We start from the raw sequence: 144,179 nt of genomic DNA, 5'->3' as shown, positions 1-144,179 counted from the left end.
ATTTCCGTGGAGCTGAATGGATGTCCCTGTCAAGCTTTACTGGACAGTGGGTCCCAGGTCACCATTGTATTCGACCAGTGGTATTCCAAATACTTATCGCAGATACCCATCCATCCACTCACTGGATTGTCCATTTGGGGACTGAGCTCTTCTAGTTATCCATACAAGGGATATATCATAGTGGATGTTTTGCTTCCTGTTTCCCTCACAGGGGTGAAAGAGTCAGTCTCCATTCTTGCTTTGGTCTGCCCAGAACCTCAAGGTCCCCAGCAAGTTCCCGTAATAATCGGCACCAACGCAAGCTTCTTTCAACGTCTGACCATGCTCAGTCAGGACTCTGGTGTATCAAACCAAGCACACTCACTGAGGATTCAGTCGTCACTCCTCAAACCCTGTTTACACCAGGTTCAGGGAAAAGTGGAAGTCACCGAGCCAGTGGAGGGACAGGTCAAGTGGAAAGGACCAGGAGCCCTAACTATCCCTTCAAGGAGTGAAGTGTATGCTATGTGTAAAGTGGAGTGTGAGAAGCCATTGAGAAAAGACATATTTCTCGTGGAAACGCCAATGGATAGTCAGCTTCCAGCTGGACTGTTTATCCCTCCAACTGTTCTGCCTTATTCCGCCATTGATGAGAACAAATTCAGAGTGCTGGTTTGCAATGAGACCTTCAAAGACATCAGCATCCCCACTGACACAGTCATTGCTAAAGTTTTTCCCACGGACACAGTCACAGTTACCTCAAATGTTCCAACTGATCTGAAGAGGATAGATCCCAAAGTGTTCAAGTTTGGTGACTCTCCTATTCCTGCTGATTGGGAGAAAAGGCTTAGAGAGAAGTTAGCTGAGCACAGAAATGTGTTTTCCCTTGAGGAGTGGGATGTGGGACGAGCCAAAGGTGTGAAACATAACATCAGACTGAGTGACAGCAGACCATTTAGGGAACGATCCAGACGTGTTGCACCTGCAGACATTGATGACGTGAGGCGACACATAAAAGATCTGTTGGCTGCAGGTATCATAACAGAATCCAGGAGCCCTTATGCCTCGCCAATAGTTATTGCTCGAAAGAAAAATGGAACAATCCGCATGTGCATAGACTACCGGACTTTGAATTCCAGAACAATTCCTGACCAATACACCACTCCCAGGATAGATGATGCTTTGGACTGTCTGTCCGGAAGTAAATGGTTCTCTGTTTTAGACTTGCGTAGTGGCTATTACCAGATTGAGATGGCTGACGAGGACAAAGAGAAAACAGCGTTCATCTGTCCTCTGGGTTTCTACCAGTTTGAACGCATGCCACAGGGGATTACGGGGGCTCCAGCCACATTTCAGCGGCTGATGGAGAGAGCTGTTGGCGATATGCATCTTCTCCAGGTCATCGTATATCTGGATGACCTCATTGTCTTTGGGCGTACCCTGGAAGAGCATGAGGAACGGCTGTTGAAAGTGTTGGGTCGCCTGGAAGAATATGGGCTCAAAGTGTCTATAGATAAGTGCCAGTTTTGTCAGCCACAAGTCAAATATGTCGGACATATTGTATCGGCTGCCGGCATAGCTCCTGATCCTGAGAAGGTGAAAGTTGTGTCTCACTGGAAGATGCCACATGATCTGAAATCCCTGAGGTCCTTTCTTGGCTTTTGTGGGTTCTACCGTCGCTTTATCAAAAACTACTCTGCCATCGTGAGACCCCTGACTGACTTGACCAAAGGTTATCCTCCTGTCAAAAGTCACAATAAAGTTGTCCAGAAAGGGAAGTATTACAGTGAGTCAGAGCCGTTTGGTGAGCGTTGGGACCAAAAGTGCACAGAGGCCTTTCATAACATCATTCATTGCCTTACGCATGCTCCAGTACTGGCATATGCAGATCCAGCTAAGCCCTATGTCCTACATGTTGATGCAAGCCTGAGTGGTTTAGGTGCCGTGTTGAATCAGGAACATCTAGACGGACTGAGACCTGTCGCCTATGCAAGCCGTAAACTGAGTGCTGCTGAGCGCCACTATCCCATTCATCAGTTGGAATTCCTGGCACTCAAGTGGGCTGTTGTGGATAAATTCCACGATTACCTGTACGGAGCAAAGTTCACAGTTAGAACGGATAACAATCCCCTCACCTACGTTCTGACAAGTGCAAAGCTTAGTGCTACTGGGCATCGATGGCTGGCTGCCTTAGCCACTTATGACTTTAGCCTTCAGTACAAACCAGGTCGTCATAACATTGATGCGGATGTATTGTCGCGCTATCCCCCTCCCACTGACCTGCCGCAAGAATGGGTGGACCTACCAAGCTCTGGAGTAAGGGCCATCTGTCAGCTTGCCGATACTCACCACTCCGATGAATCCTGCAGTAGACTGGTGGATCAGTTGGGTGCTACTTCAGAAGTCATTCCTTCTGCATATGTATGTCCAGTACAATTGGAAATGGGACACAAGGAGCAGTTGTCAAACTCTGACTTGAGACTAGCACAAGAGCAAGACCCCATCATTGGACAGGTGAAGCAGGAAGTGGAGAAAGGGCATATACTTACCACTACGAAGAGTTCTAACCCCATTGAGACTCTCTTACGGCAACAGGGTACAAAGTTAAGCAGTCGCCAACACCTCTTGTACCGAATTACAAAAAGCACCTGCGGGAGAGAGAGACAACAACTAGTTTTACCAGAAAAGTACCGAACCCAGGTGCTACATTCACTACATGATGAATCTGGTCACCTGGGAATCGAGAGAACCACAGAACTTTGCAAGGATCGTTTCTACTGGCCACGCATGAACAAAGACGTGGAGCAGTATGTGAAGGAATGTGGACGATGTATCGCTAGGAAGACTCTACCTCAAAGATCTGCTTACTTGAATCACATCACGAGCAGTGGCCCACTCGATCTGGTCTGCATCGATTTTCTGTCCATCGAACCTGACTCAAAGGGAATTTCCAACGTTCTGGTTGTCACAGATCATTTCACCCGCTATGCGCAGGCATATCCCGCCAAAGACCAGAAAGCGTTAACTGTGGCCAGGATCCTTGTTGAGAAGTTCTTCATACACTATGGTTTGCCAGCGCGCATTCACTCTGACCAGGGGCGTGACTTTGAAAGTAGGCTCATCAAAGAACTCCTTGGAATCCTGGGAATTCGCAAATCACGGACTTCTCCTTACCACCCTCAAGGAGACCCGCAGCCAGAGCGTTTTAATCGGACTCTTCTTTCCATGCTGGGAACCCTGGATCCTGCCAGGAAGAACAGGTGGAGCCAAAGCATCAGTCAGTTGGTGCATGCGTACAACTGTACCAAAAACGAAGCAACTGGTTACTCACCTTATTATCTGTTGTTTGGGAGAGAGGCGCGTCTTCCAGTAGACGTATGCTTCGGGACTTCAGTGGCTGGGGAGAGTGGGATGAAACACCAGCAGTACGTCGAAAGAATGAAAAAAGAACTGCAACATGCATATCAGTTAGCCTCTGAGAGTTCCCTGAAGACACAGCAAAGGAACAAGAGACTGTATGACTGTAAAGTGAAACATCAGACTTTGGAGAAAGGAGACCGGGTGCTTATAAAGAACCTAGCCATCACAGGAAAGCACAAGTTACAGGATCGCTGGAACTCCTTACCCTACCTCGTCATGGAGAAGCTGCCTAACTTACCTGTGTATAGGGTAAAACCAGAGGCTGGCACAGGGAGTGTCAGGACATTGCACCGAGACCATTTGTTACCTATTGGGGATAGAGTGAGGATGTACTTACCTGATGAGAGGATTGATGTCCAGCGTCCAGTGGTAACCAGGGCAAGACCTGTGGAGAGAACACAAAGAGAGCAATCAGCACAAGATCATTGTGGTTCAATAGATCACTCTGATAGTGATGACAGTAGTGTGAGTGGGTACTTCCCAGTTCCACAAGGGAGACCAGTCAGGCAGATGCACACCCCCACCTTAAACACTGAGAACGTACAGATCCATAAAAGCCATGAAAGAGTTCCTTATCAACTGGAAGCAATAGGAGATCTATCTGAGGGTGAGGCAGAAAGCATATCTCTGCCAACCACTGATCAACGGGAGGATCTAGTAACAGAAGATGGAGATGGGCAATTCCTGAATGCCCCAAAAGAGACTGAAGAGACAGAAACTGAAAGAGTTGATCTTCGTCCAAAGAGAGAAGTAAAACCAGTGAAAAAACTGAGCTATGATGAACTGGGGCAACCTACGGACAGACCCTTAACCCTTGTATATAGGGGTATGGTGGTGCAAGTTGAAGATTTCCCAAGAAAAAATGCTTGCAAAACATTGTGGTGCCACCCTATTGCCCAGTGTCCCCAGTGTTCTAGTTTGAGGGCAAAGGAAACATCTAGAGCCATAATACTGATGTAGTGGGCTAGTCTCATGGGGACATGAGTCATTAAGAAGGGGGAGAGTGTAACCCAGTTCAGGTTATTAAGCACATTAACTCTTTTTCTTATGTAATGTGGTACTTATAAGGTTTTATGATCCAGATAGCATCATAACAGTTTCTGTGTGCTCAGTTGATACATTTATGAACTGCCCCTTTAAATGTTACGGTGAACTATAAAGTTTGTTTGTGATGCACTTGCTGAAAACGTGTTTTTGCCCAGCATGTTTGTTCCTCCTTTGGTGATTTGTTAATTTTTGACTTATTCCCGCCCTGATAAATATAGAAAAGTCTGATTGGACAGGGGGGGGCAGAGCAAAAATGGCAGATGAGAGTAAGAGTGTTTGATGGGTCTTGTGAGTTATTAAGCCTAAATATAGAGAATTAACTGCTGAATAAGTGTGTTAACGACATATTTTAGATTAAGTAAGTTTTGGGGAAACCTGTCTTTATTTTTATTGTGCTTTTACACTCAGTAGAAGAGTTAATCGTGAATCTATTTTTTCGTTTTTTTTCTAAGAGCACCATAACATTTCATTCCTCACTGTGTGTGAAGGCGAGCGAGAAATCAGACAGCTGACTGGTTATTGACTGCAAGAGACATTAAAGTCTAGTTTATTTGTGGAGGAGACTGATTTCGGAGAACTGAAACTTCTGGGCGAGGCCGCACGCGATATCCCTTCCTCGTTGTTCATCCGGGAGAGATTCACGCCGCCCTTCTGACGACTGCCGGGGACACGACTGGATGATTGGCCGCTTCCAAGGAGGAAATTGCGGAGTTCAGCTGCCCAAAAAAAAAAAAGGCGTTCAGGTGATCTGTTGTTTGTTTGGCTCATTGAGTGAAGAGGCCATTTGTTGTTTTCTAGGCCCCGACGCTCCCCAGCAACGTTACAGGCCTGCAACGTGTGTGTGTGTGTGTGTGTGTGTGTGTGTGTGTGTGTGTGTGGGCCCACATAACTGTTAAACTAATCTTTTACGTTCTACTTTGGTATTTCACACTGTTGGTTGGGGTTATTGTTACTAAGTAAGTGTATTATGAGGTTTTGATTTTCCCTCATCTAATTCTTACAGAGTCCTGTGTTGTTAATATTTGTAATTGAGTACCATCTTTATGAAATTCATTAATTTGGATTATACAGGATTTTCTTATGTTGAGAATTGCTGTACCGGTATTTTAAAAGGTATGTAGCAAAAGTACTATACACAACAGTCCTTTATTAATTTTTTTTTAATCTTTATTGACACATAATATCCACTCGTTTCTATATTTCCCTATTGTTATAAATAAATTTTAGTGTTAATATTTTCATACTTACCCTTTGTGTTGATTGAAGTTATTCTTGTTGTCGGAGGGTTCTTGCTGTATATAAATATTATTAAATGAGTATAAGCCTAAATACTTTGAGTTACAATAGTCATATAGGGTAATAGGGGGAATATTAATTCATAGTCGGGAGACATCTTTCAGAACCCGGTGCTCCGCCCTATTAAAGGTTAAGGGTAGGGGGCGCTACACTGTTATTGGGAGAATGCAATGAATCATGGAATGTCTGTGAGAAACAAAAAGAAGCACCAACTCTTTGTGTTATAACTGTGCATGCACTCCAAGGCCAGATCATGATACAAAAAGGGGAAATTGTAGAATGTAAAATAACAAATTGTATGCAAGAGTTACATGCTACTGTCCATGACAGAGTCCTCTGTCACATCACCACCTTCCTCCTCTGAATTGCCAAGAGCTGGCAATCTATACAGGTAATCAGTGGTAGTGTTCTGTTCCCCAGCCTTGTGAGACTGTGGAATTTAAATGGTTGTACAACCAGATATCATTGAGTAATCTGTCTGTTGCAATCTTTCATGGACTGCAGCCAAGTAAGTGCTCTGTGATCTATAATCAAATTGAATTCTTCCCAAGGAGGTGGTCCAGAGGCTATCCAATGCCCATTTGATTGCTAGGAACGTTTTCTATCTTGTGGAGTAGTTCCTTTCTCAGAACAGAAGCTTTTGACTTCTGTAAACAACTGGTCTTCCTGCCCTTGGTCCCTGCTACAGGAACACATCTCCCAGAACCACAGCTTAGGTGTCAACTTGGATGAGAAACCATTGACTAAAATCTGGACTTTGGAAAGGAGACTGGAAAGGAACAAGTAAGTCTTTTGGTTGGTAAATGGGATTTCATATGCATCCATCCAATCCACTGGATATTTTGTTGCATTGATGGTAAGATTTGTCAGTGGCAATCTGATGCATAAATTGCCTGTACCAACCTACTAGAACCAGAAATTACCTCACTTATTTCTTGGTAAGAGGTCACAGACTGTTCTTGACAGCTTCTAACTTGTCCACCTGTGGGAGGATTTTCAGATTCCCCAGCAGGTACACCAGGTATTTCCTGGACCCACTCACAATTTTGTAGGCATAACCCCCCTGGGGTCTAACCCCCTGATCTTTGCTGGGCGGGGACTGGAGCCCCCTCTGGGCTCGGGGTGGAGGAGTGGGCAGAGACAGGAGCCCCCTCTGGGCGCGGGGTGGAGACAGGAGCCCCCTCTGAGCTCGGGGTGGAGACTGGAGCCCCCTCTGGGCTCAGGGCGGAGACATGGGAGGAGACAGGAGCCCCCTCTGGGCTCGGGGTGGAGACAGGATTCCCCTCTGGGCTCGGGGTGGAATCAGGAGCCCCCTCTGGGCTCGGGGCGAAGGCGTGGGCAGAGACAGGAGCCCCCTCTGGGCTCAGGGCGGAGACGTGGGAGGAGACAGGAGCCCCCTCTGGGCTCAGGGCGGAGACTGGAACCCTCTCTGGGCTCGGGGCGGAGACGTGGGTAGAGACTGGAGCCCCCTCTGGGCTCTGGGCGGAGACTGGGACCTTCTCTGGGCTCGGGGCGGAGAATGGGGCCTTTTCTGGGCTCAAGTAGGGCATGGGTACCATGACCGGACAGAGGTCAGGGACTGGATCTGGGGCGAGGAGGAGACAGAGAGATGTGGCTGCGGCCATCTTGCCCGAGGGCTCAGGTGTGGTGGTGGCCATCTTGCAACCAGGCTCACTGGCTGGGGCTTTGGTTTCCTCCTCACTCTCCACAATGGTCAAGGGGGATCTGTTCTGAACAAGTACCCACTCAACGAAATCCTGGAAGTTCCCCTGAGGCCCATCTCCGGGCAGGCGTCCTTTGGTCTTAGCATTGAGACCTGCCCGGAAAAACACACAGAGGCTGGTGTCATCATAATGAACAAAAGGAACCAAATCCAAATACCTCTGTGTGTGGGCCTCGAGGGACAGATCCCCCTGAGAGAGGAGGAGAATTTCCACTGCTGCTAGATCCATTGTAAATGGGTCAGTTTGTAACGCTCAGCCTTACTGGCAGAGGTAACACAATTAAAAGGAGAACTGTTTAAAATATTTGTACGTTGGGTTTAAAATGAAGACAAGAAAACAGCAGATATAAAAGAAACAGATATGTATTTACATCAATCTAAATGACACTGAACTAAAACAACACAATATATATAAAGAGTCCTTAGACTGGTAAAAGCATACAGTCCATCAGTTCCATACCCTAAAACAGTCCAAAGAAACTCTGTGTGTTGATAGTCCAATGTGTCCACCCGTGTATATACAATCCAATGTGAAATAGTCCAAAGTGCAAGTGTAAGAATGAAGTCCTGGAATAGCGAGTGTTCAAACAAAGGTACTCAACAAACCAGGCAGCGATTTGATCTAAGTGTTTTGAGGCCCCCATTTTAGGCCATACTGCTCTTTTTATAATGAGATGCTATTTCCTACTACCTGTCAGGTGATTGGTAACATGGCAGGTGAAGTCTCAGTTCTTAAAGACAAACACACATATTTTTAAGAGGAGTAAAATGGACAATAAAACATGTAAAACCTATTAAAACTCTGATACACAAATATACAGTTATATACAGAGTGGTTAAAACATGTTCATTCTGTGGCAGTGTCACAAGTTCTTCTGTCACACTTGGTTGAAGCAAAGAATGAGGTGTAGAATCTAATCGCAAGCAGTATCAGGTTTATTGAAAAGGACTTTAAACAAAAACACTTTCCTTACAAAACAAATTGAACAGAACAACCAGGTATTAACAACAGAGAACTGACAAAGGAACTGAACAAACACAGGGCTTAAATACACAGTGTAAATTACGTAATTCATATCAAAAACAAATATTCTCTGTTTATGTAATCTGTATGAAACCACCAAGGTACAGTTTTTCATGTCTCTGATCATTACATTTAATGTGACCACACCCATATGCTGCACAGTCTTTCACATGCTAATCGTCCATGTGAGCCATGCTAACCTGTAAATGCCCCCATCATCTCAATAAACAAAGCATCAAGCTTCATCATTCCTCTGTTTTTCATCGAGTTTGGAAGACACAATGTAAGGAATAAGCCTTGACTTTACCTCAGAAGAAGAATGTGATTGCAAGACTAAAGTGTGTAAGATTGACGGAAACATGTTGAAATATGATATATAGACAGATGGGCAACCTTTCAATGCTAAATAAATATACACGTAGCCTACGACACAAGGATGTTTTTATGTTCTATGAAATAAAATACATACAATATAAAAGTAGTACGAGTTTTTACATTAATGTGAACATTAGAATCATTTGTGCCTAAATGTTGTTATCCTAGGGTACTACGGGCACATCTAGCAAACTGCTCCATGGTCAGGTCACTTGGCTCACCAAAACACATACTACATACCACAGTTGAATTTTTTCTTCCTTTTTCCTGGTGCCTTCTCTTCTTTCACTGCACTCAAACACCACAGCTGGGTCAAATTCACAGTTTGACCAAGTCAGCATGTTCACAGTTGTTTTGTTTTTTTGACAGGGACCAGATGCCACTGATGAGTCCTTCTGACTCAAATTTTCACACGTCTCTTCAAGCTGTTTTTCTCTGAGAGAACAACATCAGCAAGCTACATTGGACTAATACTCTACATGAACATGTCAAAATAAGCTCCATAACTAACTAATGATGGCAGGGCAGTTTCATGGCAAAACAAAACAAACACCTTGGAAAAGAGTTCTGACACCTTGGAAAAGGTATGTTAAACAAGAACTGTTTCATGAATGGCACAAAGCTGTGTGACTGTTCAAGTCACTGTGTTTAGATCAGTGTGATAAATAATGTGCCTTTTTTACCTTCGTTATGTATATTTGAAATATGTTGTGTTGCAAATAAAATGCAAGCAATCTTTCTTCTAGTCCCATTCAGCTGGCCATTAGGGGAGGGTCTTTGTCTTAGGTGTGAAACCCACATAAAGACACAAAACATGTCACACAAACATGTCTTCAAAATTTAAATCAATATATTGTTTAATGTGGATGAGTGGGCAGGATGATTTTTGCATTGTTTTGAAGCAAAAATTCTAGGCTACATTATCCAATTTTCAAAAGTCCTGTGAATGAATATTCAGCATGGGTTTTATTGCCTTATTTCAGTGACTTAAATGCATACATGTAATTTTAAAAACTACAATCTTTTACATACATGCTGCTCACATATTATTGTAGCAGAGTTTGTGCTGAATACAGTGTAATCTGACTTCAACCATGAAATTGTTATAAGTAACCGAAATAAGCACAAATGGCAGGGCATGTCAAAATATCCAGAAGGCCCAGAAAACACCTCACACCCCAGAGGGTTAAGGTTAATCCTGGTCTTGCTGTAAACAACCACATCATCCAAATATGTGACAGAACAGTCCTTGTAGCCCTGAACTCCACAATCCATAAACAAATGAAAAGTTGCAGGAGCTTCATAAAGACCAAAGGGTATGGTTGTAAACTGAAATAACTATAGGGGTGTCCTGAAGTGGGATACTCCAGATGGGATACTTTGTAAGTGACAAGCCCATTTTACGCAGGATGTTGCCACATGGCAAGCAACTGCTCTTTTTGGCACACATGTTGATCATACCACCTTTTCCAGGCTTGTTGAGCTTCTGTGAAGATTTCTTTGGCTTCTTCATGGTATCTCACCAATCGGTCACACATTTGCAAGATGTACTGGACAATTCCCATCTCTGACGCATCCATGGCAGGTCTCTCCCAGCTCTTCAGTAAGTCAAGTGGACCTTGTACTGGCCAGCCTAATATTAGTTAAAATGGGGAAAATTCAGTTGAAGCTTGTGGAAATTCATGATATGTAAACAATAGGAAAGTACCTGTCCCTGTAGCCAGCACTGTCAGCAAAGTCCATGGTAATTCTTTGAAAAGGGGTGGAGATCATGAACAGCAGATGAAGAAGGGCCATGTCTGCCCTGCAAACGAGACTGATTTTCTGAGAGGTGGAACAGAAAGAACATGGGAGGGCCAAAAAAGCAGAAACTAACTCTGAGGTATGTGTTTTGGTGAGCCAAGTGACCTGACCATTGCTAGATGTATAGTACTGTGCAAAAGTCTTAGGCACGTCAGTATTTTCACCCCCCAAAAAAGGTTTTAAGCCAGTTATTTATATATTTTGCTGTAGTGTGTCAATAGGAAATATCCGTTCACATTTTGAAACTAGTGTTAATTTCGTCAGACGAGACGTTCGCCAACGACCTTTTTTTTCATGACTAAGACGAGACGATGACAAGACTGCACCACTGTCCAAAAACGCTGACTAAGACTAAATTAACATGCATTATTGTTGATGAAAAAAGACTAGACGAAAATGTTTTGTATAAAATAAAAACTGAGATAAAATCTCTCTTCATTTTCGTCTACAATCGTCTCTGCTTTTTCATCAGCTGTTACGCCTTTAAAATATTCAGAACGAGTTTGCGGCTTTGCGCTGTTGCTCAAGTTAAGCCTCGTTGAAGCCTTGTTTACACTGCATGTGTGTGCGGCTCGTTACGGCTCCGGCAAGGTGTTGTTCCGTCCTCTTTGCGATGTCAACTCAAACAAAGAAATTTCAAGTTTTTCAACTTCAAATCTCTTGTCGTCAGTTTCTAGTGATGTAAAATATGAGCGGGAGTTTACACAGGGTGATTATTTTGACTTTGTTTTGTATTTGAGCTGCGCGCATGGAGGCGAGGCGTCTATCTTTAGTGAAGCGGCTGGTGTAAACACAAGCATTGACTAGAGTGGCCATGTATCAGCTCCGGTAGCCGCGTCGCAGCCGTAACGAGCCGTACACGCGTGCAGTGTAAACGAGGCTTTACAGGTCTCATACGCCTGTGGCTGCAACATGAAACTGCTGAACACACAGCACCCAAAGTGAACAAGAGCAACGAGTGACGACGACATGCTAGCTTTTGAATTGTGTTGGTTCAAATAAAATACTCTTCAGAACAGGTTAATCATTTGTGAATGTGTCTCCTAAATCAGAAATTGAAAACCAGAAACGTTTAACATTTGCATTCAACAAAAATCTTTCAACAAGTGTATTTTGTCAGGTAATTATGACATTTAACCAATATTTGAGATATGTGAAACACTTTTTTTACTGAAATGTTTATCAGTAATAATCTCAGTAATAATGTGTTATTTTTTAAAAAAAAGACTACAATTTTTTGACTAAAACTAGACTAAAATTAAAAGACTTTTAGTCGACTAAAACTTGACTAAGATACCTTGAGTTTTCTTTTGACTAAAACTAGACTAAAATGACGAGACGTTTAGTCGACTAAAACTTGACTAACAAAAAAAGATATGTGAATGACTAAATATGACTAAAACTAACAAGGACATTTGGCACAAGACTAAGACTAAGACTAAATTAAAAATAGGTGACGAAATTAACACTATTCAAAACATTCATTTTGCCATTAATTGTAATAATCCAGTGAGATTTTTGAATACACAAGGAGTCTGACAACAGCCGGTGCTCCACACAGTGATCTGATCTCACCATCATTGAATCTGTCTGTGATTACATGAAGAAACAGATGAAACTGAGACAAACTAAATCCAGGAGAACTGTGGCTGTCTCTAAGATGCTTGAAGAAACCTGCCTGCAAAGATACAGTTGTCACAGACACGTCAGGTTCCACCTCACTCCCTTACCCACGCACTCAATCAGCAGCTTACTGATCACCGCCACCTGAAGCTCATCAGCACCGCAATCAGCACCAGCATAAAGACACCACACTCACACACACTCACGGTCTCGTTTGCACTACCTCAAATGTATGCTTACCTTAAGGACTCCCAACGCCATATCTACCTGCTCCAGACGTCTCCTCCAGTTCCCTTTTCTCCTGCTCCTCGTGTGTACTTACCTGCTTGTGTGTTTGAGTGTCTCCGCCTGCTCCTTCCATCATCTGCATCTACAAGACATAATCAGGACAGTATTATATTCTCTTCATCTCTCATCTTCCCATTGTCTGCTTACCATCACCCAGTGCTCTGCTTATTGTTAATAAACTTACCTGGATTGCTATTATCTCTGCCTCCGTGTCTCTGTACCGTAACAACAGTACTGTGAAGAGTACCTCGCTACCCCGCCTCGGCTACCCCGCCGTCCAGGGAGGTGAAGGCGGACGCGGGACCAGGCCTGGCACGAACACTATACGGTGTTTGCCAAGACCTGGTCACCTCATCATGCACTTCCGGGAAGAAAGGCATTGGGGCGGGACGCTGGGGCTGACCAGCGCGACCCCCCCCCCCAAGTACCAATCATCCAACCGAGATGGGCCGGGACAGGGTGGAGGGTTCCACTCCAGCCCGACGCACAAGGCGGCCCGGGAGAGCACAGCCGTGAGCTCGGGTTCCGACTCGGGCAACGCTACCGTCCCGGAGGGCGGCAGCGCGTCCGGATCTTCCTCCCCCGAGAACTCTGGCTCGCCTTCCGACGCAGAGATCGACATCTGATCCGCTGCCGGCGCACCAAAGGTAACCGCTGGACAGTCCGTAGAGGGCCCAGCGGAAACCAACGGTGGCACAATGGGTTGCAGTGCTGACGAGGCGGCAGGGGCCCGCGGAGCCCACGGTCTAGACCTCAGCACCGCGATAGTCATGTTCCCGCAATGGGAACATGAACCATCCACAAAAGCTGCTTCAGCGTGCTGAACGCCCAAACACGAGATGCAGCGATTGTGCCCATCAGCAGGGACCAGGGAACGACCGCACCCAGTAACGCACAGACGAAATGACATACTGTCAGGGTTCGTCTGTAAGCTCTTTTAGAAGGGGAAACAGTCAACTCGCTCGTGCTGAAGCACACAGGGAGTGACGCGATGTGCCAGGTACACCACTCCCTGGGCACACCGAGGGACCGGCCCAAATCGCAACACACACTCTTTTTCACTCTAGGCGTGTTGCTGTGAAAACAGCAGTTGAGAGCTATAGCTCGGCTCCTCGGAAGCTCGCGACCTCGCTGAAGCGCCGTAACTGCCAGCACACAGCTTGCTGTAGAATCCTCTTCTGAGGCAGTTTAGTTTTTTACGAAGAAGGTTAGTCTTCTGAACACAGGACACCACTGTATGGCTCCGAAGCGAAAGATTGCATCTGCTTCCTATTTATATACACCTGTCGGAGGCGGTGCGCATTATGCAAATATCGCACGCCAATTCCATTGGCTTGTTTAGTTTACACGAAGCTGATAGGGCTCTCTAAGCGATATCCCAATTCGTCGGTCACTACTGACGTACGTCGAACGTGACCGACTGAAAGGGAACCAGAGTTAACAGCAGTACGGACTGACGACGATGGTTCTTTTTATTGTTGCCGTTTTATTTGATTTAAATATCTAAATTTAAGTGATAAGAAAAATTTAAACCTCTTAGATATCAATCTGGGTAACACTTTAGAGTACTGTTTTTTTTTTTTTTTATTGGAACAGAGAACATTAATGACACTGAATATGTTATGCAGTTGTAAGTATACAAATCAAGGTATTATATACTGCCGTTGTTAGAGATTAATATACTTGTGCACAAAATAAACAAGTTAATAATCAACTAACTACATAAGACATAAATGTTCTGTATGAATATACAATATATACATACATTCCATATATACATACACTCATACATATACACACACTCATTATATAGACATATATACACATGTATATGTACGAGTACATACAGTCTCATTATACCTTCACATACACCTTAAACATACACATTCCTAAACTTGCATGTTAGCAATTGTTTAAAGCATACATAAAGCCCACATATACATATTCAACATCTAAAATGGAAAAAGAAATATGGGCCTACTACTTGTTCCTTTAACATGAACAAAAACTAAACAAAGGCGGTAGAAAAAAATAAAATAAAATAAAATAAAGTATCTATTTGTCGGATGTACTATAGCTCGTTGAAAAATGAACAAGCAATACAAATAATTGAAACACACAGAGCATACCATTGTCCTTAACCACTAAGCCTTTAAGAAGTTACAAGTCAAGATTATTAATGAATATTTTTATTGGGTTCCATATTTTTATAAATGTCTTTTGTTTTTCTAAAATCCTATATCTCAGCTCTTCTAAAGGTAACACGTAACTTAGCTCTCTAAGCCAAATTTCAAAGGTTGATACAGACTCAGACTTCCATTTCTGTAAAATTGCCTTCTTAGCTGAGATCATGCTTAATGAAACAGCTTGCGACACATATTTACTTCCAATATTTGAAGTATCTCCAAGAATGCCCAATTTTGGCTCAGGTGGCAAATCAATAGAATACTGTTTTGTCATTAATGAGTAACTACACAGGAAAAATTTGTAACACATTATTAACATTCTAATAACTACTATTAACTAACAAGAAACTCTGAATAATTAATTAGTAAGTTATAGTGCTCAGATGAATGTGGTAGTTCACTATTAGCTAACCAGTAACTACTATTTTGTATACCTCCCATAGGACTACTAACTGCTAAGTACTATACACAGGTTCAAAATTAATGAGAATAATGCATAATGTATAATTCATTCTAAAGTGAAGATTGTGGAGTTTTTTTGTAAGGTGTTGGATAGTAATGATTTTTTAAGTAAATTTAAGTAATTGTTTGGATCAGCATTCTAAAGTGAAGATCATAGTAACCCACTAGTAATGACTCAAATGTTACCAAATCCATCGGAAGGAATTACAATTCAAAACCTTACAAAATGTACAAAAAAAGTTTACAATAATTTCAGTAATTTCTAGGAAGTTATTACGTTTTCACTTTAGAATACTGATCCAAATAATTATTAATTCCTTTAGAAGGATGTAGTAACACTTGAGTCATTACTATCCAAAACCTTACAAAAAAAAAAAAAAAAATTCTTACAGCTTACATCGACACAAAAGCAGATTCTCAGCAAAACCTCCATTCAGGCGTGATGAATCTGATCTTCAACCAGATGGAACTGGATTAAATATTTTGAATGCTTAGAGATTGGCACCGATCCCACTATCTGAATCATAATCTTGCAGCACTCGTTTTGTTGGCCAGAGGAGAACTGGTCCCATAACTGAGCCTGGTTTCTCCCAAGGTTTTTTTCTCCATTCTCTCACCTGATTGGGAGTATGGGTTCCTTGCCACAGTTGCCCCTGGATTGCTTAGTTGGGGACACCTACTATTCAATAGTATTAAATTGATGAATATATATATATATATATATATATATATATATATATATATATATATATATAGAAGAAAAGCACTAAATTTATCACTGATGATTTTTACAACAGAACTAATTAAACACTGAACTGACTCAAGCTAAACAATAACACTATTTTATTCTAGAGCAGCTGTACAGCTGAAACAAAAGTTGTTGCATAATTTTCCTATTATCACTGTAAACCTGCTTTGAAACAATCTGCATTGTAAGAAGTGCTATATAAATAAACTGTAACTTGACTTGATTTACAATGATTTCAGTCACTTCTAAAGAGTTATCAAGTTTTTCATTTTAGAATACTGATCCAAATAATTTGTAATTCCTTCTGAAGAATTTGGCAATACTTGAGTCATTACTAGTGGGTTACCATGGAGCATGAAATGTCCAACCCTGACAATAAACTGAAACCAAACTAGACTGAAGTGAACTCGAAACCCCATGCTCACAAAAAGACAAGACAATAGGAGTGTCAGAGTTCTGACACCAAACAAAGAATAAACCCATGACAGAACCCTGTCAAAAAATGTAGATAGTTTTCTGTTAAGATTAAGGTGTTGTGTTGATTAAGTGTTTATAAGGAGTTGTATGTAAAAGTAATAAACGACTGTGGAATGTCCCCTTTTAGATATCTAATTAAACAAGTATCTAAGTAATCTAAGTAATTGTAGCTAGAATGTTTGCTTGAACTTAGCAGGATCATAATACAGTCATTCTGATGCAGGTGACATGGTGATGGAGCAGGCAGACAAACAGGGAACAGGATGACGAAGAAGACGAGACTGAAGATGATGATCAGGAACAGGATGACCAGGTAAGCACTCAGGTGAGTATGGTGAGTCGGAGGTCAAGTGAAGAGACCAGACACTGAGGTGACGGAAGTGGTAGCTTATAAAATGTGATCTGATGATGGTGAACTGGTGCAGGTGATTAGAATTCTGGGGACTAAAACAAGTGGGCGGATCTGGTGCTGATGGCTGGGTAGATGGTGTTGCTGACTCCGTGACAGTACCCCCTCCTCCACAGGTAGCTCCTGAGGGCCGGAGATGGTGATGACGGGGACGACCTTGATCTCTGGGACCAGGGCGATTAGGGTGTTCATGGTGGAACTGGGTGAATAGAGTGGGGTCAACGATGTCGTCTCTTGAGACACAGGAGTGTTCTTCGGGACGTACCCCACCCAATCAATCAGGTACTCCAGATGGTTGGCCCGTCATCACGAGTCAAGGATAGACTGGACCCGGTAGATGATATTCTTGTCAGCGACTTCAGGAGGAGGAGGTACGCCATCATCAACAGATTCTGCGGAGGGAGACAGAGAGTCAGTGTAAGGTTTTCCATTGAGCTGCCTCTGCACGGTGAAGGGACCTATGTAGCAGGGACTCAGCTAACAGCAGGGCAGGCGAAGACGGATGTAGCTAGCCGTCAAACATCTGCTTGATCCTTGTATCTTCGCACTGCCTGTTGGAGGTGTACACACCCTCTCGCTCTGATGGAACCATTGGTTGGCAGCTGGAACCTCCAATGGAAACAGTGGTGATTGGTATCCTAGTACAAACTGGAAAGGAGTAAGCCTGGTGATAGACTGGCGGAGGGAGTTCTGGGCGCACACTCTGCCAAGGGGAGGAACCGACTTCAGCTGTCCTGGTTCTGGTAACATTATGACCGTAGGTACCTCCTGATTTCCTGGATCTTGCGCTCAGTCTGGCCATTTGTCTGGGGATGGTAGCTGGATGATAAGCTGATGGAGACGCCAAGGAACTTGAAAAAGGCTTGCCAGACTCATGAGATAAACTGAAGACCTCTATCAGACACAATGTTTTCAGGGAGACCGAAGTGACAAAAGATGTCTTGGAATAGAGCTTCTGCTGCCTTGAATGCTGTTGGGAGTCCTTTCAGAGGGATAAGCTTGCATGAATTGGAGAATCGATTGACAATGACAAAGATGCAGGTGTTGGAATAGGAAGGAGGAAGATCAGTCATGAAATCAATGCCCAGATGAGACCAGGGATGTTGAGGTATGGGTAGAGGAACCAGTTTAGGATGGTGAAGACGGGAAAAACATTGGCTTTGCGGTTCTTACTTTCCAGGTTGGTATGTGACTAAAAAGTCAAATCTGCTGAAGAATAAAGCCCATCTGGCTTGATGGGGGTTGAGTTGTTTAGCTTCACGCAGGTATTCTAGGTGTCTGTGGTCAGTGATGACTTCAGACTTGCTCCCTCCAGCCAATGTCTCCATTCTTACAAGGCAAGCTTGATGGCCAAGAGCTCACAATTAGCGATGTCGTAGTTTTGCTCCGCCGGGGACAGCTTCTTTGAGAAGAAGGCACATGGAATCTCTACTCACTTTTGTGTCATAAGCCACAGTTCCATCGCACTGGCGCTGTCTCAAGTCTATCTGACAAAGTTTCTTATGACATTCCTTGCTTCAAGTCTGACAATGATCAGTGCCAAGTGAAGTTGAAAACATCTCTTGTGTTTGATCTAGTGGTGCCATAGTCAAACGGTGTTGTTATAATGTAAGTTTCTTGTGTCACACTGGTCACAAAACAGACTATGAGCCATCATAAGCAAAGGAGGCAGATTTCAAATTGCATGCTAATGGAATTGCATGATCTTGATAATGATGTTGTTTTAAGCATATCTAATAACAGATACTGATAATTTTTTTTGTTTGTTTTTTTTGCAAAAATAGATGCTACAAGGTGCAAGAAGAGAAAGGAACAGCAGAAGGCAAGAGAGAGAGAGCAAAGGGAGGGTGGAATATTTCAGATAGAGTTCTGTGTGAGTTCTGTAGGGGAAAGTTGTGTTTGGTTAACAGACAGAGAGGAGCTTTGTGTACCTCTCTCAGACAGGTCAGCTCTCTCTCTCTCTCTCTCTCTCTCTCTCTCACAGCCTTTTTTCTTTCATTCTGGGTGTACAGAGCTCCTTTACAAGCCGTATATGATGCTATCACTACTGTGCTGTGCTCTGCTGCTTTGTCTGAATCAGGTAAGAGCAACCAATTCCATTTTCTCTTCACAATCAAAATTTGACTAACCAGTAGCATCACTGTCTGGCGGTGACCCTAAATGGCTGGCCTAGATGGTCTTAAATATACACTCAGACACTGCTAATGTAACTTATAACTTGTCTTTGAGATTGTGTAATGATTGGGCTGTACATGGATGCCATGCCTTTGTATTAACATTTGCACCTAAAGACCCGATAAAATCAAAACACTTTTTAGTTCATGTGTGTGCTGGTGTTTGTGTCTTTAATGACTATGCTGGTGTAGTCCTAAAGGTTTTAAAAGATTAAGAAGTCGTCAAAGTGCTTATGACAGGTCAGGTTCTGAGTGATGGAATGTAAGTTAGCTTCTAATTAAGACCAATCTCTTTCCATGAGATTCTGTGTGGCTTGAGAAATGGCATTTACTACAGCATTTGCTCAAATTGGAACTTCCCAAGAGATGGTTTATGAGATATTTATGAGTCTGCTTTGGCAGCACGTAAGTTCCTATTGTCATTCTGCCCTCACAGAATGAGCTCATCCTGTAAACTTGACAGAAAGACTTCAGATTTTTGTTTTGACCTCTGGTGACCCTAGAAGCACTTTTGTGGAAGAGATAGGCCCGCAGTGAACCCTACAGTACAGAAACATGATTGCCTTTCTCTACTGATATTTAGCCCATATGATAACACACATTTCCCACTAACTACACTAAAACTTAAAGAACTAAACTTAGAAATGTTTTAAAGGAATTTTAAGGGCTCTTGTGGATTTCAGTTTTCATATCTTTGTTCAAATCTCTTGACACCTTTTACTTTGAAAATGATCTGTTATGCCGTCCTCTTTGTAACTGCTTAGAGATTTTTGCATTCTTTTGCTATGGCAGTTGACAGTTTACTTCAGGTCGTCGTTGTCGTTCAAGCAGCTGTTGCTTAAAGTCCCTATTATTGGGAGATATGAGGGTCTGTGGCTCCATTGGAAAAAGTGGTTAACTTGCAAACCTTGCATTTGATAAAGTGCAAAACTTGTTTTGAGTTGTGCGACAGTTATTGTTTGTAGATGCCATAGAAATAAATGAAAAGTGCTGTAAACAGAATCATACCTGTTCCGCAATTTTTGTTGAGTTCTCTTATAAAACAGCATTTCATTTTATTTATTTATTTTTTGCTGTAAACGCAAAAAAAAAAAAAAAAATAATCAATCCAAAATTAATGTTTAACAGCAAACATGTTGAAGATTAGACAATGGGCAGTCAATTTATTAAATGATTAACTATTTCCTCAAAAGCAGTTTATTCGATGTAGTGAAGCCTCAGCTCCATTGACATCTATTAAAAAACGGCCTCTTATCTCCTGCCCAGTGTACCACAGCATTGGCAGTGGTTACTCTTTTTCGGCTAAGATAGACCTTTTGTAGTCCTGCCCCTTTTCAGTTATGCGCTCCTTGTGTTCTTTCTACCGGTTTGTATTTCCACAGCATGATGGTAAGATTTTTGCAGATTTATGAATGACCCACTCATTATAAAGTTTTCCCACGCCTACTAGGCAATTTCAGAGAGGCTAGCAATAGCAAGCTAGCTTTTAATTATTTGTAGCTGCTGTTTGAATAGTAGCCTGGTAAATTTGTTGGTGATCAAATATTCGATATCTCTACTCTCCATAATTACTGTAGTTGCTAGATTATCAGCGGGAGCAGTTCAAAGTAATAATACGTAATTTACAACTCTGCGATGATTGTTCGAGGGAGGCTAGCCTCCTCTGCAATGTATTTATTCTCTATGCTCTAACCACTGAAAATGAAATACTCAAAGGTGATTGGCTATTTTTTTTCTTTTTCAAATGGAGGCAAAAGTCTCTTTAGCAAGGCTCTTGGATGTAATCTACCAAAATTAATGTAAAGAAAGATTTTAAACTGATATGCTTATGTGGTATTTAAAGCAAGAAAATGAAAGAAAGGGGTGCATATATAGGATATTTACTTGCTGCCAGCAGAGTGTCAACACTGTAAATACAGCTGGTTTGGTTGATGTTTTCCTTCCATAGGCAGCTATAACAGTAGTGCAGTCAGTAGATCTGTGTGAAGGGGCCACTTGTTGGATTTTTGCTCTGCCAGGCTTTGCATGTGGATTTGCTGCTAAACTCACTGAAAGAGCCAGAGAATTACAGAACTACATTGCAAAATTATATTCATTATACAGATGAATATATATATTGAAATGTTAGAAGCACTTTGATGCATTTAAAAAAAAAAAGTAACCCTATCACAACAAAATCACAAGCCTCTTCTTTATCACCTAATTTAAACAACTATCAATACCAAATCAAATTAGTTACTGTATATCATACTTAGAAATATCAGCAAATGAGGATTTAAGCATTCCAGAGCTATTCAGAGCAGTTGTCATGTCTGTAGCAGTTATATTATTTTAATATTTTGTCAGTATTGGTGGGGCTCAAAAAGCTCGAGACGGCCCTACCAAGTGACAATACTACACCGGGCCATTGTTGAAATGTAGATTGAAAAGCTCAGGTAGGCGTCAAACAGAAAACCCCTCAGTAACCTTGCTGTCCTGGTTGTTGGTGTTGTAGACCCCAGTTGTAGAAGGATGTTCTGGTCAGCTGATGGGTTTGCAGGGATTACAAGAAGCTCTGTTTTTGCAAGTTTGAGATTTATATGACACTTCTTCATCCAAGCCAAGATGTCTGAAAGGCAGGCAGAGAAACGTAATCAGGTTGAAATGACAGACAGAGCTGAATATAATTTGTATAGCAGTGGTAGAAGCCATTTGCTTTTATGATCGTGTCTAGTGAGGTTGTGTATTTCTCCATGTACACTGTAACACAGTTCGTAAATGTGGGAAGAAGGAGGCGGGAACCGGCGAACATTCAACAAAAGTTTAATCTCAAAATAAACAAACAAAACGAAAGTAATGCCGGCAGACGTCCGCGAGGATTAAACATAATAAACCATAACATAAAGTCCAGGCCTGGTCCTCTCTCATCCTTCATTGTAGTTGCTCCTCCTTTTATGCCTCCGGAGCTCCTCCGTGAGAGACTCGAGGCCGGCACGCCTCGCAGGTGACGCTCATTATCACTCGCGTCACCGGCCTCGCGCCGTTCCCTCACGGCTCTCGCCCTCCCTGCTCGTCACATACCCCCAACGCCCCTCGCAGGCCGGGGGGTACTCCCGCGACTGCGCTTACTCCCCCCCGGGGCCTGTCTCGGCGGCCGCAGCACCTGGGGGTAAGGACAGACGAGACGAGAGAAAGGAGACGGAAGCAAGGGGAGCGACAGGACGAGAGAGGGGAGAGAGGAAAAAGAAAGAGAGAAAAAAAACAATTCTTGGTCCGGTTCCCCGACACACTGCCGCTCGGTCCTCAGCCTGCCAAGAGGCTCTTCCTCGCGGTGCCACATGCGATGGCACTGGATGCTTGGTGGACGGCCCGATCCTCGACCGCCTCCTGGCAGCCGGCGATGGCTCCTCCGGCTGAGGGCAGCCGGCAGCGAGTCCCCCGTCCCCTGCTCCTCCCCTTCATGGCGGACGGCGGCGACTCCTCTGCTCCCTCCTGGACGGCAGCCACCCCACCTCGTCCCAGGAGCACGGCATCCGGGTCTCCGTCCCACCTTTCACTTGGCTCCAGCACCACCGCCTCGGGCAGCCTCTCGCGGTCTTCACTCCCGCGCTGCCCGAACTCCGCAGCACCGCGATCCCCCTCAGCAGCGAGGGCTCTCCGACAGCATGTCCCTCCTTCCTCCTGGGTTTCGGCACCAATGTAACACAGTTCGTAAATGTGGGAAGAAGGAGGCGGGAACCGGCGAACATTCAACAAAAGTTTAATCTCAAAATAAACAAACAAAATGAAAGTAATGCCGGCAGACCCTCGCGGACGCCTGCCGGCCACACAAACATAATAAACCATAACATAAAGTCCAGGCCTGGTCCTCTCTCGTCCTTCATTGTAGTCGCTCCTCCTTTTATGCCTCCAGAGCTCCACCGTGAGAGACTCGAGGTGACGCTCATTATCACTCGCGTCACCGGCCTCGCGCCGTTCCCTCACGGCTCTCGCCCGCCCTGCTCGTCACATACACATTTACAAATTATTCTTTTAACTAATTAGGAGTATGTTCCTTTCAAATGAAAACAGTACAATGGATACTTTACAATCTAATGATGCCACGTGAGTGGACAGAAGCATGGGAAACAGTAGCACGGCTGATGTCAGTGATCACGACAATGTGTAGTATGCCCAGCCAGATTGTATTCATATTACTTATATAAAACATACTTTATCAGTAGAACTTTTTCATCAAATGAAGTACCTACCCTGAAAGTAGTAGGACTAGTAGCATGACTGCTATTATGCTATCATATGACACTGCTGCTGATCAGTTTAGGTAATAAATCCACATTGTGCGGTTTTGTCTTACTTTTTAGAGTGATGATATCTTCCACATTAACAACAACAACAACATATTCTTGAGATCTGTGGGTAAAGAGCTTCTGCAAGATTCAGCATGTGGCATTCAACACAAAGAAAGCACTCTAACCAGCTTTGAGAGAAGCTCAGATGCTTTCAAAATAACTTTTCGAGTAACAAGCTACTGTTTCCAATGATTAATGGTGTAGCACAAAGTTTGCTTTTTTTTTTTCTCTCTTTTTTTTTTACGTTGTTTTTAATGTCACATTACTGCAGGGCGATTGGTTAACAACTGTAGCTCTGTCTCATATTCAGTGCTGGCAAGTCAGATGTATTCTGTCTTCCTTCTCTCATACATTTGGAAAGTTTGATTCATTTCAGTAATTCAGTTCTTACTGAACATCCCTTTTGTTTTTCATTCTAGTTTCATCCTTAATAAACCACTCTCTGTAGGTCCATGGTCTGTCTTCGACTGAGTTACCGGTATATAAATTATTGGCCTTTTGCGCCAAGATCCACCCATTTGGAAATTTCTGGCCTTGCCACTGAAACACCATATCTAATTCACTCCACTTGCTTTTATACTTGTATCCTATCTAGTCATGGTCACTGTGGCCTTGTATCAACACATTTATGTACATACAGTATATGCATTTGATAAACACTTTTATCCAAAGCAGCTTAAACTGAATTCAAGGTACAGTACAGGCCTACATTCCCTGGGAATCAGCAATGACCATTGTTAGCACCATGCTCTGTATGAGCTAAAGGAATGCTCCACAACAAACTGGCACAAGAGAGACCACACAAGTAAATTAAACAGGCCTATAAATAAGGCAGAACAGGCGAGAAAAATAATCTGGACTAGACAAATTGCAGGACCAAGAAACTATACTTTAAACAACTAGGTGCATGGCAAGGAAACCAAAACAAAAGAGATATAATATAACCAGGAAACAAGGACAGTACTGTCAGGATTCCTTCACAAATAACTACAAATTAGCCTACAGAGGTGACAGAACCATTTATGATTTATGATATAAAACTAAAGGGATTTCATCACATCTTTTATGAAATCAAAGATGCAAAAATTTGAGCGCATGCATGTTAAATGATGCAGCTGACAATGGCACAATTGGACACAGGTTGCAGATCAACAGAACAGTAATGTAAAATTAGTTTCTCTTCATAACAAACCAAAATGGAAAACCTTTTGTTTCTATTTCCAGGGTTTTATTTTCTATTTGTATGTATTGCAGGTCGCTGATAGCAGGCAGAAGCAGCGAGAGGGGACGGGCATGGCAGAGAGGAGGCAGTTCTGTAGCTGGCCGTGTAAATGTGGTGTCCGGCCGCCATGCGCCCCCGGTGTCAGCTCCATCTTGGATGGCTGTGGCTGCTGCAAAACCTGTGCACGGCAGATTGGTGAATCATGCAATGAAAGGGATGTCTGTGACCCTCACAAAAGCATGTACTGTGACTTTTCCAAAGACCAGCCGCGTTATGAGGTTGGCATCTGTGCTTGTGAGTGAACGTTTTTTGGGAAAATCCTGTAAGGTTGTTACAACATCACAGCATCTTTAAAATAAGATACATTTACTTGAGAAGCTAAACCATTTTCAGAGAATAAAGTTGTGTAATACAGAGCCCCGCACATGATATGTGGGAAATATATATATTGTGGCTACCGATTAAGAAATAATTCCCTTGACTTAGTTGCCACATTCCGTTGATTCGTAAATTGTGGTGACTTTGTCTTAATTTATTCCCTAAACTAAAACAAGGAATTAAGTTTAATAGAACTAAGTTTACTTTTTGTACTCCATAGTAAATCCTGTATGTGTTTGCAGACATGATGGGGGTTGGTTGTGACCTGAATGGGGCTCACTATGATAACGGACAGGCCTTCCAGCCCAACCCTCTCTACAAATGCACTTGCATCTCTGGAGCCATCGGCTGTACCCCTGCCTTCATCCAAAAGCCAGCAGGAATGTTGAGTCCTGCTGTGCTCCAGGGCAACTTGCCAGCAGGCCTCAAGAGCAACAAAAGCCCTAAACACCAACAGGACACCACCTACAGGACCATGTCAGGTAAATGTGACCCTGTGTGTGGAGATATTAAAGAAAACAAATATAGCATTCACAACAAGTCATGCATTTTTATATACTTCTGACAGAATATATATAACATTTTATTGGTTAATATTTTTTTTTTCAACACCCACAGTTTGTTACATCAACAGAAAATAAAGTAATTACAAGGGGTGAAGAGGGTTGTTACATTTTGATGAAAGGTTATGACAGCAACAAGATTAAGTAAATAATGTAGGTTACATTTTGATTTCATGTTGATTTAAAAGGAATGTTCCAGGTTTGATACAATTAATATCGGATAGCATTTGTGGAAGACTGTTACCACAGAAAAATACTGGTAAATACTGTCTATTTACATGATTTACATAAGTACAAATAGCTTGCCTTGATGGCAGCCCCAGGGAAGCAGAGCCACTGAAAAAGCTAGACTAGAGAGGGGAGCTTGTGTGCCCACCAGACATAGCCCCTTACATGGACTTGAACCTGGCTGAAGACTGTACAGTGAGGAAACCAGATCCACCGTTTATTTTGGAAATTATTGCTCCTTTGAACCAACTTAAGAGTCAGAAACCTTTCAGGGGCTGGCTCCAGATGTTTGAATGAAGGCCCAGTGAGTCAAGTCAAGTCAAGTCACCTTTATTTATATAGCGCTTTTTACAATGTAGATTGTGTCAAAGCAGCTTTACATTGATAACTGGTACATAATTTTGGCTGCACAGCAGCTCTTAAAGAATAGTGTCAATGCAGGCAGATCAAAGCACTGTTGAATATCAAATGTCAAGTCAAATGTCAAGTGTCCCCAACTAAGCAAGCCAAAAGGTGACAGCGGCAAGGAACCCAAACTCCAACAGGTGACATCAGGTGGAAAACAAATGGCAAAAAGTGGAGAAAAAAACCTTGGGAGAAACCAGGCTTAGTCGGGGGGCCAGTTCTCCTCTGGCGAACAGTGCTTTGTTACGACTCAGGTTGCTATCATAAGTCCGATAGGATCGCAACATTCAAAGTATTTATTTCAGTTCCATCCAGTTGAGGATCGTATTCATCACGCCGGTATGTGAGCCCTTCTAAGACCACAGATAGGTCCCAAAGAAAGAAAAAGAAAGAAAAGCCTTAGACATATCATCCTGCACATAAAATGCTAGACAATTGAATGCCATACCAAAGTACCAGCAATTAGTATGTGCTTGGCAGAAATCGCCGCCACACACACCTTAAGCATGGATGGGGCCATGCCTGCAAAAAAAGAAACAAAAACAAAACAAAAACACTCTAGTAAGAACTCTAGCACTGAACTGACCAGACAGTGAACTGGGTTCAAACTGAGTTTCCTACATGTACGCCATGATGCAAATAGTCTACACTTGAGAGTATACAGTATAACCTTCTAGTAGAGGAAGCCTTCACATTTAAAATGATCTCTTTAACTGCAGATGAAAGACCAGGATCCATTAAAGAGCACAAAGTTTTCACATACTTGGTTGAGGATACCATATTGTGCCGGAACCTGTCTGGAAACTCCCAAGGAGGTTCCTCTAGAAAAGATACAATATCCAAGAACCAAACTCGCGCCCCAGTTAAAGAGGCGCTGGAGACAACAGAGAACACTGAGCTGAACATAACCACCTCTGCCCTGCTGAACTGCTGCCAGATTGGACTCACAGTTTGAAGGTGCAAGTCAATGCATCTAGAGGAAATTCTGACAATAATATGGCAGTTACAAAGAAGAGCTCCAAAGATCACTGCCAACATCTCTAGGCAATTTATGTGCCATGAGAGATCCACACCCTTTCAGACAGGCTGGGCAACCAAATTCCATAATGTGCAGGCACCAACCTCAGAGCTTGCTTAATTAGCTTGGTGATTCCTGTGTCCATTTAGTCTTGAACCAGAATGGTGTTCTTCCTCAATTTTCATAATTACAGAAGAGCAATGGAATGTTAAAATTCTCATTTGTTGGTATTTCGAAGTATAGTAGCCTATAACTAATTCAATTTGTTCATGTTACTGCCCTTGAAGAGAATTGAATATCATGGTTTTGCTCTGGAATTTCTTTGGGATTTTTAGATTAACAGTTTTTCATATGACTAAAATAAGTTTGTGGTTAAATCCTGAATTTTAAAGCTCTTGTGTGCTCTAAATGTACTGTAAGTTTTTTTTTTTTTTATTAATTTTTTGGGGCATAATTAGAAATGCGCCGATTCATGCTGCGGCCCCTTTAAATGCTCGTGCTCTCCGCCCCTGCAGCTCGCGCTTGCCTTAAACAGTGCCTAAACAGTTTACACAGCTAATATAACCCTCAAAATGGATCTTTACAAAGTGTTCGTCATGCATACTGCATGCATGCGTCGGATTATGTGAGTATTGTATTTATTTTGATGTTTACATTTGATTCTGAATGAGTTTGAGGTTTTGCTCCGTGGCTTAAGCTAACATTACACACTGTTGGAGAGATTTATAAAGAATGAAGTTGTGTTTGTGCATTATACAGACTGCAAGTGTTTAAAAATGAAAATAGCGACGGCTCTGTCTCCGTGAATACAGTAAGAAAACAATGGTAACTTTAACCACATTTAACAGTACATTAGCAACATACTAACGAAACATTTGGAAAGACAATTTACAAATATCACTAAAAATATCATGTTATCATGGATCATGTCAGATATTATTGCTCCATCTGCCATTTTTCGCTGTTGTCCTTGCTTGCTTACCTAGTCTGATGATTCAGCTGTACACATCCAGATGTTAATACTGGCTGCCTTGTGTAATGCCTCGATCATGGGCTGGCATATGCAAATATTGGGGGCGTACATATTAATGATCCCGACTGTTACGTAACAGTCAGTGTTATGTTGAGATTCGCCTGTTCTTCTGAGGTCTTTTAAACAATTGAGATTTATATAAGAAAGAGGAAACAATGGTGTTTGAGACTCACTGTATGTCATTTCCATGTACTGAACACTTGTTATTTAACTATGCCAATATAAATTCAATTTTTAATTCTAGGGCACCTTTAAAAAGCAATATATAATGTGACAATTTATTTGTATTGACCTTATTTATACCTAGAAAACAGCTTTTCTAAAATCCTCCAAGAAATTCCTGAGAAAACCCATGTTAAATTAGCCTTCTGGGTTGTTCTACAAATTGACCAGAACAATAACTATACAGTACTCATTGATTGTTCCTGTTGGAATGTGAAGCCTGGGGTGAGGTCAGATGTTTAAATGTGTGCTGTGGGATGACATAGCACTTTGTGACTGTAACACTGAAAGCTTACAGGGATCCTCCCTTAGCCTGGAAGAAGAACTGTTTGGTCCAGACCACACCCTGGTCACCTTGTTCGCGCACCTGTGGCATCGGCATCTCTGTACGAGTCAACAATGACAACAGCAAGTGTGAGATGAGAAAAGAGCGCCGACTCTGTCTGCTTCGACCATGTGATAAAAAGGCTCTAAAGGGACTGAAGGTAAGAGATCTATCCTGCTGAAACATCACATGCTGGACAATGTTAAACTAGAAAATAAAATGGATCAACATGGATTATTTAAGACACTTGAGCAATACTTTGAAATGTCTTTGAATTATATACCAAAATATTAAGCCAAGTTGCTTTTTTTTCATTTGGTTTTAAAGGGTTATTTCACCCCCAAATAAAACAAAATTGAAACTCTTAAAAAAAAAAAAAAAAAAAAAAAAAACACCCTCAGGCATTGTTTGCATGTTTGATGAAGTTATTCATTCTAAAATGTAATCATTAGCTGCATTCATGCAATGTCGTAATTGCCATAATTGTAAAAAGTTTTCACGTCTTCGTAGAGCTTGTAATTACAACTTGTAAGCTGGGATTTTTCTGTGAGCTCCTACTTGTACCTCATGACAAAGAAACACCTAAATCCCAGTCCGACAACATGAACTGTTTAGAGAACTTCAAGTCATAATTTTGTCAAGTAAGACATGTTCCTGGATCAACATATTTTGTTTTGACAACATTCCTGTCTGTAAAATTAGTCTTATCCCTATCCCTACCCCTAAACCCACCCTACCCTAACCAAAACCTATCCCTAAAATCAGAGGGAAATAATAGGTGAATAACTGATGTAAAAGCACCTAACCCTGGTTGTAAGCCTAAACTTGACAAACTGTAAACTCTGATTGGTTGATTGGACTGTTGTTCCAGCATCAACAAAGATGCTGATCCAGGAACATTTTGTACTTCGTGAAATCACATTCACCTAGGTTACGTGTTGCCATCCTGAAATAACAGTTATTACAACATGGTGTGAAAGTAGCAATTGTTTAACTTGTGTATACACAGTCCGAATTACATATTGTGTCATTAACATCAAACCTGTCACAATCACCATCTGTTCCTGTCAAGTTCCTGCTCACTCCGGACTCCATTTCCCATAATCCTCCCTTGCCTATCACATGCACTCACTCCACCAATCACCTGTTGCCACATACAGCCTAGCACTCCACACTGATCACCACACCCAGCTGCACATCATTACCAGGACTATAAAGGACTTTCACACACACCACCTCACTGCGAAGTCTTGTTTACCCTGTGTGACATTTCTGAGCGTTTCCCTGTGTTTATTGCCTGCCTGTTTATTGTTACCGATCTTGCCTGTTTCCTGTTTATTGACCCGTTGCTGCCTGTCCTTACCTTTGCTTTGTACACTTACCTGTGAGTGATATCTGCCTGTCCTGATCATTGCCTGTTCCTTGACCACGATTCTGCCTGTTCCTTGCTGTTCCTGTTTGCTCCTGATTGACCCTGCCTGTACGACCACTCTCACTTTAATAAAAGCTGCAAATGGATCATAAAAGCTGCGGACTGTTGTTGTGGAGTACGCAGGATACACGTTCTCTGGGGGAATATATTGGTGAATATCTGGACATTGCTTACTATTCTGATCTGCCTGACTGTGCATTAATAGACTTTTTCTGTGATGGCGTTAACCAGCCACTCCAGAACAAACTACGTCAAGAAGGACCGCGTTCATCACTCAGTAACTTTATGGATTTTGCTTTATTGACTGTTGGCTCTTCGTTTACTGTGGGTGTTGCGGAGGAATGCGACACCGCAGTGAATCATGTAATGGCTGCCCCATCAAAGAACACTCACAAAATGGTGGCCACTACCACATCACATCACATCTTCATTGATCTCCCAGAACCAAGTCACATCTCAGCTGATCTTCCAGAGCAACGTCACTTCTCCGCTGATCTTCCAGAGCCATGTCACATCACTGCTGATCTCCCAGAGCCGCGTCACGTCACCGCTGATCGCCCAGAATCACGTCACATCTCTGGATCTGTCTGGGAGCGGAGAGGGTTGCGTTCCAGTGTGGCTGATCCACCGCTGATTTCAGCGCGAGCGGCTGGAATTCCCAAGCATCAGCCGGCCGCTTCGCACTCCAGCCAGCCGGCCGCTTCGCACCCAAGCCCGCCGGCCGCTTCGCACCCAAGTTCGCCGGGCGCAACGCTCTCAAGTTCGCCGGGCGCAACGCTCTCAAGTTCGCCAGTTGCTATGGACTCAGGCGCCCTGGACGCGCTGGACAAGATGGCTGCTTTTCCAGTGCCCACGGGCAAGATGGCCGCCCCTGCAGTGCTCAAGGATGTGGGGGGCGTTCCAGCCATCGAGTCCGCTCCAGAACCTGCTTCAACCAGTGAGTCTGCTCCTGAACACGCTCCAACCGGTGAACCATCGCCTCATCCTCGGAAGAGGAGGAGGAGGAGGAGGAAGAAGGCTCCTTCTATTCTTTCCCTTCTTACACCCAAGCTCCTCGCTCTGCTGGCGTCACCTGTGCTTCCTGCTCTGCCGGCGCCACCTGTGCTCCTTGCCCTGCCGGCGCCACCCGTGCTCCTTGCCATGCTGGCACCTCCCGTGCTTCTCACCCTGCCGGCGCCACATGAGCTCCTCGCCCTGCAGGCGACGCCCGAGCTCCTCGCCCTGCCGGCGCCGCTCAACCACTTTGCTCTTTCTGCACCACCCAAGCACCTTGCCCTGCCGGCGTCATCCAAGCTCCTTGCCCATCAACCCGCTACGTACTCCGTTGATATCCCCAAGAACTTTTTGGAGGGGGCAGTATACCTAGGGGTGGGGAGCTTGTGGGTGGGGACCTTGCCTGACCACTACTGGCATGGGCCTTTGAACTGTTATGGCCACCTTTTTGAACTGCAATTTATTATGGCCACTATTGGACTCTGACCCGCTGGGGTCATCTATGGACTCTGTCCCGCAGTGGCCGTCTAAACCACCTGACCTGCAGTGGCCGTCCAAACCACCTGACCTGCCGTGGCTGCCCAAGCCACCTGACCTGCCATGGTTGCCTGAACCACCTGACCTGCAGTGGTTGCCTAAGCCACCTGACCTGCCGTGGTTGCCCGAGCCACCTGACCTGCCATGGTTGCCCGAGCCACCTGACCTGCCGTGGTTGCCCGAGCCACCTGACCTGCAGTGGCTGCCCAAGCCACATGACCCGCCATGGCCGCCCGTGGCTCTTGACCCGCCGTGGCCGCCCGTGGCACCAGACCCTCCGTGGCTGCCCGAGTGCATGTGAGTGATATCTGCCTGTCCTGATCATTGCCTGTTCCTTGACCACGATTCTGCCTGTTCCTTGCTGTTCCTGTTCGCTCCTGATTGACCCTGCCTGTACGACCACTCTCACTTTAATAAAAGCTGCAAATGGATCTTACCATGAGTCCGCATTTATTACAAAACCTCACTGTTTCTTGTGTGTCATTTGACTCCATGAAGTCATGACCAATAACAAGCACCAATGAGGTTTGATGTTATTGACATTATTTGATTCAGGATCTGTATACAATAGTTGATCAATGATTTGAATTTATTTTGGTCTGTTAAATGCAAATAAGACATTAGACAATATGAGTAAATGATGGCAAATTTTTATTTTTGGATGAACTGTTACTTTAAATAAAATAATATACAGTATTGATAGAGTTGTAAATGTAGACTTTTTGGACATTTTCTGGAGGTCAAATGTTATTGTGGTGAACTACACTTATTACTATGCTAGGATAAGTGTGAACATCCACTAAAAATTACTTTGACACCATTTGTTTTAAAAATCCTTAAAACTGGCTCAGAAAAGTTATGTTAGTTCTGAGAGGCCTTGCCTGATGAAGCTCAGTTTGATCGAAAATTCACCAAATGTAAACAATAAATCCAAAATGGATAAACAGCTTGAAATCTCTACATGGGAGGGAATGAAACTCCAAAGATTGGTCAACCAAACATCATAACCGTGTTGCCATCAGTTGTTTCTCAGTTCCATGCAACAGAATAATAGACAGCTGCTGCTACAGCTGTATGGACTCTTAAAGCCCCGGGTATACTTCACTTTCCGTGCCTGGGCGCGACTGCGCGCATCTTTCAAATTATACTAAACCACGGATGTGCGCAGATGACCGAGTTCGACACAGTGTTCTGTGTTTGTTTCCCTGGTCACATTTTCTTTGTTTTCAGTTTTCCCGCCCTTGTTTGTTCCCTTAGTTACCCTGATTGAGTTTATTAGTCCCTGCTGTGTCTTGTTAATTAGCCTTGTTTGCCCCTTTGTTTGACATGTATATATTCCCTGTGTTCTCCCTTTGTCGCCAATGTAGTACGTCATTGTTTCACGTCTATGTTGTGCCATGTATGTTGATCTCCTGCGTTTGTTCATAAAAGTCCTTTTGATTGGAGCTCCATCGTCTGCATGTGTTACCCACAACCATGCAGTGTGAAAAAACAACCAACAAAGACAACTTCATCCTGGCTGAGGACCACCTCTGGGGATCCGTACAGTGCTATCCTTCAGCACATCCCCAAGTCCTCAGTTCAGTGATGAGGATGGCCGCCACTCCACAGCCTCGTTGCAAGATGGCTGCCACGCATGAGCCCTCGGTCAAGATGGCCGCCGCCACACCTGAGCTTTCAGTCAAGATGGCCGCCGCAACACCTGAGCCTTCAGTCATATTGGCCGCCGCCACGCCTGAGCCCTCGGTCAAGATGGCTGCCGCCACGGCTCTGCATCTCTTCTTCACCTCAGTCCAGTGATGGTTCTCATCCCTTACTAGAGTCCCGAGGCGACTCTCTCCTTCGTCCCGAGTATGTATGTTGATCTCCTGCGTTTGTTCATTAAAGTCCTTTTGATTGGAGCTCCATCATCTGTGTGTCTAACACAACCATGCAGTGTGACAGTACTACATGCTACATTTTAATTTCTTTTCTATATGTAAATTTTGCATATAATTGTTGTTATTGTTATGGCTTTTATTATTGTTAGTGAAGTAGTAGCAGTACTGATATTTATATTATTACAGAACATTTTGCCCTACATCCCTGCCCCCTTCCTTATAAAATTAGATTCCAAAACATTACATAAAAACACTTATAATTTAGACATTCTATAAACAGGTGGCTATTCTACTACTGCCAGCAGGTGTGAGTGGCACGCCTTTTCAGCATGGGCATTACCGGTTCTGTTTTATTTATTTTTTTGGTTTGCCTTTCCCCCCCCTTGGCTGCCTCTGCTGGCAGGGTCCCTTTCTTATTTTGAGTGTTATCTGGGATGGATGTGGTGTCTCTAGCTGGGGAGCTAGCTGGGGTACACCATGGTTCACGCCACAGATTACAGTATAAATTATAAAACAAACAAAAAAAAAAAAAAAACCAAGAACCAACCAAGGATTTTTGATATCTGTCAGGTCACAACCAGACCAGGTGAGCTTGGTTAGGAGGTGCCTGTCATAGTGTCCCATCACCCTTTGTGGAGAAAGACACAGCGGAGCACAGAAGCTTAACCACTGGAATGGGTTTTGGGTTTTGCCGGCGACGGGGAGGGGCAACTGGTGGTTTTGGAGATGAGGTTTGTGTCTGTGTCGGGGAGGTTTGTTGGTTGTGCTTGCTGGCAGTTGTGGAGTAACTCCCAGAACTAGAGTAGTGCAATCATTTTAATGACTGTTCTAAAGTCCCATAAAACCGATTTAATATTATTATCATTGATAGTATTACTGTTGTTATTGCTGCTGCTACTACTACTGCCACTATTATTACTATTATTATTACAACCATTATTATTACTAAGATTGTTTCAAATTGTCTCTATCTATTTATCACTCTCTCTACATCTTCTTTTTTTTTTTCTTAACACCTTAACCAGTAATGTGTAATCAATAATAACAACCTGGAATAACCTGTTTAAAATTGTTTAAAATTATTACTGTACCTGTACCTGTACACGTTCCTATATACATCTATATGTTTTGCTGTTTTTTCCCCCATTTTTTTCTTTGTTCCTTTATGTGTACTTGTGTGTGTATATGTACGTCAGTGGTCAAAAAAGGAAAAAAAAAAAAAGCACAAATCAGTTTCTTTATTGGAGAACTATTATATACAGTGCATAGAATAATCTAATGTAAAATTAAACTAGCAGGAAAAAATTTACCACCTATAACACACGTATTGTTTACTGCCATATTACAAAGCTGTACGAAAAACTGATGTATTTATACATTTTCCAAATGGTGGCAGCAGGGTTGCAAAAATCGCAAACCTCATATTTATGTTTTGACATCATATGATACTTGGGGAAGAAAGATACACACAAATGATTAAATAAAAATGGTAATTAATCAATATTTACAGAGTTTTTTATTTTATTTTATTTTTTTTAGTAAAGCTGGAACAAAATTACAATTTATACTTATGGCCCCACCACAACAGAATGATCAATTATATTTTAATATCTGTCATAAATATGTTTATAAATGTTTTCTTTTTTCTTTATAAAAAGAAAATGCACATTTGAACGATGTACCTTCTGAGAAATCAGGCAATAAAGTCAATCAATCAATCAATCAATCAATCAATCAAATCAATCAAACAATCAAACAATCCTTGACTATTACAAGTCATCTATGCTATATAACAGCAGAAATTGCGAAAATCAATGTAAATACACAACAGAAAACTGAAACTTTTAATTAGCGAGGCACAAAAAAGGGAATGTACAGGAATCAATGATTGTAAAATTTTCAGTGGAAAAAGCAGACTCTGAACAGGCAAGTTACAATTCCATGAAAATGTCACACTGGCAAGTCATCCTTCTTGTGCCTTCATTGGCAGACAATGCATAAAACGATGCTGAAATCAACTAATATTTATACTTAAAGATATACAAGTATATTAGTAATGTAATAATATTAGTATTGAAGCAGAACTTTTCCAACTTTTGGGGTTCTATTTTTGAACCCCAAATCATAACCAAGAAATTAAAGGACTTTTTTTGTTATCCTCTCTTTCATGAATAGATGCCAAAAAGGAAAACCTGCAGACCAAAATTCCAGGCCAGTAAAGCAGAGAAGCTATCACTGTCTGGCTGTACCAGTATTAAGAAGCATCGACCGACGTACTGCGGCATCTGCATGGACAAGCGCTGCTGTGTTCCTAATAAGTCCAAAATGGTGAACATAGAGTTCCACTGCAAAGGAGGATCTAACGTACGCTGGAAGATGCAGTGGATCACTTCTTGTGTGTGTCAGAGGAAATGTAACGATGCCGGTGACATGTTCTCAGAGCTGCACTTAATTTAAAACAGAAGGAAGTATGAAATGCTTATTAGTTTTACTTTGAGTAAACTACAGCATATGTACAGTTATGGCCAGAAATACAAAGACACAAGTAAATGTCAACACACTCTTGTTGTAAATGTGTTCATGCTCTTTTGTGGTGATAATAAACCTCAGTACCTCAGAGTTACTTTTAACTGTCTGCCATTGAACTGAATGTGTTGGTTTAGATAGCTACACGCTTTCATAATATGCAATGGCATGGTTAAGAAAGACCTAATTCAAACCGTTGTTTTACAGTAGCTGACCTCAAAGAGGAAAGACGAAATGTGTTTTCATTAATGCCCACTTTTAATGTAAGAGCGGGCACGGCCATTTGTAAATTGAATGTCTTGCTTCCGGCGTCATCTGCTTCCAGTTATTTTTAGCTGTACAAAACAACTCTTTATGCTGCTTGCTATTGCAAACTAGTATATCTTACCATATTGTCATAATTATAAAGCACACTACTTTGTAGCACAAATATTTTTAACATTTACTGCACTTTGTTATTCTGCTAGTGATTTACCTATAGCAGCTAATGATGCAGAAGTCTCACATGTTCACAGTAAATAGCTTTTTTCCATGTTATAAATAAGGTGATAGCATCCCTAGGGTCAATGCTATGCAGAAAATGAAGTGTGTACTTGTGTTATGAAATGCCTTCGTACAGGCGAAACTGACCTGCATAGATGTGTCTGCATTCACATATTTGTTTCAGGCCTAAACGTCTAAACAAATTAAAATCAGTGTTTTAAGCCACAGTCACACTAGATTTTGAGCATGCTAAAACTGTTCGGACACAGCAATGGTCATGATATGACGTCACACTCTGCAGCATCTTTTTTATGACCATGAATTCAACATATAACAAATTGTATATTTTAAACATTTTGAGTATATAACTATCTATTTGAAATTACTGTAAAAATATCATATTTATATTTTAGTTCTAAGAAGAAGTCATGCCATGATGTATCGATCTTCTACTGATCACACTTCTTCACGTGATGTGAAAATGCAGCTCAGAGTTCACCAAACTTTGGAACACAGCGAAATGTGAAACTTTTCCTATAAGCATGCATTTGTGGTCTGATGTATTTGCATGTGTATGGTTGGAAGTCAATTGAACAAAAATGTGTAGTGTGACCGCCCCTTAACTTTGTTGTTTGAAATGCAACAAGTAAAGAAGGGGAGACATTTTTATAAACACTTTAATATAGCAATGTCAAACATGTTAATACATGTCTTGCTTTACCTCTGACACATGTATATCAAATTCTCAGTCACAGGTACCTTCCTGGGTGTGGAGAACCTGTAGAGATAACACTGCATTATAAAGTGAACTTGTGGGATAACATACTGACTTTCCAAGACAGACCTACTGCTCAGCTTAGAGGTTAAGCACTGATATATGCAACCTCGTTGAAAAAAACAAAAAACATCTACGTGCATTATCCTGGAGTGAAGCTCAACCAACTAGAGGTCAAAATGAAAACAGGAATCATGCCAAAAGCAAGGTCTATAATGGAATACCCAGAGAAAGCTATTCTTTAGCATTCCTATTCATGTTTAACTGCATAAATATTTATGAAGGAATTTTTTTTTTTCTTTCGATAGCTTTGGAAGGTCTGAACAGAGGACAAGATAAAAGTAATTTAAAATAGAGCATTAATAAGCTGCAGTATATGGGGAAAACTCATTAATATAAATAATATATTCAGGGACAAACTGAAGTAAAGAGTCAGATAAACCCTGTATCATCATTAAGGTGTATACTGAATTTTATCTTTTAAATAGTGAATAAGCATTTTACAATGTCCTGCTGTTTTGAGTGACTGAAATACTGTGGTGGCTGCTATATATGGATCACAAGCTGCAGTCTCTTCACATATATTTGAGAGGTGATCTAAATATTTGTGGCTTGAAACAGATGGAAAATTGACAGGCCTGTGCTGCAGTTTTATGGAAGTTTTGCTCTCCATGTCTCTGTGCCAGTCATGAGACTCAAAACTATGAATTGCTGTGAACAGCTCTTAAGTATTTGATAAACTAATATGGTATTTGTATGTTTAAGACCTTTTATGACTTTGTGCAAGAATTTAAGATTGAATTGAATTAAAAACCAATAAGGCATAAGAATATTTTAAAGAAGACATAGGGTGTTTTAAATTTTTATTAGAAATAGTGCGAGTTGCGTGTTCACAAAAAAATGGACATAGAAAAAGTACACTTTAAATACCCAGATGTTGGATACTTCATGCACTCAACTGTCGCAGCTTTAATTATGTAGTGGAGGAAGAAAGGATCAGAATCCGACATTGAATGACAAAACCTTATAAAATTCATACACTACATGGATGAGTACATGTGCATAAGTACATAGTTTATATAAGTGAATACTATATAGTGCATCATTTGGGACGCAACTATAACTTCAAACAGGATAACATGGTCAATGAACTCTATCACAGGTCATTACAGCTGGACAATAATACTTTAGGGACCAACAGATGCCCTACACCAATTAATTATAAAGGCATAAATTAAAACCTTTTGAATGAATGATCATAGCGATGTGAAAATAAGTGTAAAGCAAAACTACTGCTTATGCTAACCTGCAAACAAATCATCTGCCAACAGGTCAATATAGAAAGAGCCAAATTAAATGAGATGACGAAAGTTTAAGCTTTGTGTTGACTGTGCCAATGACAAGACAATAACTTTGTATGTAAATCAGATAAAGTGGCATTTCTGTTTTTTACTTAAGTGTAATGACAAATGAATCTGTGCTTTTCCTTCTATTAAAACTACATTATCCAGGCACTGTTTGATATTATGACTATTTTATTTTATTTTCATACAAAAAACAAAACAAACAAACAAACAATCAATCAAATAAACAAACAAACAAACAAACAAAACTGTAATAACATTTTACAGGTGAAGTGCCTCTAATACAGGGATGGGCAATTCCTGCCCTGGAGGTCTAACGTCCTGCAGAGGTTAGGTCCACTCCTAATCCAACACTTCTAAGAAAACCTAACCAAAGTCTTCAGGATTACTTGATGATTACCGGTTGATTTGTTAGATTTGGGACGTAACTCAAATCTGCAAGACAGTGGCCCTCCAGGACCAGAACTGCCAATCAATGCACTAGTGTCACCAAATAGAATCGTAAAAACTCTCTTTGTCTGTCATACTAACAGATCCACTCCAAATTCACGCCAATCACCATTTTGCATTAAGAAAATATTGGTAAAAAATTTGAAAGTACCATTTATTATACATTTATATATAAATGTTTGATCATTTTGTCTAATTACAAAGACTTGTATACATAAAGACGGTATACTCATATTACTATTAATGGGAGAAAGTGCAAAGTGCAATATGGTGGAATAAGTCCTTCTAAATAAAAGAGTCAATCGCCGATTGGTAAAGTCTTCATGTCACTGCAGCTGCTGTCAGAAGCTTTTTTTAATACTTTTTGAGCATAAGTAACAACATTTTTTAAACAGTTGTTGTAAGACTTCATTGGAGCTTTCAAATATGAAGTTTAATCATAAGGTTTGTGAACAGCTTTGGAGAATTTGATGTTTCCCCATTCAACGAGATAGAAATTGCACTTGCATGACTGAAATAGCTGCCAGAGAGGTGTTTCAAAGATGGCTGCCGAGTGAAATGACTTGCCTTAAAAGGACTTTGCTAGTATAAACACAGGTCAGGTGGCGATGGCAAGTCTGGGGGCATTGGGCATGAGAGGGCTTTCCAGGTGTGTGTAGTCTTCAATAAGATCTGAGATAGATGACAATGCCTCATTAAATCCAGCCAACTCCATGCCATCCACTGCTAGATAATGATGCAAGTGAGCCTTTGGGGAGAACAAAAAACACCATTATAACATAGTGTACATATGGACATTTAAGTCACACTTAAAAATATAGGAATATGAAGCAAAATATAAAACAATGTAGCTTTTATTTTAAATGATCACACGTTTGTAAGACAATACAACTATTTTCAATAGTGAAATGTGTATTTTTTTCAATTTAAAATACTATCCAGTAAGATATAAGACAACTTAAGCCCTCTGATTTCCCTGGAGGACTAAGGATATTTTTAAATATCTCTCTGATTGTGTTCATCTGAAAGAAGATAGTCATATAAACCTTGGATGGCTTGTGGGTGAGTAAATCATTAGATAATTAAATAAATAAATAAATAAAAAATAATCTTAACTTTAACATTTTTAATTTTTGGGTGAACTATCCCTTTAAGAATAAAGTTAAGATTATTTTGTATTTTTTTCAAAATCATTTAAATTCAACATAAAATCAAAATTGAGAAATCTTATTCATTGTCATCATGTCGACAGATGAGGTAATTAAAATTACACTGATTATAGTATGATTTTGTCCTGAACATTGTATAAGCATTTGTTTCATGTGTCATTGGATAGAAGAGAGGATCTCTGTAGCGCATGCAAACGTCACATCCTTTTGATTTTGCCGTCAAAAAATCCCGAATCCTTCACAAAAATCAGTCCACAGGCTTTCATAGACAACCTAGGAAGTTTTGTTACAATTTGTTCACACATTGGCAATAAAAAAGTGATTAATACATGAGAATTACATTACATATATCACCTTTAAGAAGATTTTTGTGAAATCGACCCCAGCCAACGACAACACTACTGACTCATTTACTGGTGCAATTATGGAGCAGATCAATTAATTTCTTCAATTAGAGTTGAGGTAACTTGTTTGGTAAACCTATTTTAAAACGGGATTGTTTTAGCAATGTTTGCTGAAACTATGGTGCTAACATAACCCACTTTACTTTTAATATGACAGCTTAAAAGCCCAACGCATGACATGAAACCATTTACTTCCCCTTAAAGTCATTATTGAGAGAACTAGTGTCTGTGCATTAAAAAAAAAAAAAAAAACAGAAGGCAATTATGAATATGTAACGTGTGAGATGCTATACAGTGGTGCTTTGGGACACACCTTCCTACGGTAGAGTTTCACAAAACGCTCCCTTAGTTCAAAAAAGGTAGATTTCACGCATGTGTTGTTGGCTAAGGCCAACAGAGAATGTGAGTGACAAACAGGAGGGACTGAACACAGGCTAGTCTTCCATCCCTCCTGATTCCATGGGATAAATGGCAGGGTGGGCTTTAGCCTAAAAAACAAAAAAAAAAGAACAACACAGATTATTCTATACTTAAATAGAGAGACTCCAGTAAATGATCATGGATTACATACAGATCACTTCATTAAGAAAGATATACTAATGTTCTATTCCTACTTAGACAGCATTTTCAAGCATCAAAGGAGTGCTCCTAATGTGACGCCTTTCAAATAGTAGACGAAAACAACAATCACAAAAAAAATTAGGCATATATCTGAAAATATTTCATCTGAAAAAGTAACATATCTGCCGGTTTTGTGAATTAAATGAAAACATAAATGTTTTAAAATAAATTACTTTGCTGATGTTTAGATCTAACGATTGCTCAGTGATATCAGATCACACATTGCAAATTAGCTAGCTAGCTATTGAGCCACTGAAATGCCTTTACTGTTCAGAATTCTCCAGATGTCAATGATGAGATTTAAAGCACAATTAAAACAGCCATCTAGATCATAAAGCTTGAATTCTAAGCATGTATGCTGCTTTGCTTACCACACGCCATACAGTATAGTAGCCAAGTCTTCTTCTTTCTGTTTACAGACTGACATAACCATGCAAAGACGAATGGCGTCAAACTAAGCTTTCCCATGAAATCCGACACGGTGTCTCAAATTATAAATGATTTTCATAAACTTATCGGTACAAATCAGTTTAAGGTAAGGAGACAATTTTGAACACTTCTGATTTCTTATGTACTTGTTCAATAACTGTTTTTCTAAACAAAAAAGTTACATACTGCAGCTTTAAGTACAAAAAAATTATCTATATTGTTTTAATGACTATTTCACCCAAATTTGTGCACCTTGTATTTTTCCGCTTATTAGGACTATTGTTTCAACTTCCTAAGGTAAGACTATTACAGGGCTGGGCAACTCTAGCCCTCGAGATCCATTTTCCTGCAGAGTTTAACTCCAAACCTAATCAAACACACTTGAACAAGCTAATAAATTCTTCAGTATCACTAGAAAGCTATAGGCAGGTGAGTTTGATCAGGGTTGGAAAAGAACATCTCGAGGGCCAGAGATGCCCAGCCCTCCTCTATTACCTCGTTTACCTCTGGTATTGCATTTTCATTGATCTGATCACAAGTGGTATTACCATTTACATCTGGTATTAAAGGGACAGATCACCCAAAATGAAAATTCTGTCATTTGTTCAGTGCACATCAACATTGTTCAGTGCACATCAAATATGGTAAACGGAAGCTCAAACGTGCTTGCTTGAAACGCGAACAAATGAGGTAAATGCATTAAGCATGAATGGTTGAGCTGTATGGTAAACAGAATATGGTAAACGGCAGCTCAATCTTTCTTGCTTAATGCATGTACCTCATTTGTTCTTGTGTGTCAAACAAGCACATTTGAGCTTGTGTTTACCATATTCTGTTTACCATACAGCTCACCATTCTTGCTTAATGCATGTACTTAATTTGTTCGCGTTTCAACCAAGTATTGAGCTTCCGTTTACCATATTTGATGTGCACTGAACAATTTTTATATGTGAATGAAAGCCTAAGTTAAATCATTCATTATATAAAGCTATCATGTCTCTTCAGAAGCTCTGAAGTCTCAGTCTATGGGAAAGTAGCCCATCTTTGATTCTTTATAGTTTATAGTGCTTGCAATTTCACCCCAACCCCCACTCCCCCCATAAGAAAACAAACAAACAAACAAGAAACTTGAATCTACACTATTTACATAAATGACATATTTTGAATCAAAACGATTCAAATTTTGGAGTGAGAAAAAAATTAGGATGGGAAAAAACTGACAAAAGGCTAAACAAATCATATTATGGGACAGACAAACCGCTCAATATTCCGGCGCAGATCTGACAGCTGAACGTTTCCACGCAGCATAAGAGCACAGGCCAGATACAGGTTGTGTTTGGGGTCAGCTCTGATCAACTGATGCTCCTTACTGAAAGCATCTGAGAACATCTGATCCAGCCTACAGAACACAACACAGCATCCACTTGGTGATGACATAAGACACTAAGGCTTCTGTGGCAGGGTTTTTCAACTTCAGTCCTGGAGGGTCACTGTCCTGCAGAGTTCAGCTCTAAAGGGGTTTACGTGAATTTCACTACATTCCAAAGTGTAAGTTTGGTGAACTCTGACCTATGAATTTGTGACCTACAGTATAGAACAATATGTCATGGCATGACCTCTTTGTTGAATTAAAAGTAAATTTAAAGTTTCAGGTTTGCAGCATTGCAGGAAAGTGGAGTATTTTTACGTTTCATGTTGAATTTGTTTCTAAAAAGACACATCACGACAGTTGCAGTGCCTGAAGAGATTTCATATTCTCAAAATCTAGTCTGACAGCAGCTAATAAAACACACCACAACAAACTAGTTAAAGGGATAGTTCACCCAAAATTGAAAATTCTGCCAACATGTACTCATCCTTAAGTTTTTTCCATAGCTTGAAGTAAATGGGGTCCATTAACTGTTTGGTTCCTGCACTCCACTTTCCTGCAAAATAACTATCCCTTTAAGGTCTTCAAGATTACTTCAAAATTACAGACAGGTGTGTTTGATTAAACTCTACACTAGCCCTCCAGATTTGAATTGAAAAGCCCTGCTGTATGGCAATCCCTAGTATCCCTAAATAGCACATGGAAGTTGGGAAATAAGCAAAGAGTGAAATAAATTAAGTGAGCAAATTCAGATGAATTACAATTAATATGTTACTTACAGATGATGACAATATTTTTTAATCATCAACAGAATTAAATTATATATATATATATATATATATATATATATATATATATATATATATATACATATATATATATATTTTTTTTTTTTGTGTACAGTCTTGTGAGTTACAGGCAAGTAATCAGCAAAACAAGGACACAAAAGAAGGAAAGCACAAACCACTCCTCCCACCCTCACCTTTTTTCAGCTTTGCTATGCTTTTGTGTACGGCATCTCTGAGTTTACTGAAAATCTAGCCTTGCAAGCACAGAGCGGCAGACTATATTTATACATAATAAAATCCCAGCATTTGATGTTTTACATATTGTTTCTCATGTTAAGACTGATTGGCACCTCAGTGAAATGAGTGAGCAATGTTAGTGAACAATAAACAATTATGTTGTTAATGCCTAAAAACAATCAACATTTCTTTATCCATATGATTTAATTACATGTTTTTTTAAACAAGTGATTTATGAAATATTTTCTAGAGCCAGCATAAATAATTTTTTATTTTTTTTTAAAAGGTGCAAACTGCATCTATCATTCTCGCTCGATCTCGTACAAATCAGTTTTTTTTAAATCATGTTTTTATATATTGGGCATTTGAGGCAGGTGTAAGAGCAGATGATGTGAAACCGGGTAAAAATTACTGCAAATGTATAATGACAAACCTGCGTGGTGGTATGTTTATATCAGCAAGTGTGTAGAGAGGAGTTAGGCTGGACACAAGGTAGTGTAACCGTGGGAAAGGTACCAGGTTCATGGCTATCTCATTTAGATCCATGTTGAGAGAGCCCTCAAAACGTGCTGAACTGCAAGAGAAGAAATCAAATGAGTGATCAAATCTCTTAAATAAATATAAAAAAGTGCCCGTTTTATTAGTGGTCGACTGAAATATCACCAGTTGGCATTAAATATGTGCATCGGCTGATAAGTTTTTCAGTTTGGCCAATGTGTTGGTGCACCAGACTTTTATTTTGAAGGGGCTGAGAACACCAGCTCTGAGAACTGCAGCGCCTGAGCACACAGCACTCCCATTTTCCAGCTTCATTAGTTATTTGTTAAGCTCTGTTTATCAGTTTTGTCTAATACATTACTAGATATAACTGTTAAACAAAGAATGTAACTGTATATGAAAAAGTATTATAGCACTGCTTTTATATTATTAGTAACAGAAAGGCAAACACTATTATACTTAATTCTAATTTACTGTCAGCATTCAGCAAATATGCATTTATATAATTTAAACAAATCTTTGAATATCTAATAAGCATTTAATTTCACAAACCTTGCAGACTTAGTCGAATCTAGCTGTCAGATATTCTGAAATGTGCATTTTTAGCCTGCATGAACGTGTTTCTCTGTGCGTGACAGTCGGTCCGTGTAAATTAAATTTGGACAGAAGAGTTCAGCTCCACTGGAGACACACAATCGACAAACTTTAAACCCTTGAGTTCAAACTGTAGCTGTGCTACATTCAGTTGCCCACTGTCATATTCATGTCATTTTCATTGTGTGCTATATGTAAAATTAGTGTTACCTTGTTCTTTATTTAAAAAAAAGAAACTCCAATGCGCACAAACTTGCCAGATTACGAGTCCTCTGTTTGTTACAGTGTATAGCATTCTTCCTTTTTATTCATTCATTTATTCGATTCCTTTATTTGTGAAAAAGACTGGCCACCCTGCTATCTAAGATATCGGCATCAGCCATCAAAAAAACAAAAAAAAACAACAACAAAAAAAAACAATATGGGTCGATCACTAGTACTATCCATAATCAGTGCTGGTTAGATTACTTTAGGCCAATCAGCTTTGTATTCAAATATGCAAAAACATACAAGAATACAAGAAACAACAACATAAGAAGCATGATTTATGATTTGGCAAGAACCCACTATAGCGCGACATTAGTAATAAATATGACTGACTATGAAAAATGTTTATAACAATGTTAACTTTTCAATAAGAGACACTGTGGCTGTAAATGTAGGTAAAGGGCAGATGAGGTGACAAATATTTCTCCTAATATTTCTCCCAACTTAGGACTGACCTTGTATAACACGTTAACGTATGCATTTTATTCAAAATCCTTAACACGTTAAAATAATTTAACGCAAATAAATTACTGAAGCACGTGAAATTGCTTCATTAACGGGAGTTTATCACACTGAGCATCTACAATCATGCAAGCACCTGTAATCCTGGTAGGTGGAAATTTATATTCTAACCCTTTAACCCATTTATTATCCGATCATATTAAGCTGGGAAAGTTTGCAGTCCAATGATTCAGTAAGCGAATTCAAACAATCAGTCCAAAATAGCACGTAAAGTCCAAGGTAGCATGTAAAGAAAACCAGGCTGATTACATCAGAGATTGCAGAGAGAATAGAGACTTTATTCAGGTGTTTCGAGCCCTCACACATCGTGCTGTGGAATACATACTGAATATCAAAACATCCCACTGTTGTATGGCCAGATGATACGCAAACTACATTTCTCGGCTAGGCAAAGCAAACCAGCTTCTCGCTAGTAAAATTTTATGGATGAGGATTGCAATCAAGGTAAAGACAATTGTGGTGATGTACAGGAGTCGTACAGTATGCACATACATTTTTTTGGCATCTCCATGTGGTCGCAACTTGACTTAATAAAACTGACTTTTATTACAATTTAAACAAGCCCTGTGATGTTGTTCTGTACACATACTATACACCATGAATTCTAAAAAAAAAAAAAAATGTAATGTTTTTTTTTTTTTTCATGGGTGCTTTGGTGTGCACAAATTTAAGAATTATATGGATTCCTTATACGATTTGGTTATTTTGTGTCCTTTTGGAGTCTCTAAGTGTGCCTTTTTGGAAAGACACCATAATTTACCTTGAAAAAAGCTTTCAGAAAATACAGTTTTTTGAAAATCACCCTTCGATCTGATGGTTTTCTTTTCTGGATATGCAAATGATGCAAATGCAGCAAATGATGACAAAATGAATGTGCTAAACAAGATAAATGGTGTATGCTTAATTTCAAGGTAAGTGTGTGATTCATTTTTTTAGCACATGATTAAGTACCTGGTAATATTAAGAAGTAGATTGGCCACAATGTTGTTCATGGCATCAAAAGGTTTTTCGAGCTTCACAACCCCTCCTTGTCCAGAGATGATAGTACAGTCCTTCTTGATTGTACAGCCTAGTTTGCCAGTGTTGGACATATGCTGTATCTTACCAACAATATCCACCAGGGACTAGAATAATAGTAGAGAAAAATAATTAAAATTGTTATGATTTGTTCACCATCATGTCATTTCAAAACTGTATGAGTACCTGGATGTGTTTTTACACAAAAGAAAAAACTGTGAAGAACATCAATGCAGCTCTTGTTTTCACACAGCAAAACTGCAGTGATTAGGGGCAGTGCTTTTTGTCCCAAACAGGACAATAAAACACAATAATGCTAGTCCATGTGACTATTATGCTCTATAAGTGTCCTGATGGCATAATACGATAGCTTTGTCTGAGCAACAGACTAGTCATTATTCAGTGAAAATCTTTCCATCCAGTCTCATTTGCACATCAACATATTGAAATTTAATGTTTCAATTGGTTGAGACATGTGACCAGATGACAGAATTTTCAGTTCTAAAAACCCTTTAAAATTTTTAGAAGTCATACCTGGTTATCAACCGGCAAGACACAGTCTGCATGTTCTGTGAGTTCTTTCATGGCTAGGACGCTGTTGTAGGGAGAGGTGATGACATCATCTTCTGCTGTCGGGTAAACGGAGGTCACTATCCGACATACCTCTGGGAACTCCTCTTCAAGAAGCTTCAACACAAATGTGCCTAACCCTGAACCAGTCCCTAAACACACAAATGTATGCTTGCGTCACCACCAAATCTGAACACAGGTAACATGACAGACATCAGAAGCTCACCTCCACCCATGGAATGAATGAGGAAGAAGCACTGAAGGCAATCACAGTGTTCTGCAGCCTTACGGACCTGATCCACAATCTGCTCTCTGTAGGTCAAGCCATATGTGTGATGCCCGACTGCCCTAAGGATCATAGACCAATTTGATCATTGTCAATCACTGATCAACAGTCCAAAAAATAAATAAATAAATAAAATAAAAACAGTAATAATGTTAAATAACAATTTTTAGTTGAAAATTTTAAAATGAAATTATTTAATTCATTAGCCATTACTCCAGTCTTCAGTATCACATGATCATTCAGAAATCAATCTAATATGCTGATTTGATGGTCAAGTCACATTGCTAAATAGAAAGTTCAAAAGAACAGCATTTATGTAAAATAGATCTCATTGTCACTTTTGATCAATTTAATGCTTACTTGCTAAATATAAGTATTGATTTCTTTAAAAAAAAAATCTTACTGAACCCAAACTTTTAAACGGTATCAAAGTATTTAGGGATGATTTTTTTTCTGATAGAAAAACAGGTCTTGTGCATTCTGGAACAGCTTTTGCACCAATTACAGACCTATACGATGCCTTAAAATGCTTTCTTGGTTGGCAGCTGATTTTGGTGAACTGAACTGTTTTAACGCTACAAATGTGAGGCAACATGACGATGTTTGATTCATCTTTAGCCTTCAGTTTCGACTGACTGGCGTAATTTCAATCAAAATCAAAGTCTCTGTATACCTGTCTAAGAAGATGACAAGCAATCGACCTTGAGCACTGAGGAATAGTAACATAGGCCCAGTTTAAACCTGGTTTTAAGATCAATCTCAGGTGATTTGTCTCAGGTGAAGTGGTCAAAGACATATCACTCTTTACAAGTAGCAATTACATGTGTGTGATCAGATTTCAAAGGGTCTCAATTTTGTGACTGCATGCATCACGTCAAAGCAAAAGAAGATTAAAGTTGGCCAAGTTTAAACCCTATTTTAGCACTATTAGTAGCCATGTTTTAGTAAGTAGTCACATTTGACCATTTGAGCTTTTAAGATATATGTGTTGCCCTTTAAGGGATTTAACTTTTAAATATCTGCTTTATTTTTGTTGATATATATTCTCAGGCAAAATAAGAAGTTCATAATTACTTTTCTGTTTATCTACCTCATTTGTAAAAATTAATATTATTTGTTACTTGATGATGTCACTGCCTGTTTAGTCACTTCCTCTAAAATACTTCCTGGTTCTACATGAAAACAAGGAGACAGTCATGGTGTGCTCTCGCTCCAACAATCCATTGCATCCACTCTAATCCATCATAGAGGCAATGCCGTAAGTTCATCTATGTGACATTAGACATGTTAAAGATTATATATTTGTAAGGATTTTGTTAAAAAGACGATGTTTAATAAGTTGTTAAAAACAAGCTAACTGTGATGCTAACAGCCATTATAGCTGCTACTACAGTGACGATAGCTGTGATTGTTTGTTACAGAGATTTATAATTGTATGATTAATCAAAACATAGACATTGAATATTGTTGTGTTGTATTGTTTTATTACAGTTTTCACCGCAACATGTCAATGACAAAGAGTGACAGTAAATGATCAACTTACTACGACTCTGTCTTCATTGGCTACGGTTTAACTTGGTGTTTAGTCAGAGTTTCAACACACTGCACGAGAACACTACAGTGAAAAGGCACCGTTTGATGTTTAAAGTGGTTAAGATGGCAACCAGCAGCAAGTCATCTGTGTGCAGTGCTAGAAGTGGCAAGTCATCCACGTCGTCTGCGAGTGCAGCTCATACCCGGGCCAGAGCTGAAGCCGCCAAAGTGAGAGCGTCATATGCTAGCCAGGAGGCTAAACTGAAAATGGAAAAGGCTGAAAGAGAAGCTCAAAATCAGCTGGAAAAAGTAAGAATAGACACTGAGTTGGAAGTGTTAACGCTACATAGAGAAGCTGATGCAGCCGCAGTGGAGGCGCAAGTACTGGAAGATGCTGAACTATCAATGCATGCTGCAGTTGAAAGAGGAAGGTCTGAATCGGAGAAAGTTAAAATTGAACGTACCAGTGAATATGTCAATTCTCAAATTAACCTTCAGAGTCATTCTCCCTCTCCAGTCTTATCAGCCTCACCCGTCGTTCCTCCATCCCACGCTTATTCACATACCAGCTTCATAACATGGAGTCCACCTGTGAGAGACATTTCACGTGCACCGTCTATCAATAAGCCAAAGTCTGAGAAAGCTGATAGTATGCACTTACCCGCATCAAACCTACCTGATCTGTCTGCAGGTGCGATGAAGTCTGAAGTCAGAAGCCCCATCATGAACGTGCATGCTAAGTCATATGTTCCTAGATACATTCCTCCAGTTAGCACGCCACCTCAGGCAGAGCCTTTGGCACAGTATTTAGCACGAAGGGACCTCGTTAATTCAGGACTGTATCAATTTGACGATAAGCCCGAGAATTACCGGTCATGGTATTCTTCGTTCACCAGTGCAGCTCGTGAAGTTCACCTCACAGCAACCCAAGAATTAGACCTCATGACTAAATGGCTGGGAAAGGAATCTGGCGAACAGGTGAAACGCATCCGCTCAGTGCATGTCAGCAACCCCAATCTCGCTTTACATAAAGCATGGGAGAGACTACGTGAGTGCTATGCTGCACCTGAAATCATTGAAAAGTCACTATTTCAGAGGTTGGACAGCTTTCCTAGGATTTCAGGTAAAGACCACACCAAATTACGTGAACTCGGAGATTTGCTTATGGAAATTCAAGGTGCTAAAGAAGACGGCTACCTCACAGGTCTTTCATACCTCGACACTTCACGTGGAATTGCACCAATTGTAGACAAGCTTCCATATGGGCTTCAGGATAAGTGGGTGACTTCTGGGTCATTCTACAAGGAAGAAAATCATGGTCAATTTCCTCCCTTTGAGTATTTCTGTAACTTTGTGTGCTATGAGGCAAAGAAGCGAAACGACCCTAGCTTTATGCATCAAAGCAGTGCTACAGCACCCACAAAGCCTGACAGATCCATCGTGAAGAGTTTCCATACCAACAAACCTATCTCAGTGCACAAAACAGATGTGTGTGCAGTCAATGATGACCCTAACAAAAACTGTCCATTACACAATAAACCACACCCCTTGAAAAAATGCAGAACATTTAGGAACAAACTCCTTGATGACAGAAAGGCCTTCCTCAAGGAGAAAGGAATATGTTTCAAATGCTGTTCTTCAGTTTCTCACCTCGCTAAAGAATGCAGGTCTTCTGTGAAGTGCACTGAATGCGGCAGCACCAATCATGATGCAGCCATGCACCCTGGCCCATCACCTCAAGTAACTAAGGCTCCTTCACCACCACAAGAGGATGGCGGGGAGGGAGAAGATCGTCCTAACACGGCCGTTGTCAGTTCAAGCTGCACAGAAGTTTGCAGTCCAGGTCAGTGGAGTCGCTCATGCTCAAAAATCTGCCTTGCAAAGATATACCCCAAGGGTTTCAAGGACTTGGCCATCAAAGCCTATGTAATTCTGGATGACCAGAGCAATCGTTCATTAGCTAGACCAGAGTTCTTTGAGCTGTTCAATGTGGAGAGCAAACCATTCTCATATAATCTCAGAACTTGCTCTGGCATTGTAGAAACCTCCGGCAGGAAAGCAGAAGATTTCCAGATTGAGTCACTGGATGGAAAATGTTTTATCTCTCTTCCACCACTCCTTGAGTGTCATGAGATCTTGAATAATCGGTCTGAAATACCAACACCAAGTGCAGTCTTACACCAACCTCATCTCCGACGCATTGCCAAGCACATTCCAGAGCTGGAACCAGAAGCAGAAATACTTCTGCTACTTGGAAGAGATGTCATAAGGGTACACAAGGTCAGGCAGCAGGTCAATGGACCAAACAACGCCCCCTTTGCCCAACGTCTGGACCTGGGCTGGGTAGTAATAGGAGAGGTGTGTCTGGGTAATGTACATAAGCCAACAGTCAACACATTCAAGACCAATGTGCTGGAAAGTGGTCGCCATTCAATCTTTCAACCCTGCACAAGCTTTATGCAGATCAAAGAGATGCAGCAAAGCTGTAACATGTCTGGCAAGGCAACTGAGAAGACACTAGGACAGACAGTGTTCAACAGAACTGAGCATGACAACAAACCTGCTCCATCCATGGAAGATACAGCTTTCTTGAAAATAATGGACACACATGTCTACAGAAATGATGCTAAAAGCTGGGTAGCTCCTTTACCGTTCAGAGAACCACGCCAGCCCCTGCCAAACAACAAAGAGCAAGTAGTTAATCGATTTACATCCCTTCAACGTACCCTGAAGAGGAAACCTGAGATGCAGCAACAGTATGTGGAATTTATGGAAAAGATATTTGATAATGGACATGCTGAGGTAGCACCACCACTGAAAGAAGATGATGAATGCTGGTATCTTCCAACATTCGGGGTCTACCATCCACAAAAACCCAGTCAAATCAGGGTGGTCTTTGATTCCAGTGCTCGATGCTCTGGTGTCTCTCTCAACGACGTGCTCCTCACGGGCCCCGACCTTAATAACTCTCTTGTGGGCGTCCTTCTGCGCTTTCGGAAAGAGAAAGTTGCAATCCTAGCGGACATTCAGCAGATGTTCCACTGTTTCTTGGTGCGTGAAGACCATCGCAACTTCCTACGTTTTCTATGGCACAAGGACAATGATGTCAACAAGGAAGTTGTTGAGTATCGGATGAAGGTCCATGTCTTTGGAAATGCACCATCTCCTGCAGTGGCCATTTACGGGTTGCGAAGAGCCATCAGAGAAGGTGCACAGGAGCATGGTGCTGATACCGTCAAGTTTGTGGAAAGACATTTCTATGTTGATGATGGTTTGGTATCTGTAACTTCTGAAGCTGAGGCAATTGATTTGCTCCAACGAACACAGGCTTCACTAGCTGAGTCAAATCTCCGCTTACACAAGTTTGCTTCGAACTCTCAGACGGTAATGGAAGCTTTCCCTCCTGAAGATTGTGCTCCAGTAATCAAGGACCTAGATCTGAGTGGAGAAACTTCACCCACACAACGGAGTTTAGGTCTGCTGTGGGAGATCACAACAGACACATTCACCTACTCCACATCGACCATAAACAAACCATTCACCCGCCGTGGAGTCCTCTCCACTGTCAACAGTGTTTTCGATCCTCTGGGTCTACTGGCACCTGTCATGATCCAGGGAAGAGCCCTTCTCAGAGAACTTACCTCTGAACTGTCAGACTGGGACACGCCCCTCCCGGAGGACAAACTAAGCAAATGGGAAGTCTGGAGAGATTCTCTCCAAGACCTGAAAAAGCTTCATGTTAGACGTACATACACTACAACCTCACTCACTGAAGCAGTTCACACAGAATTGTGTGTATTCTCAGATGCATCGACAAAGGCCATAGGTGCTGTGGCGTATCTGAAAGCGCTTCAGAAAGATGGGCAAGTTGAAGTAGGATTTGTTATGGGCAAGGCAAAGCTAGCACCCCTGTCTGAACCCACAATCCCAAGGCTAGAGCTGTGCGCTGCTGTCTTGGCAGTAGAGATGGCAGATCTGATCCAGGACGAGCTAGATCTAGAGTTGAATGGTGTAAAGTTCTTTACAGACAGCAAAGTAGTCCTTGGCTATATTTATAATGAGTCAAAACGATTCTATGTTTATGTTCACAATAGAGTCCAACGTATCCGTCAGTCCTCAAGACCTGAGCAGTGGAACTATGTACGTACAGAAGAAAACCCTGCAGATCATGCATCAAGATCCTTATCTGCATCCTTCCTGGTGCAGACTTCTTGGTTCACCGGTCCCTCCTTCCTGCATCAGCCATCTGCAGAGAAAACACAAACAAATGAAACATTTGAGCTAATTGAACCTGAAAAGGACTCAGAAATCCGGCCACAAGTGCAAACATGTGCTACTAACCTGGAAAAACCAGAGCTTACCTCCGACCGATTCCAACGGTTCTCCACCTTCACCTCCCTGGTAAGAGGAGTAGCATTTCTAGTTCACATAGCAAAATCCTGCAAACACACAAACCAAAACGGTAAATGCAAAAGTTGGCACCGATGTCACTTACCTCGTACTCCAGATGAAATGGATCAAGCAAGGAACGTTATCCTTAAAGCAACACAAAAAGCTGCTTTTGCAAAAGAACTGTCGGCCCTTCAAACTAACCAAGCAGTGTCCAAAAGTAGCCGTTGCAGTTGTAGAAAAGAACCCAATAATTCTGCCCAAAGATAGCCACATCTCCCTACTGCTCACTCTGCATCACCATGAGCAAGTGAAACATCAAGGCCGTCACTTGACGGAAGGAGCGATTAGGGCAGCAGGACTGTGGATCTTGGGAGGCAAGGCACTAATCAATTCAGTACTCCACAAATGCATAATCTGTCGCAAGCTGCGTGGAAAGCTGGAAGAACAACGCATGGCGGACCTGCCACCTGAACGCCTCAAAACCTGCCCTCCCTTTACGTATGTGGGGCTAGATGTATTTGGACCCTGGTCTGTCACAACCAGACGGACCAGAGGAGGGCAGGCAGAGAGCAAGCGGTGGGCCATCATGTTCTGCTGTATGAGTTCGAGAGCTGTACATGTCGAGGTAATTGAGTCTATGGACACCTCAAGCTGTATAAATGCTCTCAGGAGATTCTTTGCACTCAGAGGACCTGCAAAACAGCTCCGTTCCGATTGCGGTACCAATTTCATTGGAGCGTGCAAGGAGCTTGGAATGGACAAAATGGTGCAGAGGTACCTCAGTGAGCAAGGATGCAGCTGGGAATTCAACCCACCACACAGTTCTCACATGGGAGGCTCGTGGGAGCGTATGATTGGCATTGCCAGAAGAATCCTAGATTCAATGTTTCTGCAGCTGAACACTCGCTTAACACATGAAGTTCTTTGCACACTAATGGCAGAAGTTACTGCTATTATTAATGCACGACCACTCTTACCTGTCTCTGCAGACCCGGAACAACCTTTCATACTTTCACCATCAATGCTCCTTACACAGAAGACAGGAGTTCCACCTCCTCCTGGCGACTTCTCAGACAAGGACCTGTACACAAAGCAATGGAGACAAGTTCAGGCTCTTGCAAACCAATTCTGGACCCGCTGGAGCCGTGAATACTTACCTTGCTTGCAACACAGACAGAAGTGGACAGTACCTCGCAGAAACCTTCAAGTTGGAGATCTAGTTCTGCTCAGGGACAAGCAGATAGCCCGCAACTGCTGGCCCATGGCCAGAATCACTGCCATATTCCCTGGGAAGGATGGACATGTAAGAAAGGTTGAGGTGACTACAAGTGACCAAGGCAATAGAAAAACCTTTCTAAGGCCAGTTGCAGAAGTTGTTCTACTTCTACCCAAAGAATGATCTAGAGGTTATGGTTTAACACTCTCAAAAATTCAGTGACCTCACATAGGTCAGGCGGGGAGTGTGTTGCCCTTTAAGGAATTTAACTTTTAAATATCTGCTTTATTTTTGTTGATATATATTCTCAGGCAAAATAAGAAGTTCATAATTACTTTTCTGTTTATCTACCTCATTTGTAAAAATTAATATTATTTGTTACTTGATGATGTCACTGCCTGTTTAGTCACTTCCTCTAAAATACTTCCTGGTTCTACATGAAAACAAGGAGACAGTCATGGTGTGCTCTCGCTCCAACAATCCATTGCATCCACTCTAATCCATCATAGAGGCAATGCCGTAAGTTCATCTATGTGACATTAGACATGTTAAAGATTATATATTTGTAAGGATTTTGTTAAAAAGACGATGTTTAATAAGTTGTTAAAAACAAGCTAACTGTGATGCTAACAGCCATTATAGCTGCTACTACAGTGACGATAGCTGTGATTGTTTGTTACAGAGATTTATAATTGTATGATTAATCAAAACATAGACATTGAATATTGTTGTGTTGTATTGTTTTATTACAGTTTTCACCGCAACATGTCAATGACAAAGAGTGACAGTAAATGATCAAACTTACTACGACTCTGTCTTCATTGGCTACGGTTTAACTTGGTGTTTAGTCAGAGTTTCAACACACTGCACGAGAACACTACAATATAAATCTACAAATGCAATGTGGTCACATGTGTTTTCGACATCCCATTGTGGTTGAAAGTGGACAAGATCAAAACATTTTTGACCTTGTTTATACTTGTCTACTTGTGATGTAAAAGGTCCACAAAGTTATATCTCATAGGAGAAGTGGGGAATTTTTCTTGACAAGGTATTCTTGTGCTCTTGACAAATGATTTTCATCTAGTTGGAAGCATAAAAATCTGTTACAAACCTGCTAACCTTTAACATTAACATGGCATTATCTGTGTAACGATTATGCGATATGTGTTATGATGGGTTTTGAGTGGTTTAATAATGATTATGCCATAGTAGTGTTATTTCTAGTCTGTACTCCAACACCTGCAGCGAAGAGCAACTCAAAGATGCCCAAAAAGTGGAATATTTAAGAGCAATTTTTTTCCTTATGAAATACTAGGTGCTGAGTGTAAGGGATAATGTTCAGTCTGCTGGTCTTAAATTGTCAAACCTCTTGAAGATCACCCTTTAAAGTTTTATTTTGCAATAATGAGTGTGTTTACATGACCAACAATTATGTAATAAAGAAGAGGAAGGACAAAATTAGTAATTTTGGATGCTTGGTTTCAATAAAAGCTGTTTCTATATACTCACCAGAACAGAAAAGAACTTCGATGTGAATACATTTGACTTGATATTTTTTACAAGTCCGAATCTCTAACCATTAGGCCACAACTGCTTCACAACTCGACAACAACAGGTCCTATACCAAAATTTTATTTAATAGAAATTAGCCTTAAATAATGTTTAATTACCAGCACACGTCAAGCTGTTTTGTACTTTTTACAAAAGAGAAATGCTTTGAATGTGGATGCAGTTTCCGTGGTAACAAACAATACCTGCTTGTAAAAGGAAATGAACATATCCTGTATCTGAGGCTAAATCACTAAATATTTAGAATGCAACAGCTCATATACAATTTTTGAACTCCAAAAAATTGGCCACTGATCGGAACCAGATGATAATCACACATTTTAATGATGCAAAAAACGCAGTGTGAGGGGCGAATATGAAAGGCTAAAAAAAGAAAAACAAGATTAAAAAAATAATTTAAATTTAATTTAATTATTAGACCTATGAGTTATATCTAATATCAATTAATTGGGGGCACAGGTTTTCTTATATATAAGGAGGGGACAATAAACTAAATAAAATTAAAAAAACAAGTTTAGAATCAAATCTAAAATAAAATCTATGCATATATCGAATATAATTTTGAAAATCAATTTTTAATCGAATTGTGAGATTCCAAAAGTTTCCCTCACCTAGCAGCTATGTGCTGGCACAACTGCTTCCCAAAGGCTTTGCTTGGTAGGGTGCTTCGCCAGACTGCTGAGAACTTTGCCTTCATCAAGACCCATGTGTTGAGACATGGCAGTAATAACAGTTTAATAATTTAATAACAGTAATGATCTCTGTTCATCTCTTCAACATAGCATTCCCACAGCATAAGCTACTGATATAGTGTCAAATGAACCTATGAAAGGGAATGTCCTGGTTAAATATGTATCCCTGGTTCCATGAGTGAGACACATAACTGCTATAACTGCTACAAAAAAATTGTGGAGCATTTTTTAAGCACTGGTGATGTGTTGTCTCTGAGGGCAGCACTTGCACCATCAGCCAATGAATTGGTGTGATTCACCTGTAGGGTGTTTTCATAGCACCAGCTACTGATAGTGTCTCGTTCCCTACTCAGGAAACCAAGATTACATACGTGTTTTCCATTTCCTTTTTGACTGTGAAACAATGGCTTGGGCTAGTGCTGCCACTTTGTGCGAGCTGGTTAGAGAAATCAGACTGTGCATGTACAGTGTACACGTACTATGGTAATGATGAAATTTACATCACACGCAGTGTACACCTACCCTCACATAAGTGCAAAAAACTAAGTATTACTCTGGGCTTTAGCCATGGGGTTGGAAAGGAGGTAGTGTCATACAGAATCAAAAGCAATGTGTATGCTATAGTACGTGTAGCATATGTCTAAATTACAGAGGCCTTGGGAAAGGATTTCTAATGGGGGGAGGTCATTGAATGGCAGAAAATAATTCCAAGCAGGTTTTGACAGGTACCTGTGCTCCTAATTTACTTATAGCAGAATCTCAACCAGTTAAATCTCAACTGTTTCTCTCTTTGCAGAGCATATAATATCATTCTGTCCAACCTTTGTTAGAACTTTGTCCGTTTAAGAAGCAGACATTCCACAAGCATGCATGTAATCTGTGTGACAGAGTCCCTGCCGAGACAGACTCTCACCAGTTGTTCCCTGAACCAGAGACATCACTTATGAGTTGTGTGCTGTTGAAGAGAGAACGCAACGGTCCTTGCAGAATCTCTCCTAAGACTCCCTCCTCCATGTCCACTAATACGGCCTGAAGACAAAGACACACACACAAATTAGTTTTTCTATTATGTTGGGGATTTACCATTGACTTCTGTTGTTTTTAAGTAATGGGCATTTTGTCTATTTGAGAACTGAATAATATATTAATCAAATGAGTACTTGAGAGGTAAATTTGCTCATTTTTTTAATTGTTGATCCATGTACACAAGTAAGACAGACATTAATGTCTTTCCATGAACGTAACATGTAGGCACTGAAAGCCAAACCGCACACATCTCAAACTCACTCTCACACATACAAAGTAGCAGTCAAATACTACAGTCCTGTTACCATGCTCCGATCCCAATACATCACCTAACATGGTGCTCACCCTGGCCTTTAGAGATGTGATCCTGCCCCCTGTAGAGTCTGCTCCACCCTCTCTCCTTCAAATACACCACACACACACACACACACACACACACACACACACACACACACCAGAAGTACATACATGAGATCCCACAATAGCTCAAATGGATCAGCAAAGAGAGGAAGATGTGGACAAACAGAGTAAAGTGAACAGAGTAGAACAGAGTCCAAGAGAGAGAGGCTACCTTTGGTCAACATTTCTAAAGAAGCTGCTCAATGCCTCATCATAAACTCCTGTCTGCAGAGACAAAAGCAATACTCAGTTAATGTTTTCAGATCAGAAATATCTGTGATATCATGTATATTGTGCAAGGGGTATGTAAACTTATGAGCAGAACTGCGCTTGTTTAGATGTACATTAGATGTCCACATATCGGATATATATCTGATGCTTTAAAACCACATTTGGAAGTGGCTCAGGAATAGGGCTGGATGATTAATCAAAAAGTAATCTAAACCGAAATTCAGAACCTCTAACCGACGTTATTTTCCCATATCGGTTATTTAGTTTTTTTAATCCTATTAATACTTTCCCCTTAAAACATACTACCACGTGTGTAGTCAAGTGACTCCACCCCGTCCAGTCAGCGGCATGGAATCAACACAGACTTAGAGGCGAACTCCAATGCCAAGTCATCACACACAGTGCGCAATCTCCAAATTGAGATCACTTTCACTTGCGTTCTCACGAAAGTTTGTCAACTGTATGTGTTTAAAGGCTTGCCAGTTTGGACATTTAAGCAATTTTAGACCATCGAATGTGTATCATTATATTGAGCTACTGCGCTGATGTACTGTGGAACACAAACACTCATACAGACAGTAGCTGGCACATCACGTGAAGATCACACATATGCCAACGCTGTACTGTGATTTATCACTAAAGTAGCTTAGAAACTCAAGGGCCGGTTTCACAGACAGGGATTAGACTTGCTTTCAGTTATAACACCTCAAACATGCATTTTAGTCTAGGACTAGCCTTGTCTGTGAAACCAGGGGCATAAGCTATAGCATATATTTTTCTACTTTTGAAGTAACTACTTACAACCCCTAGCATCACAATTAATAGAGAGATGGTATAATACTAGTAATGTGCTAATGTACTGTATCTGTATCTGATTTACAATGAGCAGAAATCTGTAAGAAATGTTACGAACCATAGATAAAAACAAAAAAAAAATAAATAAATAAATAAAATAATCGTTCATTAATTGTAATTGAGGTAAAATGTTAAATTAATCAAGATTTTGATTTTAGGTCACATCGTCCAGCCCTACTCAGGATTTTTTTGCGCCAGCTTATACTCTCTCCGCTTTGTGTTGCATACATGTTTTGGAATCTTATGAAAACACTAATACCAATAAGTGTAAAGCAAAATGTATACATCATTGAGAGACGTGTTGTGTCAAAACAGAATTATTTTTATGGATTTACCAATGTATCGGCCAATTAAAAAAAATTATTTTCACTATCGGTCATCAGCCGAAAGGACAAAACTTTTAGTTAAACATTTAGTTAACTAGCTATAGAAAACAACTAGAGAGGAGCTTATTTACTGTTAATTATATGTATTATATGTATTTTTGAATAAATATGCCATGAAGACAAGTGTTTATGAATACTACCTTATGTGCAAATGAGTTGTATAGAAATATTTCAGATTTTACGTGTAGTTTTTATATCTGAAAATAAAAGATAGCAGTTGAATATAATAGTTTACAGCATTAGTTGGGAGAGAATGTTTTTTTCCTTAAGAAAATTAAGGATTTTATTAATTACAATAGGTATTGGCAAAGAAATTTAGTATTGGTGCATCTCAATGACCAAATTCTTATTTCACGGTATGAGAAAGTTTTTACGATTTCAAAATAACGATACACCAGTATATCACTATATAGTTATTTTGTGTTATTTTATCTAATTTCTGTTATTAAAAATTAAGAAAAAAGAAGCAAATTACAAACAATAGGATAAATACAAAACAACTAAAATGATTTTTTTTCCCAGGTACAATAGGATTATTTAACATGTAGTTAGAATTAGCACAGAAATTTAATAATCAAATGTAAAATACATTTAAGCGGTTTAGTCCAAATTTTCTGAATTAATTGTTTAATTGTGAGTAAAACCTAAATTAAATCTGTTCATCATAAAAAGCGATCGTGTCTCTTCAGAAAATTTGGCCTAAACCGCTCGATTCATATGGATTTGTTTTCCGATATCTTTATGAACTTTTTGAAGTGTCAAAGTAGTCGCTGCAAAGGCAGTCAATAGAGGAACGGACATCTCTCAAATTTAATCAAAAGAACCCTTTAATGACATTCCAGGTATGTTTTAAAAAATTTTTAGGGTTAAGTTCAATTTACGGGATATAATATAGCTAACGTGACGATTGATGCATTTGACTAATATAATGATATGATCATTTAAAATATTTCATGAGATAGATGTTAGTATATTACAGCACTTTAAATTTTATTTCCACATGTGAATGGAACACTTTCATGTTTTCTAGACTTTTTTTTATTTATTTGACTGAAACCAACCCAACACTTGCATTATTATGCTGTATGCTGCTTTTTATATATATATATATATATATATATATATATATATATATATATATATATATATATAATAATTCTTCTGCTAATATTCAGCTGCTCAAATCTATTTAGCACGTGGTGACTTTGTTGTGACCAAAATGCAGTGTCATTATATTAAAATGTTAAAATGGCACTGAGCCACTCACTAGCGCCCTCTCCAGCTAGAGGGACCCTTTCACCATACCTAAAAACAGCCCTGTATGCAACACATATACTGTAGTTTCATGCAAGAATAATTAGAAGAATCAAGTATTTTGAAAAACAGCTGTATAGTGTCAAAAATGATTTCTCACTTGATTGACATGTGCATGTTCTCTGAGTGCAAGGTCCCAGAAGCGGCAGCCCACCTGATTCCCACACTGACCAACTGGGGGAAAAAAAGACATAAAACACCAAACATCATTAAATATCTGTATTTAATTATTACAGTGAAGACTAGAACTCTAAAGGTTATTTTATATTTAATTACTTTATCCAGTATTACTTACCTAAATAGCCCTATACTGTTAAACCTACATGAAAAACTTAGAAGACCAATTTATTTCATTTGTATCTTTATTATATTGTATTTATTTGTGCTATTGTTAGTATTTTATTTATTTATTTTTTTACGTTTTTTTGTTCTTATTTTTTTACTGACTGTTTACTTGTCTTTTAAAAAACAAAAACATTCAATTCAAATTTCAAATCAAGCTACTTAGTGCAATTGCAATGAAATCATTCCATTGTAAAAACACAAATATATTGAGTGAGCAAACATTTAGGTGAAATAGTTGTAATGTATAAATAGTTGTAATGGCTTCCTGCTTCGCTACTGTTCGGACACTCTTGCTTACAGCTCCGCGCTTTGCTCTATTGCTTTTATATTTTATCTCCTAATTTTAACTTCAGCAAATCAACACAGTGCTCAAACGACAAATCTTGGCAACAACAATCTTTTTAACTGGAAGAATTGCTACAAAAAAGTGTGCAAATTGTGTGCAAATCCACTCAACCTGAATGGCACAAACACACCTGGACAGAGTACAACTGACCACAGGACTTCATTTCAGCAGCTGAATGGACATGCGGTTGACACTTCCCACAAGGTCAATGATAACACCACGCAGCCACAACAACCACTGCTCACGGACACAATCTTGACTGAGCCCTGCCCACAGAGCTCACCGAGAGACAGTGACGTATTAGAACTGCTCCAAGATTCAGCACCCAAGGACGACTTTTCGGGAAAACAGCCAGGGAAGCCAGGACAACATATTACAGCCTCCGGTAACACCAGAGCAACAGCCCCTCTCACCAGACACGTTATCCCTCTCTCCAGCATCCCCTCTTCTGTGCTTCTCAGAGAAAATGGAGGAACCGGTGTATGCTGGAACCAAACTCTCCCACTCTTTTGCTGCGAGCCCCCAGATATCAACAAAAAAGCGTCAAGCCCGAAACCACCAAAGCCTGTGGGCCCAGCTCGACCTCCCCCTCCTCCTGCGAGAGCTCTTCGGCCCCTGCCACAACGCCAGCGCCCTCACCCTCCTTCATCTGTTCTAGGTGAATCAAAAACAACCGATAACAGCTCTCAGTGATGTGTGTCGGGTCCCCGCTATGATAACAGTGACTTTATCAAATGTTTACAGAACAAGCGGGAACCCAGTGTGCCTGCAGCTTTCTCTATTTCTGTTTTATTACGTTATAGAAAGCCTAAGGCCTTTTCAAACCGTTTGGCAAACCCATTTAATCTGCTACCTATTACACGTCAAACTAAGATTACTGTTGAGACAGAAAGTAAGACTGTTAAGTTAGCACTTCTAAACATACGCTCACTTAAAAATAAATCACTTCTAGTCAATGACTTAATAACCACAAACAACCTAGATTTTATGCTTCTAAATGAAACATGGCTTGAAGACAGCTGCAGTGCAACAATCCTGAATGAAACAGCCCCTCCTAACTTTACTTTTATGAGTGTCTGCAGAGCTGTTAGGAGAGGTGGAGGTGTAGCTGCTCTATTTAAAGATGTCTATCAATGCAAGCAAGTGTCATTTGGTGATTACTTGTCTTTCGAATACTTGGGTATTGTATTAAAAGGTGCTCCTCGCATTCTACTTATAGTTATCTACAGGCCTCCAAAATACTCTCCAGCCTTTATGGAGGACTTTACAGAACTGTTATCAGCAATTTCCTCAGAGTTTGTTTTGAATACTTTTGATCTGACTCAGCATGTACATGGACCTACACACAATCGTGGACACACTCTAGATTTAATTATCAGTAAGGGTCTAAACATTTCATCCATTGTCATTAAGGATGTAGCGCTATCTGATCATTTCTGTATTTTCTTTGAAATATTAATCTGTCCGACTGTTGAAGCTAGATCTGTCTCGGTCAAAAAGCGATGCTTAAATGAGAACACTAGTGCACTGTTTATGAAGGCTATATCTTTAACACCAAGCATATCTGCAGACTCTGTTGATTTTCTCCTTGATTCTTTTAACTCAAAAGTACAGAATGTTATTGATAACATTGCTCCTGTGAAAGTCAGGAAGAAAAGTGGCAGACAAAAAGCACCATGGAGAAACTCAACAGCAGTGCAAAATATGAAAAGACAATGCAGAAAAGCTGAGCGCATGTGGCGAAAGACAAAACTTGAAATCCATTATAACATCTATAAAGATATTCTTCATGCTTTCAATGTGGAATTAGGCAAAGCTAGACAGAACTTCTTCTCAAATATTATAAACAGAAACTTAAACAACATCCGCACTCTTTTTGCTACAGTAGAGAGACTAACAAACCCCCCAAGTCAGATTCCCAGTGAAATGCTCTCAGACAGCAAATGTAGTGAGTTTGCTTCCTTCTTCTCTGAGAAAATTAATAATATCAGAAAGGCGATCAGCACATCCTTGAGCTGCAGTGGGGTAAAACAGATCAGATCACAACCTCAGAAAGTAGCTATTATGTCTGATTTCGAAGCAATTGATGGTAAAATTTTGGAAGAAACAGTACAGCACCTTAAAACATCAACCTGCGCCCTTGACACACTTCCCACATCTTTTTTCAAAAGAGTGTTAAACTGTTTAGAAGCAGATCTCCTAGAAGTGGTAAATGCCTCACTTCTCTCTGGGACTTTTCCAAAATCCCTGAAAACTGCAGTTGTTAAGCCCCTCCTGAAAAAGAGCAATCTGGATAACACCATATTGAGCAACTACAGGCCAATCTCAAATCTTCCTTTCATAGGCAAGGTCATTGAAAAAGTTGTTTTCAATCAGCTGAACAAGTTCTTAAGCTTGAATGGATACTTTGATAACTTTCAATCTGGTTTCCGACCACATCACAGCACAGAAACAGCACTCATAAAGATAATAAATGATATTCGCCTAAACACAGATACAGGTAAATTATCAGTGCTGGTTCTACTTGACCTCAGTGCTGCGTTTGACACTGTCGATCACAACATTCTTCTTGACAGGTTCCAAAACTGGGTTGGGCTTTCTGGGATGGTCCTTAAATGGTTCAGGTCATACTTAGAAGGGAGAGGTTATTATGTTAGTATCGGTGACCATAAGTCTGAGTGGACATCCATGACGTGCAGAGTCCCTCAAGGTTCAATACTTGCACCCCTCCTGTTCAACCTATATGCTGCCACTGAGCCAAATAATGAGAAAGAATCAAATTGCATATCACAGCTATGCAGATGACACCCAGATTTACCTAGCCCTATCACCCAACGACTACAGCCCCATTGACTCCCTGTGTCAATGCATTGATGAAATTAAAAATTGGATGTGCCTAAACTTCCTTCAGTTAAACAAAGACAAAACTGAAGTCATTGTGTTTGGAAACAAACATGAAGTTATCAAAGTGAACATGTACCACCACTCTAGGGGTCAAACAACTAAAAATCAAGTCAGGAATCTTGGTGTGATTTTGGAGTCAGACCTGAGTTTCAGTAGCCATGTAAAGACAATAACTAAATCAGCATATTATCATCTCAAAAATATTGCAAGAATTAGATGCTTTGTCTCCAGTAAATACTTAGAGAAACTTGTTCATGCTTTCATCACCAGCAGGGTGGATTATTGTAATGGGCTCCTCACTGGTCTTCCCAAAAAGACCATAAGACAGCTGCAGCTCGTACAGAATGCTGCTGCCAGGATTCTGAGCAGACCCAAAAACATGAACACATCACACCAGTCCTCAGGTCCTTGCACTGGCTTCCAGTTGCATTTAGAATTGATTTTGAAGTACTGTTGCTTGTTTATAAATCACTCAATGGCCTAGGACCTCAATACATTGCAGATATGCTCATAGAATATAAACCTAACAGATCACTCAGATCATCAGGATCAACTCACTTAAAAATACCAAGGGCTCACTCAAAGCAGGGAGAGTCTGCTTTTAGCTGTTACGCCAGCCGCAGCTGGAACCAGCTTCCAGAAGAGATCAGGTGTGCTCCAACAGTAGCCACATTCAAATCCAGACTCAAAACACATCTTTTTACCTATGCATTTGTTGATTGAGCACTGTGCTATGTCCGAACTGTTTGCACTTTATTTTATACGTATTATCTTTTTATTCTTTAAATTCTTTTCCTGTTTTTATTTCATTTTTAATGTATTTTTATATCTTTTATGTATCACCATTATTCTGACTTTTAATGCATTTTAAATCCAAATAGCAAAATTATCTGTTTTTACTGTTATTTCTATTCCTTATGTTCTATTTTTATTCTTCTTCTTTATGTAAAGCACTTTGAATTACCATTGTGTATGAAATGTGCTATACAAATAAAATTGCCTTGCCTTGCCTAATGTCTGTAAAATCTGTCAACATATAAAGTGATCTCTTCAGAAGAAATTATTGATTGCCAAGATTTTCATGGATGGACAAAAAAAATTAGATAATATTAAAAATATCTATATGATATAGGGCGGTTCTTCCCAGTGGAGTACTTTGTTTAAAGGTATCGTATCGAAGTTAGAAATTCCTGTATCTTGTCAAAACTAGTGTAGCGTGTCACAAACTTTTGAAAATTTTCCAAAGGCCGTGACTGAAAAAAATGTTGATAAACACTTGATCTACATAGTCTGAGTTGGGTTTCCACAGAGTTCACCTTCACCAGTTTTAGAGATCTTTGATGGAATAAAGTCCTCACGTTCTGATAACAATGACATGTGATATTCAGCTTGTATTAAGTTCTTTGTCTGCAATGAGTGGTACAAGTATGGCTATGAAAACTTCAGGTAAGGTTAAGGCTAGGACAAAATTGCTTGCTATATGTGTTAACTTTCTGGATAAACAAAATTTAAAATGACTTGCATCATATTTTGTGCAATGTCATTTTGAGTATGCATGCATTTCTTGGATGTATGATCTGTTCCATGTATGATTGGATAATCATAAGTTACAGAAATCTCAAAATAAATTAAGTTGTAAATTTTGAAAATGTGGAAACTTACTGAAGCTTTATATTTATAGGAGTAACGTTAACTGTTATACAAAGACAGCCACTGACCTGTCAACGACCTTGACAAATGAGTGTATTTCACTACTTTTTTGACTAATAAATCAAATCAAATAAGAAATCTTGTTTTTCATGCTCTAAGAGCAATAAGAAAAAAAATCCTGAAGTTGTCATAATTCATGCTTGGAAGAGTTCATTTTTAAAGTGGCAGAGCAAGTCCCCCGCAGCCTCCCCATACACGTTAGTCCATATCAGTGGTCTTGCCTTGACAAATTAATATTTTCGAAAACACCACCCACCCGCAAAAACTCGGTTTTGTACCAAAACAGTGGTTTGTTTTAACAAATCTAGCAGTTGGCACGTAACGTTAGCGTATGTAATAACGCTGTTAACTGCAGTATAACCAGATGAACTCTCTTACCTTGGACTACTATGGACTGTGTCATCTTTTTAGGTTAATACAATTTCATCAAATTAAATTGAAATTTGTTACACCATCGCTGTCTAAGCGACGCCCATCTGTAAAAGTTATCTCTTGTTCTTTAGCCGTTGTTGTTTGCTATAGAAACAGTACAGTGGGCGTTTCGCGCGTTGCCGTTGAAGTCAAGAGTCGTCGGTTGATGACGTATCACAGAGCACCAGGAAGTTATGTTCTGTTTGTAGTTTTTTCTCTTACCATTTTCCTCTAAGCATTTTATCCACAAATGTGCATGTTTCATGCCTCCCCCTGTCTGTACTTTCCAATAATGATTTAAATAACAATTAAAAAGCTGGGATTTTGTTGTATTTAGTTGATAAAATAATTTAGTATAATATTGTTAATATCCCTTTGATAATTTTATTCTCATAAAGGTGTTTTAGTGTTTAGATGTTATTATTTGTCCTTTGGAGCCTGTGCAGATATCATCATTTGTCACGTAATATTTTAAACTTCTCCTTTTTTAATATATTAAGCACAACGCACTTAACAATACACTTTTAAACTTTTATAGATCACTTTTATAGAAGTGGAAGGGGAAATGAATAGGCCTAGTTAATCAACTGACTGTCTTATACAATATGAAAGCAAGGTTTATAGTTCAGAGATGTAAAACCATTATTTCGGATTAGGTTGAATCTTAATGTTAAAACAAGATCAAAAGGTCAAATACAAATATTATCAAAAACCTTTATGCAGATAGCAAGCCAAATAATCTTAACCACTTAAGCTAAGATTATATGGACACAAACTTGTAAATATCAGAAAACACCAGCTTTATTAAAGAAAAGTATTCAGATAAAGCAGTGAGTGAAGTACTTTATTTATCTGTATGTCAAGACAGTATCATGACTATATATATATATATATATATATATATATATATATATATATATATATATATATATATATATATATATATATATATATATATATACAGTTTATATATATATCTTATATGCATCTTATATGGCTTTGTTAATATTTTGTGCAAATTTGTTTAAGGTACATGGTTTTAATAGATACAGTATTACATATACCTCAATTAAAGAACCATTGGTATCAAGTTAACATAATGGTTACAGTGCTCTGTTTTACAGCTCATTGGTCATTAATGAAATATTTCATAGAGATAGAATAGCTATAAATGATGCTGAAGAGGCATGTTAGAGACAATGACACAGGTTCATTTCTGTTGTGGAGGAGACCAGAGTGGTCATCGCTCAAGCGGCAGGACAGGTGCCCACACCGACTGCACCGCTGACCAGCGCCGCCTTACTGAAGCTCACAGGAGAGTCATTCACAGACACGTTCCTAATGCAGCCTGTGTAGCCCCTCCTGATGAGGAGACTGTGAGACAGCATAGAGTCTGGAGAAGAGAAAAAGGTCAAAAAGATTTAGGATCAACAATCTCCATTACATTAGTACATTAATCATTTGATACATGCATGGTTTCACATTTTACTTTTATTTAAAAAATTGACCTGTATTTTATTACATCTATAGTTACATCTATAATTACACTGTTGGGCCTTCCCTTACACCTTAACCCACCTTTAAACCTAACTGTTTCCCACCTACTTTAGTATCATTGATATAATATTATAGTTTTTCTTAATATTTTTAATTAAATTTTATTTTTATATTTTCATTTTAACTTTATTTAAAGTTTTAGTAATTTTATTTTAGTAGAACTTAAACCAAAGGAAAATTTTTAAATTTGCCTTTGCAACTAGCTAAAATGAAATAAAGTTTAAGTTTTTTATATTTTATTTCAGTTAATGTTTGTTTTATTTCAAGTAATATTTTGTGTGTGTGTGTGTGTGTGTGTGTGTGTGTGTGTGTGTGTGTGTGTGTGTGTGTGTGTGTGTGTGTGGTTTTAGTTTTAGTTAATGATAATAAATATAAGAGCATAGTAGTTAAGGACACCTATAAAATGGGGCTGCCACATTTGAAGCTGTTGTAAACTGGTTTACAAAACGTGGCCCCAAGACATTCTAGGACACTTTAGCAACACTTTAAATGTATTATCAAAAAATAAAAATAAATAAAAAATGAAGTAGCTATTTTATTTTAAATATATGTTTGAACGTAAGTGGACCTGCTTAAATACATCCACTAAAAATCACATTTTAATCCAAAATGTTTTAGAATATGTATTGATATTTTGTTCTCTAATCTCAACGAAATTCATACATTTTCCACTAATGTTCATTGTCTCTGAACATTAGTGGTGACTGACCTGGGGCTCCTCCAATAAACACTGGAGCACTGGTGTTCCGTGCTGGTTCACTGACAGACCCCACAACGTGATTCACCTCTAAGTCCACATCCAGCTGCACCACGGTACCATCTCTGATCACTGGAAAGCACAACAACGCTTAATGATGGCACTGCACTTGCTGCCTCAGTGATCTGACAGGATTCCAAGGCACCATAATGACAATTTTCTACAACAAATTCAGGTGGGCTTTATACACAACAGTGAATCTTTAATGAGGGGTTATGTCTCTGTAGAAATTAAGTCATAGCTGGAGAAAAAACAAAACAAAACAAAAAAAAACAGATTTTGTTTTTTTAAAAAGTATAATGGACTTCAAAATGCAGTATTTATAAAATTATTAAATTAGAAATTCTGATGATTTAAAAAAAAAATAAAAGAACAAAATACAAGAGATTAAAATGAGACATAATTGTATAAAGTTCATGGATTTTAAGTCTGTACCTGTGATCTTGTGCCAGTTTCCATCACAGATTTCGTGTCTAGGAGACACATAGGTGGAGAACTCACGGATACCATTATTCACCACCACCACCACCTATAAAACCCCATCAAATAAATCATGACTTCACACATCTTATTAAACATATCTCTTAAGAAATTGTTCAGTTGTGCAGTAAAATGATTAAGGATTGTGGAGACTGAAGTAGAATTCAAAACATGTATCAGGCAAGTGAAAATAGAAGCTTAAAAGTGCTGTGTAACAAATGAGGTTCATTCTTGTGTGTTACGCAGCACGTTTGAGCTTCCGGAAGAGTTTTGCTCTTGTGCGTTATTCAGGTTAGATTGATCTTCTGCTCATGTTCTCTGATCAATGTTTACATGTGAGTAAAAGCCTAAATTAAATCTGTTCATGACAAGCGATCGATTCTCTTCAGAAAATTTGGACTAAACCACTCAATTCATATGGATATTTCTTTATGAACTTTTTGAAGCGTCAAAGTTGTAGTTACAAAGGCAGTCAATGGAAGGAAATGTGACAGCATTAAGATTTGTCTTCCAAAGATGAACGAAAGTCTTACGGGTATGGAACAACATGAAGGTGAGTAATTAATGAAAGAATTTTCATTTTGGGATGAACTAACCCTTTAAACTAAAACTATAGTAGTACATTTTCAGGTAATTGTAAATAACACGCAATTAAGTGTTTGAAAACACTACATTCGGCTGAATTACATTATAAAGTATTTAAAGTATATTATTTCTGTAATAAGTACTTTTTAAATGTATGCTAAAGTATACTTCTTTTTCACAAAGGCTTACATTACAAAAAAAAAAAAAAAAAGGGGGAAAAAACTTTTGTTGCTATACTATACAACAGTTGCTATACAACAGTTGCTATACTCCTAGTACGATTAGTCAGTAAAAGTACCATTTCAAGGCTTGGCTATATTTTTGATATTTTCATAGACAGAAATTTGATCATACAGCATGGGATGTTTGTAATCAATCTCTTGATTGGCTCTTCAGACCTGGCTTTGATAGATGTACAGGGTGATATATTCCTTCTCTCCAGTAAAGACATGCAGTAGCACTCCTGACACCACACGAGGGCGCACCTCCATCACCAGCTTAAATCTTGAGCCAAAATTAAAGGAGTCATCTGCAAGGCAGGAGAAGAACATACTTTATTTCAGCATATTATGCTTGGATTAAATTCTATCCACAAGACTGCTAAAACATTCAGCCAAGGAGACATCGGATTTTCGTATTCAGCTGTTTAGCGCTGTATGCTGGAATTGTGTCCTCTTGAGCCTAGCAGAGTTATGTGCATGTGTAACCCCCTGAACATCACACCAGGGCGTGAAATTTCTCTATGCACATTCAACAGCTGCAACTATGTTTCCCAAGACCTTGAGGTCTGCTTAAATCATCCCCAACCTCTGCATTAACCAATCAGATCGCTGCAGTGTGGCAATAAGGGGCAGATCACATTCCACATCTCCCACAGGAGCCTCTGTCTGTCTGTGTCTCTCATTTATGTGTTGGGCTGCTTGTTCTTATTATTCTTGTGGAAGACTAGCATGAATTTCCAAGCTGGTTCAAAACTGGTTTTACTGATTAGTGTGTTTGGTTTTCACCATAATGTTGCTCACCAACAAAACATGCTTTAGTCATTCTGATGAAGCTTGTCGACCAGTTAAGGCTGCTATAGCGGGTTAAGCTGATCTTTTCAACAAAAGCCAAATGTTTGCACACACCTATCTTTTCTTTATCAGTTTTATTTTCCATATTTTACATTAATAGTAATATCATCAAAGCTGTGAAATAGTGTTTTACTTTGTTCATGGGTCCCTTGTTTGTCCTGAGAAGTAAAACTCCTCACTGTTCTTCAAAAAATTTCTTCAGGTCCTCCACATTCTTTATTTATTTATTTATTTTCAATTTCTTTTCCTTTCCAGCAGTGTATGTTGCTGAGATCCATATTTTTGCACTGAGGACAACTGAGGGACGCCTACACAACTATTAAAAAAGCTGCAAAGATTTGCTGATGCTCAAGTAAGCAACACAATGCATTAAGAGCATGGGGGTGAAAACTTTTGAAAATTATGAAGATGTGTACATTTTTCTTATTTAGTTCACATGCATTTTTTTATGATCCTTTTATGATTTTTTACTCTTTGTTATATTGCAGCCATTTGCTAAAATCATTTAAGTTATTTTTTATCCTCATTAATGTACACACAGCACCCCATATTGACAGAAAAAAACAGAATTGTTGACATTTTTGCAGATTTATTAAAAAAGAAAAACTGAAATATCACATGGTCCTAAGTATTCAGACCCTTTGCTGTGACACTCATATATTTAACTCAGGTGCTGTCCATTTCTTCTGATCATCCTTGAGATGGTTCTACACCTTCATTTGAGTCCAGCTGTGTTTGATTATATTGATTGGACTTGATTAGGAAAGCCACACACCTGTCTATATTAGACCTTAAAGCTCACAGTGCATGTCAGAGCAAATGAGAATCATGAGGTCAAAGGAACTGCCTGTAGAGCTCAGAGACAGAATTGTGGCAAGGCACAGATCTGGCCAAGGTTACAAAAAAAATTCTGCTGCACTTAAGGTTCTTAAGAGCACAGTGGCCTCCATAATCCTTAAATGGAAGACGTTTGGGACGACCAGAACCCTTCCTAGAGCTGGCTGTCCGGCCAAACTGAGGTATCGGGGGAGAAGAGCCTTGGTAAGAGAGGTAAAGAAGAACCCAAAGATCACAGTGGCTGAGCTCCATAGATGCAGTCGGGAGATGGGAGAAAGTTGTAGAAAGTCAACCATCACTGCAGCCCTCCACCAGTTGGGGCTTTATGGCAGAGTGGCCCGACGAAAGCCTCTCCTCAGTGCAAGACACATGAAAGCCCGCATGGAGTTTGCTAAAAAACACCTGAAAGACTCCAAGATGGTGAGAAATAAGATTCTCTGGTCTGATGAGACCAAGATAGAACTTTTTGGCCTTAATTCTAAGCGGTATGTGTGGAGAAAACCAGGCACTGCTCATCACCAGGATCCCCAAATCCAGGTGTGAAAAACTTGTTGCATCTTTCCCAAAAAGACTCATGGCTGTATTAGATCAAAAGGGTGCTTCTACTAAATACTGAGCAAAGGGTCTGAATACTTAGGACCATGTGATATTTCAGTTTTTCTTTTTTAATAAATTTCCAAAACGTCAACAATTCTGTGTTTTTCTGTCAATATGGGGTGCTGTGTGTACATTAATGAGAAAAAAAAAATGAACTTAAATGATTTTAGCAAATGGCTGCAATATAACAAAGAGTGAAAAATTTAAGGGGGTCTGAATACTTTCCGTACCCACTGTATGTAAACTTACCATATCTGTATACTTATACTTGAGCTTAAACAGCAAGCATTTTCCTTGATAGCTCTGCACATTCTTGGTACGGTATGATCCATTCAAAGCATCCCGGGATGCTTTTAAAACACTATTGAAGGAGTTCATGTATGCTGGACACCTTATGTCTGCTTCTCCATTTTATTTGTATATGTGTATGAATATGTGTCTACAAAACTAATTCTAAGCATTAAGCATGTCTTTAGATTAAACAAAAGATCACAAAAAAAAAAAAAAAAAAAAAAATCACTAATAAATCAATCAAGTAAATCAAGAATGTAAATAAATCTCATGTGGACAGACTCAGCAGAGTCATTGAGCTATATGGTGAGAACACAGTCTCCTCATTCTCAACACTAAAGCATTTAATTAAGAGAATTTGAGGCAGACTAATAAAGATAATATATTAACATAGTATGTTACCCAGCAGCACATATCCTCCCTCCTCAGTAAAGTATGTCCCTGGTTCTGAGGGGCCCTCATAGCAGGGTGTGACCCCAAAACTGCTGGAGACAGAGGTGAGCCAGCGGCCATTCAGCTGGAGACTCCGCACGCAGCCAGAAAAGCTAGACACAGATGTCTTCTAAAGAAGTAATAGAAGAATGAGAACTTAAGAACCTTATACTTTTCATTAACAGTCAGTTGTAACATCATTACCACAAAAAAAAGCCCAAACAGGCTGATCAGGACCTAATATAATACTACTATTTACCAAATAGATAAAAAAAGACATGAAATATTGATTGGAGTTTTTTTGTTAGAAGAAAAGAACGTTATGTGTGCTGAGAGACACGAAACAATGGCAGTGTAGGAGAGTTTTAGCTGCAGTGAAAAAATATTGATTTTGGCAGTCATTAAACATAAAATGCTTGACTGCAGATTCAAATCAGGTATTGCAGAGAACCATGTAAAAAGATGCATAATAATTATGGAAGAATTAGCAAAATGGTGTTTAAGATTTAGTATAGCATGTTAAACCACAGAATGTCAACCTTCCAAAAGTATTTTTTTTGTCAACTACCATTCAAAGATTATTCTAAGTTTCTCTTCAAAATGTTGCTCCACCATTACACTAGTAAATGAACTGGACAATGCTGAACAAAAAAACAATTATTAATTCTGGTTAAATGGTTAGTTCAGCCAAAAATGAAAATCCTGTCATTAATTACTCACCCTCATGTCGTTCCAAACCAAAACATTTGTACATGTTCGGAACACAATCTTTTTAATTAAATCTGGGAGCTTTCTGTCCCTCCATTGATAGCCTAAGCAACTACCACTTTCAAGCCCCAAAGACATCATAAAAGTAATCTATGTGACTCCAGTGGTTTAACCTTAATTTTATGAAGCAGTGCAAGTGCTTTGTTTGTGCAAAAAAAAAATAAATAAAAAAATAAAAAAAACATACCACTTTATTTACAAAATAATAATCTCCAACAGGCATTCAGGCAACAATGTCTGCTCTCGCATCAACACATAACTCATGCGTCATGGTGCTGCCTTGTTTGCGCATTGGAGATTAATATTTTTTATACATAAAGTGGTAAATTATGTTGTTTTGTGCAAGCAAAGTGCTCACGTCTCTTCATAAAATTGAGGTTAAACCACTGGAGTCACATTAATTACTTTTATGATGTCTTAACTTTACTACCTTTCTGGGGCTTGAAAGTTGTAGTTGCGTAGCTGTCAATGGAGGGAGTAAAAGCTCTCAGACTTCATTAAAAAGATCTTCATTTGTATTCCGAAGATGAACAAATGTCTGGTTTGGAACAACATGAGGGTGAGTAATAAATGAGAGAATTTTCCTTTTTAAATGAACCAATGGGTGATGTTAAATTATAAATACTAATGTGTAAGAAATGACAGCGTCATGCCCTAAAAAATAAGTTCTACATTTTCTGATTACATTAGAATAACTGCATCAACCAAAATAGCTTGATTTATTATGATGAAGAAAAACAAAGTCAACACATTCTTTGTTTCTGCACCATTTGGGGTAATCACATCCTGAAGCAACTTCATTTGCATTAGGGGTCATACATTGTTACTGTATAAAAGGTTTGAATTTAGGATGTTGAACCTAAAGTGCTTTATGTACGTTGTAACAAGTTTTTCTTATAATAATGCTTAAACTAATGTTAATGTATATAACTTTTAATGCTACAAATGTATATGTAAAAATTAACATCAGTTAATAATGATAATTGCTGCAAATATTGACTATTGTATTGACTAGTTCCTGAGTGTTTTAAGCAATCCTGTGACTAAAATTAGAGGTGGTAATAAAACTAATCTGACAGGTGCAGAAACCAGGTCATCTCAGCTGCTACAGTATGGCTCTTAATCTCAGGGTTTTGGGTTCAAGACCCATGTTGGTCAATAGTAGGTTTGGGAATTGAGAATCGATTACAATTCTGGAATCGGATACTTTGCATCTTCTTGTGCTTGAACAGAAAATACACACAAAATTAAGTCAAAATATCCTTGTAAACAGTTATTAATGCCTTAACTGAATGTGCTTCATATTGGGTCCGTGCATTCACTCTTAAAGTGACAGCAGTCTAATAAACCTGCTACAGTCTGTGTTATTACTGTTAATCAAAGAACAAAAAACAAAGAGAAAATCACTCACTGATCTTGACTGAATAACTTTTGTAACTTTAATAAGGATTAATTTTCATAACATTTTCGTAAAAAGAAAACTGTGTTATTTTACATTTGATTACATTTTATTTCTATTTCTGCACCTGAACTTGTTTTTGTATTTATTTGTGCTATTGCTAATTTGTTTATTTGTTCTTATTTTATTACTGTTTACTTGTCTTTAATAATGTTTGGAATTTATATTAGTTAGTCAAGCTGTTTTTGCTGTGGTATTTTTGCTAAAACCATAGCCTAAAACCAAATCTAAATTTGTACTTTTTTTTTTTTTTCTTTTTTTTTTTTTTTACATTATTGTAATCAAAACTAGGAATCAATAAGAATCAGAATCGATAAGCATACTTTGAAATTCTGAAATTCAATACCCAGCCCTTTGAACCTGCTCCTACAGTAAATAAGGATTTTCCTACCCTTGTGAAAAGAAGTGCATTTAATTGTATTGAATGTGCATTAAGCACATTAGCATCCTTCAGATCTTTAAAGTATATATTTAAAAAAAAAAAGTGTACTTGCAGATAATACGGTATTAATAAAATAAAATGCCACTTAAGTGTACTTAAAGTCCTAAGAGTAGTGTTATTTGATAGTACATTTAATGTTATCATAACAATTTCAATAGAAATTACATTAAAATATATTTTATTTACCATAAATGCTAGTCAGTACATTCAGCAGTGCACTTTAACCACATTTATCTCACACATTTTAAACACCACATTTAAAAATAGAAGTAATTATGAAATTACATATAAATAAGTACTTAAGTTCTACTTAAACAGGTCAAAAGAGTATGCATATTATCATCTATCACTATGAACAGACAAAATTATGCTAGAATATGTGCTTGACACAAGTAATTTATTCTGGTGCAGCTGCCTACATTCCAGACGGGCGCTCGCCCCACAGACAATAATATATCACAGCAGAGAAGAGAACCTATATGACCGTTAACATGAGAGCTTTCATACAAAATTGCACCAGACTAATGTGAATACTATTTTAAACTGTAACAACACTGGATATTTCCTTTTATAGTGACAGAATGTTAAAGTGTGAGGCATCAGGATATTTAGTGCACTACTGCAGAGTTTACTAGGTCATCTTTGTACTGCGTACATTGCTGGACCTGAGGGCATGTGGGAGTTAATGAGGAATCACAATACCTGAATGTTTTTCTTAGCCTGATCAGGCGGCACCCCACCGACATAGAGAGGATCTTGGACAAGCATTGAGATGTTTGTGCCTGGGGCTCTGTCCTCTAATACCGTAAGGCCATCAATTATCAGTCTGCCCATATTTCCACCTCTGATAAAGATAATCTACAGAGAAAGAGAAAGTGTCACATAAAAGGTGTGTAAGAGACACCTTTGTTATAGGCAAACTATTAAATAATTATTTTACTATATATTATATACTATATTTAATTATATTTACTTATTTTACTTTTAAGACAAATAAAATAACTGAACTTAACATCTAAGCAATTGAAGGTGATCATTATCTGTACAATTTCATTTAGTGTAGCTAATGTCACAGAAATGGAACGTGTAACCTCAAAATTTATTAGTGAACATTAGTCATTCTTACATCATGCCACTGTCCATCACTGTACTTCTCTTTGGATCGGATTCTGACATGGTTTTGGCCTGAACTGAATGTGAATACCAGCCTTCCATGAGTGAGGAACAGAGCCATGAAGTTTTCCTCAGACTTGTCAGCCAGGTAAAAGATGAGACCGAACGCTGAATGAGTTTTCAGAGATAGAGAAAAGTGAGATCTAAAAGAGAGAGAAGAACAGAGAGCACTGTTAAAGTATCGCCACATGCATCAATTTATGGCTCTATCACTTGATAAATAACTGCTGCAATGAACAAAAGACAATGTACATCAGGCAAACAGTGCAGTGTTTTATGAATAAGGTGCCTGAATTTGCATAGTAAAGAGCAGGGGTAGCTATGTTCAGAATGGCAAACTACCATACTACTCTAATTGTTTCTGCAATACGATAGAAGGAGTGTTAGTATTGTTCTAGTATACTCTTCCAAACACAACCAGGTCAGGTGCACTCTCATGTACTTCGCTCTGAAAGTCTAAAAGCTGACTGTAGTGGAGAAATATTATGGATATTCAACCATAAAATGCCTCTACCAACATTTTTGCAAAAATCCAAAAATGTACCTATACATAAAACTTACTGCAGTTCCTGGCTGAAATGAACACTAGTGGCAGTACAACACCAAAAACTTTAATTCCTTTTCACACAATTTATGATTACAGGGACAGATTATCTATATAATAAAGAATCTTTTTCATGCATTTCCATGCACAATACCATGTTATGACCTTAAAACACTTTTACCATAGTGCAAGATTTGTAAACTAATAAATTTTGATATTTGCATATATGGCTCCGTATGGCTTTTCTTCATAGTAAACTTGCTTTACTTTGTACCATCAATACTTACTCATTTCTGATAACACTGGCAACGCCTGTGTACTCATGTCGGCTGTGGGCTGAACCACCATAGTGGTAGGCATGGCGGGTCACTCGTGGGCGGGAGGACAGGTAACACGAAGCAGCCTCTGTCTCTGGAACAGCCAAAGGATTGCTCTTCAAGCCATGTGTCAGGCTGGACTCATCCCTGCCCACCTGTGAGACAACAATATGTTTAGGTGCATAACTGTGTAATTACACAGGGTATTCATGCATCTGTGTGAGCTGGTATGTTGCACCTTGCGGGAGTGTCCTGGACTTCGTCTAGAGGAGTCTCTGCTGTCTTTGAGCAGAGCAGCTGGGGGTCTTTCCACTGGGCAGTCCTGTAGTGACACCTGCACATTCTCACTGTAACGCTGGAAGTCTTCTGGCTCTATATCTCTATCCTGCCTGCATCACACACACATCACACACACACAAAATGAAAATTCTGTCATTAATTACTCATCCTCATGTTGTTCCATTCTTGTAAGCCTTCGTTCATCTTCGGAAGACGAATTAAGATATTTTTGATGAAATCTGAGAGGTATATGACTCATCCATAGACAGCAATATAATCAACACTTTCAAGGTCTAGAAAAGTACTAAACACGTTGTTAAAACAGTCAATGTGACTACAGTTGTTCAACTTTAATTTTATGAAGCGACGAGAATACTTTTGTGTGCAAAAACAACACAAAAATAACTTTATTCAACAATCTCTTCCCTGTCATTATCCTTACACAAGCGATGCAGTAAGCACAGTGAAGGCTTCCGTGTTTACATCAGAATGCCGGATCAGTATTGGCCAAAGATGCACATGTGAGCAGCACAACGCATGCGCGTGATGCTGACACAGGAGCTGGCCAATAATGAGTTGGCGTTCTGACATTGAACCTGGAAGCGCTGGACGTACACAACTTATGAGAATGACACAGAAGAGAAGATATTGTTGAATAAAGTTTAGTATAGCAAATTATTGAGTGTGTCAGAAAAATGAAACATTCAAAAAGTTATTAAATAGGGTTGGGAACCACCAGATCAGATTTCTCACATCCCTGAGCTAACCAAAAACAACAACAATGTACACAGTAAAAATAAAAAACTTGTTCTGTTTAGTTTTGTTTGAAAAAGGCTGTATATGGCTGTTACCTGCTAATATATGCATAACTGATGCACCCAGTAAAATTCTGTATGGAACTCATAGGAGAGCCTCCATAATAGAAGGTCTTTGGAACGTTATCTGACTGAGATGTGGAAGACGGCTTCTTCTTCTCCTGCTTGTCTTTGTCATCAATTACAAGTTCATACCTACCAAGAGATCATGGATAAATAGTTGATGTAACAAGTCTATACATAGAAGGACACCTTATTAGCTTTAGAACTTTATGTGAGATCAACAAAATGCAGAATGTTTTTCATCACTTGTAATTAAGATGAGACAAAAGATGCATCATGAAAATAATTGATTTTAATTAAAACTAACATTTACAAAAATATGATGAGAAATAACAAATGCAAGATATTAAAGATGCACTAACAATTTTTGAAGAAGAAAAATTAAAAATGTAGAGATCTGATTACCCAATACAAAGGGTCTTGTGCTACTTATTCTTCTTTGTAATTTCAAAATATTAAATATATGATATAATTGCAGAAGCTAAGGTTTTCACATTAGGAACACATTTTATGTTGATAATGTCTTTATGATTGATTTTCATAATCACATTTTATGTTGATTATGTCTTTTTTGGAACCTTATGTTTGACAGATGTTAATAATGTAATAAATATTTATTATATTTATCATCATTGTGGGATATGGAGTGTAAAGTAAGGTGGAAAAAATAATTTCAAGTATTGCAGCATAACAAAGCAAAGGTTGCAGCATAACAAAATCTGAAAAAAATTATGGGGTTTGAAAACTTTCTAAAGGCACTGTAAGGTATGCCATATTTTTGTCATCCGCATTATCACATTATTTTTCATATAAAATTATATAGCATGTAAGTAAAAATGGATTAAAGTTTACTAAAATAAATGAATATTACATGGTAAAATATTTTTAATATAATTTAATTTCTAATATTATTGTAAAAATTAACCCACTTTTTAAAAAGTCACCAACTTACTTCTGATTGGTCACTGAGGCAACTAAGAAATGAGGCCGTCCATCATTATAATTCTTCTTATGTGATCTGACTCTGGTTCCTTTGGACTGAAGAAGCACTGCACCATTCTCCAATGAGAGAGAAAACTCATCCAACTAGAACAGAGAGAAAGACTGGCTTGATCTATAACATCTGTATCAAACACACATTCCCCCAATCCCCTCCTTCAAGCAAGAACAGTTTCTACACTAGTGGGGAGTATGCAGGTTGATATGGAGTAAAAACACTGCAACCAAGCCTTGGATCTCCTTTTTCCTTTGTTTCTTGCTTTAAGATTAGCTTCCTTGCCTGTTAAATGTTAGAGACAGAACAAGACTTGACTGGGTAAATCACGGTAACTAAGAAGATAATAAAAATATATATACCCCATCTTTGTGGTAGAATAGGAGTCCATTAGACTGTAGAGTTCTGAAGTTTAGTCCTCCCTCAAAAGACTGGAATGGTGAGATTTTAGCTGTAGAGCCCAGATAGCCATCACCCGTGAAATAGGCCTTACGAGACATCTGCAGGTGTAAGTGTAAGACAACAAGATTTGAGCAAGTTCTTTCAAAACATCTAAATTTATTTTCTTTTTTTTTTTTTTTTTTTTTTTTTTTTAATTTAGACCATAGCTAAACAGTACAAAGATGTAATGGTATTCATAATGGTAAATACTGAATAAGTCAATACAGCATGTGTGAGCCTGGTGAGCAGTCTCCTATCGTAGAATTTGTTTTAAAAAAAATTAAAGTGACAGTTATGTTCTGTTTAGCTTTGTTCTCATGGTTTTAAATTATATTTATTATATTTTATATTATATACCAAAATTATATACCAGTGATCACTGTAAAGCTGCTTTGACAAAATCTGCATTGTAAAAAGCGCTATATAAATAAAGGTGACTTGACTTGACTGTAGTGCATGCATGTTTACTCCAGCTTGTTTGATTGAAAAACAAGGATTTCATTCTGTATCACACATTTTCGACACAGACAACTTTTTTTTTTCATCATTCCTGGGCCAATTTGGCAATGCTATTAATTTAGAAGGATATGTTACATACAAATGATTCCTCAGGACAGCCACTGCTGATACCAATGGTTCCTTGCTCCTCCAAGAGATTGAAATCCTTTTTCTGGAACTGGAAGCCCTTTACACAACCCTTCAATCCCACCAGAGATGATAGTTCTGGCCTGTGGAACATTCATATGGCTGGGTTCAATGTTGGAAATGAGTACTGCTAAGCCATTGGATCACCCTGTCTACCTGATCTGTGCATTAATAGGTAACAAATGGTCTCACCTCGAGAGCAGAATTCTAGATGGAGCTCCTCCAATATAGATATCAGAGAATGGTAAGGGTTTCTTTTCATTTTCCATGGACTTGACATGGCTTCTGTCCACTAGCAGAATTATCTTCTTAGAGTGATGATAGATCACAGACACCTGAGACAAAATTTACAATAGGGTGTTAGAAGTTATGCATTGTGTTTAAAGATACTGTATGAATTGATGAATGCCCACAAGAAAGCAATTACCTCATGATATCGAGCATCGTTGATATGGAGTTTGGCCAAGTTACTCTCCATGATGACAGGACCATTAGTAAAACCAAAATCGTACATCAGACGGAGAAACCCATTTTTCAGCTCCAGCACGAAAAAATTTGTCTGTGGAAACCCATCATAAATGCAGCAATATATGCACAGAAAAAAAAAGTATTAATTTTGCATACTGTAGCTGTAGAGTGGTAATAAGGTGTGAGTGAGTAAGCTGAAATGCCTTATAGTTCTAGAAAATTATGCACAAATTTATCATATGATCACACATGTAGAAAGGGACCATAACATACAGCTTCCTGTGACTCTGCATGTGAGAAAAGTATGAAGCATTTTTAAGCTTACAGCACCTTATCCAGGTCTCCCTCTCTATATTCATATACGTGGAAGTATAAAGTATTCTGACCCCCTTTTTTTGCATTTTGTTATGTTGCAATTTTATGCTAAAATGCTTTAATTATTATCCATTCCCCCATTAATAAACACTTTTGTTTTATATTAAGAATTAAATATGTTTTCAAATAAAACTGAAATTCTTAATATGAAACTTTGCATTAGTACAATTATTAATATTTGTATAAATGTTCACATTTGTATTTCAAATGTATATTATTTGTGTATTTTCTGTGGGCCCATTCACACCAGAGCAATTACTGAACAAATAATGAATAATTATAAAGATGACAGTAACACTTTACAGTAAGGTTTCATTTGATAACATTAGTTCACTACTTTAGTTAACATGAACTAAGAATGAACAATACTTCTACAGCATTTATTAATCTTAGTTAATGTTAATTTCAACATTTACTAATACACATCATTAAAATCAAAAGTTGTATTTGTTAACATTAGTTAATGCACTGTGAACTAACATAAACAAATCAATGAACGACTATATTTTTATTAACATTGACAAAAATGTAAAAATACAAATGTAATGCTCATTGTTAGTTCATGTTAGTTAATACACTAACTAATGTTAACAAATGACATCTTATTGCAATAACAATAACCATATTAGCATCCACATTATCATTGTAGTTGTGATGCGAACTCTGCTATTCTTTATATTTAGAATGATTTTTAAAACTATATCATTATCATTATTGTGATCAGGTCTTTATTCTGAACACCAATGAAAATGCTCAAATTAATCCAAAACAATTTCTTCACACATATACTTTTTCAGTTTTCTAGTTTTGTTCCAGAATCCAAGAATCAGTGCAAAATAATTTAATAACAACATTTATAATGAAACCATATTTACCTCATTAACCATGAGGAATAGAATGCCATTGTTGGCAACAGTACGAACTTCGATATCAAACCGAGTAACAATGCCAATTTTGCCTCTTCTCTCAATGTTGTTGACTAAAGCGAAGCCACTGCCATCAAACAAATAACTTGTCACGCGACTCTGAGAGAAAGCCAACTTATGCCTGGAAAACAAAGAGATATAAATATATATATAAATATAAATATAAAAACATCAAAATATTTTAATAAAACTATAGCAAACATTTCACATATTATATTTGTAAATATAAATTTTTAAACGGACTGGCAAAATAAAGCGACAACTACATTTAGCTAATGAATGATGAATAATGAATAAAGTGCTGTGGGATGGAGTAGTGGTATAATATTAAATGGCAAGCCAAATGCATAAAGTGAATGTAAATATTGATTGAGCTGAATAAACTATCAACACTTGAAACGTGGTATTAAACTGTTCGGCCCCTGCTTTAGGCAGTCTTTGCCATAGTGTTTAAGGTTTAAAGCATGATGGGATGTAAGGAATATTTACCTGGGACAAGGCATCGATGCTGCAATATCCATTTTGTGAAGCTGCTTAAAGTTGTAGAGACTGATGACATCACTATTCAAAGTCTCTAACTCAATGCAACCAACAAAAGGAGCCAAGCTCAAAGCTGGAGGAATCTGGAAGAACATGGAGGATATTTCTGCATAAGAATGTTACAGTGCAAAAATGAAAAAAAAAAAAGAAGAAGAAAAAGAAAAAAAAAAACTTCTTAAATCAATATCCCCCATTTCCATGACCTAACTGAGACTGTATCCTAAAAGAAAAGAGATTTTTGCACCTTCACATCAGGAGGCACTCCTCCCACAATCAAAATATTGTCTTTAGGGTCAAGGTCAAACAGGGAGTCTGTCCCATCCGCCTCTCCTTTCTGGATAAACTTCTGCTCTGCTGCCGTGTCTTGACTCGGAACCGTCAGGAACACTTTACCATGGCGACCCAACCTACCAGAAAGAAGGGTAAATCCACAGATTATAGATATCTTATATACAGCAAAACTGCGGTCTCTATAATAAATAATCTTCTTACTTTGTATGAATTATTTTAAATAAATATTTTGGATTAATATTCAAAATGCAAGGTTTGAACCAAGCCATATTTCTTTCAGTTTTTCATTATTTAATAAACAGTTCCAACAAGAAAATTATTGAAATCTTGAATAACCAACAGTGGCTATAAAATGTGTGGTTTTTTTTTTAATTATTTATTTATTTATTTTTAATTTTAGTGCAATTTAATGTAATTAGAGTGCAGCAAGATGTAGATCCGGTAGAAAAAAGGTACTGGACCTAAAAGCTTCAGAGCTCTTAATTTTGTTACTGGAATCCTAAATGAAAAACGTCTTGGGTTACGAGTGTAACCCTTGTTCCCTGAGTAAGGGAACGAGACGCTACGTCAGTGACGTGATGGGAATCCTCTGCATTTTTGTGTTCGTGAAGCACTATTGTATCCAACCAATGAGAGAACGTGACGTCAGAGGCGGGCGACGTCGCGGACCGGAACCTATAAAGCATGCCCAGAAACAAAGAACGCTAGCTTCTGTGATATGTCTGAAGTAAGCGCTCCAGGCATGCTGGAGGTACGGCAACGTGACGTAGCGTCTCGTTCCCTTACTCAGGGAACAAGGGTTACACTCGTAACCCAAGACGTTCCCTTTCGTGGGAACTATCGACGCTACGTCAGTGACGTGATGGGAACGCTGTCCCCACTACGCCGTGCCTCCGAGTGCCTGGCTGCTATCTTGTAACACCAAAGCACCCGGAGTACTACTCACATTAAGATTATAAAATCTGATGAAGGTGTGCTGGGATGACCATCCAGCAGCGCCACAAATATCCGCCAAGGAAACTCCTGACATGTGAGATCTTGAAGCAGCCATACCTCTAGTTGAGTGTGCCCTAACATCCAAGGGGCATGGACGCCCCAGGGCTTTATACGACAATGAGATGGCCTCAACCACCCATTTACTCATCCTCTGCTTAGACGCTGGGCCCCCTCGACTCGGGGACCCATAACATACAAATAGTTGGTCTGATTTTCTCCACAGGGCAGCTCTGTGAACATAAGCGTCCAATGCCCTCACAGGACACAGCAGATTAAGTTTTTCCTGATCCGGATTAGTAAACGGAGGGGGATAAAAAGCCTCCAAAACGATAGGACCTGGGACCCTAGTGGGGACCTTAGGAATGTAACCAGGCCTTGTATGTAGAAAGGCCTTAACCATCACTGGTGCAAACTCTAAACATGATGGTGAAACCGAAAGAGCTTGAAGGTCACCTATCCTTTTCAAGGATGAGATGGCCAGTAAAAACACAGTCTTCAATGTGAGCATTTTATCTGACACATCTTCCAAAGGTTCAAAGGGCGCCTCAGCCAACCCTTGTAACACGATGGCTAAGTCCCAGGTCAGAGATTTTGGGCGTACTGAAGGCCTCAGCCTCAGTGCGCCACGAAGGAAGCGAACAACTAAGGGGTCTCGACCTACCGAGACATCACCCATAGGAACATGATAGGCTGAAATCGCAGCCACATACACTTTTAATGTGGAGTGAGTTAAGCCTTCTGAAAGCTTTTCTTGGAGGAATTGAAGCACATAGCTGACAGATGAGTGGACCGGGTCCACCCTATGATGGCTACACCATGTAGCGAAAACCTTCCACTTATACATATAAAGCTTCCTTGTAGATGGAGCTCTGGACTGAAGGATGGTTTCCACAACCTCGGTTGGGAGACCAGATTCTATGAGCCTTGCCCCCTCAGGGGCCAGGCCCACAGTTTCCACATTTCTGGACGGGGATGTAAAAACATGCCGCCCGCTTGGGACAGGAGATCCTGTCTGACTGGAAGCTCCAGAGGAGAGCCGTGAAGAAGCGATACTAGGTCCGCAAACCATATTCTTGTTGGCCAGAAAGGAGCCACCAATATCAGGTCTACCCCTTCCTGACGGACTTTTTCCAGAACTCCCGGGAGCAGAGAGACTGGGGGAAAAGCATACAGATGTCGCCTCGGCCACGTCTGTATCATGGCATCCAACCCCAGAGGAGCTGGGTGCCTCAGAGAGTACCACAGAGGGCATTGAGTTGACTCCTCTGTGGCAAAGAGATCGACTTCCGCTCGACCGAATGTTTTCCATATGAGCTCCACTACCTCTGAGTGAAGCTTCCATTCCCCCGGACTCGCGCTCTGCCTCGACAGAGCGTCCGCCCCCATATTCAAATACCCCGGAATATACGCCGCCTTTAGCGAGAGTAATTTCCCCTGGGTCCACAGGAGGATGTGACTGACCAGTTTGCATAGTGGCCGAGACCGCAGTCCCCCTTGGTGATTTATGTAGGAGACCACCGTAGTGTTGTCTGTCTGAACCAACACATGGTGGCCCCTCAGGTCGGGAAGGAAGTGCTTCAGAGCCTGAAACACTGCCAGCATCTCCAGCCGATTTATGTGCCAGGAGAGCTGGTGTACCTCCCAGTGACCTTGAGCTGAGCGACCACTCATGATCGCTCCCCAGCCCGTGAGGGACGCATCTGTCGTAAACATTACGCGACGACATGAAGTTCCCAACACGGGTCCCTGGGACAGGAACCAAGGCTTTTTCCACATGACCAGAGCACGAAGGCACCGCCGCGTGACTTTGATCATGCGAAAAGGATTTCCCCTCGGAGAAAACCCCTTGGTCCTGAGCCACCACTGTAGGGGTCTCATGTGCAGAAGGCCAAAAGTAACAACGTTGGACGCAGCTGCCATCAGACCCAACAGTCTCTGAAACTGTTTTACAGTGAGTGACCGGCCTAACTTCACCCCATTTACGGCCCCGAGAATGGAAGTCACACGAGCGGGAGTCAATTGCGCCCGCATCGTGATGGAATCCCAAATTACCCCAAGATAGTTGGCAACTTGACTCGGAACCAGCACACTTTTCTTGGCGTTGAGCCTCAGCCCAAGCTTCTTCATGTGCGACAACACAACATCTCGATGTTGAGCTGCCAGACGTTCGGTTTGAGCTAAAATCAACCAATCGTCGATATAGTTCAGCACGCGGATGCCCTGGAGTCTCAGCGGAGCCAAGGCTGCATCCACGCACTTCGTGAACGTGCGGGGTGATAGTGATAGGCCGAAGGGAAGAACCTTGTATTGGTATGCTTCGCCCCCGAAAGCAAACCTGAGGAACTTCCTGTGAGAAGGATGGATGGAAATGTGAAAATATGCGTCCTTTAGATCTATCGCCACAAACCAGTCCTCGGATCTGATCTGTGGAATAATCTGTTTGAGTGTAAGCATCTTGAACTTCAACTTCTTTACAGATCGATTTAGTATACGAAGATCTATGATCGGACGCAACCCCCCATCCTTCTTTGGAACAATGAAGTAGCGGCTGTAAAAGCCCGACATTTTGCTGGGAGAGGGAACCCGTTCTATAGCCCCTTTTTGCAAAAGCGTCGTAACCTCCTGTTCCATTACCAGAGACTGCTCTGGAGCTACCACTGTGTGAATCACTCCACTGAACCTGGGCGGACCAGAACCGACCTGAATTCTGTAACCCTGTTCTACCATGAGCAGCACCCATTTCTAAATATTCGGAAGAAGTTTCCATTCCCCCAAAAATTCTACTAAGGGAACCAGCCTCTCGAGACTGGTCTCTGGTGTTTTTTGAGCACTTGGCTCGTCTATCTGGCACGGCACACCGGCAGATAAGCGAATCATGTGCTGGCCGACCCTCCTCGAAGGATCGACGGGGACTGCTGCGCCCTGTTGCACACTGGGTGGCAGGGTTGGCAGAACAGCCCCCTGAGGGCACCGATGGGGAACGATAGATGTTAATCGTCGAACCCCTTCGGAGGGGACTGCCCTCAGAAACCCTGACCCATGACCGTCAGGATTTCTTTTGGGAAGCCTTCCGGGAAATAATGACGGTCCTCAGATCCGCCCTACCCCCGGAAGGCTTCTGCTGTGCAGCGCGCACCGGTCCCCAAGCTTTCCGCGGGGGAGCACGGGCGGCCACACTAGCTTTCTGCTGGGACCTGTATCCCGAGGAGCCGGCTATCGGCTGAGGCTGCTCCCGCCCAGCAGCCTCAGGGGGATGAGATTTCCGGGGAAGGAATCTTTGGAACGCCGCTTTCTGTTTTTTCGCCTCCTCGAACCTGTCGACGACAGTAGCAACTGCGTCACCGAACAGGCCCTCGGAGGAAAGCGGCGCATCCATAAGGATATGTTTGTCTTTATCCTTAATATCTGCAAGATTGAGCCACAGATGTCTCTCCGTGGCCACCATGGCTGCCATAGAACGGCCTATTGACTTGGCCGTCTCCTTGGTGGCACGGAGAGCTAAATCTGCGGCTTTTCTCAACTCCTGAATTGTTTCAAAAGTAGCTTCCCCAGTCTCTTCAATCTCCCCCAGCAGATCAGCTTGGTATGCCTGCAGTATAGACATTGTGTGCAGACATGCCGCAGCCTGACCCGCTGCCGAATAAGCCTTGCCCACCAAACTCGATGTTTGTTTTAGTGGTTTGGTGGGCAACGTCGGGGATTTCAGGGACGATGCAGACTCGGGCGAGAGATAGCTCGCAAGCGTCTCCTCAACCCGAGGCATCGCCCCATAACCGTGTTGCTTCAGCCCCGTGATATTACTGTACATTGTCATTTGTGGGCTGAAGACACGGTACTGCACAGGTCTATTCCACGACCTCGACACCTCGGTGTGGAGGTCGGGAAAGAACGGCAGTCCCCGACGCTGGGGTAGTGACCTATCTGGGAGGAAGCGTTCATCTAACTTGCTTTTTATTTTTGGAACGCTCTCCTCCGCGGGCCAGCTTATTTTCAGTTTTTCTACTGCCCGGGTCACTACCTCCATAAGCTCCTCATGGGCTGGAGATGAGGATGACGGTCCCTCATCACCACCCTCGACACCTTCAACATCAACCTCCTCGGAGGAAGATATATTCAGTGTCGGTGCCTCCCTTTGCGGGGAAGAAACCACAGCGCGTGCTTCCACCACCAAAGGAGAGACACTAGATCTAGCAGGTAAGGGAAGCGATAAGGCAGAGCCCGTCTCTCCCCCCTCTGCTAGATCCATTTGTGAACCCCACGAGTGCAGCCTTCGCTGTGCCTCGGCAGCAGCGGGACCAGACCCGCGGGGAACACTCGCCGCGGCGCCCTCCTCAAAGAGCGCCCGGCGTGAGCGCAGCGCCCTGAGAGTGAGCCGCTCACAGTGCACACAGACAGCCCCCTCAAGAGCTGCCTGTGCGTGCTCAACTCCCAGGCATTTCACACACATCTTGTGTGTATCTCCCTCCACAATGAATCGCGGACAAGGAGGTGCACACTTAGTGAAACGCTGGCCTTTCTCCGTCATTTTATATATATATATATATATATATATATATATATATATATATATATATATATATATATATATATATATATATATATATATATATATATATATATATATATATATATATATATATATATATGTCTATTATGTGTCTTATTTCACTTGTTCGGAAACTCTTGTCCTCAGACAAAGAGATCACTTTCTGGCGAGATGGTAGACAGACAACAGTAAATAAGACAGACAAGATACAAATAGCGCTTACTGAAGACAACAGAAGCTAGCGTTCTTTGTTTCTGGGCATGCTTTATAGGTTCCGGTCCGCGACGTCGCCCGCCTCTGACGTCACGTTCTCTCATTGGTTGGATACAATAGTGCTTCACGAACACAAAAATGCAGAGGATTCCCATCACGTCACTGACGTAGCGTCGATAGTTCCCACGAAAGGGAACTGTGCTCTGTGTCCACAGAACATTCATAGAGCACTGGTTAACAAATCTCACTCTCAAAATATGAGTGCAAGTCCTGAACATTTGTGCTGTAACTTTATTTAGACTGACACCCATATTTGACTGTTGTGTCAACGTAGCCCTTTGTGAACAAAGGTTTCCTAGGGTTTTTTTTTTCCTTTGGTTTCATAAAGAAAACTGTTATGCAAGGTCAGATGATGAAAGCAGTTGATCTACCTCTCCACTTTAACAAGATTGAAGACAGGAGGCCAGGAGCTGACTGGCTTTGAACTGAGTGGAATCTCCACGTCCTCTCCTCCCAGATTGTACACATAAACCAGATTATCGTTCTTTATGGCCAGTCCCATGTAGTCCTTACGTCCCTGCACACACACAAAAGTAGAATGGACGTTTAACACGACATTGCATTGCATAAAAAAAGTGTTTTAAGTATTTTATAGCCCTTTTTATTGAGTCATTACATTTATGATGCAGATGATGTCTTGTGGTTTGGAACCAAACATTGCAAAGTGGGAAGGAGATGGAAAAGTACCTGGGCTTGAGCCAACAACCGAAAGAAGTGTGAAAACAGCCTAATTAAGGAAGGAGTTCACTAAAAGTCATTTGTGCCTGCTACAAGGTTTAAATTAGCTACCTTAAAACTTTGACCCACTGTAAACTAGGCACCTACTGGTCAGAACAGGTACTGTTCAACAGCAGGCAATATGGTGTCATTGCATTTTTTTTTTTGCATTCCATTGCTGTTTTAAAATAGTTTTTATACAGCAACATGCGCTAGACTGTCGTCTTTGGTGTGTCTCCCTGTGCCTTATATTTTTAAAAGTAAAAAAGCTTTCAGCTCACTGCATTTCATTTTTTGTGAACACCTGAACTATAAACGCTAAATCTAGTACAGCCAGCGCATCGCCCACTGCTACCATGGATAGACGGACAGCATCTTTAAATAAGAGTCATGAAACATTGTTACATTCTCAACAAGACACAAACACAACCAATGGCAAGGAAAAAGTCATATGAATAATTATTATCATACGTGACTACTGACATGATTTAGAATTGATGTTACAAAATTCGTATTGAAATTTCCCATTTTGCAATCAGTTTCTGAGTGCTATACAGCAGCAGACTACAACGATCTGGCATACTTTACTGGGTACAGCATCACATCACTATTAGAATTCAGACACTTGCATTAAATCATATTTCTTTTATACAACAACAAAAATAAACAAGAAATTAAGTAACTTACATTTTAGACTTTTTCTCTTTTTTTTTTTTACTCTGTCAACAGTAATAGGATCAACAGTTGCATGTTACCAATAACAACACAGTTATTGTGTTTAATTCCTAAATGAACCAATGTCTGAATGAATGATTTATCCCCTCCCCACTTTCGGGCCCACTTTTCTTGCTAGTGCTCACTTGCTTGTCTCCGAGGTACAGTAGGAAGCGATCTTCAATTGGGTCTTTGTCTGGGTCCACTCTGATGTAGAAACTGATGGACGTGACCGCCTTTAGCTCCTCTAGGTTGGAGTGAGGATGAACCTCTACGGCAGACTGGCCGTTAAACTTCATGGACACTTGAACCTGCAATTATAGAAAAAAGTCCACTTTTACACGTGAAGGCAAAATATTGAACTAGCAAAAACATGGTGGTTCTTTAAGCTTGATTTGATACAACAGTATCTTTAGTCAAAGGGAACAACAAATTCAACGATACTAGTCCAAATAATGCAGTAAACAGTTAAACCAGTAAACAATGGAGTAATTTGCAGGCTGCTGATTTGCAGCCTGAGAACAGCCCAGCATATAATTTGTTGCAGTATAATAATAATTAAATGTAATTTCCAATTAAACTTGAATGTCATGCACTTAAAATATTGTAAATGCACATTTGTAATGAATACAGTTGAAACTAAAATCAAGCACTTTATATGTGCTTTAGTATGTTAGTCAAAACATCAAAACTTATTTAAAGCATGACAAAAGACTACTAGAACATAATGAATTAAAATGTACTTTAAAGTAAAACATTTAAATTGACATTAATACAAAGGACACTTTTTAAAGGTATGTATAAAAGTACACTACAAACACACATTCAATACAATTTTTTTTAAAGCATTTGGTTTTCCATACAGCTCATAACCAAATACACTAACAACACGCTTAACATGAGGAAAGATTAGTAATTGTAATGGATCTTTTGACAAACAGATATAAGGAACTTTGACATTTCAAAATAAATATAATTTTAATTTCTCTCGATCTTATCACCAATGTGCCAATTACTGTCCCTATGGGTGTCTATGCTTGTAGACTCCTGCTAAATATATAGACTTAAATAGTGAGTGCTCATACTTTTTTCTGTCAGAAATTATTCAATACGTGTTAAGCCTTGAACCAAATCAGTCATTTCTGAGATGAGGCAAAGATTCAAGAACATGCACTTACAAGGGACTGAAAAAATACCAGCCCAATCTCAACAATTTTACAAGGTGGCAATTTTGTATGAATTTGCACAATGTGAATCATATGAAAACACAATTTTTATGAAAAAGTAAGCATGAAGGTCAGTGGCGGAGCCAGGATATTTTCATAGGGATGGCCAGGCAGGGGGGAGCAACTAGTTTGGGGTGGCACAGAAATCTTCATTATTTCTACATGGTTGGTTCTAGTTTTCAAACCCCCAATAGCTTGTTCTCCATCATTGCATCCACATGGATGAGGCATGCAGAAACATTATGCCCTAATCAGTTGCCTTGTGTCTCACCAGGTTGCCCATTGACGGCAACATTGCCCAGTACCATTGCTCAAAAAGTTGCCCCGTGTATCATCACCTTTAATGCAACATACACAAAGCAGTTTTAGGAGTGACAACCGCATTTAAATATGAGAGTGAATCCCCTAAATGATTGTTCTGTTTGTGTATGGAGCATGAGTCACTCCTTAAATTTTCATAGTCATAGTCCTGGTTTCACAGACAGGGCTTAGCCTAAGCCAGGATTAGGCCTTAGTTCAATTAGGATATTTAAGTAGCATTTATAAAAGTACACCAGAAAAAAAAAAACATTACTGGTGTGCATCTTGAGCAATACGACCATGAGTAATAAATATGAATTCCAGGATTAACAGTTTTGTATCCAGCATTGTATCCAATATAAAATAATATTAACCCAAGATACATTTAAACCACCGTTGTAAAATTGCAGTGTTGCTTTTTCCACTTAGTATAAGCTTCTATTAGGCTTTTTTTTTTCATTAATAAAGTGGCTCATATATAAAGAACCGAAAGGTCAAATAACGACCAAATTTAGCCATGAATGTGTCCTTTGTGATGGTGCCATAACTCTTTGAACATAATAACCCTTCTTGCCTTAGTTCCTGTTTCTATAGTTATTCTTCACAAAGAATTTTGTGTAGTTCTTTACAGAGAATTCAAATATCAACTTTTGGTAGGTCTATGTTGAAAGGCTTATCATTTAAAAAAAAATAAAAATCTTAATGTAGATTCTGAATGTGACTAAATGTATTGTGCTCTACAAGTGTGTCAGTCAAAATGATGTTTATTTTTATTGCCTGGTGTACCTTCTTCGCGACACTACGGGCCTGTGCGATGAGTTCTCTGATTTTCATGATGTTTGTGGAGACATTATTCACAGGTTTTTTCTCTTCAACCACACGCAGCTTATTGAGTAGCTCTGGCACAATCTCTGACAAGTCCTCAACTAAACACATACAAACACACACACACACAGAAAGAGAGAGAGAGAGAAATAGAGTAAGAATACATTAGCAACAATATTCATGATCCTGCACAAAAAAAAAAAAAGCCAACATGCACAATATCTCTCTTCCAAAGAACTGCTGTGTTTGTCCACTGCTGTGTAGACATTGCTATGTAGACAGGCATAACCCGAGTGACTAATATTGGGATGCTATATCCACCTTATTTTTCAATGCAGTAAGCTACTTCCTGTGAATGTGCAAGAATTCCAATTCATTAAACACTTTATATAAATAACTAGAAGAATAACAGAGTGACGTAAATGGTAAAACTATTTGCAATACAAACCAGTGTATTTATTTCTTATTTCTATTTGTTTTTATAATTATTATTTTAAATAAACATTAACTTCCCCTCCCCTTGCAATGACATCCCTCTCCTCCAGCACCCTGTTACTCACATGAGATGGCAGCTATTAGCAAATGACAACGATTCAACAATCCAATTAATTACTGATGGACAAAATCAAGTCCCTCCCTATATTTTCCATTTTAAAAATAAAGTGGATAAATAAGTTTGTGTGTCATTGCATGTTTTTGACCAATGTTTTCCACATTTGGTGTAATTTCTAACAAGAAATTGGTATTAGTAATTAAATATTCGCTCATCACCAAAACTCGCTTTATTTTGCTGTAGATCACTAAACCGTTACGCTGCCTCAGAAGTCTGTCCGTAATCAGTTTCAGCAGGTACCTTCACGCTCAAACACTGCCTGCAAAGTTAATGCCTAATAGGGCAATGAGGCAAAAAGTCAGCTGCCTAAGTTTTGGACACAGCCAAGGTTTTTTTTTACTTTTTGCATTCGGTTTTTGCTTTTATGAGAAAATATGTTTTTAAGTTATAGGGTTATGTGGCGGATACATTCAGTTGGTGTAACATAACATGGCAGACTTTAAAGAATCAACAAGTGTTGGCTATGAAACTACCACTGAATTAAAAAGATAACTGTTGCTGGCTGTAGAAGAAGAGACTAGCAATTATTGGGTGTTTTTGCATCATTGTATGACAATTCATACAATTGTATGACATGCATTCAGCATGAATCTAGCAATGGACACACTTTCGTTTTATAAAATTCTCACACGGTCTATGCTCACACACTGTTATTAAATAATGCAACATTGGACTTAACCAACAAAGCTGCACGTCATTTGCATAAAGCAAACATCATTCTGCAACTTTAACTTTTCTAGATGACTAGTCAAATATATTAAAAATGAGTCATCCAAGCCCTGATACACTGTAGATGCATGTATAGTTTCTATAGATAGAACATTTAAATGCTACTTTTCTCTGTTGATAGAAGTGGGCAGGGCTACCATACCAGCCTCGCCGGCAGACAGAACAGTGCGGTCAAATGCTTCGGCAGAATATGCCTCATTTTTCATGTTGCCATCCCACTCCTCCACTCTCTTTAAGATAGGTGTCACTATCTGTAACACTTCAGCAGAGCGGTTCAGAGTGCCCTCAGCCACTTCCTGAGTGAACTGCAGACGTTTCGGAGTCCGATCTGACAAAGAAACACACAAAAAAGAAACTCATTCGCAAACATGTATTATAACAGAAATATTCAAACATGCACATACACATCTACTGTAAATGCAATACTAGTATAGAAATACAACCCTGGTCAAATGGCATATGGAACTCTTGACAAGAGCAGTTTCTGTAATATAGGGCCTAAAGCTTGACTAGAACTCATTGTGAACTTTATGGTCTAATTGAGAATCATGGTTTCCAGTTTAAACCTAGTTGTTTTGTTTGGTTAAAAGCAAATAACTCTCTAAAATAAAAGAAAAAAAATGACACCAGAGTGTTGATGTGTAGAGCAGATACTGGCTAGCTTTACTAACTGCAGAAAATAGTGATATTGATATTATTTGTTAATTAATTAATAAGACTTTAATATTTATTGTGATGTCTTTTTAAAATATACATTATCTCTTAATTAATTATTTTAATTATTAAGTCTTTTAAAGTTGTCTTTATTTATAATAAGTAAACTAAATTTAACATTTACTAACAAATGTTTTTAGTTTTACCTACATCATGGTCAGAATTATTGGCACGCTTGGTAATAATAATAATAAGATTTATTTATATAGCGCCTTTCCAGTGCTCAATGCTTTACATTACAGTTGCACTTGGAGAGAATAACACTAAAGCAATAAACAGAAATGACAATCAATAGCAAAGTGGAAAATTAGAATAAGAGCACAATGCAAAACAGGACACAAAATGCAAAAGAAAACACACAAAAAACAACACTGATTTAGGAAATTACTTACAGCTGATAACATTCAGAGAACAGATGGGTTTTGAGTAATGATTTAAATTCAGAGATATTATTAACACAGCACAGTTATTGAGGGAGATAATTCCATAATTTTGGTGCAGCAACGCTAAATTATCTACCCCCCATTGAAGCGAGGCGATACTGAGGGATACAGAGAAGGCTGGAATCGGAGGAACATAATGTGCGAGGGTGAGTGTAAGGAAGGAGCAATTCACAGAGATACTGGGGGGCCAGGGTGTGCAAAGATCTAAAAGTATGTAGGAGAATTTTGTATTTAATACGATCTACAATCAGAAGCCAATCGAGTTTGAACAAAATTGGGATGATGTGGGCAGAATGCTTAGTGTGGGTAAGTATTCTGGCAGCAGAGTTTTGAATACACTGTAGATTTGAGATGGATCTGGCTGGTAAACCAATGAAAAGGGTGTTGCAGTAATCAAGGCGGGATGAGAAAAAAGTGTGGATAATGGTTTCGGCATCTTTGATACCAATGAGGTAAGCCATTCTTTTATTTTAAGTACACAATCAGAAATTCTAGTGATTTGAGTGGGTAGAGCTGGTCTAAAGATAGAGTATATTTGAATGTCATCAGCATATCATCAGCCATGTTGTAACAAGATTTGACGCAGTGGTAATATGTAAATAATGAATAGTAGTGGGCCGAGAACAGATCCCTGGGGGACACCTTGATTTAAATAGGCTGTAGGGGATCGAAAGTCCAGCACCAAAATGTAGAACTGTCAGAGAGATAAGAAGAAAACCAAGAAAGTGCAGCACCAGAAATACCCACATCTGAAAGGTGAGATATAAGTAGATCATGGGAAACAGTATCAAAGGCGGAGGTAAGGTCAAGTAGCAAAAGTATATAGAGAGAGCTAGAGTCAGCAGAGACTCAAGCACACAAATATGATCAAAGATGGCTGTGAAAATAAATTTGCATTGTTTATCCTTTTGATCTTTCTTAAAAAAAAAAAAAAAATGCAAAAATCTAACCTTTCATTTAAGTAAAACAATTGAAAGTGGGGGGAAAATCACATTATGAAATAAATATTTTTCTCCAAAACATGTTGGCCACAATTGCACCCCTATAAATTCTTATGAGTAAAATACTATATTTCTGAAGTATATTCCGATTGATATTTACAGTTTTTAGCACACCAGAGTGACTAGGAGCATGAAATTGTCCACCCATGACTTCTAGTTTCACAGGAGTATAAATATGAAGAAACACAAAGGTCAAATTCCCTTAATCTTCCATCACAATAAGTAAAACCAAAGAATATAGTTCTGATGTGCAGCAAAGATTGTTGAGCTTCACAAAATAGAAAGTGGCTGGAAGGAAGGAAGGAAGGAAGGAAGGAAGGAAGGAAGGAAGGAAGGAAGGAAGGAAGGAAGAAAGAAAGAAAGAAAGAAAGAAAGAAAGAAAGAAAGAAAGAAAGAAAGAAAGAAAGAAAGAAAGAAAGAAAGAAAGAAAGAAAGAAAGAAAGAAAGAAAGAAAGAAAGAAAGAAATTGAATAAAATGTTGCCATAAAACACTTATGAGATTTCCCCGTCCATTTTGAATTCTTTTACTTCAATGAAATATTAGAATTTTGTGAATTTTTCAACAATGCAGATTTATTTTCACAGGCAGAAAAAGTAAATCTCCTATATCGTTCCATGTGTGTATGGAACACGACGTCACTCGCAAAATTGAGATGATTGACACTGTGGTAACCATAGACTTATGTTCTACAATTTTATCTAAACTACCGTTTACAGAATTGTTGCCATGTCCACTTATCATAAGCATTTTTGGGGTTGTTGTTTGATTTGGGATCATAAAGCAATCAAGATTGTGGGAATATTAAAGTGGGCAGGTGTGGGTCACGAACATGTTGAAATCATTTCAGTTTCTCATTCTTATTCACTGTTTTTCTAGAAAGATTTGGCAACACAAGTGAGTCGAGGCTCATGTGACAAAAAAAAAAATATATAAAAAATCTAATTAATTTTAAGTGAAAAGATTATGTTTGTGCTACTTCTTTGATTCATGTGGAACAAGTCACACTTTTATCAATAATCTTTGTTTACTTTTTTTGTCTTTGGGAAAAGGTATACATTTGATTAATATTATATCAAAATTTGAATCATATAAATATTAAATCATGAAAATAACTTGAGAAATTCTAATTCATTTCGCTGTAACAAAATTATAGGTCCAAACTATCATTGTGGGTCAAAATTTGGATTTTAATAAGCTGTTTATAATTCCAGGTTTGAAATTTTTATGGACGTGTCCAGAATCAAGTATAAAAATAGATGACTGTAGCTCTGATAATATTTGTGGATATCAGGTTTTATTGATAACAACCATCACTGTGCGGAACAGATATCTGTGATCATTCTGGTTATTTCAATTAGCCTATGATCTTGCAGCTTTTAGGGCATGCCTAAACTGGAAACACTGTAATTTCAAGGAATATAAAACCTTTCCTGATTAGATTTGCTTAGCAGTTCTCTAGAAGGCTGTGAGAGTTGCTGTTATACCAAGGTGCCAACCTTTTGACTCTGACTTATTTATTTCTAAGAAGAGAAGCAATATCAACTGTAAATAAGATATAATAAACAGAAAATTATAAATTAAAGAATTTAAAATCAAACTTGGCGGAGCTCCAAACAACAAATACAGAATCAGGACAGGAAAAAAAAAAAGTAATTGTACAATTTATTCTTGCCTTTGTGAATTGTACTGATGTCACTGATGATCTTAGCTATTTTTTTAGAGGAGCTATCCATCATCTCATTAGTCTCTTCGATGTATTTCTTATTGTCAAGGACTGTGGATTCAATGTCTGCAAAACAAAATAAAGTGGACTTAGTTTTTTTCCACAAAGTCAGAAAAGTGTGAAAAAGCACTCAATCTGCTTTACCTGCCTGCTGAAAGACCAGGTCTGAGGCCTCTGTGTGCACACTGTCACTCTGAGAGCGCATGAGATTCAGTTGAGAGTTTAATCCATCAACAGCCTGATGAAACATCAGGGGACATATGAAGCAACCACATATACAGAGATGCATTAACATTCAAAGGCAATACAACATTTTTGATGTTTTTGAAAGAAATTGATTCTTCTTTCCACCAAATATTATAATACCATGATAATATACCATGTATTCCAAACATTTGAATGATAAACATACTAATTTGTAGACATCTGATAATGCTTTGAAGTACTTTGGAGTAGCATGCAAATATCATGATAAATATGGTAATCATCAATCATTCAGTACTGTGGTATTATCTCTCTCTCTCTCTCTCTCTCTCTCTCTCTCTCTCTCTCTGTCTATATATATATATATATATATATATATATATATATATATATATATATATATATACAGTGCCTTCCACAATTATTGGCACCCTTAGTAATTATGAGCAAAGGCGGCTGTGAAAATAAATCTGCATTGTTTATCCTTTTGATCTTTCATCAAAAAAAATCACAAATTTCTAACCTTTCATTGAAGGAAAACAGTTGAAAGTGGGGGGAAACTCACATTATGAAAAAAAATGTTTTTCTCCAATACATGTTGGCCACAATTATTGGCACCCCTAGAAATTCTTATGAGTAAAATATCTCTGAAGTATATTCCCATTCATATTTACATTTTTTAGCACACGAGGGTGATCATGAACATGAAATTGTCCAGCCATGACTTCCTGTTCCACAGGAGAATAAACATGAGGAAACACAAAGGCCAAATTCCCTTAAACATTCATCACAATGAGTAAAACCAAAGAATATAGTTCTGATGTACAGCAAAAGATTGTTGAGCTTCACTAAATAGAAAGTGGCTGTAAGAAAATAGCTAAAGCATTGAAAATCCCCATTTCCACTATCAGGGCAATAATTAAGAAGTTCCAATCAACTAAAGATGTTGCCTGGAAGAGGACGTGTGTCTAAATCATCCTAATGTGAAGTGAGGAGGAGAGTTTGAGTGGCCAAAGACTCTCCAAGGATCACAGCTGGAGAATTGCAGAGATTAGTTGAGTCTTGAGTCTCAGAAAGCCTAATAAAAACGATCAAACAGCACCTACATCCCCACAAGTTGTTCAGGAGGGTTTCAAGAAAAATCCTCTGCTCTCATCAAGAAACAATCTCCAGCATATTCAGTAATCAGACATGACTGGAACTTCAAACTGGACTGGCTTCTATGGTCAGATGAAACTAAAAAAAATAGATTTTTGGCGGCAAACCCACCAGATGGTACCCCATGCCCACGGTTAAATATACTGCTGGATCTTTAATGTTGTGGGCCTATTTTTCTGCTGGAGGTCTTGGACATCTTGTTCAGATACATTGTATCATGGATTCTATCAAATACCAACAGATAAAAAATCTAAACCTGACTGCTTCTGCTAGAAATCCAATAATGGGCCATGGTTGGATCTTCCATCAGGACAATGATCCAAAACAAACATCAAAACCAACACAAAAAATGGGTCACTGAGCACAAAATGAAGCTTCTGCCATGGCCATCTCAGTCCCCTGACCTGAACCCTAAAGAAAATGGGTGGAGTGAACTGAAGAGAAGAAGCACCAGCTGGAATCTGAAGGATCTGGAGAGATTCTGCATGAAGGAATGGCCCCTGATCTCTTGTCAGGTGTTCTCCAAACTCATCAGGCATTATAGGTGAAGACTCAGAGCTGTTATCTTGGCAAAAGGAGGTTGCAAAAAGTTTTGAATAAAAGGGTGCCAATAATTGTGGCCAACGTGTTTTGGAGAAAAACATATATTTCATAATGTGAGTTTCCCCCCACTTTCAATTATTTTCCTTAAATGAAAGGTTATAATTTTGTGAATTTTTTGAATGAAAGATCAAAAGGATAAACAATGCAGATTTATTTTCACAGCTGCTTTTGCTCATAATTACTAAGGGTGCCAATAACTGTGGATGGCACTGTATATATATATATATATATATATATATATATATATATATATATATATATATATATACACTTTACCAACTTTTTGTAAGATTGTGAGCATTTTGGTTTTCTATATTCTGTAGTGAACTAGAAATAGGAATCAAAGTATTGATATGCAGCCTATTGTCTTCAATAGAGCTGCATATAGTTGATTCAAACTTATTTCATAATAAATTAACTTTATAAGTTATTGAACTGAACTGAATCACTGAACTGAACTGAGCTGAATAATGACATATTGTCTTGCTACAGCTGCTTTACAGCAGAATTTGACTTGAATTTAGCATCATTACTTCTGTTACCTTATTGTTCATTATTATGAAGCTGCTTTAAAACAATTTGTGTTGTATATAGCGCTATCAAAAATAAAGGTGACTTGACTTACGTCATGAGTACTGCTGGAGATGTTGAGAGTGGTCAGGCCAGTGATGTTAGCGTCATCTATGTTTTTGACTATATTGTCATACACATTTAAGGCGTTCAGGGCTTTCTGCACATGTCCATTTGTATCACTTCCTTTCAGATTACTAAAGCAGAGATAAGAGCAGCGATTGTCATGTGAGAGCTGGAAAGTGATGCTCCTATTAGCTTTCGCCATTTCGTGACAGTCATAGATGAGAGTTCATTTCAAATATCACAGAGAAATAACATTGGTCATTTCTGAAACTTACTACTGAAGTTCTTCAGCATGTCTTCGTAGATCGTCAGCATGATCCTCGGCTCTCAGAACTAGTTCTCTGTCTGACTGAGACATTTTCTCTGTTTTTCTCTCCAGTGACACATGAGCTCCATCGATTTCTGCATGCTGCTCTCTCACATTCTATACAAAGAGATTCAATAACATAATAAATATACAAGTTCATTGAGGTGTAAAGGGGCCATTGGCAATGAACTGTTATGTTCATTTTATGTTCTTAAACTTCTATATTTCAACTTGGCTATGTCATTTTTTGGTTTGGTTTGAGCTTTTAACCTTGTGCACAGATCTTAAAACACAAACATACATCTTAAAGCATTTGTACATTTTATAAAAGCATAGAAAATACTTTGAAATACTTTATGATAATTATCAAGGAGGTAATCAAGTGCAAAAGAGCAAACCAGAAAAAAAACAAATCAAGCTAAATATCACTAGTGAATTTAGTCATTTTGTCCCATTTAATGGAAAATGGACAATAGACTTTATAAATATAAAATATAAGTGTAAAGATGAAAATGATATGGCCTCATGGATAATATCTAATTTGCAAGACTACAGTACACTACAGAATATGCAGAAATTAAATTGATAAAAGAAGATTTACCATGATCATATCTTCCACCTCAAGGACAGTCAGGTTTGCCTCAGAGACAATTACACCAGCCGTAACAATAGTTTGATTGACACGGTCATAGATGTCTTTTAGACGCTGCTGCTGTGCCTGAGTTAAAGTGAATAAAATATTTCTGAAATTAAATCACAACATAAACAAAAATCTTTTACAATTTCAGACAGTTCACTTAAGTTATTTTATTTGTTATGAAATTTGCTTTAACTGTACATTAGTTTAGCATTGTTCAGAAATTCAGGACATTATACTCATTAGACAACATTTTTGGTATTGGCAAAATTCCTATCAAGAAAAGGCAGTTCACTCTGTGGTCGTATTCGAAACGTCTCTCAGCAGCTGTTTAAGCACTCAAGACTCATGCTAGTTTGTATATGGAAACACATATTCAGACCAATCCTGCTGACATCAACGGCGCAATTAATTTACCTCTGAAAAATCACTGACATCCCAAGTAGCCAATAAAATCTCTGCGATGATAAGGCTTCTCAACATCATGGCAAAAAGTTGTTGTTATAGTACATATAATTCCAATATTAGATATCCAGAGAGGCTAGTGAATAGAATTTCATTTGTTCGTTCCATTCTCAAAAAAATGCAAGCATTGGATCAGACTCTGCGATAAACTGCAAAAACTTGCAAATTTTGAATGATCATCCAAAAGCAAAACATTTGTGTTTTCAGGTGTATCTTGTTAGGGCAACACTTTATAATAACTCACGCTATGAAGCATTAGTTAAGCATTAGTTAAGCACTAGTAAATAGTCAATTCATCATTTATAAAACATTAATAGACATTAGTAATCATTTATAAATGCAGCTATAAATGCTTTTTTTTTTTTTTTTATAAGCATATCTATAATGAGTTTAATAATTGTATTTACATACTTTATAAATTATCAATTTATCATTTCTAAATTATGTATTACATTATTCACAAACCAGTTATTTAGGAGTTGTCAGTGGTTCATAAGATCATTTAGAAAGTGTAAGTAAATGATTAAAAACATATTTAAATGTACATTTATGCATCTTATTATTTAGACATATAGTATTAGTTACTTAGTGTGTTAATAAATGCTTTATTAACACATATTCCTAGTGTCAAAACTACCTCAGTACTAACTTTAAAACATTAGAGAACAGCAGTGCAGAAGATCACCGAACCTTTAAATCTCATTTATAAAAGCTTTACAAAGCATAAATAGTCCTCACTTTAGATGAGCTCACAAAAATAGTTAATTGACCACTTCTAAATGTTTTATAATTACCTGAATTAATAATGAATTGCAGTAGGAATATTTGTTAATAAAACATTTATTAACACACTAAGTAACTATTACTATATGTCTAAATAATAAGATGTATAAATTAATGTTTAAATAGTTTATTAATCGTTTACTTACACTTCCTAAATGATCATATGAACCACTGACAACTCCTAAATAAATGGTTTGTAAATAATGTAATACTTAATTTAGAAATGATAAATTGATTATTAATAAAGTATGAAAATACAATTATTAAACACATTATAGATATGCTTATAAATCAAGAATACAGCATTTATAGATGTATTTATTAACTGCTTACTAATGACTATTAATGCTTTATAAGTCATGAATTAACTATTTACTAATGCTTAACTAATGCTTCATAGCGTTATTATAAAGTGTTACCCTTGTTGGTTCTATATTAGCCCTGTGTATATAAGCCATAGTGTTTTCTGTGTTCATTGTCAGGTGTTGTCTTCACACAGCTGGATGTTCTGTTGCTGATGCTTGTTAAGTATGAGCAGGTAAATTATGTGTAAGGTCAATTGCCCGACTCATCCACACCAAACAATTGCACTTTCATCATCCTACCATGACCCTGGTTTTCGCTCCCTGCTCGAACCGCCGTGGCAGGACCCTTCCTTGACACATTCTTTTCCCTCATCTTATCAACCATGTGTACTCTGTATGCTCACCACAGTTGAGACAAAACGATTAACACTGGAGATTGCAACAACAACTGATGCCATTGTTGACGAGCACTTGTGCGAGGAGGTTTAAAGACACTTGCAACGCTAGTTGCACAATGACTTATTATTGTTCCTAAATCGTGGAGAGAAATAGTGCTGTACTCAAGCATTTGCGACAAAACTTATGTCTACTTTAAGCTTAATGATTTATATTCTCATAACAAACAGGAAATGAGTAGGTACCTCTCTCCTCTGTAGTTTGAGCTGGTTGGTCTTGTATTTGTCTAGTGTCTGCTGCAGTGTATCTTCAGCTTTGTTTAGGAGATCCTGAGCTTGAAAGAGTCTGAATGTGAATCGACCCAGCACTTCCCGCATAGGCAACAGGCGCCCCTGCGTAGTCATCAGAGTTTTCTCAAAATGGCGCACACGCCGGAGCACTACAATCAAACATATGAAGGTAGAGGTTGAATGAGAGCACACACACAAACAGAATTCAGTTAGAAACAAACACAAACAATCTCACATTCATGGGCCTCAGAGGACTCATCAGTAGCAAGTGGTTCTTTGGGTGAGAGGTCCAGATTTCTCATCCAGCCTAAGATCCGTTCGGCTTCAGCTAATTTTTGCAACTTTACCTGAGGATCTAACTCCTGATGGACACCATATAATTCCCAATCCCTGATCATATCTGAAACACACACATACAAATGCATTATGTTCATTGTCTGTAATCAAGGCAAGATAAGAGAGTAGACTTCGAACACAACTGAGCTCAGAATAAGATATAAAAAGCTTCTTAAATTTTATATTTGTTAAAGGAGCAGTCAGTCATTTTTCCTCATTCCTGCCTACTACCTATCACTCCATTGATCAGGATTGTTTGGGATTGTGCTGTTATTTTGGTGCCATCAGCCAATCTGTGTTGTCAAGATATCAGGCTTTCAGGCAGCTCCTGAGTGATTAGCCACATTTGTTGAAAATGAGAAATGAACAGGCTCACATTAAATTTGTCACAATTTTTTTTTTTTTGCCCTAAAACACAGTAATTTCAGTAATTCTGCCCAAGTGCATTTTTTTCCCCACAGAGTTTTAATCTTGAAATATTATCTTGAAAAAGTATTATTATGTTTAACAAATTCCAACTTTACTTTGAAGTCATGTAAGCGACAATGTTAAGAAATATGGCTTTAATTTTAGTTAGTAGCATCTCTGATTTCAGGCAGAATTACTATAATGTGATGGCTTTCTTTAATGTGGTTGAAAATTACTTGTATCATAGAAAAAGATTTTGTTCATATCACACAACTCTAAGTAATTAAATCAGAGCTGCTAAAAAGTCAACACATAATAATTTAAATAAAGCACAGCTTAACAAGACAGTCTGTTGTGTTTTAGCCCAGTTAATTTAAAGGGAAAGTTCATCAAAATGAACATTTTGTCATCATTTACTCACCCTCAAGTTGTTCCAAAAAAAAAAAAAAAAAAGATCCATACTTTGGAAGTCAATGGGGCCCGTCAACTGTTTATTTACCCATATTTTCAAAATATCTTATTTTGTGTTCAGCAGAAGAAAGAAATTAATATAGGTTTGGAACAACTTCAGGTGATGATGACAGAATTTTCTAAGCAATTCACAAAGAACTATTTGCACCCTCTTGTGCATTTCAGTGGAAGAATGTAATTTTTTTTTTCTTTCTATTGTTTTTTTACAGATATACTGTATGTTGTTACAGCTATACTGTAAAAGTACATTATTCAAACATTTTATGTCATTAATTTTGGTCATGTTTGGACATGTAAAGTCCTATCTCATACAGGAAAGTTGGCAACATTCAGGAAGGAATCTGTTCCAGTCAAGCAAGTACCACTGAGACTCTTGAGAAGGTTAACAAACAGCTTTATCCAGGTATTATAGAACTGCTTGATATTGGCCAGCACAACATAAATAAAAATATAGATTGCACAATGTCTCATGTTACCTTCTATGAGAACATTGAGTGATGAGAGGTTAGCAATAAGTGTATTTCCTAACATGGAGCTGTCAAGTGTCTCTTGATCCACCCGCTCTCCCAATGACTGCACTTCTTCTTCCTGACAAAATAAAACAAACACCACCTCAGTTTCACCTGGAAGAACATGAGAAAACACCTGTTTACCCTAATGAAAACAATGAAGGAAAGAGGGGGCGATGAATAGAATGAACAAAAAGGATGTAAACTTGTCAGAATTTAAGCAAATAATGAAATCTATTAAGAATTGTTTTTGTTGTCTTTCCTTGTGTTTTAAATGGCATTGCCATTGAAACAAATAATTTCCTACTTGAACAGCTCAGCTTGTCATCTTGCAATTACAGTAATTACAGCATGATGTGAACATAACTAAAAGAATGTAAAAATGTGGAGTAAGACAAAGATTGTGCAAGGTTGCTGAAATGCATTCGAAAAAAAAAAAAAAACAGAAATATTATATTCATAAGAAATTTGGTCACAAGATGACAGATTGAATATAAAAATGCAGGTAAAGGTGAATGGTGTCATTAGGCAACTTTACCCAACTGGGCCGTACTAGTACATTGATAAAAATCATGCTGTTCTGTACTGATTGGCATGATTATGGATTGATTTTGTATTGTGGTGCTGCAAAATCAGGATTAGATTGACATGTGATCAATCCTGAGTTGTCATGTCACTAAATCCATTCTTTTATCAGCACAGTCCTAAATACTGATAGCCAAAACTTGTTATGATTCGTGTTATGATGGACATGCCAGCTGTAAAATTACTTACCATTCTCAGAACCATTCAGTTCAATGGTGGACAAACACTAATTTCTGGAAGATGAAATACTGTCTCCTATGTCAGCTTCATATGCAGAGACTAAGTAAGTGTAAAGTTAGTTTGTGACTTTGTGATACTATCAAAACTGTGGCACTATCAAAACCATAATTGCTCTGTTTATTCGAACATCCCAACTAGAGACCTCTACCAAAAAATTTAGTTTTGGTTTAGGTTAGCCAAACCTGGATTTTCCCAATATCCATCACCAGAGTATCACCACTGCATGGCAAACCGGTATGTACAGCCTATCCTTGTGCCTTTGTCTTGTATGTGGACTTTTAGTTTATAGTTTTGCTCACATGACACACTTCACCTTTAAGCAAAATTTAAATACATGAAATCAGTAAGGACGGGAATGAGTGACACCTCTCCTGCGAGCAGTTCCATGTCAGTAAGCAGTTTTTGTGTTTCTTCCTCCAGGTGCCCCGTATCTGCTCTCATCACTGCATACTTATTTCTCCAGCCTAAAAACTGAGCCTGTTATAACACAGTGACAGACACATACACTCGTTTAAACACCACATCCTCTGGGCATATGTTTCTCTAAGCAATGTGCAGTTTGAGTGTTGTTACCTGTAGTCTGTGTGCAGTGTAGTTGTAGTACTTTAATCTGTCATTGGCAGCAGCTCCTGTAGAAATGTTCAGCACGCTATTCCTCACTTGGTCCAGAGTTTTGTTGGATTGACGAATATCTCCGATCAGATTCCAAATACATGCATCACAGTCTGGGAGGTGGTAAGGGTTATAATTCATATTGGATTATCATATTTTTTTTATATTTATAAGATTTTATAAGATAAGAGTTTTTAATTTTATCTAGCTTTTTACTTGCTTTAAAGAAAATCTGAATTTGTGTAAGTTTTGGGGCAAAACTTCAAAAGTCAAAAGAGGCCATTCCTAAGTCTATCATGTTTTGGTCAGTCTGGAAAATAATCATGTTTTTTCAAATACTGTATATATATATATATATATATATATATATATATGTCTCATGTCATTGAACTCACTGATGTTACACTCGCTGATTTGCGAGGCCTCGGGAAGACACTCTCCTGTGTGCATGTCACAATTCTCCTCTGGACAATCACATTCTGGGGAAGACAAACACACACACACCGTACACATTTAGTCTATTATACATTAAAACACAAAAGAGCACACATCCTAAGAAACTACATAACCCTGATCACAAACAAAAGGCCTTTTCTTACTTAAAACAGTGTGATGAAATGGATAGCGACAGATCTTCCATATTATGAAGTAAGGTTTCTTATCCCGGTTAAAAAGTGGTGCAAACCCCATTCTAAATTATAAGTGTTAAATGGTCCTTTACTCAAAGTTAAAGGTGTGGTAAGTAGAATTTGAAGTAAGTCAGGCCCAGAGCCGTTAAATATGTTTTTCAACGACTCTGATTGGGCCGACAGCAACAATAAACATGTAACCAATCAGCATTAAGGGCCGTAACTATTTGAAAGAAAAAAACTGCAGAAAGAGAGATGATGAGACAATACAAAAGAGCTCAAAACAATATCATTGGATTGAAGGGTTATGACTGGACAAGGTCTTTAGGACTCGCGTTAATATTAGAAAAGCTTTCCAGCACTGGAAAGAGCTAAGCAGGAAGGCCTGAAAACAGATGTGGAGGCTGCTTTCATTCTGCTTCACATGTGAGTAATGCTGGGTTTTGATTGTCTGGAGCTGCTGTGCTGTTGGCACTAACAACAAACTGTTTGTATTTAACCTCTTGTGTACTGTACATTATTTTTGTGTGTGTGTGTGTGTGTGTGTGTGTGTGTGTGTGTGTGTGTGTGTGTGTGTGTGTGTGTGTGTGCTTCCATCTCGTTCGTTCTTCATCTGTGCTTTATTTTTAGTGAATTTTTGTTGCGCATTAGCTGTGATAAACAGACATCCACTCTTATTGTGTGTGTGTAACACTCTTAATTCAAAGAAAGAGACACAAACTAAAACATTATGGCTTGGTTTCACAGAGAGTGCTTAGATTAAGTCAGGATTAGACCTTAGTTCAAATGTGCCTTAAAAAACATTACTGGTGTGCATCTTGAGACAAAACAATGGCACTGACATATTTTAAGATAATCTCAGTGCAAGTTGTTTTTGGTTAAAACAGCTCAAACATGCATTTTAATCTGGGACTAGGCTTATGCCTTGTCTGTGAAACCGGGGGTATATACATTTTTGTAAACATACCAGTGTTCATTAATACATTCTAAGCAGCTGGGGTTAAACTGGAACATTTTTCCAAAAGACAATTATTACTGAAAAGTCATTCAGAGACTATTATTTACTAGTATTTACTATCAGTATTTACTAGAAATACACTTCAGCAAAGATGCTCTAATTTCTCTCTCACACTTTGACACACTGTTTCAACACACTGACACAGACTCAAAAATTCCATGGCCACAACTGTGGCTGGTATGTTAAGACGGAGGTGATGATGTCATAGGACATAATGTAAATCCCCATTCTTGTATGCAGGTGGCCAAGTGGCTGTGTGGGTGTGCAGATCCCTTAACAAAATCATGACTGACAGGTTGTGAGAACAGCTGTTCAACTGTTCTGCTCAGGACAAGAGCCATGAATACTGACATTTTGCATTCTCCCACCAGATTCACAGGCCAGATGGAAGAGGTATTGCAGTCAAGAGGAACACAGCCATGGCAGTACTGTTTAAATGAATTAACACTGTTGCCAAGTGAAGATTTTATTACTGGTTGTTGGCTGTTGGCTACTTTCATTAAGGGGGTTTTGGTATGGTTCTTTTGAAGTCAGAGATTGGTTTGATGAGTCTTTTTAAACCATGAAATATGGCTTTTAAAATAAGTATGTACCCTAGTGTCAGCCAAATATATGTAATTTATATAGAATAACAACAGTCTTATATATAGAATAGAATAGAATAGAATAGAATAGAATAGAATAGAATAGAATAGAATAGAATAGAATAGAATAGAATAGCAACAAATAAACAATCTTGTTCGTATTGTATTGATAATGTGATGCATGCCAGTAATGGAACCGAATATTTGATATACTTCTCTCAGTATGCACTGCCCTATATGAAAGAATTTTTGCAAAAGAGAATAGGTACTGAAATTGGCTGAACCTCATCCAGACGTGAATAAAGGCATATGCAGTGAAACAGACTCACTCTTGCAGCCGGATGGGCTGTAATCCCAGAATCCTGGCAGGCAGCGCTCGCAGTACCGGCCTCCAGCCCCTGAGTGGCACTGGCAGCTGTGTGTAAGAGGGTGGCAGGTGGCACGCAGGGCAGCAGAGGCACATTCACACCGACGGCAACCCATACAGCTGCTAAATCCGGAATAACCCTCCTACACATAAAAAATTAGAAGATTCTCAAGATTCACATGCTCAGTGTGCATGTGTGTGCATTTAAGTATATTTGCATTTTAAGAAATAGAGATTGAACATGGAGTTTCAGGGCCAATACAAAAATAATAATAATAATACCGATTTCCTTGAATGTGTCGTGAATGTCTTTACCTCACACCTGTCACATAGGTGACCTGTGACCCCGGGCTTACAGTGACACACACCTGTCCTGTCATCACATGATGCAGTACCACACTTATCACACTGACACTCTGAAACACAGAGAGAGAGAGACTCGTCAAAACAACCCTCTAAACAAGGAAAACTAATGCAGATGAAACATTCATGTAATATAGGAAACATTATTAAGAACAGTCTAATTGACAATACTGTATTAACCATTGACGATAGTTTGGACGCGACTATCTATGTCCGATGGCTGGAGAGGTTGGAGAACCCTGTTAGAAATAATTATTTTTGCTATCCTGTTTAATTCAGCTAGAAAGAAATAAATTACATTAAGAACTGATAGAACTACAATATCCACAATACTCCATATTGTTACAGTACAGAAGGGACAGAGATCGGCTTTATTGAGAACCAGTATGAGCAGTGGCAGAAGTGCAGGTGAGTGAGCAGTGAAGTTGAGCAGGTTCTTGAGAAGGAGGATGATAATAGAGTCCTTTTGTGGTTAACAGATACCGGAGACCTTGGAACTGGAGACACAGGAGATGCTGGAGACACTGGAGGTTGGGAGCACTCACACAGAGAGGAGAGAATACACGAGGAGATTCTTGGAGACAGGTAAGTAGATCGTGGGGAGTCCTTAAGGTAAGCATACAGGTAAGTTAATGCAAACGAGACCGGACATCGAGTGGTGTGTGAGTGCTCTTTATGCAGACTGTGATGAGGTGCTGATGAGGTGCAGGTGCCGGTGATCAGTATTCTGGTGATTGGGTGCGCTGTGATTGGTGAGCGGTGGAGCCAGACGTGTCTGTGACAGTACCCCCCCCCTCCACGGCCCCCTCCTGAGGGCCGAGGACTCTGGCGTCGAGGTGGCCGTCCTCTTGCACATGGGGCAGGTCTGTCAGGGTGATTTGCGTGGAAGGTAAGTAGCAGATTGGGATCGAGGATGTCGTTCCTGGGGACCCAAGAGCGTTCTTCAGGGCCATATCCCTCCCAGTCCACCAGGTATTCCAACTGGCCACCACGGCGCCGGGAGTCCAAGATGTCCCGTACTTCGTAGGTGGCTCCGTCTTCCATGATGAGTGGAAGAGGGGGTTCGGCGGCTGCCACGTCAGGCCCTGTGGAGAGAGGAACAGAAGGATGGTGAGGCTTGAGGAGAGATATTTTCCTGGATCTTCCTCTCCGTCTGCCGGTTCGACTGTGGATGATAGCCGGATGATAGACTTACGGTCACACCTAGGAGCGAGTGGAAGGCTTTCCACACTCGGGAGATGAACTGAGGTCCTCTGTCTGAGACGATATCCTCTGGTATTCCAAAGTACCTGAACACGTGATTGAACATAAGTTCAGCTGTCTCCATGAACTAGACAACATGACTTGGAGAATCTATCGATGATTACTAGAATGCAGGTACAGCCCTTGGATGCGGGTAGATCCGTTACAAAATCCACTCCTAGGTGTGACCAGGGTCAGTTAGGAACGGGCAGAGGATGGAGCTTGCCTGATGGGAGATGGCGTGGGCTCTTGAAAATGGCGCACTTCCTGCAGCCCTGCATGTACCTTCTGACTTTGGATGCCATACTCAGCCACCAGAAGCGTTCCCTTAGCAAAGAGAGGGTTTCATTGACCCCCGGGTGGCCAGTGCCGAGCGAAGAGTGGGCTGTGTGGATAAGTGGAGTGCGTCATGCTCGGGTGATGTATAGCAAGCCAGTTGGGCAACCCGGCGGAGGGTTAGTGGAGGCATTGGAGGAGGGGATGGTCTCTTCCGACCAGGAGATGGGACTCACGATGATGGAGCTTGGGAGGATGGATTCAGGTTCAGCGGTGGTCTCTTCAGGAGAGTGAAGTCGAGAGAGTGCATCTGCTTTGACATTTTTTGATCCAGGACGATAGGAAATGGTGAAGTCAAATCGGGAGAAGAATAAGGCCCAGCGTGCTTGTCTAGGATTTAATCTTTTGGCGGCTCGTAAATATTCCAGATTCTTATGGTCTGTCAGCAAAAGGAACTGATGTTTGGCTCCCTCCAACCAATGCCTCCACTCTTCTAGAGCCAACTTCACAGCTAGGAGTTCTCTGTTTCCTATGTTGTAGTTGACCTCCGTCGGGTTTAGCTTGGGGAAGAAGGCGGCACATGGATGGAGTCTACCTGTTGTCCCCTGCTGCTGAGACAAGACGGCTCCCACTCCTGTGGTGGAGGCGTCCACCTCCACAACGAAAGGGAGGTCCAGGTTAGGGTGGACGAGGAGGGGAGCGGTGATGAAGGCTTCTTTGGGGCTTTCGAAGGCGTTGGTGGCAGCTGGTGTCCAGGATAGAGACTTGGGCTGGTTTTGGAGCAGGTTGGTGTGTGGATGGGTTATGGAGCTGTAATTCTTGATAAATGGTCGATAGAAATTAGCAAAACCTAGGAAACGTTAGAGTTCTTTGATGGATGTTGGGACTGATGAAATGAGCACTTTTCTGCCTTGAGGAAGAGATGGAACTGGCAAAGTCATTGGAGGACCTCCGCAACATGGTGGCGATGTTCGGCCAGGCTCTGGGAGTATATCAAGATGTTGTCAATATAAACCAGCACAAACTTGTGGAGGAACTCCAGGACCACCTCATGTTTGAAATCCTGGAATACGGAGGGGGCGTTGACCAGGCCATACGGCATAACAAGATATTCATAGTGGCCGGTGGGCATGATGAAGGCGGTCTTCCACTCGTCCCCCTTGCGTATCCGGATGAGGTTGTACGCGCTGAGAAGGTCCAACTTCGTGAACACAGTGGCACCACGGAGATGTTCCAGGGCTGCTGGGACGAGAGGAAGGGGGTATCGGAACTTGATGGTGATTTTGTTCAGGGAGCGGTAATCGATGCAGGGCCTCAAGCCTCCATCCTTTTTTGCCACAAAGAAGAAGCTCGAAGCAGCAGGGGAAGTAGACGGGCGGATGTATCCTTGAGCAAGGGCCTCTTTGATGTATTCCTCCATGGCCTTCTCCTCCGGGATAGAAAGGGGGTAGCTCTTACCCCTTGGCACTGGCTCACCCGGAAGCAGATCGATGGCACAGTCCCATGGCTGGTGTGGAGGCAGCTTGGAGGCTTTCTGCGGGCAGAAGACGTCACTGAAGGGGGCGTAGCACTATGGAATTTCGGTGGAACGTTTCTCAACTGGACTCTCAATGGAGGTGGTACAAATGGTTAGATCATGAGAGGATGATACTTGAGGAACTGGAAGGTCAGAGAAACAGCTTGAGAAACAGGCTTCGCCCCACTTCAGGATCTCGCAGGTTCTCCAAGAGATGGTAGGGTTGTGCTGCTCCAACCAGGGACGCCCTAGAACCACGTCAGAGGTGGATTCCTCCAGAACCAGCAGATGGATGTTTTTCTGATGAAGAATGCCGACATGTAATTGAATGGGACCCATACATCAGCGCACACATCTTCGGCTCAGAGGTTTTTCCGTGATTGAGTTGATCTGATAGACTGTCGGAGAGGGCGTGGTCTTGACTTTGAGCTGCCAAGAGACAGAGGTTCTGGGTCAGCCGTCTTTGGCGCTCGGAAGGAGTGAGGTGAGAATTCTCAATGTTCATGGGTTTGTGGGCTGGTTCTGGAGGGCTGACGGGTTCTGGTCGGCGGGGGAGGTGGTGAAAGAGTGACTGGCCCTGGTGTTCTTCTATACATGACTGCATACGAGAGGCAAAGCAGATGGACAGCTGGATGAAGTGCTCGAGGCCGATGGAATCCTCGTACGCACCCGAGGATCCAACTCTTGACGTTAGGTGGTTATAAGGGCTTGTTCATTCCATCCACTGGACGCGGCTAGCGTTCTGAACTGCAAGGCATAATCGTTAATAGTCATGGAACCTTGTTTGAGATTACACAATTTCTCACCAATAGAGGAGTCATAGGAGGGTTTACCAAACATCTCCCGGAAGTGGGACACGAAGGAATCATATGATTGAGTGACGGGACCATTTTGAGACCAGATGGATTCAGCCCACTATAACGCTTTGCCTTGCAACAGATGAGTAACGCTACCTTGGATACGTCGCTGGGGTAAAGGTGCGGTTGCATCTCCAGGACCAGTGCACACTGCAGGAGGAAGCCGCTGCGGTCCTCCACCGATCCTGAGTAGGGCGCTGGTCTGGCCATGGGACTGGCAGGTGCTGGCGGAGAGGAAGAGTTTGCGGAAGTGCTGACAGGTGATGGTGGAGGTGCGCTGGCGGTGAGTGTTCTTTGGAGAACATCCACAAGTTTTTGGAAAGGATCCGGGGAGCTCATACTGGCCTTGCACTGTTATGGTCCGGTCTTCTGTTACAGTACAGAAGGGACAGAGATTGACTTTAACAGGTATATGAGCTTTATTGAGAACTAGTATGAGCAGTGGCAGAGTGCAGGTGAGTGAGCAGTGAAGTTGAGCAGGTTCTTGAGGAGGAGGATGATAATAGAGTCCTTTTGTGGTTAGGAGACCACAAAAGGACCTTGGAACTGGAGACGCTGGAGACACAGGAGACGCTGGAGACACTGGAGGTTGGGAGCACTCACACAGAGAGGAGAGAATACACGAGGAGATTCTTGGAGTCAGGTAAGTAGATCGCGGGGAGTCCTTAAGGTAAGCATACAGGTAAGTTAATGCAAACGAGACTGGACATCGAGTGGTGCGTGTGAGTGCTCTTTATGCAGACTGTGATGAGGTGCTGATGAGGTGCAGGTGCCGGTGATCAGTATTCTGGTGATTGGGTGCGATGTGATTAGTGAGCGGTGGAGCCTGACGTGTCTGTGACACATATACTGTATGATGACCAGACATCCCCATTTACATAGGACAGTACTGATTTGACAGGGTCTTTCAGCAATTCAGCATGCAATCATCTAGTTGCCAAAAGCATTATATGCTTGCTGATTCACCTTGTTGCACTTAGTGCACTGCATAAACTAAGATGACAAAACCGATACACTGAGAGAAAAAAAAAAGCCAGTGAAATTTAGGGTTAAAAATAAGGCAGCTGTGGTTACCAGAACTTTACCCTAAAAAATACAGTAGCAACATTTAAATTTTTCATTTACTGAAATAATATTAACATACCAATTTAATAAAATCTGTTTTTACCAAACTGAAAACCACCTAAAAACATAGGTGGTAAAGAGAAAGCCACATGATAAATCAAAGTTCATCAGAAATTCACACAATTTCAAAACACCATCATTTTAACACACGTCAACAAACATTAACTTAACAACATAATATGTAACATAAAACCCTAACCCTCAAAGGTGAATGTGATTTCCAACATTTTTTGTTGATCCAGGAACAAAATTTCAATCAGCCAATCAGATTTGATGGACAAGTTTACAGTTTATGTCAAGTTTAGGCTTACATCCAGGGTTAGGTGCTTAAATGTCAGTGTTATTCATTAGATCTATTATAGTTTTTCACTGTATAGAGTAAGGGAATTTACCATTAACCAATTAACAGGTTTTACTAAAGCATTTTGACAGTCTTTAACCTTTAAAATTAAGATATTTTTTTATAGTGTACTTTGATATTCATGAGAAATGCTCAAACAAAAAATGTATTACTAGCATCTGCAGGAGCTTTGGCTGGATGCGGTGCAGTTCCATTAGTACATAAGAAAACTTTAAAGCTGTTTGATAAAGGAGAAACTGCTGAGCCAAACTGCTGAGCCATTCCCTTAACGAATGGCTGGAAAATAATTTGGTAATAACCAACTCTGTAAAGTCTCCTTGAAGATAAGAGGATACACTTGATAAGAGCAGTTTTCAATGTTTTCACATATTGAAACATGCAGTCAGGGTGGAACATATCAAAGAGCTTGTCTTTTTTTAAAAATAGATTTTTTTTTAAGTCACAGCCTGGCAAAGCTACACATAATTGTTAATGCTAACTATCCCAGCTGGACTTGAATGCTAATATTGTAGGTTCTAAGTTTACTTTATTAATGTTTAGCAGTTATACATGTGTACATAGAAACTAAATATAATACAATCTAACTGCTGAGTAATTTTGACTCCTAAGCCACCATATGTCGAGTAATGGGAGTAATCAAATACATTTTGCCATAAAGTTTACAATTTTAGAAATTGAGATATGTATTTGGCCTCTTGTCTACATATTACCAGATAACTTTTCACATGGTCAGCAATATATTTTACCATTGCCGGCACCTACCCCGACAGTCCTTAGCACTGATGGCATCACCATAGAAACCTGGAGCACATCTTTCACAGTTGTCACCAGTGGTGTTAGCCCAGCAGTTCAGGCACTGGCCCGTCACATTATTGCACTCATTGAAGATAAGGTTCGGGTCTGAGTTGCCATTACAATCACACATTTTGCAGGAATTGCCCACCTCCATGGGATTGCCATAATAACCAGGAGCACATCTTGGTGGTGAGAGAAGGAAAATGTAATTAGGTAGTAAAATACAAAAATCTAACTTAAAAACTGTATATATCATGCCATTTGTGGGGTAAAGAACCAACCTCTCACAGTAGTGTCCAGCATATCCCTCCTGGCACACACATCTCAGAAAATTACCCCTCTTATCACAGTGAGCTGCAAAGCTGAGAAGAAACAAAAAAAAAAAAAAAAACAAGAGGATACTATTACAGGATTTCCACACCTTTTGAACAACTCAGCACTCACAAAGAGCAATATCAGTAAATTCATTATTGAAAATTCCATGGGCCTCATTTATCAATCTAATGTAGCAACAAGCACAGATCTGAGCACAGAAATCATCTTACGACAGGGTTCATGTGTGATTCATGAAACATTCCTATACTGCCAATCCCATCATACGAATGATCGTCCGTTGATAAAACAATCGTCATTTAAATATCATACCCCTAAAAATTAATGGTTTAGAAGCCGCGCCCCTAGAGTTTACGACATCGAGAAATTGATCTTACTCCAAAAACAACTCGTAATTTAACTTGTAAATGCAAACAATTACATTAATTTATATGTATATTAAATACTAGTAAATAAAACTAAACATTTACGGTAACACTTTACATTAAGGTTGCCTTTGTAAAGGGTTTTTAAAGGTGTTTGTTAATGAGTAATAAGTCATTTACAAATGCATTATAAATCATTAATAATGTAGTTATATCTGCATGGATAAAAAGGGCGACTTTAATGCAATACCTGCCAAATAGTGAGCCGTTTTTAACTCACGTTATAAATGCTTAATAAATGTATTTATTAACACTTATTTAACTTATTTATTTATTTTAGGTTAATTTTTTGGTTAAACCAGATTCCTGGTTTATTTCATGATGCAACAAAAATTGACTATCATAATTAGACTGAAGGGTGTTGTATTTTTGCTTTTCTTATTAAAATCTCATGACTGCAACTTTTCTTACTATGTTGCTTACCAGAAGTTTCTGTCTTACTAATGATACTCTCCAAAAAGGTCATGATGCCTATCCACAGCAGTGTATAAAACTGATTTATTGTTTAAAGGTGAAATTCCAACTTTATTTTGAAAATAAAACAAAAGATAATATCCATAACTTGATAAGATATTAATAATGAAAAATTTAATTCCAGTATTAGTTATCTGTGGACCTTAATGTAGGGTGGACACGTGTGAAACATTTATTCATGAGTTATAAAATCTGGCAGATTAAACCAGCTCATGACCAACTAAGGCTCAGCATAAACCACCTCAAACCAGCTGCCATGCATCAAAACATATCCAACCAACATATGCTGTTTTTTTCAACAGGGGAGACAGAGCCCTGCCTTTTACCTTCATGGAAGCCATATCATGGACAATACATCAAAGTGGATTTCCATCAAGGAATCACTACATTTGGAGCACCTAGCTCCAGTATACTGGCTGACCTAAAATTCCTCCACCAAATTTGACTGCCACAGAGTGCTAATAGTAAGATATGTCCAGGGTTCGCCAATCAGAGGAACTCATATGCCAAGATGCTTTTAATTGGATAATAAGGACTCAAGTTACCTTAAAAATAAGAGCAAGAACAGTTTCTTCCTTTTTTTTTATTTAGTTTATATTGCTGTTATGGTTTTTGTCTGCGTGATTTAGGTGTAAATGTCTGAGCTTACTTGTTAGACTCCAATGATAGTGGGCAGGCACATGGTCTACACATGAAGGTGCCATCAGGAAGAAACACAGGTAAAAATCCATCTACACAGTGCTCGCAGAAATCTCCAACAGTGTGATCTTGACATTCCTGAAACCCAAGAATCAAAAAATAAGTGAGGTGCATTTTAACAATAAAAGGTCTAAATCCAAAGGCTGGTTACACTGCAAATGTTACAGAAATGTTAATCTCTATCAACACCATATGTGCACACCATAAGTTACCACATAGATGAATTTCAGTTTTGTGTAGCTTTTGTTTTTTTTAAAAGCACTTACATTAATAAAATAATTAAAAATGTTTAGAATTTAAAGAGTTTTAAAATGAATACTTACAATGCATATGCCAGTGATATCCTCACAGCTTTCAGCATGGCCTTTACAGTTACAGGGGAGACAGGTTTCCTGTTCACTCAGGAAGAATCCTCGAGCACATACCTGCAATGAAGTCATAGCCAAACATGAAATATCAATAGTCATGATATGAGGGTTTTGCTTCGACTACAGTCATTTCATGTTTGAGGTATTTATTTTTATTAAAGCTTACATATTTAAACTTTTTTCTATTTTGTTATGACGTCAGGGCTGTACAGTGGGACATTTGGCTGTCACACGTGGTACGAAAAAAAGGGCTGTGCAATGAGCAAATTTACCACAGTAGCACGCAGTTTTCTTTCAAACATTTGCTCAGTATTTCACTTTGGGAAACTATGTGATGGATCCTGGAATCACCAATTACATCACGTTTGTCAGTTGGTAGACCAATCACGACTAGGGTGACCACCCACCCTGCACCCACCCTGCACTAAACTCTGCATTTGAACACACTACAGGGAACCATCACTCAGGTGTTCGAAATGCCAAGAATCACAACACTCCAATCCTATTGGCCGGAGACAGCCTATGATGTCATTATGGCGCGAACCGTGATGTATAAAAGGGGTGCCTGAGGAAGCAGTCAACATCTTCTCGTCTTTTTGGGACTGTCTTGTTCGTGCCATTGTTTCACAAACTCCGCTAGGAATTTTCTCCATTTATGTCTGCAAACGTTCAGGAGAATGTGTTCATCCGTGTCCCAGGAGTTTGACACTTGATTTACACGTCTCTGGCATTTTTCTGTCTGTAGAGGAGCGAACGCATAGACAGTGCTTGAGGGCGTCGTCTATGTGTGTTTGTCTATTGTTCACTGTGAGCGTCTCTCCTATCGGGACGCTCCGTTCTCATTTGACACTCTTCCCGAGGGAGGAGGTCTCTGCATCTGTGCCTGGTGATTCTAGCCCCCCGGCGGCTGCAATCATAGGGCTTGCAGGTGAGATCGTTGGGAAGTCTGAGAGACTTATATTCTCTCTCGGCTTCCCCGGAACTGACGAGGATGTGTTGTTGGATGACGGTCACATCCGTGTTTGACGTCACCACGTCCGATAGCGAGCGCTCCTCTGGCTGCTGGGTTTGCGGAGCTGCTGTGTTTTTGGGAAGCGCTTTTCAGCGGGCTGCAACTGCCATGAGAACGTGTTAAGAAAGGGGCCGCACGCGGACGGTTCGATGAATGGTTCCTTTCTGTCCATGAATGTTACAGCTCCCATAGACTTTCCATTCTCTCCTGATCTCGGCGTTTGAGATCAGGAGGGCATGGAAAAACCCCTAGCCGTTCAGATTTGGATCTGAGCCAGACAGACGGGAGGAGGAAGAAGAGAGAGTAATGGGTGATCGATTGTAAACACAGTTGCATTTGTAATCAATCCCCAGCTATTTAAAGAGCGATTTATATCTACCCTCTCCTCTTCTTCTTTCACCTCCCATATATATATATATATATATATATATATATATATATATATATATATACTTTCTACTTGCTCAGGGGCTTCTTTTTACAGTTAGGTTAATATTTTTCTAAGGCCGCCTTCTGGCTTGATAGTGAAAGTGCTTTTAGGCCTAAAAGAACTTTTGATTTCTTCCTTCTTCATGCATTAAAATAAGGAGGGAAATCTTCATTCTACGAGCCACAGGAAGGTAAACTGGGTCTATAATTTTGTTTATAAAAGTGTAGACCTTGTTTTTCCTGTATAGCTTTCCTGAGCATGTAGTCAGTAAAGTTAGAAGGTTTTTTGGGCAAAATAACTGTAGCATTAGGTTGGCTAGTTTTCAAAACATGCAGACCGCTTTATGGCTTCTATTTTGTAGCCTCCTATGTTAGAGTAGCTTCTCAGCTAATACTTTAGCACTCGTTGCTTCAGTTATTTGTGTGCAGGACAGCTTATCGGCCGCATGACACAGTTTGCTTGCAGTGCTTCATTTTCTCCTCATATTTGAAGGATTCAAAATGAGGCCCAAGCTTTGCTTGGCCCAGTAGGCCTTAGTTAGTGGCTAGGCAAGAGCTAGGTTTAGGTGTTTTGTTACATCACCCTTATTATTACTATCCCTGTGAGGTTTTATAGTTCCTAGTTCTGGCCTTCTCTTGAGAGAGTTGCTGGCCATATACCCATTCCCCCTTCCATATTATGTAGGTGCTATGGTAGGTCCTAAAAGTTTTATTAGCCTTCCTGGTGCTGTTTTTCCCAGGTGGTAGGCCTCTCATAGAGTTATGTGGCGCAGTGTGTACTCCTCTTATTTAAGTATTCGAGTACTTGGCCTACTGGCTGGTTTTGGTCAGGTAGCTACCACTGGCTGATGCCATGTGTTTATGGAAGTAGAAGGCCCCTCAGGGCCTCCTTTTAGGTTGCATTTTGGCACAGTTGTTGTGTTGGCTTCTATTTTTAACTCATCACCATGAATGGGTCGTGATTGCCACTAGCTGACGCCACATGTTTTTCGAGTTGTAGGCCTTTTTAGGCCTCCTTTGTATCATGTTGGAGCTTGGCTTTGTACTCCTCTCGCTTAGAGAGTAAAAGGTGCTTTTAACGAATACATTTTCTGAGTGGCTTGCCTCTCAAGGTGAGGTTGTGCATTAAACCAACGGTTTTGGGTTTATGAAAGGAAACGTCTCAGGTTACGTATGTAACCATGGTTCCCTGAGAACAGGGAACGAGACTCTGCGTTGCCGGCAGACCCTCGTGGACATCTGCCGGCCACACAAACATAATAAAACATAAAATAAAGTCCAGGCCTGGTCCTCTCTCGTCCTTCACTGTCGTCACTCCTCCTTTTACGCTTCCGGAGCTGCTCCGTGAGAGACTCAAGGCCAGTGCGCCTCACAGGTTAAGCTTGTTAACTCTCATGTCACCGGCCTCGCACCGTTCCCTCACGGCTCTGGGGGATGTCTATCTGCAGGGCTGATGTCCATAATGGGGTTATCCTCTGCAGTTTGCTTTATATCCACCACTTTTCAACAGTGGGGAGATTTTTCACCCAGCCCCAGACAAAGTGGCTCTTTGGGCCTGGCCCATGAAAACTTGAGTGTTACGGGTTTGCCTGTGAGGGTGATTGAGCGATGGTGTGCTACAAAACACATCATCCCTTTTCTCTGTTCTGTCATGGATATGTGATTTTTTTCTGCAGGAACTTTTGGATAAGGGCAGAGCATTTTCAACCGTTAAGGTTTATCTTGCCGTAATTTCTGCCTGTCATGTGGGGATTGACAGAAATACTACAGGTCAACACCTGCCTGTATGCAAGTTTAGGAGAGGTGCACGGCATCTGCACAGAGTTTCAAAGTCACTGATTCTGCTGTGGGATCTGTCTGTGGTCTCTCAGTGCCCTTTTGAGCCTATAGAGAGCTGAATTGAATTAAAACTCCTTTTGCTAAAGGCTGCTTTTTTATTGGCTCTTTCAACCGTGATTAGTAAACTTCACGCTTTATTGGTTTATAACTCTTAATGCAGTTCACTATTGATTACTTGAGAATAACTCTTAAAACTAATCCAGCGTTTGTGCCCAAAGTAAGTGAGTCAGCTCTCGCCTGTAAACAGGTGGATTTACTGCTTTCCATTCGCAGCCTTTTCCCTCATCAGAGGATGAGGGGCATCATTGCCTGTGCCTTGTCCATGAGTTGTCACTATGTAGACAGAACGAATGCACTAAGGAACAGTAATTAGTTATTTGTTTCATGGGCTGATTCTCATTTCATGTCAGCGCCTGTCCCACTGGATAGTGGAAGCTATTATATTAAGTTATAATAGCATGGGTCTCTGTCAGGGCTGAGGGCTTATTCTACTAGAGGTATGGCCACCTCATGGGCACTATTTAAAGGCATTTTAGTTCAGGACATTTGTGCAGCAGCAAGTTGGGCATCACCTCACAAATTTGTCAGATTTTATAGACTGGATGTCATTGAGCCATTGCTCATTTAATAAGTCTGTAAAAAAAAAAAAAAAAAAAAAAAAAAACTCCTTGTTCATGATGAGTTTTTGCTTTTTGTTCACATAAACTCATGCACAGTTCTTCTTCATTCTCTACCTATTTGTTTCTATGGCTACTGAATTAATTAGAGTCCTTGTTTCAGGTGTGTCTAATTAGTTCCTTCCTTCATATATTTAAGCCCTGCGTTTTGTTTTGTCCTGTCTAGTTGTCTGTCGTTTTTGCTATTTTCTGGTTTTTCGGTTTTTGTTTTTGGTATTCTTTAGAAACCTGAGCATTTGTGTTAGTTTGATGTGGTTATCAATAAAGACTGCTGCACTAAGTTTCAGTTTCATTTCTGCTGCAACCAGACCGTGACACACACATTACGAAATATGGGATAAAACATTTGGTGCTGAGAGATTTGAAGCTTGAAGCATGAGCATTCGCATTCCTTTTGCATTAATTATTTATGCTTTTTTGGGGGTGGTTTGGCTATAATTCTTGGAGCCATATTACAAAAAAATTAAGTCCTAACCCTAGAATCATGTCTTATCTGTTTATTAACTGATTTCAGTTAGGATCTATAGGAAAATGTTTTATTGAAAATTTAAGACACACTTGGCGGTGATGGCACTTCTGGGTTCTCCCAGACACAGCTGTTTTACATTAGTGCAATATTCATTTGGGATTAATTTTTCCATTATGATCGGTGAATCAGCACAAATTTATAGTGCCCCAAATCCAAGAGTTGCTAAAGGATGCATGCAAAATTTCAAGTTTCATACTGGAGCTTCTCTCTTTCTCTCTTGCATCCACCAGCTGGAGTGCCCTTGATTTCCACTAGAGGGCACTCCTCCTGTCTCCTTGGCTTTACCATCATGACCTACACTTCACATAACCCATTGCCTGGACTTATTATTGTTTGATCTCTTCCATCTGTGTGTCATTACCCTTGTTATCTGTTATGTCAATAGCTGTGTCTTATTTTGAAGGATGCGTCCTCCGGAGGTCGCATTCGAAGGTTGTATACGTCACTGAGGCTGTATCATTTCAGAAAAGTAAGTAGGACACTCCGAATGCGACCTTCGAATGCGCCTGTGACGAGCAGGGTGGGCGAGAGCCGTGAGGGAACGGCGCGAGGCCGGTGACGCGAGAGATAATGAGCTAACAGGCGAAGATGTGTTTAAATGTAAGTATTTTCAAGCTTGTTTTTGTTTTAAACTTTGTTCTTCTTAATATCCTCCTCCTTTGTCTCTGTAACATATATCTATAGTACATACGCTAGCTCCTCAAGCATTAACCAAAATAAAACATATATTACAAATATATAACAATATATTTTATTTTCAAATTACTTTACAAATTTATAAATATTTTTCATTAATTTGCTGAGAGTGCAACGACACTGCAGTAAACACTTTGGCATAGCAATGTGATACTTCTTGTTTCCTTTCCTGCCTGTGTGTCTGTCATGATCATTACTGGGAGTGCCCTTGTCTGCCACTAGAGGGCACTCCAACCTGGACTTTTGGTTTTCATCACTCAGACTACATTGCCCATAACACACCTCCTGGACTCATTAGCACTTCATTGCACCCAGCTGTTTTGTATTTTGTTATTAGTGTCTGTCTATTTACTGAGTTTGTTTCTGTTTTTGTTATCGTGGTTTCACTTTATGTCACCGGCTTCTGTTGTGTTTTTCTTTGTTTTTGTGGACTGTTTTGTGGACTCTGACCCTTGTTTGCCTGGATTACGTGACTGGATTTCCCCATTAAAGCTGCAATTGGATCTTACCCTCTTGTCTCTGTGCCTAACGTGACAGAAACCACGATCATGATCAGATCCAGCAGCAGGAGAGTCCGGCCAGCCAGCACCCGAGGAAGTCAGAGCGGTCCCCAGGGTTTGACTACACTTCGCCAGAGGGGTATGGAGGTGAGGGCCTTCACCCAAAGATTTTGGTCGCGGGCAGAGAGGCTAAATCTCCCTGATACGGTCCTTAAGGACATGTTCAATAATAGTTTGGATGACCCTCTGCCGCAGTGGGAGATGGAGCTGGTGGGGAAGTTACATTTTTGGAATTTCACCAATTACCTATATCTGCGTAAGAATGGGCAAATTCAATTACCTCCAGTACCCGCTCCAGCCCATCATTCCACTCCAGAGCCCGCTCCAGTCCATCAGTCCACTCAAGTCTGTGGATCCTCTCTAGCCCGTGTGTCCGCTCCAGCCCGTGTGTCCACTCCAGCCAGTGAGTCCACTCCAGAGACCGCTCCAGTCGGTGAGTTTGCTCCAGAGCATACAGAAGAGGTGGGCTTGGAGCCACCACCTCATCCATGGAGGCAGAGGAAGAGGAGAAGGAAGGCTTCCTCCATCCCTCAAGGTCCGGAGGCCTTTTGAGAGACTGCTCCAGCCCCGCATGCTTTTCCTGTCAGTCCTGCATTGGCCCAGAAGGCTGCTGTGGCGACCAGGGCGGGCGAGAGACGTGAGGGAATGGCGCGAGGCCGGTGGCGCGAGTGTTAATGAGCTTCACCTGGGAGGCGCACCGGCCTTGAGTCCCTCACGGAGGAGCTCCGGGAGCATTAAAGGAGGAGCGACTACAGTGAAGGATGAAAGAGGACCAGGCCTGGACTTTACGTTATGTTTTATTAAGTTTGTGTGGCCGGCAGACGTCCGAGAGGGTCTGCCGGCATTACTTTCGTTTTGTTCTTTGTTTATTTTGAATTAAAGTTTTGTTGAATGTTCGCCGGTGTAGGGACCCGTTCGACAGATGTTACCAAATGGCTTTATCAGCCAGAGGCATGATTGAACAAAGCTTCATTTGGTCCAAAAGATCCATTTCCTGACAGGAAAAACCTAGCCTTAACAGAGGTGATGACGTGACTTCTTTTAACAAAGGACTCTATCTAAAGGACTTCTTAGCTCATCAGCAATAAACTAATCAGAACCCATCACGTGGATCTGATCACATTAAATCTATTGATTCTCTCACAAAACCCTCTTGTATTATCGGACGGAACAGGAAAACACCCATTAATGGATTTAAAGACGAACCTGTCCTATCTATACCTCCCTTGTTTGAGCAATCCATCCTGACCCGGTCACTCGTGACTCCGGTCAAAGTTTAAACTATGCTTAAGGACTCAATCTTGAATCTCAAAAGGGACAATTGTCGATTACTTAAAGTATTAACTATATCCAGGATAACATTTGCTATGATGTGATTACTAATATGTTGGAGTCAATGCATTATATGTTTGGATTCCCGTATGCATTTTCTTTCTCTTGTAATCATTGTTTTTAATTAGGTCAGTCTAGTAATATGTGTGTAAGAAGTGTGTCATGTTTGAGTTCTAAATACAGAGTTTATAATTCTCTGTAATTCTGTGTGAATGAAACATTGAAATTCAGTATCAGGAAAATATTAAGAAACTTTATAAAGTTGTTAATAAAACAGGAGAATGTTCTGCAGATATCACGCAATGTGATCAATAGACAATAGACGAGGCGTGTCTAATCTCCGTAGCAACGTCTCATTGGAGGATCGCATCTGAAGGATGGAGCCAGAATTGCTCCTTTAAAACTATGCTGTCCGAACAAGCTAACATCAGTCAGAAAAATATGAAATAAGGTCGGAGTCAGAAAGAAGCTGGAAGTCAGAAGTCGGTCAGAAATACTTTGACCACAGCTGAAAAGTTGCTTGGGTCATGCTGAACAGAAGAAGTTGAGAAGATCCTTTATCGGGGCTGATTTTCCATCTAACAGCCGCCGATTTCAACTACGAGCCACGCCGTCACATCCAGACTCCACAACCCTCTGTGAAATATCTGACCAAAGTCTCCCAAGAAGAGAGCCGCTCAAGCCAGACGCTCAAATCAGAACAGCAACATCCTTCAAAGCTTCCGCGCAACCCACAGGGCTTTCCCGAGAAGACGTCACCTGAAAGACAGCCAATCCAGAACGGGATTCCGCTGTACACGAGTCACGGAACAACCCGACTACCTCAGCTGTCAGAGCAAACACAGGTACAAGCAAACTTCTCTCTCTCTTGCTGGAAACTGGTGAAACTCCTTTAAACGTAAAGAATCAAGCCAAAGCTCTGCTTTTGTGATTTTCCTCAGGTTATGAGTTAAGTTAGCACTGAACTTGGGACTTTTCATAACTCATCAACTCCGCGAATGTGTGTGCATGTATGTATGTGTGTGTGTGTTTAGCCTTAGTTTCCTGTAATCATTAGAAGTAGTCAATAAATCTTGTTTTGATTTTCACATATACGAGTTTCTTGTGCTGTGTGTCAAATTACTGCCTTAAACTTAAAGATCAAGTTACCTCTTGCTTATAATATAATAATTACAATAATAACAGTAATCATAATAAAATATTGTTACTGTTGGCCGCAGAATAATATTTTATCCAGAATTGGTAAAATACTCTAACCTCAATTTCCGCTGGACGAATAATTGATGAAGTGTTAAATATTAATTCTGAATCATTTACAGTGAATCATTTACAGTTGATTCAATTCTTATTCCCTGTAACAATTAAATTGAGCTAATAAATGACCTAAGGTACATTACACCGGTTCCCGCCTCCTTCTTCCCATATTTACGAACTACGTTACAGCTGCCTTCACCTTTTATTTTTTGGTTGTCCTGCATGCCTGGAGGATGCGTTCAGGCTTATTTGACCATGGACCAGTCTGCCAGACCGAGCCCGCTGCCGTCCCAGGGCAGCCCAAGCCCACTACTGTCCCAGAGCAGGGCACTGCAGCCCGCTCTCCATGTCAGTCCAGTCATGGCCAGGAGGATGGTCTTAAGGCTGGAACACACCAAGTTTTTCTTCGTCGGCCGACTAAGTTTTCTCAGTGTGTTCTGCACCGTCCGCTGAAGTTGGTCCTCGTCTGCCTTTTTTCGGCCGATTTTAAATGTTGAATCGGCGTTGGAGCTCGTCGGGCCGTCTGGCCATCTGATGATTCTGATTGGCTGCTCAGCTACTGCCGCCTGCTGTTTCGGAAAGGCATTTCATCTCACGCAGGCGCAGAACTGACGTGCTGCTTGGCCGTCGGCTGTTTAGCGTCAGTTTGGTGTGGCAGGGCAACTTTGGACACAGATACTGCCGACGTGAGCCAAACCCACGGTCTGCTTTCGTCAACGCTAATTCGTCGGTGTCGGCTTGGTGTGTTCTGGCCTTTAGCCTTCTACGTTTTGGCGATCTTGCGTGCCTGGAGAATGCACTCAAGTTTTTATGACTCAAGACCAGTCTGCCAGCCCGAGCCCATTGCCGTCCCAGAGCAGCCTGTGGCCATCCCAGAGCTGCCTGCTCTCCCTGATATGGCCACGGAGGCAGCCAACGAGCAGCCCGCTCTTCCTGATAGGGACTCTGAGTTCCCTTTGTCTGCCCTGCTGCCGCCGTTGCACAGGCCGTCAGTTCTGCTGGAGTCCGCCTGGTCAGTACCTCCAGCACCGCCTTGGCAATCAGCCAGGACTCCAGACCTGCTGGAGACAGGAGGAGTGCCCTCTAGTGGAAATAGAGGACGTCAGTCCTGTTGGAGTCCGCCTGGTCAGTTCTTCCAGCACTGCCCTGGCACTCAGCCAGGACTCCAGACCTGCTGGAACCCGCCTGGTCAGTTCCTCCAGCACCGCCCTGGCACTCAGCCAGGATTCCAGACCCTCTGGAACCTGACTGGTTAGTTCATCCAGCACCGCCTTGGCATTCAGCCAGGACACCGACCTTCTTGAAGGCCAGGGGGAGCCTTCGGTCGGGGACTTAGCACTTCATTGCACCCAGCTGTTTTGTATTTTGTTATTAGTGTCTGTCTATTTATACTGAGTTTGTTTCTGTTTTTGTTATCGTGGTTTCGTGGTTTTCTGTTGTGTTTTTCTTTGATTTTGTGGACTGTTTTGTGGACTCTGACCCTTGTTTGCCTGGATTACATGACTGGATTTCCCCATTAAAGCTACACTTAGATCTTACCCTCTTGTCTCTGTGCCTAACGTGACAGTGTCCTACAAAGGATGTCTCATTTAATTCTGGTTAAGGACTCTCCGTATGATCCTTCACAGGATGTGTCATCTGGAGGATGCAGCCTCCGAAATTAAATGAAATGAGACAGCTTATATATATCAGCTACCAGTTTTAGCTACTTGAAAGCAGTTGGCAACACTGTTTTCCTGGTTTCATGTATCTTGGTTTTTGATCTTCTGCTGGTTAGGGCCCAAGGGCCGATGGTGTGAGAATATATTAATATAATATAATATAATTATAATTGCTTGGCCAATTATTATTCTTCTCCAAAATGAATCGCATTTTTGGGGGCCTAAACATGCTTGAAAACTCATGAAACTTTGCACACGCGTCAAAAGTGGTGAAAATTTACGTCTGATATGGGTTTCAGAATTAGGTGTGGCAAAATGGCTTGATAGCGCCACCTACAAAATTTCAATTAATTGCCCTTCGTGCTTCGTTTCACGTACAGTTATGAAATTCGGTAGACACATGTAACAGCCCAATCCCTACAAAAAAGCCCCTGGGTGCAAAATCTGTAAACCCAATGGGAAGTGAGATATTTTGAATTTTCTCTGCTAAATTTTCCTTGCCTGAAGACATCTACATGGCAATATTCAGTTGCGGTCAAAGCTCCACCTGTTGACAGCAGGAAGTGTGGCACTTTGAAATGACTTAGCCATAATTCTCCTGTGTTCACTCGCTTACATGCATGTCGCCCACTACTCACTGTTTTTTCTGATGCCAACGGGTGGCGGTGAGGCCGGGTGCGAGGGCCCTTTTATTGCTGCTTGCAGCTGTAATTAGTCTTGGATTTCTCAATTTTTGCCTGTGTCCCGTTGACCATGTTTAATGTTTGGTATTGGTTTGCCTGTGTGCTTGACCTATTGCCTGTTTATGGATTATGATTCTGGATTACTCTAATAAACTACTGCATTTGGATCCTCAACCTTTGCGTCTCTGAGCATTATGTGACAATTAGAGCCCCTATAACTGAGTTAAGGAAGTATTCAGAATAAGTAGGAAAGGTCATGTGAGAATGCCTCTGTCGTGCTAAGATTGGCATGAAAATTAACAAAGTTACTCAAAAAGATGCTCTGTGAGCAACATTTCCATAAAGATATTTGATGTCTGATTCAAAAATAAGGTCACTGACCACAGAATATTTGTCAATACATCATAAGTTCATAAATCAAATATATACAAACATGTTTGTTATTGTATTATTGCAGTTAATTTTAAAGAAATGTGGGAAAAAAACCTGATGTGAAAAAAAAATCCATGCTTTGGACTCTAATCTGTTAGTTATCAAATTATATTTGTTTTTCTCAAATTATATATGGTTTGGTTCAACCTCAAATTTTGATTTAATATCAAAAATATTTATACTCCAAAGACAAAAACTTGTACAATGTAAAAAGATTATTTCTCATAAAGACCATATCACTGAAAATAAGTGTTTTGTATTTACATGATTTAATCATGTACATCCGTTCCACACACGGGACTCTCAGGGCAAAGGACCGTGGGAAGCTGAGGCTTCCTGTTTTCATCATAATTTCTGCTTAGGAGGAACAGTGGGATAAACCAAACCTTTTCTTTTAGTGTGTGTTTCTGTATATGAGATTTGAGAGTAATAATTCATGATGTTTATGTTGTTTATGTTGTTATATTGTGGAAAATGTATTGTACAATACAATATTTTTAATTTTACTGACCTGAACAATATATTATATACTATTACAGTTTTAGTTTTTTTACAATCACTAGGACCACTTTCTCAGTAGTCACTTTTTCAGAACTCTTCACACATTTTTTTGCACAAAATGCCTTAAATAATGACTACATCTTTCAAATTACATTAATTATTTTCTCATTTGGACACGACCATCGCCAAAACTTTATATACAGGCCAATTTGCATGTTTACATACTTTTTTCAAAACTGAAGTTTAGAATCTAACATAATACAAAACTGAATAAACAGCAATGTGCTACATGTCTATAGTATGAGTGACAATGACAAAGTGTGTTTGTTGTTTGACATCCTTTGCTTGTGTTATTTAATGAGTTGATCTGAGACATGTATAAAGTGTTTTGGTCGTTTTGGTGCATTTTTAATGTGAAATTTACTTCTGTGCCAAGCTGTAAGTTGGTAAGGAGAACTGTGTGAAGAGTTTTGCAAAAGTGACCTAGGTATTGAGAAATGTGTCCTAGCAATTGTAAAAAACAAGCATCCTATAATGCTACTGAGTGGCCTGATAATGCTGGTACTGTAGTGTAGTGAGAACTGTTTAATTCAATTAGCTCCTACTGCAAGGCAGAACAAAGCTGACCTTCATACATCACACCCTCTGACTGTTTCACTTCTGAACTGTCTGGTGTTCATAATATGCTTTAGCAATCTCTTTTCCAATTTAATTTATTAACTGATCTTTTGAACAATAGACTGACTCTCACCTTTTTCATACTTTTATAATTACACATATAAAGACAGAAAAATTGAACATTTTAAATTTTGAATTGGTGTTTTCTACACAGACCTCAATGATCAGACAAGTCCTTTGTGCAGACCACACAATACATTATTCTAGAACCAGCTAGGTTCGCAACACACACCTTAACAAACACCTTGTGACACCTATACTGTAATTCTACCTCCATGATTTAATCCTGCCAATCAGACTACAACCCCCACATCAATGATCTCTCCCAATTCTGTCGTGGACCATGCTGGTCTAAACAAGCAGAAGGAGCAGCTTGAAAAAAGTTTAAATTATATAAGTCTACAAAAACACTGACATGAATCATCATTCAGCTAATTTTTGTTGTATTAGGCCAGAGAAGAAGAGTCCCCCGCCCCAACCAACCATGAGCTTTCTGGAGTTTTTGTTCTTTGCCACAGTTGCACTTTGGCTTGCTCAGTCGGTGCTTAAAAGACAATTAATATTCTGTTAATTGCACTTGAAACTATCGAATGATAACAGAATAATTTAATTGATTGGAGCTGAATAATGACATTATCTTCTGCAGAGCTGCTTTATGGTTGAAAGATTATAACTGAATTTATTGTTGTTGAGTTTTTGCATAATTGATACTGTTTGTTCCTGTTTATTACGGTAAAGCTGTTCTGAAGCAATCTGTGGCCCCATCCACACGGAGACACGTTTTTTTTTTTATCGAATAGGCCTTTCATCCACATGGATTCGGCGTTTTCGAAAGGTGAAACCGCCATTTTTTGAAACCGGGTCCCAGAGTGGATAAATTTGAAAACAGCATCTTTGCGTTTTCGTGTGGACGGGGTCATCCGTATATTTTTTGAAATGATGATGTCATCATCCCACGTGTCGACCCTAGTCAGACGGCGTTAACACCACAAAACAGCACCAACAACAGCAATAGCAGACTCTAGATGCTTGTGTTCATGCTGCAGACGATACTGAGCCAAAATAAAGCTTTACTATAGTTTGTATTCAGCACGCAAGGTTTATGCGCCTGCTCTAAGTCTTCTTCGCTGCCTTAAGTGCATTTCTGTGACAGAATTACAGCGCCACATAATGGTCTGGCATGTATACTACATCATTTTGAGTTGTTTCAGTGTTTTCGTGTGGTAGATATTTTTTGAGACGAGGAAAAAAAAAAGAACAGTTTAGGGTAAGCTCCGGCTTCGTGTGTACATAGTAAGTACTTTATACAATACAGGCTATTTACTTAAACATGAAATAAATGTAAACCAGAGTTGGCTTTAATCTATTTTTGAGCTTTCAAATCACTCGCACATGCAAAATGACTCAGGCCCAGTTTCACAGACATGGCTTACCCAGGATTAGGCCTAAGATCAATTAGGATATTTACGAAGCTTTTATAAATGTACACTGGAAAAAAACATCACTGGTGTGCATCTAGAGACAAAACAATGGCACTGACATATTTTAAGATATGTCAGTACAAGTTGCTTTCAGTTAAAACAGCTCAAACATGCATTTTAGTCTAGCACTATCTTAAAGGGGTCATATAATGCCACTTTTACAAGATGTAAAATAAGTCTCTGATGTCCCAGATGTTACAGTTCTGTTTAGTTAGTTTCATTTTCATGGACTCTTATTTTGTTACTTTCTTTTTACATGTGTTCCTTTGTTTAGTTTTCCTGCTTCTCCTTTGTTGTCATGATTACTAAAACGATCACTCTCAGCTGTTTCCGTTTAATCCCCTCATTTACCTGTGTATTTAAGTTTGTGTTTTCAGTGCACGTGGTCTGGTCTTGTTTACGCTTATGTTCATGTTATACTGTTGCTACCCTGTTGGAATCTCCTGTGTTGTATTAAAGACTTACTAGAATACTCATCATCTTTGTGCGTTTTATGTACAGCATCTGTAACACAAGTGTGTGAAGATTTAGCTCAAAATACCCCAAAGATCTTTTTTTTTTTTTTTTTTTTATAGCATGTTAAATTTGTTAGTTTTTGAGGGTGAGCAAAAACTGTTTTTGTGTTCCCTTTAAATGCAAATAAGATGCTTCTCTAAAGAGGGCGGAGTTTCACCTCAGATTACCTCAGACTCACTGAAAATGTCAAACCGTTTCAGCCTTTTATGTTCAAACTTGAGTTGGACAATGATGGAGACTCAAGAAGTGACAACATGTAGAATGCAACAGGACATTTCCAAATGGTTAGTTGATGAATTTATGTAGCTGATGTGGAGTTAACTATCTTAAAGTTATTGATTAGATATAGATTATCATGACGACAGAATAAATTGCTCGTGTGGGAACTGTTATAAGATAACAGAGCCAGAGAATATATGTTGAAGATAGAACAGGTTTAGTTTAATTATGGTTGTAACTGGTCATGTTGTCAACTTTCTTTTATGACATGCTATTGCATTTGTGTTACATACCATATTGCAATAAAATGGCCTCATCCCTTTGTTGCATTTTCTCGGGGGCATGGTTACTGTAAATTTTAGGGTTAGTAATGTCACCAACCAGGGAAGAAGCTCATTGTAATCCCTACCAGTTGTTTGTTAGTCCTTAAACAAAGAATTCTTTAGAAGAAAATATTTCCCTTTGCATTGAACTTTGAGTGTCCTAACTTTGCAGATGTTGTTTAGTTAGTTTGTAATGTTGCTGTTTGAGCATAAAGTTAAAAAAGTGAAATCACTACGAACCACCCCTTTAGCCTTGTCTGTGAAACCGGGAGTCAATCAATTAAGCCAAAAGTATACTTCCTTTGTCCATAGTCCACTTCTTGATGTAATTTTCACCATGACCATAGTCCACAGATGTCCACACACAAAAAAATCGGGCGATAACATAAAATTACATCATGGAGTGTAACATGGACAAGGGAAGTATACTTTCGTCTTAAGTGGCCAGTTAACACACACATGCTTAAGCATTCCTGTAGCTCAAACAGTATGGCATGGCAGAAACAATTCCATGGTCATGAGTTTGAATCCCAGGGAATGCATGAACTCATAAAATGCAAACTTGAGTTGCTTTAGTTTAAATTTAGTTAAAATAAAAAGTCACATTTCAGAGGCTCTCCTTCTTGCCTGTAACTCATCTCTCTCCTGCTCTCTCACACTGTTTACATTACTTCAGTGAAACCACACACCAAGAAACACATACCAGATCATAAAAACAGAGGACAACTAAATTTCAGCACTGTTTGCATACTTATTCTAATTCTATTTGGTCAATTTATATTATAGAAGTTTAATTGTTAGTTTTGGTCATAAAATTTGATTGGCCAAGCATTGTTCTAACACTTCTGGTATAGAATATAACAGCAATGGGGCATTTCATTCTGCTTGTCTATGTTCAAGGCTTTCCAGACTATGAATGAATAGCACTGAATAGAATGGAAGCAAAGTAGGTTTTCTCTCTCATAATTTCTCTCAAAAAACTTTTTCTCAGAATTGCGAGTTTAATCTTACATTTCTGACTTGAGAAAAAACTGCAATTACATTTTTATATATATTTTTTTATTTGGTGGCGGTAACAAGCTTCCATACTCATCGGCTAAAATGCATGCACATTATTCACTTCCTTAACAAATGCAGACCTGCGTCTAAGTTGCATTCACAATTGCACAAATAATGTCACAGTTGTCACGGTTATGCTTTGTGTTCTAGTTTTGGTTTTACCCGCCTGTCTGTCTGTCTATGTGCTTTGAGTTAGTTTCCTTGGTTACTTATTTTAGTCACACCTGTTCTGAGTTATGTTAATCATCCCTCTGTGTATTTATAGCCTTGGTTTTGATTCAGTATTTGTCTATTCTCGTCTTATGTTGCGTTCATGTTTTTGTTACATTTTGAGTCAATAAATCTAATCACTGCTACACAGTGCATTTCAAGGTCTACATGACAGTTGTCAGATTACCAACTTTTCATGCAAACATTGCACTGTTTCAAACTAAAATGACAGTGTGAAAGTCCCCATAGTTTGCATAGTATCACATCTACAGTACATTGTGTAGCTTCACAAAATGTTTATGTTGGTAACAAAACAATGCCAACCAGTTACTACATTGGTATTTTGGCATGTAAAAGCCTATTTATAACAGTTTCCACCATTTTTTGCAATGTTAGCATGTTGCTAAGCTAACAGCCTAAGCATAACCTAAGCATAACATACACAGCCCACCAATATGATTAAAAGTTGATAAAGTTGATCGCTGTAATTAAACTGTAATTAAACATCGGGTATTGAATGATTTATGAAATATAATGAACATCTGCTATCTTAGAATTTGGCGGATCAAGGTTACTTAGAAGGCAGCATAATTTTTGCTGCCTGCTTTGAGAAACAGCCTTTGAATTAAAAACTATAATGCCTTAAAATGGTCTAGCTTATTAGGCTTTGGAACACAACTTGAATTTGTTCTGTTCCACAGGGAATGCATAAGTAAGAAAGTTCCCACACTGGGTACCCACTAGATCAGTATGTCTCCCCCCAACAGATGGCCTCCATTCGCTCTCTGTTGCATTTCCGGTGGCGAGTGACTATTAGACATTTTAGACTCTCAACAGCTGCTGGTTGGGTAGGTGGGGGTGGGGGCAAATTTACAAAGCATAAGACGCATAAACTTCTCTCCATATAGACCATTTTATACTGTTTTGTTTTCATAGCATATTTAACACTGAACTTTAATGTTTAATGTAGCATTAGATTTAACATGTCCACACCCAAACAGCCAAGTAAAACATTTCATCCAGATAAACAACTATGGACAATTCTCAATATTTCCAGTAAGAACAGCCCATAGAAAAAAGTTATTGCTCCAAAGTTGCCCTTGAAGCTCTGCTTTATGTTTCATTTAAGTCAAATATATTTATATAGCCTAGCGCTTTTCAGCAGCAACTTTATCCCGGATATTTTCTCTATAATTCTTCAGGAGAGATAAAAACACAAATGAGGTACTCATTGACATAGAAGAACTAGCATAGCCTAGCTCAAATAATTTGAACGCTGAATTTAATTAGAAATATTAGAGCATACTGAAATCTCTTTTGATTGCTGTCTTTAGTATCTGATAATTCTGAGCGAACACAGAGCTAAAAAGAATGCAACACTATTATGGAAAGTGCTCTGGATAAAAGTATATGTGCATCATCTGCAAACAAGTATAACATCATAAAGAAACCAAAGTGAATCATTTTAATTGTTTATTTTGAAACCTTTGGCATGTGACGTTAATACAAATATTTATTTTTTTCTCAGCCATAAAGAGAGGACTTACCCTGTAGACTGTGTTAAACTGTTGCGAGGAAGATGCACGCGTGAGTGCTGACAAGATGTAGAGAACACAGATAGATCCCAACAGCAGAGAGGCCATGATTCCCCCTGCAACTATTCTAAAAGCCCAGGCAGTGTGTGTGGTAGTGTTCCCTGCTGTAGAGTCTTTCTCACATCTACTTCTTCCCAGGCTATTTTTTGTCCTCACTCAAGCCTATGTAGTTTGCGCTGCTGTTCTCTTTTTCTCTCGCTTACGCCCTGCCCTGCCAAGCTGGACTTCCTCCCTCGAACACCCCCGGCCCCCCTCTTCCTCACACAAACATTTTCCTCACAAGATCTTGAATGGAAATCACATGCAGCTGAGAAAAAAATATGAGTTTAAAGAATCCAAACTAAGGGGGAAAAAATAAAGATTCTTTATGTATTCAACTGTAACTTCAGCTGTTGTTAAACAATAGGCAAATATAATGTTGCCTGATTGGCAGAGAGAAAGTAATTGTCAGTTTACACTACCCTTTGACCTTGGCTGTGGCCCTCCCCCTCCCTGTGGATGTCTCTTAACCTCTCTAATCCACTGGAAATACCATCTCCTACTACACACACATTCAGATGCGATGCATGACAACATATCAGGTACACAGAACAGGGGCAGTTTTCTTGCTCTTGTGTTTTGGTTGTATAGTACAGTATAATCCAGTGTATAGTCCAGTGATTCTTCGTTCATGGATTCCTCTCAATTCTTGGCGTCTCACTACTCTTCTCATTTTTAATGTCTCTTTTATCTGACACTCTCCTAATGAGCAGACGATCTGAATTAAGTATGTTAGATAAGAGAAAATTTGTGGAGCAGTGGAACACCAAGAATGGAATTGAGAATCACTGGTGTAGTCACTTACGAAAAGAGTAAAATCTGTGATTATAATTTGTAGTCTATATTTATGTCATTTTTGTTAAATGGTTATTTCACCCCAAAATTAAAAGATTTCCAACAATCACTCACCCTCAAGTCATTCCATTTCGTTTATCTTTGAATCACAAATAAAGATATTATTAATAAAATCTGAGAGATCTGTCACACCATGCAAATACCACTTTGTCACTTTAAAAAAATTCACAAAGAAATCGTAAAACTAATCCATATGAAATGAGTGGTTTAGTTCAAATTTTTCACCTTTTGCTCACCATCCAACAAGATGGCCATTCCCTGGAAGACTAAGTGGAGGAGTTCCTGAGATCTGACCCTGGGTGTCCTGATTGCACTCTTCAGGTGTTTTTCGAATGGGCTTGATGAATCTGGCCCAGCTGATGCCAGTGGGAATGACCACCTGTATCGTGGCTCAGCACATGATGTTTTAATACAGTTTTCTCAATTGATTTGATACATTTCTCCAAATGAATGTAGTTGCTCTCAAAACAATTAACACAGCAAACTAAACATACTCTTATGTTAGCAAAACAATTCAGTATTCACTGCATAATGAAGCTCTGCAGTTGTTTTCTATTAATGCATTTATCAAAAATAAATACAAGTGTGTTCTCTGTTGATTTGATGTAGATACACAAATACATCAAATATTAAATATTTTTCTTGTTCTTTAATAGTGTTCTTCAAAGTTCTTTAATGAAAAGTTTAGTTGTATAACGAGGAGTTTTAGCAAAAAAATAAATAAGTAAAAAAATAAATGTACTGTAATCATTGAATCAATGAACTTTATAGATCTTGCCTCTCATTTACATCTGGCCAAAGAATTTGGCAAATTAACATCTCAGCATATATTTTCATGAGTCATGCAGCATGGCAATAAATAAATAAATAAATGAGTAAAAAATCCATCCTTTTCCATCCCTTGAAGAAGACTTACTTGGTTGTTAGGGTTGTGATCATATGCTTTCCATCTCCAAGAGAAGAATATGCTGGAAGGAACACCATCCTGAAATATGGGTGATGCTCAAACCACTCTTGTGCCAGTGCTGAATGGTGAAAGTGGACATTGTCCCACACAAGTTAACTACACAATTTCGCTCAGTTTGCTCCTGATCACCCTGTGGAAAGTTGATTTCATTAAGGGAGTTTAAACAATTTAGAAGCCTTTCTGTGTTTTGCAGCCTCAAGACAGCGTTGTGTGCCACACCATCAGTTGTTTGGAGCACTTGTTGTCCAGGAACTTTGACTGTGGCACAATGTTTATATCGGGCTAAACTATCTGTCTAGCTTCTCTCAAGGAAAAGCCATAATTTATGACATGAGCAATTAGGTTGGCTCTGATTTCATTTGAAACTCATCTGTACCCTATTCTTCTACCTCTCCTCCTTCCTCTTACACCTTGCCCTTCTCTTTCCCTCTGTCCATGTCTTTTTATATTTTCTTCTCTTGCTCTTTCCACTAACACCATTGCCTTCCATTCTACCATATCTTCTCCCTCTACTCCGGCCTCTTCTTGTCTACTTCCTCAACTCTTCTTGCTCCTTCTCCTCTTCGTAAACTCCTTTTCTTCCTTTTCCCTCATCTCTTTCTACCTCTTCCAATGTTCCTCTCCCTCTCAGCATTACCTTTCCTCTCTCCTCCAAAACTTCTCACATCTCTTCTTTTTCCTATTCTTGTTGTTGTTGTTGTTGTTGTTTTTCTTTCCCCTTTTATAGTTTTTGTAATGGAGATAGCTTTGTAAACAATTAGGAAATTTGCATTTCCTGTGTTGTGTATATTACTAACTCAGCAGATACTTATTTGGGGCTAATTGAGAACATTCCAAGTACAACTGAGATTTTAACAAATAACAGAGTGTGTTTGTTGTGTTTGGAAAAATGGTGCACAAATGATTGTGATTTCTGTAAAACCAATAAAAAGAGCTGCAACTGTTTTCGCCTGATATATTAAAGTTTTGGTTGGATGTAAACATTTGGGAATTTTGTGCACAGTGTTTTGAGAAAATGATGCATGCAATTTAAAATTTGCAGGAAATGAAGGAAAATCTGTTTAGGACAATTACAAAGTTTACTTTCAAAGTTTCAGATTACTGTGTTAACTGTTTCGAGAACAGTGACCTGAGTTTGTAGAAACGTGTCAAATCGATTAAGAAAAACTGTAACAAAGTTCGGGAGGAGCAGGTTCAGATAATGAACCTAATTAGCACAAGTGGAGAGTATTCAGCTAATCAACTCAACCAACTGATATGATAAGCATGATAAGCCCTTTTGAAGATTCCCCCTTCAAAGTCTTTCATATTAGCCCCATTGGAGTGGCTACGAGAAAATTTTCAGGTAAAAAACGCCTTATAATTAATCTGTCAGCTCAGCATAATTCCACGTTCCCCACTCGACAAATTTTCTCTCAAATACCACAACATAGATCAGGCGATCGACATGATAAAAATCGTGGGTCAAGGCGCTTGGCTAGCCAACATAGACATCACTTCTGCTTTCAAATTGATGCCCATCCATCCGGATTCCTGACACTTATTCAGGGTATGCTGGCACGGGAAATACTATTTCGCCATGCGCTTAACTTTAGGATGCGAAAGCCTGGAATCCCCATTGCCCAGAAAAAAACATGGGTCCCTCCACATCCATCGAGTTCCTCTGCAATAAATTAGATTATTGCAATAATGTAGCTTCCAGAGGTCATAGATCCTCTTCTTAATATCGTAAATTCATCTTTATCACTAGGATATGTGTCAAAAACTTTTAAGCTGGCTATTATTAAACCTCTTGTTAAAAAATACAACTTGATCCTAGAGAATTAGTCAATTACAGGCCAATCTCAAATAGTCCATTTCTGTCAAAAATACTAGAGAAGGCAGTATCATCATAACTATGTTCCTTTTTAGAAAGAAATGGTATCTGTGAGGATTTCCAGTCAGGATTTAGACCGTACCATAGTACTGAGACTGCTCTCATTAAAATTACTAATGAATCATCATTATCATCAGATCGTGGTTGATGCTCTCTATTAGTGTTACTGGATCTTAGTGCTGCATTCGATCACAACATTCTTTTAAATAGATTCAAAAATTATGTTGGCATTAGTGGAATTGCATTGTCATGGTTCAAATAATACTTATCTGACTGTTATCAGTTTGTAGTAGTAAATGAAGAGATGTCATATTGATCACAAGTTCAATATGGAGTACCGCAAGGCTCAGTACTAGGACCGTTGCTTTTCACTCTGTACACAGATTCTAATTTTTGGACCAAAAATGTACTGTCTAATTTACTGTCTAATTTACTGTCTGAATACTCTCTAACACTTGATGGCTGCTCTGTTAAATCTTTGTTGTCAGTTAGGAACCTGGGTGTGCTCTTTGATACCAATCTTTCATTTGAAAGCCATGTTTCTAGCATCTGTAAAACCGTATTCTTCCATCTTAAAATATATATCTAAACTACAACATATGCTCTCAATGATAAATGCAGAACAGTTAGTTCATGCGTTCATGACCTCAAGGCTAGATTACAGTAACGCTCTCCTAGGTGGTTGCCCTGCTCACTTGATAAATAAACTATAGCTGGTCCAAAAAGCAGCAGCTAGAGATCTTACTAGAACTAGGAAGTATGACCATATTAACCCAGTTCTGTCAACACTGCATTGGCTTCCTATTAAACATCGTATAGGTGCCCTCGAATGAAAAATTTAATTTATCTTGGCATAGTTAAATAACAAGAGTTCAGTACATGGAAATGACATACAATGAGACTCAAACTCCATTGTTTCCTCCTTCTTATATAAATCTCATTTGTTTAAAAGACCTCCGAAGAACAGGCGAATCTCAACATAACACCGACTGTTACGTAACAGTCGGGGTGTACGCCCCCAATATTTGCATATGCCAGCCCATGTTCCCAACATTATGAAAGGCATTAGACAAGGGCAGCCAGTATTAATGTCTGGAGCAGCACAGCCGAATCATCAGACTAGGTAAACAAGCAAGAACAATAGTGAAAAATGGCAGATGGAGCAATAATCCATGATATCATGATATTTTTAGTCGTATTTGTAAACTGTCTTTCTAAATTGTTGCTAATGTACTGTTACATGTGGTTAAAGTTACCATTGTTTCTTACTGTATTCACGGAGACAAGAGCCGTCGCTATTTTCATTTTTAAACACTTGCAGTCTGTATAATTCATAAACACAACTTCATTCTTTATAAATCTCTCCAACAGTGTAGCATTAGCTGTTAGCCACAGATTACAGCCTCAAATTCATTCAGAATCAGATGTAAACGATATAACAGTATACAATACTCACATAATCTGACGCATGCATGCAGCATGCATGACAAACACTTTGTAAAGATCCATTTGAGGGTTATATATATTAGCTGTGTAAATTTAGTTTAGGCACTGTTTAAGGCAAGTACGAGCTTCGTGGGCGGGGAGCGTCAGCATTTAAAGGGGCCGCACAGCATAAATCGGCTCATATTTAATGATGCCCCAAAATAGGCAGTTAAATTTTTTTATTTTTTTTTTAAATCTATGGGGTATTTTGAGCTGAAACTTCACACATTCAGGGTACACCTTAAACTTATATTACATCTTGTAAAAAAACGTTCGATGGCACCTTTAAAATCTTGCTAATTACTTACAAAGCACTAAATAGTTTAGCTCCCCAGTGCCTGAGCGAGCTCTTAACACATTATAGTCCTTCACATCTATTGCGATCTCAGAATTCAGTCCAATTGATAATACCTAGAATATCAAAATCAACCGCAGGCAGTAGATCCTTCTACAATCTTCCTAGCATTGTTTGGGAAGCAGACACACTCTGTCAGTTTAAATCTAGGCTAAAAACGCATCTCTTTAACCTGGCATACTCATAAGACATTATTAAATTGTTTTCAAATCCATTAAAGGATTGTTAGGCTGCATAAATTAGGTCAGCCGGAACCGGGAACACTTCCTATAACACCAGATGTACTCGTTACATCAGAAGAAGAATGGCATCTACGCTAATATTAGTCTCTCTGTTTATCCCGAGTGACCGTAGTCAGCTGGATCCAGGCCATATCCAGGTGAGATCAAGGACCTGCGCCTAGACACGACCACAACGCAGCCCTGAAGTGTCAGCAGAGATTGAGTCAACTAGATCATCTCCTGTGAAGGCCTCATCAACATGACAGCCAGTGGCAGAGTTCCTTAACAAACCGCCCATACCGGCGTGATGAATACGATCCTCAACTGGATGGAACTGGAATAAATACTTTGAATGGACTTATGATAGCTGCTTGAATCATAATAAAACACTGTTCGCTGATGGCCCCTGACTGAGCCTGGTTTCTCCCAAGGTTTTTTTTTTTTTTTTCATTTTAACACCTGTTTGCCACCTGATGTCACCTGTTGGAGTTTGGGTTCCTTGCCGCTGTCGCCTTTGGCTTGCTTAGTTGGGGACACTTGACATTTGATATTCAACAGTGTTTTGATCTGCCTGCATTGACACCATTGTATGCAAACTGAACTGAGCTGGATGATGGCACTGTTTACTCCAGTACTGATATAGATAAATTAACTAAATTAATAACTATTGATTCTTACAACGGAATGAATCAGTACTGAATTTACTTAAGATGGATAATGACACCATTTTCTTTAAGAGCTGCTGTGCATCCAAAATTATATACCAGTGATCACTGTAAAGCTGCTTTGACACAATGTGCATTGTTAAAAGTGCTATATAAATAAAGGTGACTTGACTTGACTTTAGACGCATAGTATTTCTATACAAAGTGAGATCGCCAACTACTGGCCTGCTATGCATAATACAGTGTGTCTTGGAGGTGTCTCTCATTAAACTTCGTTCTTCCAGCCTCGCTCCGCTCCTATGGCTCTTGGCCACACCCTGCTTGCCACATGCAGGCCGGGGGGCACCCTCAAGGCTGCACTCTACAACCCACCCCTCACCCCAT

At 39.6% G+C, this 144,179-nt stretch overlaps 4 protein-coding genes across 10 annotated transcripts; 2 read left to right on the top strand and 2 right to left on the bottom strand.

Annotated features, from left to right (window-relative positions):
• The first annotated feature begins 18,875 nt into the window (after positions 1-18,875).
• ccn6 (cellular communication network factor 6) lies at positions 18,876-36,173 on the top strand. Its single transcript, XM_067383410.1, has 5 exons — positions 18,876-18,940; positions 24,617-24,878; positions 25,205-25,444; positions 28,723-28,916; positions 35,774-36,173. The coding sequence occupies exons 1-5, from the start codon at positions 18,893-18,895 to the stop codon at positions 36,053-36,055; spliced, it is 1,026 nt and encodes a 341-aa protein (XP_067239511.1). The 5' UTR covers positions 18,876-18,892; the 3' UTR covers positions 36,056-36,173.
• Positions 36,174-38,118: 1,945 nt separating this feature from the next.
• Positions 38,119-67,428, bottom strand: tube1 (tubulin, epsilon 1). 7 transcript variants are annotated; one of them, XM_067384711.1, is made up of 12 exons: positions 67,267-67,428; positions 61,684-61,757; positions 58,970-59,022; positions 58,744-58,798; positions 58,286-58,401; positions 47,908-48,029; positions 47,646-47,833; positions 47,046-47,218; positions 44,647-44,787; positions 43,078-43,218; positions 41,083-41,257; positions 38,119-39,944 (listed from the first exon to the last, which is right to left on the bottom strand). In XM_067384711.1, the coding sequence occupies exons 1-12, from the start codon at positions 67,289-67,291 to the stop codon at positions 39,795-39,797; spliced, it is 1,413 nt and encodes a 470-aa protein (XP_067240812.1). In that variant the 5' UTR covers positions 67,292-67,428; the 3' UTR covers positions 38,119-39,794. The 7 variants fall into 7 exon arrangements, with proteins under 7 accessions (XP_067240812.1, XP_067240811.1, XP_067240813.1 ...); XM_067384710.1 differs by lacking the exon at positions 67,267-67,428 and adding an exon at positions 62,558-62,847; XM_067384712.1 differs by lacking the exons at positions 41,083-41,257; positions 67,267-67,428 and adding an exon at positions 62,558-62,847.
• Positions 48,997-54,195, top strand: LOC137019344 (uncharacterized). The gene is made up of 2 exons (XM_067384709.1): positions 48,997-49,225; positions 49,459-54,195. Exon 2 carries the CDS (start codon positions 49,498-49,500, stop codon positions 54,157-54,159), a length of 4,662 nt encoding a protein of 1,553 aa, XP_067240810.1. The 5' UTR covers positions 48,997-49,225; positions 49,459-49,497; the 3' UTR covers positions 54,160-54,195.
• Positions 67,429-68,159: 731 nt separating the features above from the next.
• Positions 68,160-137,513, bottom strand: lama4 (laminin, alpha 4). Its single transcript, XM_067384707.1, has 40 exons — positions 137,285-137,513; positions 119,602-119,703; positions 119,229-119,356; positions 117,629-117,709; positions 117,315-117,529; positions 111,128-111,228; positions 110,775-110,955; positions 108,610-108,693; positions 108,176-108,327; positions 107,969-108,079; positions 106,745-106,856; positions 105,289-105,453; positions 105,009-105,202; positions 102,779-102,895; positions 102,146-102,294; positions 101,860-102,001; positions 99,414-99,507; positions 99,219-99,335; positions 95,530-95,715; positions 94,007-94,146; positions 91,841-92,005; positions 90,635-90,780; positions 84,402-84,564; positions 84,107-84,240; positions 83,567-83,738; positions 82,276-82,407; positions 82,041-82,183; positions 81,802-81,931; positions 81,125-81,262; positions 80,721-80,854; positions 79,742-79,900; positions 78,850-79,000; positions 78,582-78,766; positions 77,704-77,893; positions 77,280-77,435; positions 73,879-74,038; positions 71,077-71,207; positions 70,049-70,142; positions 69,566-69,685; positions 68,160-68,692 (listed from the first exon to the last, which is right to left on the bottom strand). Exons 1-40 carry the CDS (start codon positions 137,378-137,380, stop codon positions 68,547-68,549), a joined length of 5,616 nt encoding a protein of 1,871 aa, XP_067240808.1. The 5' UTR covers positions 137,381-137,513; the 3' UTR covers positions 68,160-68,546.
• Between the last annotated feature and the right edge of the window lie 6,666 nt (positions 137,514-144,179).

The sequence above is a fragment of the Chanodichthys erythropterus genome, chromosome 4 (genome assembly GCF_024489055.1).
Source record: "Chanodichthys erythropterus isolate Z2021 chromosome 4, ASM2448905v1, whole genome shotgun sequence".
In the NCBI taxonomy this organism is placed as follows: Eukaryota; Metazoa; Chordata; class Actinopteri; order Cypriniformes; family Xenocyprididae; genus Chanodichthys; species Chanodichthys erythropterus.
This window is presented reverse-complemented; position numbering and strand designations above follow the sequence as displayed.

Coding starts and splice junctions, on each gene's coding strand:
- LOC137019344 (XM_067384709.1), top strand. CDS start 49,498: ATGATCAACTTACTACGACTCTGTCTTCATTGGCTACGGTTTAACTTG.
- ccn6 (XM_067383410.1), top strand. CDS start 18,893: ATGATGCTATCACTACTGTGCTGTGCTCTGCTGCTTTGTCTGAATCAG. Junction 18,941..24,616: donor TGCTGCTTTGTCTGAATCAG/GTAAGAGCAACC, acceptor TATGTATTGCAG/GTCGCTGATAGCAGGCAGAA. Junction 28,917..35,773: donor AGGCTCTAAAGGGACTGAAG/GTAAGAGATCTA, acceptor TTTCATGAATAG/ATGCCAAAAAGGAAAACCTG.
- tube1 (XM_067384710.1), bottom strand. CDS start 62,714: ATGCTGGAGAGAGGGATAACGTGTCTGGTGAGAGGGGCTGTTGCTCTG. Junction 44,788..47,045: donor CTACTTCTTAATATTACCAG/GTACTTAATCAT, acceptor CTTCTCTTGCAG/TTCAGCACGTTTTGAGGGCT. Junction 41,258..43,077: donor CTGCGCCGGAATATTGAGCG/GTTTGTCTGTCC, acceptor TTTGTTTTTTAG/GCTAAAGCCCACCCTGCCAT.
- lama4 (XM_067384707.1), bottom strand. CDS start 137,380: ATGGCCTCTCTGCTGTTGGGATCTATCTGTGTTCTCTACATCTTGTCA. Junction 102,896..105,008: donor TCAAACTACAGAGGAGAGAG/GTACCTACTCAT, acceptor ACTTTAACTCAG/GCACAGCAGCAGCGTCTAAA. Junction 81,932..82,040: donor TCTAGAATTCTGCTCTCGAG/GTGAGACCATTT, acceptor AATGTTCCACAG/GCCAGAACTATCATCTCTGG.